General features: G+C 41.8%; 2 protein-coding genes across 6 annotated transcripts; both read left to right on the top strand.

Moving 5' to 3' along the window:
* Positions 1-44,764: 44,764 nt before the first annotated feature.
* On the top strand, positions 44,765-98,508 carry Dab2 (DAB adaptor protein 2). Of its 3 annotated transcripts, XM_041631297.1 has the most exons (15): positions 44,765-44,970; positions 74,890-75,081; positions 76,024-76,163; positions 77,549-77,647; positions 79,695-79,826; positions 80,348-80,428; positions 80,781-80,807; positions 81,058-81,111; positions 81,510-81,572; positions 86,668-87,321; positions 88,303-88,456; positions 93,781-94,404; positions 94,884-94,993; positions 95,783-95,850; positions 97,721-98,508. In XM_041631297.1, the coding sequence occupies exons 2-14, from the start codon at positions 74,991-74,993 to the stop codon at positions 95,843-95,845; spliced, it is 2,292 nt and encodes a 763-aa protein (XP_041487231.1). In that variant the 5' UTR covers positions 44,765-44,970; positions 74,890-74,990; the 3' UTR covers positions 95,846-95,850; positions 97,721-98,508. The 3 variants fall into 3 exon arrangements, with proteins under 3 accessions (XP_041487231.1, XP_041487232.1, XP_041487233.1); XM_041631298.1 differs by lacking the exon at positions 81,510-81,572; XM_041631299.1 differs by lacking the exon at positions 86,668-87,321.
* A 5,833-nt stretch (positions 98,509-104,341) lies between these two features.
* Positions 104,342-143,869, top strand: C9 (complement C9). Of its 3 annotated transcripts, none has more exons than XM_041631343.1 (11): positions 104,342-104,497; positions 114,324-114,423; positions 115,054-115,198; positions 115,449-115,596; positions 123,665-123,803; positions 128,155-128,430; positions 131,503-131,743; positions 133,392-133,541; positions 134,911-135,089; positions 140,699-140,927; positions 143,701-143,869. In XM_041631343.1, exons 1-10 carry the CDS (start codon positions 104,376-104,378, stop codon positions 140,924-140,926), a joined length of 1,728 nt encoding a protein of 575 aa, XP_041487277.1. In that variant the 5' UTR covers positions 104,342-104,375; the 3' UTR covers position 140,927; positions 143,701-143,869. The 3 variants fall into 3 exon arrangements, with proteins under 3 accessions (XP_041487277.1, XP_041487278.1, XP_041487276.1); XM_041631344.1 differs by lacking the exon at positions 143,701-143,869 and adding an exon at positions 141,819-141,965; XM_041631342.1 differs by lacking the exon at positions 143,701-143,869 and adding an exon at positions 141,653-141,965.
* The last annotated feature ends 310 nt before the right edge of the window (positions 143,870-144,179 follow it).

The following is a 144,179-nucleotide window of genomic DNA, read 5'->3' as shown; positions in this document are numbered from 1 at the left end:
ATCTGTGTCAGCTGATGAGTGGAGGATGAGGAATCTTGGCACATCACAGGGCAACTCAATGAAAAGCCGGGGCGTAATCAAGAAAGTAATGAAGGGCGATGACAGGTGTGTCATGTCCGATGGCCATTAGTCCGTGCACCATATTTAGGTCATGAACTTAATAACGTAACCCTACCACAGAGAGGTCTGTCTATCCTAGTTAAAATATGCATCTGAAGGCTTTTACTATAAATTAAACTTTTGCCTCCTTTAATGTGTAAGTGATTATGCTAAACGTTAGCCAAGAAAAATCAAGTACACAGAGAGACCTCATACTTTATAAAACACTTGACACTAGAGAAACAAATAATCCTACAATTGACTAAGAGAGGGACATACGATATCTTTATAATAAAGAAAACATGGCCTCTCTTTGGGGAAAAGCCAATACTCTAGTACTAGCAGGGGAGAGAAAAAAACAAGGAACCAAAAAGTATACTGTATCTAAAGGAACTCCATGTGGAGCCAAGACCGAAAGCATGTCATTGACCACTCTTCAGTTCCAAATGTCCTTTCGGGGCCCTGCGTGACAGTCTGGGATGAGTCAAATGGAAACTTTCCAGGGACTGCAAGGTCAAAGCACAGGTCAGAGATCTGCCCACTAAGAAAAGCTTTATAAACAAAACTCAAGATAACCTAGTGGCCAACAACACTGCTCTGCCATCGGTCTGCCCAGCTGCAAACCCAGCTCCATCACTTGGCAGGGGTGCTGTACTCAAGTCTGTTCAACTGTACCTCAATTTTCCCTTCTAGAAAGGAAGACGAATAAAGCCTTCTTCTTCATGAAATTCTCATAAGGATCAGGAAATTGGGGTATACCAAATGTTCACCACGGTGTTTTTTGCACAAGCACCGTACACTATTCATTACCCAAGCAGATAGACAAAATGAGAGCTGTAGGCATCACGACTGTATCAGTCACACCTGTGACAAAATGGCATAAGGCAACATGTGATTGAAAATAAACAATTATATTAATTAATATGTTAATAGTTGAGTCTTTTCTGTGGTCCAGAAGAATTTATAGCAAATATGTACACACACGTGTACACACACACGTAAATGGCAACGAAAACTGAAGCAACCGCAAGTCATGGTAATAGCTCTGGTGTGAAGCAGACACCTTAACAGAACAATGAACTTCACCGACGACCAGATAAACAGATGCAAGTTAATAGCTCCAGTACTGCATGGCTGTGAGGTTCTGCATTTTGACTTAAATTGTCCAGTTGCAGTTACAGGTTGCCTTTTAAAAGTCAAGAGATCAAAGCAAATGAACAATGCTTGCAGGTCATCAGGCAACGTTAACATCCAAGACCAAAAAAGAACTATGACTAACGTGTCCCCATCCTATCTTCTCTTCCTAAAGTAATTAACCGGCTATTTTAGGGTAGTTGAATGCAGGCCATCTTCCCTTCCCATACCCTCCCTTTCCTAAAACACTTTTAGAGGTTTTGTTTGTTGAGAGTCTATTCTGTCTTATTCCCAGCATGCTTTTCACAAGCTTTGGACAACAATCGACCCTCACCATTCTAAAACCTTCACGTCCTGGAATTCCTAACTACTTACTGAGTTTTGGCCATCTCAGTACATTTTCAAGTTTTCATTGAGTCATGGCCACAGACCCAGACAAGTCTAGAGGATGTAGATAAACCTTTGCAGGACAGCCCACCAAGTCTGCTGTAATGTGAGCTTGATCCACTAGCCAAAGGCATGCGCAGGAAGTTCTAGTCTCAAAGTCATCAGCATGAATTTTGCGGAGTTTAAGAAAATGTTGGGGAGGTTAGGTAGTCAGGAGGTTGGCAAGACCCAAGATCTCAAAGTTGCTGTGCAAGGCACGTAGATAAGTTAATTGATTGAGGCACTGTCTGGACAGTCTACAGGGGACTGGGAGAGAGTACAGGCAGCAGACCTCACTGAACCTCAGGGCAGTTCAGGGTAGAGTCAGAGCACCAAGAAGCTTCTTAGGACAACTGAGGCATTCTTGTTCAATGTCTTACATGGAGTCAGGCTTTGGTGTTTCGAAGTTCTCCCATTCACTCTAACAAGGTCTTCTGACACACTCAACCTGGAGACTTGGCAAGAATGCTTTCCTAAAGAGTGGTAGTTTACAAATTAAATTTCTGAAATTGGGGAATATATAACAAAGATTCCTTGAAGCATTTGGTTTTTCAACTAAGGGACAGGTTCTCAATCTATGAGTAGTGACCCCTTTGGGGGGCATTGAACAACTCTTGCACAGACCATCTGCATATCAGATATTTACATTACGATTTATAACAGTAGCAAAATTACAGTTATGAAGTAGAAGCAAAAATAATTTTATGGTTGGGGGTCACTACAACATGAAGAACTTATTAAAGGGTCATAGCATTAGGAAGGTTAAGAACCACTGAGCTAAGCTCCACAACAGTCAAAAAAAAATTATGTTGGGCATGGTGGCATACTCCCTTAATCTTAGCACTCCAGGAGGCAGAGGCAGAGGCAGAGGCAGGTAGATTTCTGAGTTGAAGGCCATCCTGGTCTATAGAGTGAGTTCAGGAGCTACCCAGGGAAATCCTGTATGGAACAACAATAAAAAATAAATAAATTTTTATACAAAAATACATAATCCATAATAATTAAGGGTGGTTAATTAAGGTGAAACATGCTGTATAAAATTGTAAAGTGTTCTTTGCCATAATTTTACACTTCAAATGGATACAGCACAACTGAGTGGATTGACTGGGTTATGACAGTGGGTGTCTATCCTAGCTCCATGTAAGAATTTGCTACAAACCTTCTGCAAAACTTACTTCACGGATAAAATGAATCAGAATTCCGAGAAAAGGAACCCCTAATGCTAACAGTGTAGTGAATATAAGTGATCTCATATGCAGCCAGGATGAGGATTCCATGGCACAAATGATCCTGCTTGGTGCCCTTGACCAGAGGTTACCAAACATACCTTACAAATGCCATGGAATCTAGACCCCTGGGTACAGACAGTCTTAGACTTAACAGGTCTTCATGGACAGGAGTGGGGACAGGAGTGAACTGATAGTGTAAGCGATACGGACGTCAGGGATGGGAAGCTCTGTCTTTGAGAGTCTCTTCAGGCAAAGCCCTTCCTTTGACAGCCCAGAGTCCTAGAAATAGTTTCAATGCACGCGATTTTGGTTTTCTAAGGGGGAAGCCTTAACTAGGCCAGCCGACTGTGTTCCAAGGTGTTTTCATCTACACCAAAAATCTTACTTTGACCTTGCTTGATGCAAAACAATTGAAGTTTGGTTTTCAAATGGATTTCCCTTGTTCAATTTACAAAACAGTGATATGCTTTGATAACGATGTGCCTTTGATGAGATTTCAAGAGTCACTGCGGAATATACTCAGTGAGTGCTTACACCATGTCAACTTGAAAGAAAAGAGCAGAAATATCGTTCTGTTTTGGGAGAGGGGGGTTGTATGTTTCAGACAAGATCCCATTATACAGATCAGGCCAGCTTCAAACTCAAGAGCCTCTTGTTTCAACCTCCAAATTGCTAGGATTATAGACATACACCTTTATCAAGTTTGAACAATCGGTCTTTCAAATTGAACTGCACTGCAAGTAAGATTCTTAAATTATACCATTATCAACCACCCTACTTTTCTCTCTCTCCTTTCTCTCTCTCCACAGACCAACATTTCTTTAGTTTTTTTGTGTTTGCTTGTTTTTATTTTTTGTTGTTGTTTTCATTTGAATCCATTAGACCACCTTTCTCTTTAGAGAGGGTCCTGTTCACACAACCAGTTAGAGAACAGAGATTGACTTATTTCCAATTTCCAATTGTGTCTATTTCCACTGACCAGTAGTATCTTATTCTTTGTGGTTTTGCAGGCCTCTCAATCCATCCTTCCTTTAAAATGGGGGGGGGGGGGGAGGAGAAAGCTTCTCTCTCTGAAGCTTTTTTTTTCTCCAGTACTTCTGAAACCAAATATACTTCCTGTTCAAGGCAGAGGTTCTTCTGCTGAAGATATCTCAATTTCCCACCTGCTGTTGACTTTGTTGAACTGGTAGAGTTGGACCTCTGGGATTTGGGTGCTGATCCATTGCTGCCTTGTGTTGTTCTAAGGTTACCTTAGAATGGAATCCGAGATCTAAGAGTCAACCTAGCACTATTTAAAGTCCTTTTGCAAGTTCATCAGTATTTCTAAAGTCAACACTACCAAATCTGCCTGTCCTGGGGCAGGACAGATAATAGAGGTGTTTTTAAAACTGCACAGCAATAAATACCTTGTGTCCTTGGTCTTATCAATCAGTAAAGACAAACCTTTGACTCAGCAGTTCCAAGCCACTGGGCAGGGAACTACACTCCTGCTGTTCTAGAATTTGAGAGACTGAAGCAGAGGATTGCATTCCAGAGTAGCCTGGACTACATACATAAACAAAGCTTTGTTTAAAAAAAAGAAAGAAAAAAGAAAAGAAAGAAAGACAGACAGACTTCTATCTTAACCCAGTAGAAAGCAAGTTTCATCTATCTCAGCTAACTATTCAGCTTCTCTAGTTCTGAAAAAGCTTTTCGTAGAATATTGGATCCAAATGTGTGATAAGATCTGCCCACATCAACCCAGACCACCTAAAATGACCCTACTGTGACTTTTATACAAATATTGAATAAGATCACAGCTAGAAAAGAAATGTGAGCAATTGAAACATTTCAGAGAAAATAGTGGTGGGGACCAATACGGTCCAAGAGAAAAAGTTGCTGGATACTGAAACCTTGCCAATTCCCTGGAAGCTAAACTCAGCGAGAGCAACATGTGAAGATGGAGAAGTGGTGGCTGGAGATTGTGCCTGCTTTCTAAATGTGTTCATTTTGTAGCAGCAGCTTAGAGTTGCGGGGGAGTGAAGGAAACAAAAGAGGGGAGGGACACTGAAGACCCTTACAATAGCATCTTTATCTTTCTTAAAGCTATATTCAAAATTCACACTGTGCCCCATAAATGAATACAGTTCCAGTGTATAGGGACTGGAGTACGGTTCAGTGATAGAGCTGTTGTCTAGTATGTACTGAGCCCTGGGTTTGATCCACAGCACTGTCAGAAACCACAACAATAATCATTAGCTAAAAATACAGTCTTCAAGGAAAATAGGACAATTGTGAAATAAAAACACAGTGTGTTACTCGATTAGATTCTAGGAAATTGGAGCTGAAAATAAATATTATAGTAGTTCAGAAGTTCTTTCTGATAAGGTATTGTCAACAGACCAAATTTCATCCGATTCTTCTTCAAACTTATGTAAGGTTTTACATCTAGGAATTGACGATAAATGAAAAATCCCTAAGTGATTGGGCCTAGCCTCACCATCTGACACTCTGCAGCTGTTTAGTTATCGTCCTCAACACCCACAGCTGAGCCTGACTCTCTCAGATCTCATGCAAATCTGACTGACACCATTGTTCATCCAAGCAGTTAAGCGTGTCTTCCAATCAGACACTCTTGACTCCGTGGAGCAAGCCACTCAAGAAAGCCAGCCTCGTGACATCATATTAACCATGATCAGCCAGCCACCCTGCAAATGAGACTCCAAACTATATGAGCAATTTAGTCTGCTTCCCAACGAAAAATTTCTTAGTGGTGAGATTATTCGAAAGAACATATTTTAGGTTATGCAAGTAATCAGAGAGAGAAAGTGCGTAGGGGGGTCATTCCGGGGCATCCTCACTAAAGTAACTGCTGTCTGACAGTGTTTGAAAGGGATCCCTGCGTTTGCATCAGGAACTTCTGACATAGCTTTGACACGAGCCCTTTTCCTTCAAAGGTGTCTTCTGTAACGCTATGATTTCACAACTTGCTTGAGCTGACAATGGGGATGACGAGGCTTAAGTGCTCCTTCCTGCTTATCTTGATGAGTTCACATTATAGAAGCAGAGATCTGTAGACCTAGCCTTTAGAACTAGACTCTCTGAACCCCGGGTTCCTCACCCAGGAGCCCACAGCCTTCCTTAAGCCTGAGACTCATCTGTAAGCATAATACATGACACATACTAAGAAGCCATATTGTCTGGCAGATTCACAATAAATAGGACTATTCATTTAGACACCATTATTTAATACTTATTTGTTTTACTATTTATGATCTGACGCTGGGCAAATAAATCATTAACTCTTCCCAGACTTCAGCGGCCCCGGCTATGCATAAGTGAAACCTTATGACACCGTCTATACATCTTTCCAGTTCTAAGAAGCCCAGGAACGGGACCACATCTGCCACCAATATAAATAAACCACGAGCACAAGTTCTGAATTCTGCTGAGCAGCGGTTCTACTTCTGCATTTCACAACTTTCTCCAAGAAGACAGCAGAGCAGCAGCGGAGGAAGAGAGGAGCTCCTGTCTGCACGATTCCCCAAAACGCAGGGTCCAAGATGTGCACGCTGAGTGAAGACCCCTCTCCGCGGGGAAGAAAAGGAAAAGCGGAGCTCCAGAAACAACAAAGAAGTTTCAATGTCTGATTTCCAGCAGACTTTTATTTTCACGTGTGCATAAGACATTTATATCATTTTTAGTGAATTTCTCAAACATGGCATGGAGGTTAGGAACGCTGTAGCTAGAGAAGGGGGCAGAGGTTTGGGGAGGGAGAGAGCCCAGCTTGGATTCTTAGCTCTCCCACCTATGGGGTGAACCAGGAAACCCCTTTTCTCTTTTGTGGGGAGGAGCCACGTATCGGCATTGCAGGAGTCTTGGATCACAATAGGGACTGCCTTTCAAATGTCTTCCCTTAACCACAGTTCATACATTGAAGCCTTGGTTGACAGGGGTGATGGGACTAAGTGACCACAGAATACATGTAGAATAATAATTTGTTGAATTGAACTGGACCCAACTTGGTTTCGGGTATTTGAGCCCCAAAGAAAACTGAAGCTAATCATTCTTTAATAGGAGTCTAAATAATGACCTGTGGGTCTTTTATCTTATTTCTAGAATAGGGCTAATTAAATTAAAGGGCATTTCCCAAAGAGTTTGACACAGGCTCTTAGGTAAAAATAAGTCCCAGGAATCAAATGTACGTGCAACAGGGAATCTTCTGATGGGCAAGATATGGAGTTGAGGGAAAACTGTCCTGGAAATGGTTCTCAGGGAAGATGATCCCAAAATAAGTCTGAAGGATGCTTCTAGAATAAGAAGAAGGAAGCCCAAGCTAGGGAACACATGCTCAGGGGAAACACAGGCAGGCCTGGGAGGGGAACATGAGCAGAATAGAGTTGTGATGTAATAAGGGATGGAGATGGAACAGGGGTATGATTGGTCTTCAGGTAGAGAATACAGATTTTCATCTTGGACCACAAGGACTCCACTGAGTAGGTTAACCTAGAGGGAATGGTAACCTGGAGGGAATGATCATGTTTGAAGTCAGAGCTAAGCTAGAGAGAGAGGAGCTGTGGAGATATTGGGAGAAGACAGGAAGCCACTAGCTGGTAAAGTAAGAAGTTAGGCATCGTGGCAACCGTGGTGGTGAAGGCTGACGTGAGAATATGAGAAGAGGGGAATCATACGTAGGAAGACACAGAGACTTTTCAGCTAATCCAGAGTTTACAGCTTGTCCCAACCACGGGGCTCAGAAACCTAAGACCTGGGTGATAGAGGAGCCCCTGTCCCCCGTTAGTCATGTAGAAGGTAAGGTGTGACAGGCCAATTGGAGCTCAACAAACAGCACCAGAAACTGTCTGTTTGCCTTTAGTTTTTCTGTTTCAGATATGATTACTAGGTACTTCATTTGGTTGAAGTGTAATCATTGCTCCCTGAGGACACAAATCAGTGTATGTTCCTGAATTTAGGGGGTTGGGGAGCAAACACAATGCTGGACAGGTAAAAAAAAAAATAGTTTTAGAAATTTTCAGACCTTTTTCCCTGTAAAGAGATGAAACTGTATCTAACTGTAGAACATAATAATGTTTTAACACAATTTCTTTTTAGACAGAGAACTGAAGCAATCTTGTCAGCTCTTAAGAGCTTCTTAAAGTTTCATTCAAAGAAAAAAAAAACCCTAAAAATTGAGGAAAGAAAGATCTAGAGAACCAACGAAAATAAATTTATAAATTAAATATGACACCACCTCTAGTTTGGAGAAGTAAAATCTGGAAAATAATAAGAGGAGAAAGAGTCTAATACAGTGCCACACACTTGTAGTTCCAACTATGCAGGAGGCTAAGGCAGGGGTTCACCTGAGTGGAAGGGTTCAAATTCAGCATTTTGAAACACACACATTTGCACAACCACCACCACTACTTACTCCTCTAAATCTAAACAACCAAACACATAAGGAAGATATGTAACTGACAATAATCGTCAACCTTAGTTTTTGATACATAAATAAGAATATTCTCTTTGGCCAGGTGGTGATGGTGCACACCTTTAACCACAGCACTTAGGAGGCAGAGGCAGGTGGATCTCTGAGAGTTCAAGGCCAGCACACATACACACACACACACACACACACACATGCACACGCACTTATATATATAATCAATATTCTGCATGATTATAAAAAATGTAATTAAAAAGCACTTTCTTGACATAACAACTTTGTTTTAATTATCTTTCAAGACATTAAAAAGTACTTTTTGTTTTATTTTGGTTTGATTTGGTGTTTAGAGACAGGGTTTATCTGCGTGGCCTTGGCTGTCCTGGAACTCACTCTGCAGAGCAGGCTAACCCAAAAAGTGCTTTGTAAACACTAATTATTGCTCTTATTGTTGTCGCTGAAGTCCTCATCCCAAGAGTTACAAAATGAAAACCTCAAGTTGAAGGATTTAGGAAACTTCAACCTGTTGAATCTCGAGTATCAAGAGGACTCAATGATTTGGCCTGAGGCTTATCAAAAATACTGATTGATTATTGGATTTTACCAGCTAAGGTCCTCAACAGTCGCCTGCTCAAATCCTGAATGCAGAATTCTGAATATAAAATCCCCAAACTCACATGAGCATTAACTCCATGTGAGCAAGCACTGCCAAGACTCCCCTCCGAATGTGTTCAAGTTGAATGGCTGTGAGCTTCTACAATAAAAGGCCTTTCTTTTCATTCCTCTTCTTATGAAATAGCTTTTACCCCAAAAGTAGAGAGGCTTAAGCGACTCAGATTAAACACTACCTAGAGATGAGAGGATGGATTGAAACACAGCGGATGTAAAAGGAGTCTTCACTGCGGTATCGTATGTGCCGTTCAGGTCCCCCCGGAACGCAGGAGGGAAAATGTCCTGGAACCATAATGTAGTTATTGACGTCAGAGAGTCTGAAGTGAAACAATTAAGGGCTTTCACTTCATTATTTTGCAGACAACTGTGCATTGAGAATTAGCTTCATGTCAGACATCACTCTAGAAGCTAAACAGGGGCGAAGAGTTTAAGAGTCAGTTACCAGGCTTCCGCAAGACCCGCAGCAATGTGTAGGAGGGGGTGTGCATGACGGCGAAGTGGTGTGAGTGTGACCTCCGTGGGGGGACCGAGAAGGGTACAGAAAGGACATCTCGGCAAGTGCGCTTGGCTCCAGCCTCGAAAAGGGACTCACTGAATTTGAATTCTTCTGGCAAAGTGGGGAAATTGTTCCTGCCAGAACTCACAGCGACAGGTGCGGGCTTGAATTTGTACCTGAGAAATAACTGATAAATGGAAATCACTGCACATTCCCTGTGCTGAGACGGGTCACATCGTAAGATTTAGACAATCATAGGAGGTAGATACCAGAGGTGAGGACGGTAAAGTTGAGGAGAAACAGGTATGCAAATGTGTGTATGGCCATCAGTGTGCTTACTCATTCACTAAATATATCTGTTGATGATCTGAGAAAATTAATGATACTTCCACCTTTAATGTGACACCAGATGTTGATACTAACACATCTGGATCTGCAGCAGGGTGCATCTAAATCATGGAAACACTGGAGAGGTCCAGAGTCACAGTGTGTGTTTCTGTAGCTCTTCAACCCAAGAGTGACTATACAGCAATATATAAACAGATCATTCACTAGGAACTTTCTGGATTATGGAAATATCTGCTGAAAATGACTGCATCTACACTCAGCACTTGGACTGTAGGAGTGGGTCCAGTCCCATCTGATGCTCTTCCATGTGGATGCAGTGACCTGCATACCATGTTGCCTGCCTAGTTTGGGCTGGAAAATCCATGTCTGGCTTCCAGGTCCTTGTCTGTAAGTCTGTGTTACTCCTCAAGGCACGGCTAGCCAAAGCAACCATTCTCTATGATTTCCCAAAGTTCCGCGGGGCTCTCAAATGCTGATGGTGGCTTTGCTGTGCCTTCTCTTTCGCAGCTGCATTTCCTTTGGGAAAGAGTGGCTCTCTGTCTGCTGCGGCAAGCAGTAGTTACTTCTTCTCATAGTGAGAAGTGAAACCAGGGCCACAATGTGCCGTTTCCTGGGCACTTCCTATTGAAGTTCCCTTCCTTTCACCACAAAAACTAGATTTAGAGGCACAGGTTCATAGACCAAGCATCAAGACTGTCGCTTGTCAACTGCACACTCTTGGATAAACTCAGTTTCTGTGCCTGGACTCTTTTCTTTGTTTTCTGAATGTGAAAATTCTAATCCCAACCCCACAGGGTTGTTAGGAAGCAAAACCACAATATTACATATAAACAGCCTTATAAAGGTGTTTGGCACCCACCATAACTCCAAGTCTAGCTACTGTTACCATTAATGACTTTACCTCCTAATGTTTCTAATTTTGTGTAAATTTTGTATGTACTTCACTCCCCAAATAGCTGTTTTCCAACTCAAAAGAGATTCAAATATTGCATTTGTATTATTATTGTGTGACCATGTGTTGGGGATGTCTATTTGTGCCCTTACACAACAGCAGTGTAAAGTGTAAGAGAGGAGTATACTATTAATTAGTTATAACTATTTTGTGGTGGGGTGGGGGATCTCCCTGAGATCCAAGAAAGCACAAAACTTTTTAGTGTCCAAGGCAATTGGCAAACTTGAAAATCTGCCTACTACTACTGAGAAGAGAAGAGAAAGTGGGATAAAATCTCATACTTTTTGCTGTTACCTTATAGAAAAAAAATCCTCTTTGTATTTGCTTAATAATAGTTTCCTGAACATGTTCAAATTGTCATGTGCTGAACTGGACTAGATCTGGAAGGCATGCATAGTTCATATGTGTACAATGTGTACAATATGTGTTTGTATGTATACATGGATACATACTCCTACCTGACTCAATCTAACTTCTAAAGTGGAGAATCCATAAAGAATGTGTCTCAGTTGGTGATTTCACAGAGAACTCAGCTTTGGTTCATAGTTACAGCATGCACATATTGGAAAATCATTCATACTGTAATATTACAGAGAAAAATGTTTCCACCTTATGCTCATCTAGTAATAATTTAGTGGGCAAGTAAAGCTTGCCAGGTGATATACTGGACAAGATCTGGCATGCATAGATAGACAGCTATCATAATATATATATATATATGATATATGATATATATATATATACACACACATACACATTCACATACTTGAATCACACACTCAGAACCATGAAGCAGGAGTATTGTGAGTTGGAGACCATCCTAGGCTACATACCAAGACCTTGTCTCAAAAACTTAATAGAATAAAATAAAATAAGGCAAACTAGAAATCACACGATGTTGTTGCTGCAGTAAAAAAAGAGTGATGGAATTAGACGTGTCTGGCCAGAGGTGCTGCCTTCGGTTGAGTGATGTGCCCATGCTTGGCTTGACTCTGTTCAGATTAACTTCTTCAGCGCACGCGATGCCCTGCCTAGAAGAGTCCAGAGTCTAACGGGGAGGTTTGAGCCGCAGATGTAAATGGAGGAATGATCCGTATGTAAATGGATATTGAAACTACGGGTTTGCATAACATCACCTATAAGAATGAAGCTGGAAATGATTCATGACCAGCTGTCAGGGCTTGTTCTAAACATGAGGTCTTGAAAGGGTGACAGTCATTAGCCATAACCACATTTTTCACAAAAAAGTAAACATTTTAAAGATCAAGTCGAAACATTTTACGTGTACGTGTGTTTAAATATCTAGTCTGAAGCCACAGGCTAGCTCTACACAATTACTCTGATTAATGTAGACAGGATTTCAAATAATGTAGAATGCAAGACAGATCGCCCGGACAGTCTTTGCCATTTTGTGTGGCCTAAGTGAAGCTGTACTAACTAGAAACTATTTTCCTGAGGAGTCATGTTTCCCCAAGACATGATTCACAGTTCATATGTGGTCTAAAATGAATGCAAAGACACCAACTGATTCTGAATTACAATGTTTTACCAAACTATTCCCCATCGCCTCTATACCTACCGGAGAGGATAATGAGAATTACTCTGAGGAGAATTTCTCAGGCATTCTGTATGGATCATCCATTGATTACTGGATTGGTTGTTTGGGCTTAGTTGGTCAAACAGGAGGTTGTTTTTTTTCTTACCCTAGAATTCTGCTTGGTAAGCACTATCCCACTGACCTACGATCCCAGCCTTCCCAGGGAGTCAAATGTGTTCTAACTACACCCTCCATGTCTCAAGTCCTCCAGAGGAGTATTCCACGCAACCCTGCTTGGAATCACTGGCTTCTTCAGAGCTTGATAAAACTGTTGCTGAATATGAATGCCTGTAGGCTAGGAGACAGCTCAGTGTCGTTCAAATGTTTTTTTTATACACTATCTTTTACACATTTAGAGAGTAAAACATTTACCCCATATTTAGAGGCTAGAGCTTATTTTAAAGAGATATTTATAAATAACAGTTTGTTACAAATCAAAAATTGTCAAAGTACAGAAGAAAAGAAGGCCGGGAGATGGTGTAGCATGCCTTTAATCTCAACACTCAGAAGTAAGGCCGATCTCTGTGAGTTCAAGGCCAGCTTGGTCTACGAGAGCTAGTTCCAGGACAGCCACAAGCTACACAGAGAAACTCTGTCTCGAAAAAACAAAACAAAGCAAAAAAAAAAAATTAAAGAAGAAGAAAAGGAGACTATATACTATATGTTACTCTGTTTAACAGCTGCCTTCTCTGGTTGAAAAGAAGATTTCTCAGGAGTGGATGGTAACTTTGAAAGCAGAGAGGAGGAGATTCTTCTCACTTATTTCTGATCCTAAGAGAAAAAAAAATATATATATATATATATATAGTGTGTGTGTGTGTGTGTGTGTGTGTAAGTGTATCGCTTAGTAAGATTAGAGATGAGCAAGAGAAATGTTACTTCCCAAAAGATCATGAGGCCAACTCTATTTTTGAAAAGGAAGGAAGTATCAATTTTAAAAACTGGAAAATAACATGAAGAAACCATTGAGAGAATTCAAAACATGCAACAACTACAAGCAAGGATTGTATTATTACAGTCACCAAAGGTAGCTGTATTTACTCAGACGAGAACAGATGAAAGCATCTTAGATAGTTAATACAAAGGGAAAAAATTTAAAAGACACATTATTTTAATAGTTTAGCTGCAGCAGAGTCTCCCTGAAAGGCGCAAACTACCTTTGTAGAAAAAAAAAATAACTTGTAAGCTTGCTTTGAGTGGGGAAAAAGAGATTTATGCTCCAAAACACAGTGTAGAAAATGATCACTTTGCTAACTATTAGGTAAATTGTTCCTCACAGCAAGCTGACAGTCACCCAGTGTTTAGAACAGGAAAGAGGAAAAAGCAGGGAAGGAAGTGGAGAAGGAAGAAGGGAGCTAAGAAACAGGACAGGCAGTGGAGCCTTGGTCTCAGGTTTCCGGGAAGGAGGGTGGGACGGTTCAGAGGTGGTCACTGAGCAGAGGGGTCCAGTCTTTGGTTTTTCCAAACAGGGTTTCTCTGTGGAGCCCTGGTTGTCCTGGAACTCATCCTGGAGACCAGGATGGCCTCCAGTTCAGAGATCTGCCTGCCTCTGCCTCTTGAGGGCTGGGACTAAAGGCCTGTGCCACCCTCAGCTGGTCAGAGGGGTCCAGTCTTGACTTAAAGTCCTCCTCGGTGCTCGGATCATGCCTCCCTCCTTTACCCCCAGGGAAGTTGTCTAACCACATTTGTGTCCAAATCTTCAAAACTAGTGAAGTGACTGCTTTTAGCCAAGCTTAGAATGGCAAACAAACAGCAACAGGGGAAGGAAGTATAGTCCCTAGGCCACCCCCAACCAAGCCCTAGATTCACTAGAGAAAAGGTAAATAGGTGTCATAAATAATAGAATCAAGGTGATTTTGAGATGCTTAAATCCCAGAGTCGCTTGAAGTACAGAAGCCTTAATTAATAGTGGCTGTTTTCCTAGGGCATCATGGAGCATAGGTGCGGCCCTGACTCCAGGGAAGCAGAGGCACGGAAGATCAAGACTTTGAAACAAATAAAACGTGAATGTCACTAGGAAAAACTACTTAAACATTAGTGTGGCTATGTTTATGTCTGGTATTGATATCTATAGAGATGTAGATATATCTGTCTATACTTTGTTACAATTGGTGTCTGTCATTATCCTTGATGAATTCTTTATTGTTCGTTAAAGAGTTGCAATCTCTCTAGGATGAGAGAAGAATTAAAGCCTTAGCTGGATTGCTGACTAAATGCTCTGGGTCTCACAGCGGTCATCTAAGCAGGATCCACATTTCACTGGCATGCTTCTCAGCAAATAAATAATAAAGAAATTAATTAATTAATTAATTAAACACACTTCTAACCTTTGTGCCTAAGCAGAGATACTTAGTGACTTCCAACTTTTTGGTTTCAAGAATGTTTGTGATTGAGTTCAGACTGTGGATCTTCTACCCAATCAAAAGTTATGAATATTCTCTAAAAACATTTATATAAAGTTTCAAGGCCTTCATCTCTTTTCTATACTAAGAATTCCAGTAGAATTATTACACAGTCTTGAGGGGGGAAAAAAACCACTGTCTTTGTGGAAATGTGGCTCACAGGCATCCTGCATTTACCCCAGGCTGTCAATTTATGTTGTTCCTAAGAGTGGATTCCCAGTACCCTACCTAATATATTCCAGTGTCACAGGCTGGTTTTCTTTAAAAGGAAAGAAAAATGCTATTTTCGTGTAACTACTCTGTGACTTGGCAGCTACCTTCAGAGTGTCTTCATCCTCGGCTGGAGTAGTGGAACAGTAGACAGGCTCACCCTAGGTCCAAAGACTCTTGAATCCTCCCTGTGCGGCTCTACACTGCTTAGGAGATCTGGAACAAATCACTTAGCCTCTTAATGTCCAGTCACACTCAGTAATGAGCAAGTTCAAGGTTAACTATAAGAGTGTTTCCAGAGCCAACGTGTTATGACTTGTACTATAAAATGCTCTTAGGAAGCCAGGCACACAGATGCATTCTGAAGACAGGAGGAGGAGCATGGAGAATTTCAAGCCAGCCTGGGTAACATAGTGAGACTTTATCTTAAAACCAAACCAAAACAAAATCATGCTAGCATGTTATTAGAACAGGGATAAATTTTTTCTCCTCATAACAATTTGCTAATGGAAGAAGTTGTGCCTGCTGACTCAGTAATCTGTATTTCTTAAGTACCTGGAGAGTAATATAAATTCTAGTTACTTAGATAAAACAAAAAGATGTATAAATCTATTCCCAAATACTCTATAGATTATTTTCAGCACATTACACTATGATTAGGTGAATATTCCTGCACAACAAAGTGAGTTCCTATTGTTAGTGCAAGGACCATGGAGAGCCGCAGGGGTGTGGTGCTGGATTTGCTAGAAGCTGAAGTGTCAGATACAAAAAACGTGTCCCCTTCTGTCCTTTGAAGTGTGAAGTTGAGTTCTAAGTTTTTATTATTTTTACATTTTTTCTATTGAAAAATTTCCCCCATAGCATGTATTCTGATCATGGTTTCCCTTTCCCCAACTCCTTGCAGACCACCCCACCTCTCCATCCACCCAGCTCCAAGCCCTTTCATTCTCTCTTTGTAAAACAAATAAACAGACAAACAAACAATCAGAATCAAAAAGAATCACAATAAACACACAAACCATAAAACACAAAATCAGAAAACGTAAGATAAAAGCCAAAGACCAGTAAGAAAAATAATATGCTCAAACAAATTAATTCCGAGACAAAAAGTAAGTCTACAAAAATGCCATTGAGTTTATCTGGTGTTGGCTATCTACTTCCAGGCATGGGGCTTACCCCTAAGCGTGGGTAACATACCCCGTGGGACTCCACTGAAGAAAACTAATTTTTGCTTTGCAAGTAGACGTCACTCGCAGATAGCTTCTTGGTCACAGAGATCATGTCCACATAGCCTTCAAACCCTTCTCTGTACCCGGATCCCATCTGACTTGACTGTGCAGAGGGGCCTGTGCTGCTACCACAGTCTCTATAAGTTCATAACACATTAATCCTCTTGTATTTCCTAGGCATAACCTTTCCCCTCTGGCTCTTACACCTCCTCTTCTGCATAGCTCCCTGAGCCTTAAGGGACTCGAGGAAGACATCCCATTCAGGACCGAGTGTTCAAAAGTCTCTTCCTCTCTGTCTACTGCCCTGTTGTAGGACTCTGTGTTAGTTTGCTGATGATGGCTGAGCAACACTGATGGAGATGGGCATTCCTATGTTGTTTTAGCCAAGCAATTGTATTTAGTTTTCCAGTCTCAGGTTGTTGGCTACCAGCGCAGGGTCCAAAGTTGAAACTGAAACATGCCCCTACCGCTTTCACAGTGTTCCCTGAGCCGCAGGTGCAGAAGTGGCTTTGTAGATGCAGCCATTGGAACTAGGCTCCACAACTGCATTCCAATTGTCTGTGATTTTCTCTAATGGTCCCCATCTGTTGCAAAGAGAATTCCCTTGACCAGGAATGAGGACAGTACTTATCTGAGGGCATAAGGACAGATATTTAGAATGCAGTTAGAGACTATGTTGTTCTCATAAACCGGTGGTTGTGGGTTCTCCTCCAGGATCCATGACTTCACTAGCCCTGGGTAGTTGACTAAATTTCCAGGATGAAGCAGAATTTCCTGCTTGATGGGAGAGTTTTAAGTCCAATTAGAGAGTTGTGGGCTACTGCCAAGGCGTGTGTGCCTCTATTGTACCCTGGGGATTATCGTGACATTCTGGTTACTGTTGTGATCCACAGGCATCATAGCTGTGTAGGAGTATTGATTGCTTTGCTCCTTAGGAAGATCTCACGGCACCTTCTGGAACCGTGAAAGGTAATCCTGAATGCCTAAACATGAGCTGACAAGGACAGCAATAGACATGCTAAAGTGGATAAGAAAAGCTTTAACTCTAGACAAGGAGCTATAGGAAACTAATGAATGTGTTTGGAGAAAAAAAAGAGGGGGGATCTACTGTGAAATAATGCTTTTGTACACTGTAAAGATTTGTCACTTATATTGGTTTAATAAAATGCTGATTGGCCAATAGCCAGGCAGGAAGTATATGTGGGGTAACCAGACTCAGAGAATTCTGGGAGGAGGAAAGGCAGAGATGCAGTCTCCAGCCAGATGCAGATGAAGCAAGATGAGAATGCCTCTTTGAGAAAAGGTACCAAGGCACGTGGCTAAACATAAATGAGAATTATGGGTTAATTTCAGCTGTAAAAACTAGTAAATCATAAACCTGAGCTAATAGGTCAAACAGTTTGTAACTAATACAAGGATCTGTGTGTTTATTTGGGACTGATTGGCTACAGGACCAGGTGGAACAGAAACGTATGTTTACAGAATGTTGAGAACAGGAAGAACATACCAAATGGTTATCCCTGAATAGATACAACTAAGCATTATTCAGACTGATCAGAGTGTATTTATGTATTTATAAATACACATTTATATATGTGTATGTAACAACAATTAATAAAAAAGAGATGATGAATTTGAAAGAGAGTAAGATAGAATATGGGAGGAGGAAAAGGAAGGGGAAGTGATTTAATCACACTCTAATCACAAAACTATAAAAAAATGATTCTTAAAAATACAGAATAAAATTCTTTTATCAACTTTAAAAAAGAAAGAAAAGAGATACTAGGGGGGAAAAACATGAATGTTCTACTGATATCCAGAAGAACAGATGAATTAAGTTTTAAAAGATCCAGAAGAATTATGTTCAGGAATATATGGAAAGGTTGCCAAGTTTTCTAAACTTTGGAGTATGATAATAAAAAAAAAGTCCATTTTAAAAGAACATAAATCTCATAGGTGAGGAGCCCAGGAGATCGACACAAAGCCCTTCCTTCAGTCCCTGGATATTAGCCACCAGTACTAAGAGGATGAAATGGCCAGCTTCCAGTTGGGAAGCCAGCTACAGACCCTCAAATAATGCACAGTGCATCCTATAGAGTTCAGTGATGAGCTGAACTGAATGTATAGCTGTTACACACCTCATGGAAGCTGAGAAGGCATTGCAAAAATGCTGTTGGATGATAAAGTTTCTTTACTAGTTAAATGTTCTTCAACTTCAGAAAAAAATAGAATTATGTATCCAAGTGTTTAGGATAATTCAAACAATCTTATTGATGGGTCTAGCAATACATCTATATTTAATAACTGTCCTCACACTGCTTAAAGGAAAATAGCTTGCTTATTAAAATGAAAGATGGACTTGGTTATTCCAATTTTAAAAGAATAACAGAACTTTAACAGAATTGTGAATTTAACTTATAAACTGTTTATGAAACCATTGGACTAGTAAAGAAGATTAAGAGGATTAAACTTCACTATTATTTATATTTATTCATATTTGAAGGATTTTGTGTGTGTGTTTGTGTGTTACTAGGTGTGGGAATGTGGAGTTCTCTGTGGTTGAATTCATGCAAAGTCTTGAATTTGATCCCCAGAAACAAGCAAGCAAAATAAACATTTAATAAGACCTGAGGAAAACTTCATTCAGCTTTTGGTCTCTATTTGTTGTTTCTTTAAAAGGATCTTGTAGTGCAGTCCAGGCTGACCTCAAAGCAATGCTCCTGCCTCAGTTTGTTGGGTACCAAGAGTACAGATATATGCCACCATACCCACTGAGGAAGTTTTAGAGTTAAACTAACAGACTTCAAAAGAAGTTGAGAGCTAAGAGGTGGCTCGGCCATTAAGAACTCTTACTGCTCTTGCAGAGTACCCAAGTTTGATCCCAAGCTCCCACAATGAGTGGCTCACAACTAACTACCTGTAATTCTAGTTACAAGGGGCATCAGAAGCCCCCAGCCGCCACAGGAACCAGCACATACCCACACACAGATGTATGCACATATAAAAATTTTTAAATGATAAGAATAAATCTTAAAAAGGTTAAATACAAAATAAAACTAAACTAAAACAAGGAATGACTTGGATAATTAAGTACGAAAATGCTATTGTACATATTCAAATGTCCCATAGCAGTGGTTAATTAAATTACTTAGGGGGCGAGTGAGATGGCTCAGTGGGTAAAGACTTTTGCTGCTAAGCCTGAAGAATAAGGTTTTATCCCCAGGACCCACATGGTGACTGGAGAAAGCTGGCTCCTACAGGCTGTCCTCTGACCGCCATTTTTACTCCATACTTAGTCATGGATGGCAAACCTTTATACACACACACGCAAACACACACACAAACATGGGATAAATAAGTAAATACAAATTGAAAACAAAAGCAAAAATGACTTAGGTTTACAAACAGAATGACAGCCAGGCAAATGACTTCATATTTAAGACCCCATTAGGACTTCAGTCTCTCGCTAAAAGGGTTATTTCAATTACTTGGGCTTAAACATATGTTGAGAGAGGTGTGTTAGCTTCCTAAAACATTGAAAACAAATGAGATATAAACTTCAAGAAGGGCATATATCTCAGTGATAGTGTGTTTCTCTAACATGTGCAGGGCCCTAAGCTACGTGCCAAGCACTATAGAAGAAAAGAACATGGAGATTTTTTTTGCCAGGCATGGTGGTGCATGCCCATAATTGCAGCACTTGGAAGGTAAAGGGAGGAAGACAGGAGTTCAAGGTCATCTTCTGCTACTAGATCTCTTGTCTCAAAACAAGATTATTTCTGTCATTCTAAAAATAAGAAAGATTTGTTTGGCCTCCTGGCTTCTGAGGTCTCAATTCAAGGTCACTTGATCTACTTATCTGGATCTTTGGTAGCAGTGAATCACGGAGACAGTGTGTGGTGGAGGATCCTTGGTCACCCCATGACTTGATGGAGAGGGGGGAGGAAGAAAGACACACACACACACACACAGAGAGAGAGAGAGAGAGAGAGAGAGAGAGAGAGAGAGAGAGAGAGAATGAAAGCAGGCCAGGATGTCAGCATCCTCATTACAGAAAATACTGATGCCTCAACTTCATTAGGCCCCTCCTCCTCTCAGCAGCCAATGGGCCTTTCTTGATCTTGTTCAAATCATAGTAATGGAGTTGTTAAATTTTAAAAATATTATCTAAGAACTTTCTAAAATTTTTGAGTTTTATTAAGTCACTTGTAAACTTTTTTTTTTTTTACTAAGCAAATGGAATGTTTTATTGGAATGGACTTTGTCTATCACAGGATATGATAGGGATTTTTTTCCATTTTTTTTAATTTATTTATTTATTAAGGATGTCTGCCTCCTCCCTGCCACCGCCTCCCATTTCTCTCCCCCTCCCCCGATCAAGTCCCCCTCCCTCATCTGCTCCAAGAGCAATCAGGGTTCCCTGACCTGTGGGAAGTCCAAGGACCGCCCACCTCTATCCAGGTCTAGTAAGGTGAGCATCCAAACTGCCTAGGTTCCCACAAAGCCAGTACGTGCAGTAGGATCAAAAACCCATTGCCATTGTTCTTGAGTTCTCAGTAGTCCTCATTGTCTGCTATGTTCAGCAAGTCCGGTTTTATTCCACGCTTTTTCAGACCCAGGCCAGCTGGCCTTGGTGAGTTCCAGATAGAACATCCCCATTGTCTCAGTGTGTGGGTGCACCCCTCGCAGTCCTGAGTTCCTTGCTTGTGCTCCCTCTCCTTCTGCTCCTGATTTGGACCTTGAGATTTCTGTCCGGTGCTCCAATGTGGGTCTCTGTCTTTGTCTCCTTTCATCGCCTGATGAAGGTTAACATTCAGGAGGATGCCTATGTGTTTGTCTTTGGATTCACCTTCTTATTTAGCTTCTCTTGGAACATGAATTATAAGCTCAATGTCCTTTATTTATGGCTAGAAACCAAATATGAGTGAGTACATCCCATGTTCCTCTTTTTGGGTCTGCCTTACCTCACTCAGGATAGTGTTTTCTATTTCCATCCATTTGTATGCAACACTTGTTAAACTTTTAAGCAAAAATAACTGGCTGAGTAATATTTTCTATAGAAAAAATTACTCTGGAGGCAAAAATATCTACTTATTATTTAACAAAATAAAAAATCACTTTTTGAATAAAGACACTCACATTTAATAACTACCACCTTTATTATCTCCTTATAAATTCAATACCACTCAGAAATATGTTTTTGTTTTGGATGCAGGGTCTTACTAGGTATCCCTGACTGGCCTGGAACTTACAATGTAGATCAGCCTGGCTTTAAAGTTACAGATCTCTGCTTCCTAAATAAGGGGATTAAAAGAGTATACAAGAAAAACATTTTTTAAAGAGGCTCCCATGGTACCTGGAGATGGCTCCATAAGTGCCTGACATGGGAGTCCAATCTGCTGCACCCATGTAGCAGCCTGTGGTCCCAGGGCTGGGCCCCAGAGATAGATGGATCGCTAGAGCTCACTGGCCATCTAGACTAGTCAGTCAGTGAGCTCCATGATCAGGGGGAGACTCTGTCTAAAAAAAGAGAGAGAAGAAGGTAGATGGGGAGAGGAGAGATGCCTGTACTACATACATGCTTGTACTATACACACTCATGGAGAGAGACAGACAAACAGAAACAGACACAGAGAGATAAAGACAGACAGACAGAGAAGAAGGGAAAGAGACTGAGAGAAACAGAAGCAGAGAGAGACAGAGAAGTTCTTACACACTAATAATAGCAAGCCATTTAAAGCTTGGCTACCATGTAAGAAAATGAAACACAAACAAACAAAAAAGATAACAATCTATACACTTCATTTATAAAGTTTAAGAAAAGGCAAAAGTCAAGTGTGCTACCAAGATCCAAAGCATGGTTTAGTATTCTAACACCCTCCTGGCATGTGTAAAACTCTGGATTCCATCCCTACCACTCAGGGTCAGCAACCACCCTGAGAGATAGAATCACCCTCATTTGTAAGTAAAAATGTGAGCTGGGCTGGGAGCTAGGCTGGGAGAAGCCTCAGTCACTAATGTAATAGTCTCAGTCTTGATAGCTTGACAACCTGAGTTCTCTTCTCAACACTCAAAAAAGCCAGGTGTGAGTACCTAAACTTGCAAACCCAACACTGGTGAGGGGAAGATACGCAGAGCCCTAAAGCTCAATGACTTGCCAGCCCAGCCTTATTTGGCAAGCTCCTAGCCAGTGAAGGAGTCTGTGTCAACCAAAGGTGAACATTGCCTGAGGAATGACCCCTGAGGTTATCCTTTGACCTCCACACAAATGCACACACACACACACCCATACACGACAGAATACAAGCTAGAACTAACTTACTGGGAGGTGCTTTACCAAAACTATCATGTTTTAAAACATATATACCGTTGGTCTTGGTATTCCCATTGCAAAATTTAATATGCACACGCTTCTGCACCTAGTCATGAAATCGACCATCCACAGTGGCAACTGTAGTGATGTTTGCTTTATGAAAATTGGGTCGATTAAAAGAGGAACTCTAAAGTTCATGTGATGCTGGAAAGAACAAAGCACTTCTGTGTGTTGATACAAAAACTTAAATCATATTAATTAAAACTTAAAGAATAAAGCCAAGTGCAGAGCACTTTGTGAGGCATTTCCACGGCAGAGACAGGGGGATCCCTGAGTTCACAGGTCAGCCAGTCTATCATATTTGTTGATCTCCAGGATCATAAGAGACTTGAGCCTTTGGAGACTCTGTCATGAAGGAAGTTGATGGTATTTCTGGGGGGACACCCAAGGTCCTCTGACGTCCACACGAATATGTGTATAGGTTCATGTGCACCCGCACATATGTGTAAAAGATAAAATAAAGTGTCTACATTCTCACTGGTGCTGATTTTCGAAAATGTGTTTGTCACCAGAAAATGTTTATTATGTAATTTAGGTACAACTTTTGCAAAGAAAATACTCCATAGAATTATGAGTTCTGTAACCTTTCTTTGACTGCTCAAGTCTCGTTTCCAGAATGTCTCAAAAAGAAATATTTTCTCCTGAGAAGAATTTTTTAAAGACAATTTATTCCATGTATAAGAAAAACAGAAAACCTCGAAAATAACAAGAGAAATATTATGAGAATTTTGTCTAAGAAATCTGGTAAGAACTGAGGTTCCCCAGACTGCCTCAAGAGAGGCACAGGTTCTGTGTGTCAAAGGGTGCCACAAAATCATGACAATTTGTTCCATTCATAGTTACTCTGCCAGATTTTGCTACACAGTATGAGAGATGTTAATAAATATATGTCATCCTGTCATTCTGTCACAAAACGCTCCCCTCACCAAACAAATAGGCTGGTTCACGATTACAATGCCCGTCTGTGTGCAAGAAACATTCAGCTTGTAGGTGTATGTTGTCTACTTAAAGCACCATTTCATACAATACATCACAGCTGGTCCGAACAACCATGTGCCTGTGTGGAAACTCTCTGGAGTGTTGATCTGATGGAAAGGCCACTGAATCACCTGGACTCACAGCTGCCGTCAAAATATCAAACGGAATCTGTGTTTAAGATGAAGTTCTAATTAGACGGACCGACCTGGGTGTTGGCACCATTTCAGACACCAAAGCGTGTAGTGAGGTGGCTTAGGAATGTAGAAGGTCCAAATGTGTCTCAAGTGTCCCATTTCTGGCTCTCGGGTTGTCAAGGAAAACATTCCTATCCTTATCTCTCCAGTTTAAAGGAAACTTCTGTGATACTAAAAGCCTATAAAAATTCACAATGAAGAATTTTAAAAAATGCATCATTTAAAATGGGGAGTTCTACCTGTCCAGGATAGTATAGACACAACAGGCTAAAAATGCCTAGTTAGAGGATGACAATGTAGTTCAGAGAAGAGGTATATGCCCAGCACGTGCAATGCCCTGGGTTTGATCCTCAACACCACAAAAGGAATAAAAGCTCACACTTAACGTCTGTATTTATTAACAATGTCTCTGGACAAGCAGCAAGTCAAGAGCTTCCTGTGTACTTAGGTGGGATTTTCTTAGGAGGAAATACATGATTCAGTTCCTGGGGATGAGTATTTTAATCTCAAAGATCTGTTTACTCCGCACCAGGGGTTTCTAATTGGATGGACTAACATGGGTGTTAGCTGCATTTCCAACAACAAATTGTGTAGTGATGAATTAGACCTTTCTAGAATCCACGTTTTGAAAGTGGCTTGTTAATTCTCTGTTTTCATAATGACATTTTGTTTGAGAGTCTCTCATGACTGTTCACTTAGAATTTAACAATCCCAGAAAAAATGCAGGATAAGAAAATTAAGATTCATAGTCCTTAGCTCTGAAAAACAAATTAAAATTCGAGATCTTAATGAAAGAGGTGTGAGCAGAGAAGTACGTGCAGCCAGAATATCAAGTGAATTCTATTTAGGGCTGAGCCTTCTGCTTGCTCTTGTGTCTCATGCAGACCAGGTAGGTCATGAGAAGATACTTTCATCTATAGATCCCCACTCTGGGTTTTCTCACAAGTACCCAAAGGAATGCATTTAAACAAAAGTGAGCATGTGATGTTGCTAAAATCCGCCCTCTCTAACAATCACCAACAGGGGTTAATTTTTTTTCTCTTTAACTGAACATTCTGCAGTTCTAAAGTAATAATAATAATAAGTTTGTAAATATTGACCCTTTCTTGATTGTAGACGCCTTGGCTGGTTTAGGCTTGGGTTTTGCAAAATCAGGGATTTTACCCAACAATGGCTAATTTGGGTTTTGGTTTTGGCACTGTGGCCAATAAGAACACGGAGGCCTTCCACTTCCCAAGTTTTCCTGACTGATGGGTGACACATTCTTAAACAAGAGTCCTGTTTTCTGTTCTCAATCATTTTTCCTCCTTCTGGCATGGTGACCTGTGAACCCTAGCTGAGGCATGTAATGTTAATGCAACCAAACAATGGGTCAAATTTGCTTTTTCCTCTCAACTTTATCATAAACTGGGTCAGTCTGTTAGAGGCCTCAGCAGTCTGCAATCTGCCTGGCTCATTTAGAGAAAAAGCCGGCATTGCCTACACTGCTCTCATTCCTCCCCCATGAATGTCTCCCCCCTTTATCTCCTAGCCAAAGGAAAAGCTTCAAATGCTTATAGCTCTTAGAGTTATTACCATCCACACTTAGTATAATTCTCATTCAGAACTCCAGTTCCTTCTGTCCCTTCACATAGTGTAGATGTTGTATCTGTTTATTTTACTGTACCCTGTTTCACTGACTCTAGGACTCTTATAGTTCTGAGACATCATTATTTTTATGTACCACTAAGGGCAAAAAACCCCTACCAATTAAAAAATCTATGCAGAGGTGGGCATGGGGAAGCACAATCATAATCCCAGGGCTTGGGAATCTGAGACAGGAAGACTGTGAATTTTGAGCTTGCCCGGGCTAGCTGCATGATGAGACCTCATCTCAAATGAAAGTTCTATAGTTATCATCAAAAGTAAGATTTATTTTAATTTAAGATACCAAAGTCATCTGCTTATCTCTCCTATTTGGAACATCTTCCTGACTATGGTTTTCTGTACCTGCAGCGAGGGAGGAAATTAGGAAAGGATGCAATGATGTCAAACTACACTAATCATTTCTATGATATTCAGACATCTAAAAATTGTCTTGTAATATGTTTGCTGCATTCCCTTTACCCTTTATTATGTTTCATATTTTTGAACCGCTAACCATCTTATCCACTTACATAGTTAATATATAAAGTCCTTGTCAGAGTAATACAGATGCTACGTAGGTGGAGTTCCTCTGTATCCCAGTGGCAGCTACCAAATCACCACTCAGAGGCTTAATATTAATTATAAATGCTTGACCAATAGCTCAGGCTTGTTACAAGCTAACTCTTGAATTTTAAATTAACTTATTTCCATTCCTTTGCTTGCTGCCACAGGACTCATGACTTGTTACCTTATTTTGTTAACATCCTGCTTCCTCTGCATCTGGCTTGAGACTCCTCTGCCTCCTCCGTCCTTCCCAGCATTCTCTCTGCCCCCAAAATCCAGCCTAGCTATTGGCCAATCTGCTTTCTAGCAACACAATTTCACAGTATACAAGAAGATTATTCCACCACCATGTTACTGCTCCATTTTTGATGCACAATGGACAATTGGGAGGACCAGGTCACATGAATTCCAGCCTCAGAGAATATAATTTACTCCCTGGTCTGTCTTGCCTCAGCCCTTGCTTCCATCATGCTAACTGTCTCTGGGATTTTCCTTAGTGAACTGCTTCTACCATGCTCCTTACACGGATGTGAGATTTTGATTCCTTTGTCCTAATGAAGGGATGGTTACACTTTCACCCATGGCCCATCATTCAATGGTGTCCTCAGGTAGATACCTGCTAAAGATCCTACCCTGTTCCTTTGCCTTCTAAGATGATAGCCTTTACTCACTTGATAAGTTTAGTGGAGGCTTTGGAGAGACCCAGGGCAGGACAAGCATATGAGTTCAATCATTCTTCTTTCACTAAATACTGTATTTACAATTTAAATTCTCACTTTTAGTTCAAAAAATTCTCTTAGCTCATACATAAACTGAACACATTTTCTGAACCTTGAATTAATAAAATGATATAAACAGAAGGAGAGAAGCTAAGACCAACCCTCTACAATAAGAGCCATCCTGAAAAGTCCAAAGTAGAAAGCTTATGTAACATCTAGTCTTTGCTTTTGTCTGATTTTATATTTGTAGTATTAATCAAATTTTCCAGGCATAAGGTAAAACGGAATAGCAATACATAAGGAAAGCTAGAACCCATGCAACACCTCCATGCTACCTTTCTCGGCTGTCTCAGTGTGTGTTTGACAAAGCCTCCAAGGATTCATTGATAGACTCCCAGACTCTAACAAGCTGTAAAGACTAGCGCTGCCACTCTTAGCTCAGGAGGCTGTGCTGCTCCAGCCTGTTGTATCTGCCACTGCACACAACAGAAGTGACAGCTGAGGCTGCAGACACCTGCACTAGTAAGTAGTTGCCTGGGTAAGTAATGTCCCGTGTTCTTATACCCAATTGAACTCTTCCTTTTCCCTTGTAAACTTCATAAATGAACTCGAATTGGGACCATCCTCAGCAAGATTGTCAGTCAGTACAAAGACATTATATGAAATTCTCAAGGAATTAATTAAATAATAATAATAATAAGTCAGGCAGTGGTGGCATACACCTTGAATCCCAGCACTCAGAAGGCAGAAGCTGGCAGGCAAGTCTCTGAATTGAAGGCCAGCCTGGTCTACAAAGTGAGTTCCAAGACAGCCAGGGCTACGCAGAGAGAACATCTCTCAAAAAAATATATAATAAACAAACAAAAGCCAAGCACAATGTAACTGAGGACAAAACATCAACCCAAGCTCTGGTCTCTATACAAACACATACACATAGACAGAGAAGACAGAGACAGCGACAGGAACAAAACAGAGAGATACAATGAAACAATAAAATATGTCTAAAAATAAACTAAATATAATAAGTAGTGACTTTGGCTGTCAACTCAATAGTAGACTACTTGCTAGCAAGTGCAAGGCCTAGTGTTCAATCCCTATCACAGAAAAATTAAGAAAGAAAAAAATTTAAAAATATACACATAGTGTTGGTATAACATAAACAGCAAGATAGCTATATGTGGCCATTTTCAATTAGCATGTAATATATAATTGCATGTACTATACTTTCATATAATTGGCAGTGCAGGGGTTTGCTTAAATAGGCATCACAACCATTGAGACATCAGTCAGAACTCCATTATAATCTTTTCGTATCACTGGTTTGTGTGCATCCTGTTGGCTACCAGAAAGCACCACACATATCAAAGTGTGTTTGCATTTTAAGATACATTGAACGTTCAGTTTACTAGATACATGTGAAGGTGGTATTTGTGGGCACGCACGTGCGCATGTCAGAATGAATACCATTCATTTCACACTTTTGCATAAGACTAATACAGTGGCTTTCCCAGATGATTTTCATGCGAGGGTTTAGAGCATACTGATGGAGAAAAAAGGTTAAGTTTGGTGTGTTGTCAAACGAGGAAGGCAGGCAAGGAAGAACACAGAGAAATACATACACACTGAAAAACACAGTCATAACAAATAACAGCCTTGAGCCATCAATGCCAAGAGAAATTGTAAATCATCCACCCTAAAGAATTCCCAGGGAGGCCGGGCAGTGGTGGCACACACCTTTAATCCCAGCACTCTGGAGGCAGAGGCAGTTCGAGGCCAGCCTGGTCTCACACATACTAGACAAGCATTGTGCCAGTGCACTCTCTGGGTTCCCAGCCTGAAGCTGAGCTCTTTGGGATTCCACGAAGGTTTTTCAGTGGCTTGAGATGTAATTTTTTTTTAAATAAATTATCTCTATTTATACTGCTTAAAAAATATTCTACAGTTTATTTGGCCTCCACCCATTTCGAGGTTCTCCAAATGTAACTCAGGCTAAACTAATTGACAATCTAAGGCCCCAAAGCCTTTTTAGAGGAACTCGGTAACCACCCATGCGAGTTCCAATAATACTGTCCCAGACAGGGATGGGGAAATGGAAATCTTACAAAACCTGTTCCAGTATTGCCTGCTGGACAAACTCTGTCGTCCTCTAAAAACACCGAGAGGGGAAGGAGGTCTGTGGAGTCTGATGTGGAAATATTTTTCAAAGCTGGGGCCAGATGGCCCAGGTTGGGAGAGCAGAGCCTGCCTCTCTCTCCCACAGAACGTGAGACGGTTACTTTTCTGTGAAAGGGGCTGCACGCTCGCTCTCTATTGGCATATCTGCTGTGGATTTGTGCTTCTGTTCACAAAACAGTCCTCATTGAGAGGATGGATCAGTAGAATGGGTCTAACCTGCCATTTTCCTATTTTGTCTATTTTGAAGCTCTCTGTACGGGAGTTAACATCTCCTCAAAAAGCATTTGGAAAATTCCTGGCTAGGCCCCTTGCTTGTTTTGTGAATGACGTCTGTGGTCAGCTATAATGTATCTGGCATGCTTCCTCTTATTGCTGCCTTTTTCAGGCATGTTTTTAAAATTTGGGCATTTTTATGGAAGTGATTAAGTATTTTTTTTGGCTTCAAGCTGGTGCAGAAACTGTGGAGACAGAGAGGATCCTCCCTAGCTAGGGTCGAGTGTGTCCATACTCTTGCTCTCATAAACACGCACGTATGAATGCAGCGTTCTCAACATGTCTCATGGTTTCTCTTTGAACCAGCTTTCTTTCTTGATAAGCATTCTTTCTCTGTCTCTCTCTGTCTCTCAAGAGAGAGAAAAGAAGAGAGAGAGAGAGAGAGAGAGAGAGAGAGAGAACAGAAGAAGGGAAATGAAAGCCGCTATGATTTCCATCTCATTTTAGGTTTGCTTCTAATAGAGGCAGCATTGTTCACGTGCCCAAGCCTCCTGCTTTTCCCCAGAGTTAATGTTGTATAAATGTTGTTCCAAGTCTTACTTGGGATGATTGAGGTATTTTTGTAGCGTGTCACCTCCCAAACCATCATTAGCGTTTACAGTTTTAACAGCACGTGGGCTCTGCTTTCCTGGCCTGTATAGGGGTGTTCTTTCCCTGGCCCAGCCTGCCTCCCCCAAACACATAAAGCTGAAGGGAAAGTCAACTCTGGAATGCAGATCAAAGCTAGCTAGCTAACATTTAGTCGTTTCAAAGAGGATCTCTCAAAATGAACTGTTTCTTGCTTCATTAAGTCAGTTTTATATGGTGTTTTGTGACCAAAATGAATAATTTTGAAAAAAAAAATCTGTAGTTTTCCTTGCTGGAAAATTCTGCTAGTGCTGAAAGGGCAAGAGAAGAGACGAGCACTGGGGTTTATGTTAAGAGAAACTTTATGAGGATTTCGACAGATATTAGAAAAAATAGAGATGTCTATTCAGGGTACCTTAAAAAGAAACAAACAATCCTTTCTGCGTAAACACTTCTCAGGCTTATCTAGGCGTCTGTCTGTACTGGTATATGATCCAGTAGTTGGGTCTGTGGATTTCACACAAGTAAAGAGTGGCTATAATGTAGGCACACGTTAAATAATATAATAATTATTCAATAAACATATATTAGGAGCTCTTTTTAATCTGTTTATATTAGCTACTTGCTAAAACATAAACAGATTATCTAAGATTATTTTTTTTAATTTATTTATTTATTAAGGATTTCTGCCTCGTCCCCACAACCGCTTCCCATTTCCCTCCCCCTCCCCCGATCAAGTTCCCCTCCCTCATCTGCTCGAAGAGCAATCAGGGTTCCCTGACCTGTGGGAAGCCCAAGGACTGCCCACCTCTATCCAGGTCTCGTAAGGTGAGCATTCAAACTGCCTAGGCTCCCACAAAGCCAGTACGTGCAGTAGGATCAAAAACCCACTGCAATTGTTCTTGAATTCTCAGTATTCCTCATTGTCCGCTATGTTCAGCTAGTCCGGTATAATCTCCCTTCAGTTTCACATCGCCAGATGTTCTGGGGTCTATCTATTCCAGCTCCATAGACACAGTATAGTGCAAATACCAACATCTGATCCTACTGGATCCTTCACTTCCAACGTGAGTGCATCTGAAAACCATGAACGGTGCCCAGGTGTATCAGCACGTGCCTTAATCCCAGTACTCAGGAGGCAGGGGCAGATGGATTTCTGTGAAGTCAAGGCCAGCCTGCTCTACGTAGTAAGTACCAAGACAGCCATAGCTGCATAGCAAGAAACTGTGTCTAAAAAAAAAATAGCATCAAAAAATCATAAACAGTACAAAGAAACATCAAATGTATGATCTTTAACTCAGAGACTTGAGGTGTGGCTCAGTGTTGAAGTGTTCACCTAGCACACATGAGGTCCTAGGTTCAATCCCTGTCACCTTTTATGGATGAATTGAAAGCAAAGCCCTGAGACACCTAATTCGCATTTGTACAACAGAAAATGTATCACAACATCAAGTGTTTCAGAAGGGAAACTTTTTCATGTGTATACGCATGCAGTGTGCATACATGTGCATACGTGTGGTTCACGGGTAATGTGGGTGCAACTGCACAGGTGTGCTTGTGGAAGCCAGAGGTTGAAGTTGGTTGTCTTTTTCTACCATTGTCCCTCTATTTGCTGAAGCAAGGTCTCTCATTTGAACCCACAGTTCACGTTAGCTCCTCTGGCTAGACATTTTGTTCTGATAAGGCCATCTCCACTTCCTCTGTGCTGGAATAACAAGGGGTCCATGGCAACCAACAGCATTTACATGGGTTCTGGGCATCCAAATTCAGGTCCTTAAATCCGCACAGCAAATCCTATCTGCCGAGCCATCTCCTCACAGAACACATAATTGAGTAGTTCATCAGGAGTGGTTGTACTTCTTTTATTATGATCTAGATAGCAGGGATTTCCAAATAAGCAGAATGCTAATGTGACATTTTATTTGAAATCTGTTGTTTGCCGCAGGATAGGCTGTGTGGATATGCCATTATCAGACAACAGATAAACTACAGCCCGGTCCAGTGTGGCCTCTTTAGTGAAGAGAAATAATCGTTCCAAAATGAGAAAGGTCAAACTTTCACCTCCCTTCTTATGAATAAATGAAACTATGATTTTATTTCCTTACTAGTGTTTGTCTTCTTTTCAGCATCTTAGATTGTATTTTTAAAAGATCCATTCCATTAAGTAATGAGTATTTTTTTCCTTAGCTAACATAATGTTTTTGCTTTCAAAATACATGATTTTTTTTTTTTTACTGAGTTCAGATTTACAATGCAGTGCAGCCTGGTGACTACTCAATAAAAATGAATTGCACAAATTCTCCAAAAAGAATACATCAGCACCAAAAATTTTCTGATCCAAGGGGCGCCTTTACCACTTGGTTTGTATCCGGGTTTACTTTCTCATAAGCAGCCTCACCTCCTGTCCCTCACAGTGTTCTCTTTGCCAGAATGGAAGGTTGTGTCTTTTTTGTGTGTTCCACTCAGCAGTGCTATGACCGCTGGGCGTTCCTCAGCTAAGAAGAACCAGATGGCCATGAAACACTAATGTTCCCTCCAACTCTCTTCTGGACAAGTCTTTGACACAGGGCACAAGTGTGCTGGCTTAATACTACCATAGTAAGTAAGACTTACATACTTACTTACTTAGTTATTTAGCTGTAAGCCAAACATTGCCCCTAAGCCAGATCACCTTCACATCACAAAGAATCAATTTGCTTAAAAAGAGAAAGTTCTAGGGACAAGAAGAACTAAGTCATATGATATGTTGCAAAGGACACCAAAATAGTTTGCTGACTTAATTAAAGTGTCTTAGGCAAATCTGCCTTATAGATCTCACATTATAATGATTTTTTTTATTATAACACCTTAGAAATACTTTGAGATTACACATTCAGAGAAAAGAACAAAGGTCCAAACATCTTAATAAATGAACACATTTCAGATCATTTGGAAACTAGAACAGATAACATTTACAACCTTTTTAAAAACTGGATGGTGCCATGCACTGGTGGCGCACACCTTTAATCCCAGCACTTGGGAGACAGAGGCAGGCAGATCTCTGTGAGTTCAATGTCAGCCTGGTCTACCAAGCGAATTCCAGGACAGTTAGGCCTGTTAGCACAAAGAAACCCTGTCTCAAAAAATCAAAACCGAAACACATCAAAAAAACTGGAGTATTCTTCTGGGTCTTGCAGCCTTTCCACTCCTTCTTCTTCACTGATCCCTGAGCCTTATGTGCAGGAGTTGTATTGTGATGTCTGTTTAGATTGGGTTCCACAACTGCGTACTTGGATCAGTTGTGACTTCCTGGTGTGGAAAGATTGCAACAGCCAGATGAATAGGGAGTTTTCTACACAATTGTGTGTCTCCTATGAACATCAGAAACTCTACCCATGAAGTCTCACAGCATGGCTGCCTAAACCTGACCTGAGCAATCAATAGAAAAGTTAACATGAATGTGGACAATAGAATGCTCAGGTAGCCTCAGCCATAGAAATAGCTTTCCCCAGGGAAGAGCCCAGCAATTGGTTATCCAATACCTAGTGCTCAGCCCTGAAAACATATGCACAGCAACATTATACGGACTGAGAAAATTGTATGTGGTCATTCAGAGGGGGATTTGGAGGAAAGGGAAGGGGGGAAATGATACAATTTTATATATATATATATATATATATATATATATATATATACATATATATTATAATCTCAAAAGATGTTTTTAAAAACTGAATTGTCTAGTGTGTGTGTTTGTGTGTGTGTATGAGACAGGTTATAGTTCACAGTAGCCAGGAATTCATCACATAACAAAGATTGGCCAATCCCTCAGCCCCATCTTCTCATCTAGAAAGCAGGTGAATGCTACCATGCCCTGTTTCTGCCTTTATGAAATGTTTTGCAGATCACATCTGTTCTTTATATTATTTATTTATCTATTTATTTAGTATTAGTCACAGCTCCCCCTCCCTCCTCTCCTCCCTCTCTCCACTCCCCCCACCTTCGTCCTCCTTCCCCACCCCAGTCTGCTCCTCAGAGATTGTAAATTCTCCCCTGGAAGTCAACTAAGTGTGTCCCATTACCTCTTTGAGGCAGGACCAAGTTATCTCGTTGTTCCCCCAACCCCAATCTCTCCATTTGCAGGTCATGTCTCACAAGCTAGAAAGATCATGGATAGGATAAAAGAGTCACAAAACAATGTCACAATGATGGCAATTTCACTATGAAATTGCAAAAAAAAAAAAAACTATAAACATTGCAAAAAAAAGTTCTCTAACTGAGCGGTGGTGGCGCACGCCTTTAATCACTGCCTTCAGGAGGCAGAGGCAGTCAGATCTCTGAGTTCAAGGCTAGCCTGGTCTACTACAAGACCTAATTCCAGGACTGGCTCCAAAGCAACACAGAGAAACCCTGTTTTGAAAAAAAAAAAATTCTCTAACTCCTGACATCCAACTCTGTCGTCTGCTAGATAGAGACATGATGATCTAACTTGCAAGACAGATACAAGGAATACAAAGATCAAAGTTACACACGAGTAAAATCAGAGTCCTCTTTATCAAGATCAAAATTGTCACCACGTTCTATCTGCTTCCTGTTCCTGCCCTGCCATACAGGTGATTCTAACATTTGCACAAGGGAATAAAGAAAAGCCCCATTCCTTCTGAACGTCAGCAACACAGTCAAAGTGTAGAACCCTGACTTCCAACAATGCCTTCGGAAGCTGGTCTTCTTGGAACTTGGTTTGAACAGTGGGATCCTGGCTTCCTGAAGCCAGAAAAGCGAAAAACAGGCTCCGGAACGTCTGCTCAGACAAGCACGTGACAGCGACGCCGGTCCCTTCCTAAGGCCCAGAAATCAGCAGACTTTGGACCTATTTGTTCCTCGCCCTCCGTGTGGTGTGAACCAGACAGGAAAGCCTGGGTCATCTCGTAAATCACCTGACTTCAAGCTGAAATCAGTAACCCAGAGAAACAAGCACTTCGGGAGCACATGGGCGCCCAAGGGGCTTAACCTGTCTGTTCTGATAAGACCTGATGTTGAATGATTAATATCACCTTATTCATCCTTGACCCCAGGAGGTGCTCCTTGGCACACGTTCAAACTTCACCTGCAAGGAGAACCAGGAAAGAAAGCCAAACGCTCAGTCAGTGGGCAAATGCATAAACTTTTCTGAGCTAAATCAATCTGAGAAAGTCTAGAGAATGGGGCTACAAAAGCATCTGTAGCATCCAGTTGATAAGGCGGCAGCAGTAGCTAGCAGGTAGGAAACAGCAGGGAACAAATGAAAGAATGAATGAGTGAATGAATGACTGAATGAATGACTGAATGAATGAATGGGCTCCATGGAAACAATGAGAGCATGATCTGGATCTATTACAGAACACTTCAATTATACACAATTGTTTGTTGACTCCAATTCACAAAAACCAATCATTCTGCTTTGCCAACCTTGGGTAAATTTTTGTTTATTTTCCTATTTTTTTCTTTTTCTTCTATTCCCTTTAGATTTGGGGTGGGGGATGAGATAAAGAAAATTCAAGGGTTTAGGGTTCAGGGATTTAACTCAGTGCTAGAGTACTGGTCCACCAAGCATGAAGCCGTGGGTTCAGTCCCAGTGTGGGTGTGGAATTCAATATATACCATTCCACCCACAAATCCAATCAGTCTCTACTAAGTAAATATGATAAATTAATAATAATCCTTAATATCTATTCACATTTCAATTTCTCCTTCTCAAAAATACCTTTGAGCAGTTGGTTAGAATCTTCAAGAAACACAACTGTTCACTTTTGCCTCTTCTCCGCTCCCTTTGGTGGACGCCCTCGAACAGTTGGAGAAGCAGATCATTCCTTTTGTAGAACATGCCCCATGCTGGATTTGGCTGGAGTGCATTCATGGAATTTGCTCCTTTCCTCATATACTTCCTTCCTCTAAACAGGCAGGTAATCTGGAGTTTGACTGAACAGATTTCACACTATTTTCAGTTACCTGTGCAATTTCTCCTTTCTCGCAGAAGCACTCTTTTAAAAACCATAAAGTATAAGGAATCAGTGGGGCTTGTTCGTTCATATGCCAAAATTAAACTATAACAGAGTTAGGCGGTGGGGTAGCTCAGCGGTAGATTGCATGTTTCATGTGTGAGACCAAAACCTTGGGTTCGCTGTCTAGCACACACACACACACACACACACACACACACACACACCCCAAAAAGAAAAGAGCACAGCTGTTCTACACTGTAAACCTACTAGAAATCAGATTTGCAGACTGAGCAATATTCTCTCTCTCTCTCTTCTCCATGTTCTTCGACCTACCATCCCTTCCTCTTCTACCTAAACTCTTTCAAGCTTTTATTGCTCAGCTCCGTTCTGTGCCAGCGCATGACTGTCTAACATGCGGCTGTTGCTTTTTGTATTTTAAATCACATGCAAATGGCTCCATGCCTTATTTCTCCCTCTGTAGCTTGATCTGCCAACTCACTGCAGCTATATCCACACAAACAGCTCGTGGCATCCTCTATACCATCGCTGCTACTTCTAGAGTGTCTCCAATGGGAAATACACCAGTGCCACGATTTGCTTCTATTTTCTGTTACCACACTCAAGCTGTTCTTACTTTTGGCTCTTTTTACCCCTCGTTCCTTGAGATGGAGCCTGAAAACAGAAAGTTTATTGAGATGGGGTAGGATAATGAAAAGTAGGCTGGCCTTGATCTTGCCACGTGGGTAAGGCTGGCCTTAAGTTCATGGTCCTCCTGCCTCCGCCTCCCTGGTACAGGAATTACGGGAATGTGTCATCATGCTTTGGTAGAATTCGTAAACGTATCTTCAGGAAAACGATAGGGAATTCTTCCAAGGCTGTTTGGGAAATGAAATTTCTGAGTTTGGGGGTAAGCTTAATTTCAAATGCACTTGATATTTTTAAAGATTTTAAATATTCAGAAAATGTTGCATTATCATCAGCATAGCACTAGGTGTTTGCTAAATACCATTAACCCTTTCCATGCCTTAGTTTATCTAATCTGACAGCACCTTGGAAGGATGCTTCAGAATTTCTCTTTTTAGAACTCAATGCTAGTTCGTTTTTATTATTTTTTCTTTTTATTTCTTTTTTTCTTTCATTGATTAATGAACAATGTTAGTTCTTGAACCACACAAGACTGCTAAACCATGGAGCAAGAATTTGTAGTCAGTATATTGTATCTAGAGTTATACTAAATTTGCCGGGCAATGGTGGCACATGCCTTTAATCCCAGCACTTGGAGGAGGCAGAGGCAGATGGGTCTCCGTGAATTCAAGGCCAGCCTCATCTACAAGAGCTAGTTACAGGACAAAATCCAAAAGCTAGAGAGAAACCCTGTCTCAAAAAAACCAAAAAAAAAAAAAAAGAGTTATAGTAATTCAAAATACAGTGTGATAAAAAGGCCAGATATTCTAATCAAAGAGCACTACACAACACACCAGAGACTTCCCAGAATGGAGTATGACTTCCTCCTCATTGGTCACACCTGCAAAGACCCTGTGTCCAACGTAGCATGCTGCGGCGCTAATGTCTAAGGACATTATTTTTAGGGAGACATGAGTCAACTCGGTTAACCTCCTCTTGGACAAGCAGAGGAGCATGATCCCCTTGTACATATTCAGAAGGAGGTTTACACAGTTCTCTTTCCTAACCCACTGCCCAGGCCTGAGACCAATCTTGTCCTGGCTACCCATGCCCGTTATGATAAGGCCACACTGAGAGATCTCATGGCAGTTCTTATTGGCATGGCTGTCCTCTTGCTGTCCCTATGGCTCTGCTGTGGACATCCTTCCACTTGGAAATGTCTTTCTCATGAAACAAAATTCATTCCTGGGCTTGGGCACACAAACACAGAATCCTGTGAACTCTAGAATCTTCTGTTGACCACTAGAATCATGGTTTGTACACGGGAGTAAACACAGAATTATTTTAGATTATTCAAAGACTTGGGCCACGGTCGAGCTCTGTCCTTAAGTCTGTAAAGGAAGTAAATCAAGGTGTCTGTGCTCAGAAACAAGAAGACTTAGACTAACCTGTTTGACCATGATGTTGGGAAGATATATATCAGCTGCGAACAAAAGACCCAGATAAAATCTTCAGTTAAAATGAGCAGAAAGAATGTGGAATGGCTGTAAACCTACAGTACTGTGGAGTTTAACTTTATTTTATGGTATGAGGTCCTTTGATGATCTAGTAAAAGCCACAATATACTTTTCCTAGGCAATGCACCTGTCTACACTCACACACACATGCACACTCACCACATGGGGGAGTTAAATTTGCTCTGGAATACAAAAAGTGGCTTATTCCCACCCTCCAGCTACAACGTGACTTTTAGCTGAATGTAGGGGTATACCCCTGTAATTCCAGCACATGTGAGACAAGAGCAGAAAGACTGCCATAAATTTGATGCTGTTCTCCTTCATGTAATGAGTTCAAGACCACCCAGCTAGGAATAGAAAGTGGAGACCCTGTTTGAAGGACAGGGACATCTTTTAGCTAGGATCGGTAGTATGCCCTCACAGTCTCAGCCCTGGGGCAGGAAGGCAAAAGAGCTCTTGGGTCCAAGAGTTTGAACCCATTCTGGTAGCACGGAGAGACCCTTTCTCAAATTTAAAAAAAAAAGTCTCTGGATTCTTTTTTGCAATATGCCCATTTCAGCAAAATTTACACATTTCTCTCCCCTCCTCACCTGGGTAAAACTTATCTGATGAAGATGATTTCATAATGATGGGTGCGTGGTATTAGTAGTAGAAATAATTTCTTTTTTTATTTTTTCTTTTTGAGACAAATGTTTTTGCATATCCCTGACTATCCTGGAACTAGCTCTTGTAGGCCAGGCTGGCCTTGAACTCACAGAGATCTGCCTGCCTCCGCCTGCCTTCCAAGTGCTGGCAAAACCTTTCTGATAAAGAAAACTTTTTTAGTAAAAAAAAAAAAATGTGGATTTCACATATTTTCTGTATTATTTACTAAACCCTTATCACTCTAAAATCCTTTCATGAATATGGGTTTACTAGATTCTCACTAAAAGCCAAAATAGGATCAGGAGTTAGGGGAATAACTGTTTTACAATGAAAAGGTAGACTAGCCACCCTTCCAGTAAGGAAAATGTGGTACTAGGGCGTTGCCCCAGACCTGATGCCAAATCCTCACCTCCTTTGTTAGAACATGGAGGCCGTGGTGTGTCTAATACTCTTCCAGTTTTCAAGCTGTCATTGGGTACTTGGCGGTCAAAATATAGTGTAACTTCAGAGAAAGCAGAATTGTCCCATGTATTCATTGATCTGCTTTCTCAGTAGCTTTAAATTGGGAACACGTGGCGCTGACAATTCCCTTTATCTCCTCAAGCATAGAACCAGCTCCTTCCAGGTCTTACAAAGATGGCTGGGAGCCCTGACCTCTGAGCTGTGTTGGTTCTTCCATAGCAAGGGCCAGGCCGGAAAACATAATCCCGTGGGTTTATGTCAACACAAATGGCTACTGTCAGCTCCTTTTTAAAAAAAAAAAAAACAAACATTGACAGGTGAGGGGGCAGGGAGGGAAGTCTTAGCCCGAGCTGGTACCTTACCTGAGGCCTCAGAGAGCCAAAGAGAAAAGGAAACCTGCCTCTCTACTATAGGGTTTCAATTGCAAGGGGATCACTCTCTCCAATCCCCACTGTTCTCACCTGGCAGAGAACAGCAAACTCCATATCCTCTTGACCGCATGGGGGAAAAGTATAGTGTTTTTCAATATGTTGTCCCCTAGACCACAGTACCAGCAGAACCACACCAAAGTGCTATTGAACAAGTAGATTCCAGGCCTTCCTCACACCTTGGATCCCTGAGCCTGTGTGGCATGTGTGTAGGATGTGTAGACGTGTGTCTGAGGGTGTATGGGTCCATGGGCAGACATATGGAACTGTAACACTGTTTCAGCTAGGCTTATCGGCCGCCAAGCTCTGCTATCTGCCTGTCTCTACTCCCCAACCCCCAGTGCTTGAGTTACAAGGACTCACACCCAGGCAAGCCTTGCTTTACTGTGTGTGGGTAATCGAGATCCGAACTCAGGTCCTCATGCTTACATACCAGAGAGTCTATCCACTGAGCTGTCTCCCAATCCCTAAAAATCCCTTTTGAAAGACCTCAGAGAGTACCTTCACAAGACCCATTTTAGGAGGGTTTCTCCTCAAGTTCTTCTTTTTCTCATCTTAAAATTAGATCATATATTCTTTTGATTGCACAAACCTGTACATCCACAATAGCTTTGATGAGCCGATGCATCTCAGTCTGTGGACTTTTTTTTTTTTTTTTTTTTACTTTTGTACCCGGCTCTCACCCTATCCTTTCCCTCAATACTTCCCCCTCTACCAGAGCTCTGGCAATATATATCTCAGACTATTTAGTTTCCAGTCCTTTAATCTTCAACACACATGAAGACAAACTACACTTGACATACACACATAGAGGAACTGCATTGTATATGACTAAAATAGAAATCCTTAAGATTTCTTTCTGATTTCTGCTTTTTCACTCAATAAAACCTGAAAGGTTCTAAACTCTAAGAATCAGCTTCAGTTTGCTCTTTTAGATGGTTTCGTATGGTTCCTCCATGGGTGTGAATCATAACTTAATCCCTTCCTACTGACGGACGCACTCTGTTCTCAGCTCCCTATTCCTATAAACATTAAAGAAATTAGCATCTTTATTCATCCCCATAGGACAGAGGACTATGTAAGTGGTTGCTATCCATATTCTTTTTTTTTTTTTTTTTTTGGTTTTTTTCGAGACAGGGTTTCTCTGTAGCTTTGGTGCATGTCCCGGAACTAGCTCTTGTAGACCAGGCTGACCTCGAACTCCCAGAGGTCTGCCTGCCTCTGCCTCCCGAGTGCTGGGATTAAAGGCGTGCATAACTCATATTAGGTTGCTTGCTAAATAATACAATGCTTACTTGAGTGATAATTCATATTAAAGTATTCCTCCCTTATTATCTGTTATATATACAAGCACATAGGTATAGGCCTAGGTATACAGGTAGGTGTATAGGGAGTGAATGTGACTGGTTCTAAAAATATATAATATATTGAATTTTATTCATTTATTTGTGTGCGTGTGCGCGCATGTGCACATGCTCTTGCACATGTGTGTGGAGCCCAGAGGATGACATTTAGGAGTCGGTTCTCTCCAATCTTGGTGAGTACTGGGGATGGGACTCCAGTGTGTGCATGTGTGAGGTACCCAGAGGACAATGTTTATGAGTTGAATCCTGTGGGTAGAACTCCAGCTGTCCAGCTTTGCAAACAGCTCTATCTTGCTGTCCCAACATTGAATTTTAAATGATCTCCATTTCATGCTGTTCCAATTTCCCCACGTATCCTGGTGTTGCACATCAGAATCTCTCTATGACTACACGACACATGCCAAGAGTGATTTCTGCAGCATTGTAAGGGATGTAAGGAAGAAAATAAATGACAGCAACTAGCAAAACCACCAAGAATAACCCACCTTCCAAATTGCAGAAAATCTTAGAGAAAGAGGGAGAAGGATGGATAGGGAAGGAGGGGAGGGAAAGAGAGTGAGGAAAATGGGGAATGAGAGAGAGAGAGTAGAGATGGATGGATAGATAGATGGATGGATGGATAGATAAGTGCGTATAAAAACAAATACACACTCCTTATATTTGGCCATCCCTGGCAGCAGTTGAATCTGGTGGAATCTGTTTTTCTGCAGTGTTAAATATATAGGATCAGGCAGGGGCAAGGGACACTTTAGGGAAGCAACAGCTTTTTTCCTCTTTTCTCTTCTTCACTTGACAGCCTCTATTTTATATACATATATATAGTATATGAAAAAAGGAAGGGTCTCTTGCCAGACACATCTCAATCAATTCTTGTTTCCTTTTGAACTTATTTATTCTCCTGCCGCAGCCTTCAGAGACGGTAGAACTACAGACATATCCAATCTTGCCAAGCTTGGTTTGTTTCACTTGATCATGTCTGTTTTTAACAAGCATCAACGTGTACAACTTCTTTGAGGCCAACTCCAAAGTCCCATTTACAGTTCATGAAAAAGAGCAAGATTCAAAACGGGCAGCTGAAGAAAGGCCTGAGCAGCAGAGAAAGGGACAGAGCGAGGTGTAGGATAGAAACGCCCATACGTTTGAGCGAAGAACCAACAGTCGAATCATGGAAGAAAAGACACACATAGGATAGCCTGCATAGGCAGCGCTGCTGTGGGAGCACATTCCAGGAAAATCTTAAGAGATTACTTTAATAATAAACCATGCATTCTTCAGCAAACTGTCACGGGATTAACTACCCCTGTCTAGGCTGGGAGTATAGTCCAGATTCCACCCTACCCCACCACAAGCAGGTTTTGTGCAAATGACAATCATTACGTGGGGACCGTGGTTTTTGAAAAACATCGCATTTCATTTTTTTTTCCTACCTTAGTTTTCTAAACAAATTTTGGTGGTGATAAAGAAAAATCGTGCTTTCCATAGTTGAACATCTGGGTGGGCTCTGACGTGCTTTTCCTTATGCGGAGATGTTCGTTTTAGACTCATTGAAAAGTTAACAACATAGAGGTGACAGGAAACAGCACCTCCTGGGATAAAAAGAGTTAAATTTATTTTCATTTCTTCCCCCCCCCACACACACACATAATGTGAGCAGGACATTGAGCTACTGCCAAGACCAATATCAGCACCCTAGAGATATAAAAATACACTTCAAACCAGGGTTCTTCAGCTCTGACTCTTTAGATTTCTGTATAAAACAAGGCTGTCTGTTCTGAGCTGCAACTTCGAGCCTACTGCACTCACATGAGCTGTTTGGGCCCAAGTCTCCTCTTCACACTGCAGTTCACAGCAGATGAAATCATTTTCTTTCTCTGGTTTCTAAGGTAAATCGCTTCTTTTTACTGGCAGCAAGTTAACACATCTTAGAAACAGTCTTTGAACTATTCTGATAAAGATAGAGAGAGACTTGAATGGGTGCTTCCAAGCTGAGAGATAATACATGCTTTTTGGAGACCTATTTCTTTTGTATTCTCAAAGCCCCTGTTTCCTTGAACGGACTACTTTTTTTTTTTCTAATTTCTGCGCCTTTTGAAATGAAATCATTTCTCTAGACTTCTGATGTTAGACATGAAGTAGGATGTCCTCAGAGGCAGCAGAACTAAGCATAACACCTTCACAAACCTCTAGTCATTCACAGAAAATCTTTGCTTTTTCTTTCTACAATCATAGGGGAATATTGAAAGTTTACCAGCACAACCCCATCTACTGTGCGAACCCAGGTGTGGAGGGAACACAGAGGTCAGGAGGGCAGCATACTGGCCCAGCTGTGCTGTTCTGTGTCTCTTGCTCTCCCCGCTCATGGGCCTTCCCAAGCCTGACCTACTTGCAAGCAGAAACTGCCACTCACATTGAGCTACCTCAAATTACACAGTGGCTTTGCAGCTGGGGCTAGACACGGACCACAAAATACATCCTTGGTGTGCCATAAGCCCGATTTGAACCCTTGGTTTGCAGTGCTAAGATGCATATCCATTGTATTGCTTACTCAATAAAATCAATAACCCATTCTCTCTGAGTGACAATTTGTCATTTTTATAGTTGGTATATTTTGCTTCCAACAAATGGGGTAACAGGGAGGCGAGGGAGGAGGGGGGAGAGGAGGAGCAGCAGGAAAACAGACAAGAGGAGGAGGTATAGGAAAGACTAAATAAAATAAGAGAGCAGGGAAGAGGAGGAGGAAGAAAAAGAGGAGGTGGAGGAAACCTTCCCAAAGTGTAATTTCCTAAGTTCTTAAAAAGCACCATACTGTTTTTGCAGATATTTGACAATTGTTCCTGGCTTTAAAATATGCAGGAAAGAAGCGGCAAGCTTCTATATGGTCCCTGGGGTTCTCTCTGCCACGTGTCTACAGTTCAGCATTGATAGGGACATTTTTTTTTTTTTTTTTTGGTTTTTCGAGACAGGGTTTCTCTGTGGCTTTGGTTCCTGTCCTGGAACTAGCTCTGTAGACCAGGCTGGTCTCGAACTCACAGAGATCCGCCTGCCTCTGCCTCCCGAGTGCTGGGATTAAAGGCGTGCGCCACCATCGCCCGGCTGATAGGGACATTTTTCAACGTCTCTTCTCATAGCTCAAGTTTTTCATGCAGAGATAAAAAAGAAAAGAAAAGAAGAGAAGAGAAAAGAAAAGAAGAGAAAAGATGTATGCTGGGCGGTGGTGGTGCACACCTTTACTTCCAGCCAGCACTTGGGAGGCAGAGGACGGCTGATCTCAGTGAGTTTGAGGCCAACCTGGTCTACAAAAGGGAGTTCCAGGCCAGTCAGGACTGTTACACAGAGAAACTCTTTCTCGAAAAATAAAAAAGAAAGAAATGCTATAGAAACTAACAGACGACGTCCTGCTATCTGCATGTGGGTGGATAAGCACTGAAAGATCATTGGATCATTAGATCACTGGATGTGCTAGATAGATGGTAAAGTGTTTCATTTAGGCCAGTTTCAGAGAAAGAATATGGTCTTGCATCTGTATGAGTGGTGTTAAACTTCAATATAAACACATCTTTTACCCGGGCGCCCATAGTTTTCCCTCCTATTTAATAAGCACGTCCACATTTGCAATTAACAGACACTGACTTCTTTAAAGGTGACAATCCAGTCACGTGCTCAGCTTAAGAAAGGACAGATGGAACCTGGGATCTGTCATCCCTTGAAGGAAAAGCCTGGAGTAAAGGCTTCTCTTTGTTCAAAGGCCCCAGGCGGTTTAGAATGGGTTCTCGTGCCATGCCACTTGAAGTGGCTATCCAGGGAACGGATCTGTGAAACGCAATTTAGCGGATCCCACCCCTTTCAGAATTTCCCTTTCCTGTCCTTACGTGCACCCTTCCTGGCCCCCGTTAGTGTGGGGTTCCTGGCCCTGGCGTTTGCATGGTCCTTTCTCCAGGTCCGGGCGATCGCCCCCAGCTGGTCGGGCGCACGGAGCGCAAGAGGCGCCGGTCTCCGCGGCTGCAGCGCGAGTTAATAAACAGTTAAGTTTGGAAGACTCCGTAGCACGTTGAGGGGGAGTTACCAAACCCAGGCAGCAAAAACATCCCGCCACATTCCTGGGGAGTCCTCAGCTGCCAGCATCTGATTAGAACCATATCTCTCTCTCTCTCCCCGGGAGTGGCCGCGCGGCACCGAGGCTCCCTGCCGGCGGCTATTTAAGCGGGGCCCACTGAGTCCCTAGCGCTGCAACCTAGAGGCTCCGGACACGGAGAAGTCATGCTGGCTCCGCAGAGGCACTAGCTAGCCCGTGAGTAGCTCTGCCATTCTCCTTTTCTTTGGTTCCATTTTTGCCGACCTCCTTCCCTCCTTTGCCCGCTCCTCTCTTCCCACCCCTATCTTGACTGCAGACCTTGGGCGGTGGGGGGGGGAATCTTACAAATCAGACAGTGTACTCCGGGGAAAGCGGCGGTTTTGTGGCCTGACATCTGTGGAATGCTTCCAAGGAATGCATTTTACCTTTGGGGTCGGACTCCAAGACGCCCATCCTGTGACATTTAAAGAGCCCATCCGTGTGAGTGTGTGGTGTGTGTGTGTGTGTGTGTGTGTGTGTGTGTGTGTGTGTGTGTACAGGGCGCGGAGTGCTTAAGGGCTTTGGGGCCATCCCAGGGAGAACGCCGGTGTGGCCGCTGACCACCTAATTAACTGCTGAGGGGTGTTGGGTTTTGCCTTGTGACAAAGGCTGGACGTGGGTCTGTGCCTCTAAGGAGCTATTTTCTGCTGACTGACAGGACAGGGCATTAAAAATGTGAACTTTGTCTTAGACCAGCATTCCTAGGAAAGTATCTGCCCAAGCGACTTAACAAACTTATTTTAAATCCCTGAAGCGTTTAAACGCTGTTTTCTTGACGGTTGTAAACCAGTTGGAAGGATTAAGTAAGAATTTGAGAAAACGGGCGAAAAGCGTCTGAAAACCTCAGAGCCGTAGTCAAGTAGCGGCTCTTTTAGCAGCATAGAGCAGAGGCTGTTATTTCTTCCTGTTCTCTCTCCTTCACTTAATCCCGAGCTTGGAATTCTGCTCCGTAGTAGGTTTCAGTCGGGAGCTGCTTGAATCCAAAGGGAAATTTAACTGGATTCAAAGAAGTTGGACGTTATCTCCACCTCCGGGCACCCCCCCCCCACACACACACACCCTTTCCTCTTTCTTCTTAGCTTGTGTTTGGAAGGAAGGGAGCCACTGTAAACTGAGAGGAACAGAAATGAGCCCCAGACACATGGAAAGATTTAAAAATTATGAAAGGGGCAACTTCATGAATAGTAAATGTTGCTGTAGCTCTATAAAGTGACTCGATGAAAATATTTCTGGGCCCCATAAGGCAAAGGCAAAGCGGGAGCATGAAGGGGACCAAGGCAGATACAACTTGAACATAAAGCAGTGGCAGGAAATTTGGCAAAATGTCTCATAGATACCTGGTATGGATGCTGGAATAGTCCCCATGAGATGCATAAACCATCTTTCTTACAGTCGTGAGACCTGGGCTCTGCACCCAGAAGTATTGACCGACTGCTCTAAAAGGAAGGAATAGCTAGAATTCAGGACTTGCTGCTGCTAAGTGGCTTGTCAGGGTGCTCCCCCATCCTGGGGTTAGGCTGCCTTACTCTAGTCAGGTACCCCACCCACTCCCTTTAACCAAGGCAGGGCACACACCAGAGCTGAAAGGAGTTAACTGGCTTGAGAATTCGGGCGTGTTGGGAGTTCAGGCTTTCCTGAGGAAAAAGCTCTGGGTCAGGGAAAAGCAATGCTACAGCAAATGGAACTCAGAAGGTGAGACAAGCGCGATCCCTTGAGAAAGGAGGTATTGTGACCTCCTCAAACACGTATTCCAGACACACACCGTTTCTCTCATGTTCTTCATCACTTTGGCCTCAAGCTCACTGGATTCCTCTGCTTCTTACTAATAGCAAATCCCTTCTCTCCCTACCACCAACGCCAGTCCTTTAGTGCAATCTTTACCCTAGAAACTCTTTGTTTCTAGGCTGGTATGTTCTCTCTTTCCCCTGAAGTCTTAGAGAAGGAACCCAGGACCCTGGACATGCCTGGCAAGCCGCTGAGCTGCCTCCCTAAGCCCTGAGTAGATGGCCTTCCTCTGCACCTCAGTCAAGATTAAACTCACCAGCCTCTTGCCTCTGTCCCCAGCGTGCTAGGATTATAGGTAGAGGCCACCACACCTGGCTAAGCTATGCCATTTTAACTGTGGTCAGGCGAGAGAGATAGTGGAGGAATGGGAGGAATGTCTTCTTCCTTAACCTCTAGTGCAGATGTGTTTATTGCATTGGTGATGCTGACACCAGGGTGGTTTATCTCCACCTGAGGCCCTGAAGGTCTGGGAAGGTAACCACCGTGTTGTTTTTAGGCCTTGCTGATTTGTGAAGAAAGAATCAAACACAGAGGTAGGTTCGTTCATTCATTTTTTTCTTTCTTCCTTCCTTCTTTCCTTTTTTCTTTTGATGTTTTGAGGCAGCGTCTCAATGCATTTCTCTTCCCAGGCTGAACTTGAACTTCTAGTCTTTTGACTTCTGAAATTATGGACAAGCATCACCCCCACCTGGCTCAGAGTCTGGATTTATGCTAAAGACGTATTATAATTTTAAGGGTTAAAGTCTCACCTCCTGTTCTTCAGGCCTGTTTTCATTGTCTTTCTCCACCGGTTAGATGGATTTTAGTTGGCTTTGTTGGGGGTGAGGATTATTGATTTGAAGACACTTGTTGGGCATGGTGATGGTGTAAAGTCTTCTGGGAGCTGCTGACCAGTTGGTCTGGTTTGCTCAGTCATATCCCTGTTACCTAAAATTTAAAAGACAAGGAAAACATGGCTTGCTGGGTGGCTCGCGGCCCTCAGGAAGTACCCTGGGAAGCTGCTCCTGATGAAACCATGAGGAAGTTGCTTCTTCGTTTCTCTCCTAGTCTGAGCCGAAACCTACTACTGCTGTGATCAAGCTAACTTGGAAACGCCATGTGTTTCTTTGCCTCCTTCTCTCCACTTGGGAGATTACTCATTCCTTTTCTTGAAGATAAAGTGAGGATGTTGTCCTGGGTGAAGGCCGCTGAAAGGAGTTCACCAGGGGCATAAGTTGCCCCATCTGGAAGACTGGCAAGGGGACTGCCCTGGGGGTTATATAACCGATCTACCCTATAAGGTTTCCTACGGTGGACAGAACTAAAATGGGAAGCAGACTGGCAATGTGAAACACCTGAGGAGCAGGATGTGGTTTCTTTGTTTTGTTTTGGTTTTGTTCTCTCTGGAGTTGTAATTGTTATATAGTTGAAGCGCTATTACTGAATTGCAGAGGCTGGCCCAAGTCTCATTTACAAGACAGTGTTTCCATCAGATAAGTGTGTTTAAGGGAAACCTAAATTATGGGAAGATATTCTAGAGGGTTGGTTAATCATGTCAATCAGAAGCAAACTGTCAAGTTTCTTCTTAGAGACAGCCCAAAGTCCTGCTTAGAGGCACAAATGATGGTGGGTGTCTTAAAGGGCCAGCAGTTCGTGCATTCATAAGATAGCTGCTGTTCATCCTTCCGCCAACAGCACTGTTGGGTAGTGGTTAAAACTATCTGCACCTTTGCTTAGTAAAATGACCTTGGGCACACAGAATGACCTCTGTAATTCAGTTTTCTGAGGAAGAACAATAGTACTTGGGGACACTGGGAAGATAAAATTAATCTATATCTTTGGGATACTTTATCGGCTTATTTCTGCCCCCTGAACAACTGATAAGGGGACTTTGTGAACACTGGAGGCAACTGAAGAATTTCTTAATCAAAACTGAACACCATTCACCCTATCTGAAAACACTGTTAATCATTCAAGTACTCGATACTAAGGGAGCTTGTACGTTTGCTTGAGTTCACGCTAGAACAGACAGTTACTCTCTGTTCTCAGCGTGGAAGCCTGCTATTTGGTTTGGTCAGAATGACCTCTGGTCTCTTTTCAATCTTCCCCACACTCTCTCAGACTCCCTACCGAGAAAGAATGACCCTTCTGAAGTCAGCATTCTAGCCAAGGAAGTGGGAAAGGGAGGGACCACCCTGACTAAACTAGTGACTAGGCCAGGACATTGGGGCCCCAATACTATCATGGCCCACATAGCTGGGCAGGTTGCCATGGTTATTCCCTTTCCTGCATCTTTCCACCACCCTCGGAGGAAACTTGCCTCTCTAGGGCAAGCAGAATCAGAACAAATTGCTTCCTGGCCTAAAAATGGAAGTTACTCAGGAAAGTAGAATCTCTCTCTGCACGTTGCCCTTCCCTCACCCCTCAAACTTATTCTAATTCCAGTATAAACTTTTTAATCTTTGCTAGCTCCTCTACACCATCGAGATAACAAAATGTGCTGGCTAATAACATTTCAGTTATTACTTCAGGGTGGAAGCAGCCTGGCAATTTTTGTCCCTCTTCTAACCTTCTCAGACTAGCTAGAGGCAAGTGACCTTTGGCTGATGTAAGCTGGTAAGAATTCTCAGTAATGGAACATGCCAGCTTAATGTTTAGTTCTAGGGAAGTGACTAGGAAGCAGAAAGTATGACGACCATCTCAGATTTTCAAGAAATGTCAAAGAAATGGGTAAGGGAAGAACAGGAAGTAAGAATTCTAGAATGCTGTATCTGTAATACTGTAAGAGGTAAGAACTGTGTTGCCAGGGTGGGGCAGGCACCTCTGTGTATAAAACCCTGGATTCGACCCCCCAATGCTACAGAAATGAAAGAAAATGAAAAAATGCTATCAAACCTGGAAGAAGCTTGAGTGACAGGCAGAAGGTTTAAGATGTTTCTCTTGGTAAAAGCTGGTCTGCTTTTCCTTAGTAACATGATGGGATGCATGGGGCTAAAACACACTAGGATCTACAAAGTACATACACACTGCCGTTGGTAAGCAGATTCGTAAAAACCAAAGTCGCCCTCTCAGGATTGGGCACTTACATGGTGTATGTTTCATAGCTAGAGGAGCTTTCCTGAGACAGTTTCGCAGAGTGAGGTCTTTCTCCACTCCGGATTGATTGAACCAAGATGGCAGGGAGGCCTTGCCCAGTTACATTCTACATACCTTTTAGTTGATCTAAGAGTAACATTTGTAATTCAAATTGGTTTTTGTTGTTGTTATTGTTGATTGTTTTTGGTTTTTGTTGGTTTTTCGAGGCAGGATTTCTCTGTAGCTTTTGGTGGCTGTCCTGAAACCTTGAACTCACTGAGATCTGCCTGCCTCTGCCTCCCAAGTGCTGAGATTAAAGGCGTGCACCACCAATGCCCAGCTTTTTTTTATTATTATTTTCTTTTATATTTTTGCTTTTGTGTTGTTTTCTTTCTTTTTTTCTTTCTTTTTTTTTTTGTTTTGTTTTTGTTTTTGACACAGGGTTTCCCCAGCCCTACCTATCCTGGAACTTGCTTTGTAGACCAGGCTGGCCTCGAACTCAGAGATCTGCCTGCCTCTGCCTCCTGAGTGCTGGGATTAAAGGCGTGCGCTACCACCTACTGGCTTGTAATTCAGTTTTATGTTTCAGGCCTTCAATAGAAAACATAACAATGTTTGCTTAGGTAATAGTTTGGATGCTCACCTTACGAGACCTGGATAGAGGTGGGCGGTCCTTGGGCTTCCCACAGGTCAGGGAACCCTGATTGCTCTTGGAGCAGATGAGGGAGGGGGACTTGATCGGGGGAGGGGGAGGGAAATGGGAAGCAGTTGCGGGGAGGAGGCAGAAATCCTTAATAAATAAATAAATTTAAAAAAATCGAAAAAAAAAATAAAATGCACATTGGAAAAAAAAGAAAACATAACAATGTACCTCAGTTTCTAGAGTCATAGGAATAATAGAGCAAAACTACTTAAATATAATTATGTTTAGCTGCATCTTGAGTTGCAAAAAAATGAGAAAGCACATATCTACCACATTTTATCCATGGCTTTCTTGATCTGAGGAAAGTGAGTATAATCCTTAGTTTTAGCACAGTGCCTCACTTCTAAATCCTTTTACCTAGGCTGAGGTTTTTAAAGAGTATCATTAATCGCCACGTATTAGGAGACTGTCTTGGCCAACATCTTTTTAAAAAGGACTCCAGTAAGCTACACCATTACCCTTAAACCATGGTTTTCTCTAGCCCACATAACTTCTACATTTCTTCTCCAGGCCATGTCCAGAAGTGCAGATGAGCGCCTCCACTCTAAATCAATCTACTGCAGTTGGGTTTTAGAGAGCTCTGTGTCTTAAGAAGGATCAATCCATTCCCCCATTTAACTTTCATTATACATAACTTGCAAGAAGACAAAAAAAAAAAAGTCTGGACTGCGAATATAACTCTTTTGCTAGAGTGTTTATGTAACATGCCCGAGACCTGGGGTTCAATCTCCATTCTGAAATAGTTGTAACTCAGGCAGCTAATGCCAGCATTGGGAAATGGAGGCAGGAAGATCAGAAGGTCAACAGCATCAGAATTATGCAGTGACTTTGAGGCCAGCATGAGTTACTTATCTCAGAAAGAGATGCCTCCATTTCTTAGCTCCAACATGATCAGCTTGTTCCACATCAGATCCCGAGGATGAATTGAGCTTTAGTTGTTTCTCTGAGTATTTACAAAGGATTCAAGTAACTCATGGTGCTGAGTTGGCAGTGGAGAAACAGCAACCCCAGTGAATAGGAATAAGGAAGAAGTCTGCTGCAGGTGAGGCCACGCACACAAAGTCTAGAATTCTGCCAACCTGCAATGGAGTGGCAGCCCTAGAATTTCTCAGAAATGCTACTAAAAGCCACGCATGTGACTTATTGGTAGAGCTCTTACCAAGTATGTACGAGGCTCTGGATTTGTTTCCCAGGTTTTGTTTTTTGTTTTTGTTTGTTTGTTTTGAAAAATAGCTGTTCAATGTCCCTAACCCTTAATTATCACATTCACCTTGCTAAACAGTCCTAAGAATGACCGTTATGGGTAGAGATCCCGCCCCTGACCAAAGCATGCCAGTGTCCTCCAGAAATGAGATGGCCAAGGTTAGTGGTTCAGAACACGGGGTCTGAACTACAAATGACCGTGTCCACAAACCAGCTTTGCTGTAACACAAGAGGTACAACATCTGAATTTCATTTTCCCTCTCCGTAAAGCAAAGGGACTCAAAGTTACAGCTAAAGGGAAGTGGAAAGTTCCTGAGAACGGCTGCTGACGCAGACGAGCAAACCCTTCTGGGGCTGCTGTCCTCAGTGAAATAACGGGGCTGATGCTGGGAAACGGTCTCATCCTCGTTGTTGGTGTAGTTTAGATCAGCTCGATTCTGACATAACACATAGAGGCTGAGAGATAAACCAACTTTTGTTGATGTTTTGAAAACATTAAATATGGGGGGTCAAGTAGTAGAATATGGCAATATTTTATAGTCCAATGAGACCAGCAACTGTAAACTTCCATGGTTCCACTTTGGTCTGCTCGGGACAATAGAGACTTTTTGAAGTCGAGTGAATGTATACATAAAAATCTGGAACATGAAAAGTAACCCTTTCCTTCCTGGGTCCATGTCAGGTATAGATGCTCTCCTACATAACCTCAATTTTCCTTTCTCTCTCTCCCTTCTCCCTCCCTCCCTTCTCTCTCCCTTCTCCCACCCTCCCTATGGTCTTCCCTGTAACCTTCTCTATCCCCCTCTCACCCTTCCTTTCTTCCTCCTTCCTTCCACTTCTCGGCCCTCCCCCCTCCCTCCCTTCTCTCCTTACTTTCTTTTATGAGACAGAATCTCACTCAGTAGCCCAAGCTGGCATCAAACTCCTGATCTTCTGCTTCAGCCTCCCAAGGGCTGCATGGATGATATGCACTGTAACACCCAGTTTTTACATTTTGTGTTTTTAACTGCTCTATTTAGGACCAAAGTCTGTTCTGATCGCCTAGATATATGATTCATAAGTTAATATGCTTTTATGTTGTCTTTTAGTGTTTTAGAAATAAGCCAAACGCATTCCCAACTCTTTCGGAGGTGTTGGTTAGTGAAGAAGGATGGACCCATTTGGCTTTGGGTCGCCATGGTCAAAGGAGTTATTCACTGTGCTGAATCAGGATCGGAAATCACCATGGATATACACGCTAGGTCTAGAATCTCTGTGCTTTAAGCAGGGGATGTTTTAGCTGTGCCTTAGTTACATCACCACTGATAATATTGTTATTGTTTTCATCATATTTGTTTGATCCCCATCCCCTCAAATATTATAAGTGCAGACCCATTTCTGAAGTGTAAAACAAAAGTATAACTGACTCTTCCATCAATAGTTAATGATGTTCAATGTTGATTTCTACCAGGATATAGGTTGAACTACAAGTAGAACTTTTCTTTGGGGGGGGGGGAGTGGTTGAAACAGGGTTTCCCTGGATTTGGAGCCTTTCCTGGAACTAGCTCTTGTAGACCAGGCTGGCCTCGAACTCACAGAGATCCTCCTGTCTCTGCCTCCTGAGTGCTAGGATTAAAGACATGTGTCACCACCACCCGGCTCTTCAGGTAGGATTTTTCAGAAAACATCTAGATAGGTAGATAGATAGATAGATAGATAGATAGATAGATAGATGATAGAGAGATAGACAGACTTGAATTGGAATGATAACTGATTTTACTTGGAATCCAAATTGTCTTCTGAAGTATAACTTGATGCAAGGATGTTTGATTAATTGCTTCAAAACCTGTTGGGGAGATGCAATTTATTTAGCTGTCTGGAGTTATAATTAAACATTGGTTGAAATTTACAATTGGATGCAGCTATTTACCTTATGCAGGCTAGCAGACACATGCTAATTACCAACCACAAAGAAATTTAGCTGAGAGTGGCACGTGCCTTTAATCCCATCTCTAGGAGGCAGAGAAAGGCATTCACCTGTGAGTTCTGGAACAGTCTGGTCTACATTTGTGTGTGTGTGTGTGTGTGTGTGTGTGTGTGTGTGTGAGAGAGAGAGAGAGAGAGAGAGAGAGAGAGAGAGAGAGAGATAAAGAAAATGCCCATGTGATGACACATGCCTATGGTCCCAGCACTAAGGAAGCAAAACCAAGAAGAGCTTGAGTTCAAGGCCAGCCTGGGCAACATAGTGAAATCCTGTTGACAATAAAAATGAAATTTAGAGAAAATTATAAACCAACCAACAGAATTTTGTTTCAGTTGAATGGTGTGGGGTATTTACACAGGTCCAGATGAAGACAAAACAGTCAGTGGTTTGTAATAATGGAATTAGCCTTAAAGGGACTAAAGGAAATTAAATATGCAAAGGTAAAATGAGAATACACAATGAGAAAATATGCTGAAGGAAGAAGTAGACAAGGGAATCGTGTAGGTGGGAAGGAACGGGGTGTGCTCAAATCACTGTCCATTCTGACCAAGAGAGTACGTGTGTATAGCTAAGAGATGATAATATGTAGAAGGAAAACACGGAGCACAGCAGTCAAGGAAGTGCGGTCTTTATTCGCTAAGAGGATCTCTTCATTTAAGCAAAAATACATGTTGATTCAGGCAAGTTAACCTGTTTAAGCTAGCAAGAGAAGTACGAGTGTGGGTTGCTTAGCAGTTGAAGAAAATCCTACCATCAAAGTAGGGCAAAGATTTGCCTGAATTAATATAAAGGAGCAAAGGGGAAGTGAGTATGGTTGTCATATACTTATTTTGAGTTTTTATGAGACAGGTTCTTTCTATATAGTTCAGGCTAGCAACCAGTTCACTGTTTAATCTGAGCTACATCCAAGTTTATCAATCTTTCCTGCCATTGACCTGGCCAACCCCCAATCTCTGGTGCTGGAATCACAAGCCCACGCCACCACCTCCCCATCTGTGCACTAGTCTTAGTGCTTGAAAATACTATACTCTTTAACAGGTTCTATAAAGCTGAGAAAAGTGGCGTAGACGCCAGGTGGTGGTGGTGCACGCCTTTAATCCCAGCACTCTGGAGGCAGAGGCAGGCAGATCTCTGAGTTCAAGGCCAGCCTTGTCTACAAGAGGTCCAGAACAGCCGCCAAAGTTACACAGAGAAATCCCTGTCTCAAAAAAGAAAAGAGTAGCTAATTCCCTCACCTCAAACGTTTTTATTAAGGTGAGGGAAACATTCTACATGACTCAGAGCAACAATGGGTCATGGTCACTGTGAGAAAATGATAGAGCAAGTGAGAGACCAGGAGAAACTTCTGAGGCCGTGCACCTTGAGTAGCCTTTGAATGACAGATTGGAATTTAAGTTGGAGAAGGCTAGGACAGCAGCATCCGAAGCCTGAGAGCATGACACAACCATATCTCTGTTATGAGAAACAGAAGAGAATGGCTCATCTAGACAGCTGGTGGCTATGACTTCAATTGTCTGCACCCTGGTTAAGGACTCTGAAGCTTGCATTAAGTACAAGTGCAGGTATTGAATTTGATTAGTACAAAATCAGGCAGTCTCATCCAGTTGGCACATCTACATAAGTCCTCCATAAAAGTTGACCTGGCACAACTAGAGTCATTTAAAACATGGGCTATCATTGGCCTCCTTTGAAAAGATGGACAGTATTAAATCACTGCACCCATTGACTTTAAGTATTTTAAGTATATTAAGGAACAGCATGGTATCTGTGTAGAGAAGGTAAAGAACAACATGCCATGAGCCAGGCACACATAGCATCTACTGACTGTGACAAGGAAGCAAGGTTGGGAAGGAACTCTTGGCTGAAGCGCAGTAAAGAGGGAGATGAGAAGCATGAAAAAAAAAAAAACAACAACTGTGAGAAACCGTGAGTCAGAATTTTGCCAGACCCAGTAGATATGTGAAGAGGATGAAGTCTGCCTCATTCCAAGTTGTAGATTTTGTAGATACGCCCAGGGACAGAACAAATTCTCTGTCTCTTCCCAGTCCATCCACAGTGTTGCTGACACTCAGCTTCTGGTGTGAGAACTCCTCTGCAGAATAATGGATGCAGGCATGTTCTGCTTGAGAGTCTGGATGCAGAGGCTTCCTGCAGCCAGCACTTGTGAGGTGCCTGGATAAACTACTTTCTTGATAAAGACAGTCATAACGTGAGGTTAATGCTTTTGTAAACTAGGTAGTGCCCTTTAACCAAAGCTAGCTGGAGTTAGTGGGAGGGAGAGAAGGTTGCATTTTCCTGATACCTGTTTCATTTAAGTAAGGAGTTTGCTTCATCTGAAAATGTCTTTCTTGAGGTCCAGTAACATGTTTGGGATAAGATGTAGACATTGACATCCCTCCAAGTGGTTCATGCTTCTCCTGGGTGAAACTGGGTGCCAGATGGATGTAATATTTCCTTCTGTTTGTTTATGAAGCTAGGGATGACTCAGAACCCTGGATTTTAAGTTAAATTTTACAGAAAACACCACAGATACTCTTAATGAGCCTACCTTGCCCAGCTCTCAAGAAAGACAGACAAGGTGTTAGTAAACTTCCCCAGATGTTGCGGCCAGCATTTCCATTGTTTTAACTCCCTTCATACATATATGTATGTGTGTGTGTGGTTGCTGGGAATTGAACTCAGGACCTTTGGAAGAGCAGGCAATGCTCTTAACCGTTGAGCCATCTCTCCAGCCCCTTAACTCCCTTCTGTCTCTGAAGTATTCATCACTCCTCAAAGGCCTGCTTTACCTGGTGGATGGAACCCCCTGGCTAATCACAGTTACACCTCGTGGTTTCCAGGCTGATATTCCATCCAAGGACAGCTTTTTGTTTCAATTTTTTTTATTTTTGAGACAAGGTTTCTCCGTAGCTTTTTTGGTTCCTGTCCTGGAACTAGCTCTTGTAGACCAGGCTGGCCTCGAACTCACAGAGATCCACCTGCCTCTGCCTCCCGTGTGCTGGGATTAAAGGTGTGCGCCACCACCGCCTGGCCCCAGGACAGCTTTTCATTCTTTTTTATTTGGTTTAGCACCTATAGACACCCACCAAACGGTTTATTAAATTGCCAATCAAAATTGAATACAGATGACCTAAGGCTCAGAGCTGATTACTGGTTTGACTTAACATAATTTCTGCCCAAAAGAAAAAGAAAACTTAAATTTATTTATTTCGTTTTGCTTTGCATTTTTGAGACAAGGTCTGGAGCTGGAGCTCAAGATGGTCGGGAACTTACTATGTAGCCCAAGCTGACCTCCTCCTGCCTTAGCTGGTCCCACCCGACTCCACTGTTGGGATTATATATATATATATATTTGGTTTTTCGAGACAGGGTTTCTCTGTGGTTTTGGTGCTGTTGGGATTATAGACATAAGCCACCACACCCAGTGAGAAGCTTAATTTTTAAAATGTGCTTGTGCAGCTGGACTGTTATTTTAAATGCAGTTTCCACTAGCCTTTCTAAAATGCGGATGGCATTAGACTGCCAGCCCAGTACTCCCTAGACTGCTCCCAGTGTGTCCAAGAAACAGCTGGAAACCAAGAACAGGTCCTAGCTTAACCAGCTTCAAAGTCCCACCATTAAATCAATTTTCCAAAGTTTAATTATTTGATTCAAAACTTACTGCTCAATGGTTAAGATGCTTGCTTATTCAAAAGAAGTTCAGACCCAGCAACTCATGGACACCCGTTAACTCCAGGCACTAGGAATCAATCTGTGTCTTCTGGTCTCACCAGGCATTTGCATTGTTCAAACACCACACACACATGCACACACAAACACACGCACATGTGCACAGACACACACAGGACACACGAATAAATCAGAATAAAATAAATTCTAAAAAATCATCTTACTATTGAATTTTTAATTTATCAGGAGATTTTCCTAGCAGCTTTAGGTAGGCATCAGTTAAATGGTGTCCAGGATGAAATTTTAGGCTGACTCTGGGCACTGCTCGAGACATCCAGATGCTCTTGGTGGGTGTCACAGAATCCTAATTATCTCTCTTAGGTGCTAACATCAATCTCAGTACCTGATCCATGCTTGCATCCTAGCTGTGTTCTCCATCACTGCAATGCTCCAAGGTCTACCTGAATATTTATTTATTTATTTATTTTTGGTTTTTTGAGACAGGGTTTCTCTGTAGCTTTGGAGCCTGTCCTGGGACTAGCTCTTGTAGACTAGGTTAGCCTGAAACTCACAAAGATCCTCCTGCCTCTGCCTCCCAAGTGCTGGGATTAAAGATGTGCGTCACCACCACCCAGCTCTCTCTGAATTTTAAATATTGCTATCTGATACATGAACACACCTTCAGGAAATATGGTTTTAAAATAAAAGCACATGTACGTCACATCCTAGCTATGTAAGAATTAGCAATGGTCTACCTTTCCATAATAATCTTTCCTCAATACTGATGTTTCTAGATTTTCCTTTGGTTTTTCAAGACAGGCTTTCTCTGTAGCTTTGGAGCCTATCCTGGAACTTACTCTGCAGACCAGGCTGACCTCAAACTCACAGAGATCTACCAGCCTCTGCCTCCCAAGTGATGGGATTAAAGGCGTGCACCACTACTGCCTGGCTAGATTTCCAACAGTTATAAAAGAAACACAGAATGGGAAAACATACTGCTTCGAATAAGTCATACTGTTGTGGTTATTTTAGTTTATAGCTGCCTTTGACAAAAGACGTCCTTGTTTTGTTTTCTAAGCTGACACTTCAAAATGTCATTTCACTTCTAAAATGGGCATTAAGGAGACTCCTTTTGAAGATAAGGTGGGTCATGAAATAAAGGGTATAATATATAATTGACCTTTGGCTTTTATAAAAGCCACTTTTAGGACGCAGTCTATTTGAAGACTAAGGGTCACTGGCATCATTGCTCCTTTAGAAGGGATGACCTTGAATCTGACAGTTGAGATTGTTAGACCTTAACCTTTTGATGAAAAGGCCTTCCCAGGAGATTAGTCAAGTTCTTAAATAAAAGACCCCGGCAGTGTTGAATCACATCCACGCAACTCTCATACTACAAAGCTCTCTGACTCTTTGATGCCTTCCTGCGAGTACCCGGATTTGTCTCCACCGCAACCTCGAGGCCATCACTCAACCTTAAAGTCTCCCCAGTACTGTCTAGACAAAATAGAGTGCCAAAGCTCACCGTAATCCAGCTTGACCTGACTCTCAACATTTCCCCTGGCATCATGAGCACCCTGTATCCCTACTCAGTTGATATAAATACTCTTTCTTCCTTGCTAAGAATTCTTCGTTCCCAGATAGATTTTCTGTACAAGTTACACCCAGCCTTGGGTGGCTGGGGGTGGGGGTGGGGTTGGCTTAATCCTTTCTTTTGACTCTGTGGCTTCCAGGCAAAGATTGGGGCAAAAGCTTGAAGCAAGGATGCTTAATTATACAAGTCAGCTTTTCTGATCAAATAGGAATAATACCGAAGAATCACGTGAGAGCATCCTAGTATATAATATTTGATACTTCCAAACCATCCCCAGTGATACTCTGCACAGTTTCTGGGCTGCTCCGATTTTCCTTAACAAATCCCCTTTGGAAAGCTTATTACTTAATATTCCATTTACTTTTTTTTTTTCCTTCTGCAGTAGTGCAGACTTGTCAGGAAAGAGATCTCCGTATATCCAAGCTCTAGGAGAATTCCCACAGTAGAGCAGGAATACAGATTTGTTATGTGATTTGCTTTCCTGGTGTGTATTAGAAGCTTATTCAAAGGGACGCACCCCCTAGTTAAACAGGTCTCGAACTCACGATGTAGCTGAGAAGGGTGTTGAACTTCTGATCCTCTACCCTCTTCCTGTAGAGTAGAGTAGAGATGTCCACCACCACACTGCTTTAGCAATGCTACCGACCGCATGAGGGCCTTGTGCATGCTAGGCAAGCACACTAGCAACTGTAGTAGGGGTAGACTGGAATTTAGTGTAGAGAACCCCAAAACCAGAGAGACTGATTCTAGGAAAGAAGCTTTATTCATATCCATGTCTAGTAATTGTCTTGAAATCAGAATTTTGCTTGTTTGAGAAGGACAAAGCAAACTAAGCCTCTCTCTCTGCTTTTCCTGGCGCAGCTAATTATTTGTATGTTTCTACAAAATGTAAGGTACTAAAGACATTGTTAGTTAACACAGGAACTGTAAAAATTCACCAAATTTTTCAGACTTCACCCAGTCTGTGGAGTTTGGAAGGGTTCCTTCCCAACCTTAGAGATTCTGCCTTAACCTTCTTGTCTATAATTTTGAGCCTTTTTTAATAAAGATTGGATTAGGGACTTAATAGTGGCTTTCAAAAGAGACTTCTCTTTGAATAGGGCTATAGAGTTCAGCTAAGGAAACAAGGCATGGAATTGCATTCTTGGATACTAAAAGTGCCTGCACACACACACACACACACACACACACACACACTCACTCACAAAAGAGTCACATCAGATGCTACCATAGAGAGGAGACTTCAGCTCATGCTTGCAAACCAACTCAAGTTCCCTTGATTTGATGAACTTAATAGAGATGATGAAGAAAAGCTACAGACGGAACACCTGTCTATCTGGTCCAGGATTCTACCTCACCCCACCCCCATTTTTTCATTAAATATGGAAGTACCCTTTGCTTAACAGGTACAGAATCTTGCAGCTTCTCTTTAGAAATCCAAAGAGCAGACGACAGGGCTGTGACAAAGCACTCAGGCTAGTGAGCATTTGTCTAGGCCCTGCATGTTTTACTGACCAAGGAAACCCCATTTAAAGTGAAGTTGGACTCCTGTGGGCTCTAGCTAGCAGCCCTTTCAGTTCACCACGAACAGGCATATCTAGATCATCAATGGCCAAGAGGTCCCAGCTGATGCTTAGAAAAGTGATCTTCAATAAAGAATTAGTATTATCAGTTCATCTTGTACTGAAACTATATACTTAGTAGACCCCCATGGATAGTTCCAGGGATCCTAAGGAGGTAACAAACCTGATCAGCATGGAGGGTAGTCAACAGCACAGAGAAAGAAACACTTGACTCCATCTGCTTATTGTAGAAAGACACAGGGCTAAGTCAGATGTGTGTGGTGTGATGTGGTGTGAGTGTGTGTGTGTGTTCTGGTGCTGTTTTGTTATTCTGCTTCTTTTGTTTCGTTTTGCTTTGTACTGTTTTGAGAGAGTCTCACTCTGTATCCCTGGCTGGTCTGAAATTTAGAGATCTTCCTGACTCTGTCTTTCAAGTGCTAGGATTAAAGAAAGGCATATGTCACCACACCCAGCAGATAAACTATTTATTAAAAATAGATAAAAAAAGAGATAAAAAAATCTCTTCCTTCCTAAACCCTGGAATACTGCTAGAAGAGATGGTTTAACAAATGACTTAATACATTGACAAAAGATGAATATATATTCACATGTATATGTATAGTAATTCATATATTAATATATATTCTTATATGTGTATATGCACATATACATTTATATAGATTCAGTCTATTTCTGAACTCTAGGGCAAACTTTGTGGAATTTGTACAGAATAAGGTTATTCTTGAGGTTCTTAGAAATTTACAATCAGAAAAGGAAGCCTGTGAGCCTTGCCTTCATTTCCTGGGAAGCCTTAATTCTCTGAAATGCTTCTATCCATTTCCCTCTTTCTTGTTGAGATTATACAACCACGTGGCCTAAGGTGACAGAACTGGATCCCTGTAGGTGAAGCACATTGTTTTAATGATTAGCACCTCACAGGTCCAACTCCGCCCTAAAGTCACCCCTTCATAGGGTCCCTTCAGTCACCTTTCCATTCCTGCTGATTGTGCTTACGCCACCCTACAGTTCATCTTGCTCTCACTCTGAGAAAAATAATAAGTTTATTATTTTGTTTAAATAACCGTAAGCACAATTTAAAGGCATATAAGTTAGCTATTTCAGGACATTTTTGTATCATGCATTCTAAAATTTTAAGATTGGGATAATATTAGTATATTACCTCAAGAAGCAAGTTTCTAAAGCAAAACCTATCCCAGAACCTGATAGAAAATAATCTTCTTATTTCACTGGGGAGAAGTCTCCTGAATTTTTAGGTAATATTGTGGAAGCTTCCTAACCTTAAGCGTGCTAGGACACTGGTATTAATATAATAGGAAAGAGGACTGGTTCTCAGGTTCCTGGTTCCTCTAGAAACCTAACAGTCAACAAATAAATACAAAGTTCCTTGCTATTTTATTTCATTTTGTTTTATAGAGATGAGCTCTCTCTTGCCCAAGCTGATCTCCAGCTTTGGGGCTCAAATATTCCTCTTGCCTTATCCTCAAAGAATCTGGAACTAAAGGTGTACACCAACACCCCCAGCTCCTAGATATTTTTTAAGTGTTACCTTCACTCATTTTATTTAAAAGCAACAAAATTTGCTCTAAACGAAACCAGCTGAATCACTGTGAACCATCTCTGAGGCGATATTTAATATTCTGAGCACACAAGATGACAGTAATTAATTTTTAAAAGCTATCATTAGCCATTGAAGTCAGCACAGTCACCAATATTCTTGGAGATGAAGCTTAATGCCTTGTTGGTAAAATCATACCCAGCTAGAATAGATTGTATCAAACAAGGAAATGTGGGCAGGGCACATTTCTCATGGAAGGTTATTGCCAGCCCTAAGGGTAGACTGAACACCAAAACAAAGGGCATATTCTACCCAGGAGGCCACCTAGAATCCGGAGATGGCGTGTCTGAATCATAGCACTTAAAGCAGTCTTGGGTTAAGCCTCCCGAGACTTAATGCTGCATTCTTCCAGAAGTCTGGTCTAGACACAGACATGTAGCGGGCACACAACTTAGTCCCACTGACTATAAACAATTACTGCACACATCCCAGTTTGACTGCTGGGCACTGACACAACCAGGCAGCTGGACCCTTCCTGTTTTAACAACTTAAAAACTCAGCATGTGTCTGAAACTCGAGTTGCACAAAGGTGGAGCCGCACAAGCATTGGCTTTCTGGATTACGTGAATATGGGCCTCTGCCTGGGAAGGGAAATCTCCTTGGGATTTATATCATCCAGCCAGAAAGAAACCAAATATCAGGCAGTATTTCTTGCGCTAGTTTGTGGAAGAGGAAAAGCTTAAGATTACTTTCCCGTTTTAAAGCACCCTGGTGTGGTTATAAAAGATCATAATTCTGCTGGGGTGTGTGCCTCTGCCTTACTAACCTAAGGTTTCAAATACAGATTCTTATAAATAGCAAGCTTTCTTTAACTCCTAACACCAGGTAGAGTTCCAGGATGACTAATGGAACTGGAATATAGTGAAATGTGTTTACTAGGATTGTGCGCGCGCACACCGTAAGAGAACTTCCAAGAGGTGAACGTTGGTTGTATCCTAAGGTTCACAAAGGTGGGAGGCATGTCCTTCCAGGTTATTTCCTAAGGGAATGAACACATACACCTTGGCTAGCCTTGGAAGCCAACTGCTAAGTTTCATTAATAGGATTTCGTTGAAAAACTAGCCGGGAGCTAGGAAAATAAGCTTTGGCAGCAGCATCTCACCTAACTTAAGGATAGCCACAGAAACAATAAAACACTAAGTATGCAAAAGAACTGTGAGGAAAAAAATGCAAATGCTCTTATTATTCCCAGAAACCCGAAAGTGGTATGGATGTGTCTTTTTCCTCATCTGACTCTTCGGTTTCATTTTATTTTAATTTTTTTTTTCTTGGTTTTTCGAGACAGGGTTTCTCTGTGGTTTTGGAGCTTGTCCTGCAATTTAATCCCTTTCCTTCCTCCCGCATACCCCTGCCCACTCTCCTTCAAATTCATGGCCTCTTTTTTCATCAATTGTTACATGCATTTGCAAATACATACATATTCCTAAATATAACCTGTTGTGTCCATATAATGCTACTTAATATGTATGTCTTCAGGACTGACCATTTAGCACTGGACAACAAATTGGTGAACTCTTCCCTGGAGATTTACTTCCCAGCTCCTAGCTTGACATGGTTGCCTATAGTCCGTTGTGTAGGGTTGAAGCCTCAAGGGTTTCCCCCTATCCCCTGTAGTTTGGCATGTCTATTAGTGTCCTCCTTGTCCAGCTCAAGTTTGAGCTGTCATTAATGGCACTTCATTGATAGAGCTTGTGATGTAACTAGGAAGAACAATCTCCCTGAGTCTTCAGCTCTTCAGTCTTTCTGCCCCTTCTTCCTCAATGAACCTCAGGTGTGGGAGTGTTCTGTAGATGTCTCCCCGGGGACTGAGCTCCACAACTCTGCATTTTGATTGGCTGTGGTTTTCGGTAATAGTCTTCTGTCTGTTGCAAAGAGAAGTCTTGCATAGTTCAAGCACAATATCCTTGTGAGATTTAGTCGTGGAGTGAAAAGTGTTCACTGTGGGCTTATATTGGTCCAAGAGACTTTTATTCAAATTACTGCTCAAAAGCACTGTGATAGATTCTAAAATGTGCGTGTCCATAGTTACATTTTAATAAAAAAGTAGGAAAGCATTAAAATTCTTTATGTAAGTTGTTCACTCTTCAGAAAACTTTCTGCCAGGATTTAGGATGAGGACAGCACAGAAAGAAACAGAAAGAAACCATCTGATGATACAAGATGGAGTTTTTCCGGTTCATAGTCTTTTTGTTGGTGGTGGGTTTGTTTGCTTGTTTTTTACATTGAGGTGGGGTTTCACTAAGTAGCCCAAACTGGCTACCAACTCAAAAAACCCCAGCTCAGTCTCCAAAGATATTCCAATTCTAGACATGCACTACATAACAGAGTTGTTCTAAAGAAAGGTTTATAAAGTTGGTTCAACTCACCCATCCCAATTTTCCATGAACAGTTTTACTTTTTGAAAACCATCTTATCAAATATGGTTGATACCACTTCTACGGCAGTCACTGTTGCACAGTGTCTCCAATCCTATTGCGGCTACCAACGACAAGTGCCTGCTAGATTTGTATTCCCAGAAGAAAGCATTGAAGTGGCAGAGGTCGGTATGCTGTTGCTGGTTCTACAATATCGTCACAGGGGTAGGAGAAGGACTCAGGAGCATTCTGGAACATGGGCTTTCTTGTCAAAATTCATTCCACAAGGTGCTTCGTACCGAATAATGACCATATTAGAGGATTCCCCTTCCTAAAGGTTCATTTCACTGGGGTTAGAGAGAAGCTTGACATTTGAGCAACGTCTTCCTTATTCTCATCTACCCTAAAAGAACTCTCCCTTCCCAAACTCCTACCGCAGACTGCTTTAATTCATTGGCCTCTTCCCAGAAATGCTTTGGCTCAAAGTCCAAACTTGCTCTTCAAGTTCCCAGCCACCACTGAGTTTCAAAGTTCAAAATACACAAGAGAGAGCAGTCTGTGTTGAGCCCCCATCTCCCGAGAAAGCCATGCTCTCCTTTCTCCCAGAGTCTTAGACTTCTTTCTTGTGGTCCTTTCCTCAGAATTCATAGGAATCACTCACTCGGGCCTTGCCACACGAGTGAGTTTGTGTATATCTAAATGGAAGACAGAAAAAAAAAGAAATGATGTAGTTTAAGATCATTTCCAGGCCGGGCGGTGGTGGCGCACACCTTTAATCCCAGCACTCGGGAGGCAGAGGCAGGCGGATCTCTGTGAGTTCGAGACCAGCCTGGTCTACAGAGCTAGTTCCAGGACAGGAACCAAAGCCACAGAGAAACCCTGTCTCGATAAAACCAAAAAAAAAAAAAAAAAAAAGATCATTTCCAGGATGAGTTCAGTACCCTTGAACTCCAAGACACAGTGGTTGCCTTGCTGACCCCTTTCCCTGCAGTACTGCTGATATACAGTGCAAAGGGGAACAATAGCTTGTAGGAAAAGAAATACTGCATTGTCAGCCATATTTATTAGTTATTATCTGTGTCCAATAGTCCCAAATGCAGAGTTCTGGCACAGTGTCCACCAGATAGAGAGCCCCACTATGCTCGCCCTTGAAATACGCCAAGTGCATGAACCTTATCCTGGGTGTAGGGGGCAACTATGACAGAACTGAGCCCAGACTATCAGTGCTAGCTAGCAACGTGAAGCAATGACAAAGGTGATTTTTGAAGCTCTCTGTTTCCCAGAAGCCAAAATTTCAATACCACTTCCTTCTCCTTGTAGAATTGAATTACAGGACAAGGCTAGATTCCGGTTTTCCTGTTTCACCTAAGCAACAGGAGGTCAGGCTTGGGAGGGGTAGAATGTTGGTCAAGACATTGAAGCTAAGATGTATGCAGGCATGCAAGTGCTTTATTGTTTGTTTGTTTGTTTTGAGATAAGGTCTCATGGTACAGCCTAAGTTTGCTTCAGACTCAAAGGAATCCACCTCAACCTGCCAAGAGCTACTCTTATAGGCAGGGACACCTCACCTGGATATGGAAATACTTAACTTAAACCTCATGTCCATACTAAAAGCATTCCACATGAGCAGAAAACCAGAGGGGCATTCCACCACTACCCTCTTAGAATCTCAGTAGGTGATGCAGCCCTCCTTGCTGGCTTCATAGAGGTGTGTTAGCTGTAGCCAGGTTTCCCAAGGGACTAAAGTAGACTATGATTAGTGAAATTACTTGTTCTGCTCCCCCCCCCCCATAGGGAGAAGCATTTAAGCGCATAAACAACAGTCCGTGCACTGATAAAATTGACTAAAAAATACAGTTGAAAACTAATCATAAAGTTGAGACTTTGGTCTCAGCTGTGAATATGTTTCAGACGCTCCCAGTGAACTGGGTGGCCTGGCTAGTCTAGAGAATGGGCCTTAATATGGGTACACAAAGCTCCCTTAACACTTAACCCTCCCAAACACCAATTATGATAATTACTTCCTCCAGCTGGAAAGGAAGATATTGCTAATACAAAATTGTTTTTAAAGTGAAAAAGGTGGGGGGGGGCACAAAGTTGGGAAAGGCCAAATCAGCCAAAATTATTATAAGTTACCAATGTCACAACTCAGATTTCCATTTCATGCTGGAAGACAAAGAGGGAGAAGAGAGAGAGAGAGAGAGAGAGAGAGGAAGAGAAAAGAAACCAAAAGGCCAAGGTGCTTCACGGTAGAGAGTGTACTGAACTAAGAATAAATTTCAAGTCTTTGATCTGTGAGTTGTGTCTCAGACCTAGCCAAAACAACCAGCTCCAAAGGCCAGTTTGACCAAGTATGATTTCTTCTGCTTGGGATGGGGGTGGGAAAGAATCCAGGGACAATGTAGAATAAGAAGGTGCAAAACCTTTAAATTATTTTTCTGTTTTGGTTCAAGACTATGAAACATTTAGCTAAGTTGTTTTCTTGGTCTTTCCTTGATGTGCCTACTAAACGGCTTGGGTTGGTTTGGTTTGGTTTGGGTTGGGTTGGGTTGGTTTGGTTTGGTTTGGGTTGGGTTGGTTTGGTTTGGTTTGGGTTGGGTTGGGTTGGGTTGGTTTGGTTTGGTTTGGTTTGGTTTGGTTTGGCTTGGCTTGGGTTGGGTTGTGTTGGCTGTGGTGCAGTGGGACTTGCATGCTGGCACCCCTCTCCAACTGAGACACATCACATCCCAAGTCCCAGAAGGCTTTCTTGGTAGAGCCTCCATGTAATAATGAGCTTTGCACAGTCTGCTTTAAAAAAAAAAAGTTGAACACCAGGCACAGTATACTCTCTAGGAATAGTGCATTCTGGGAACTAATTTTCTCCTGGTGCTAGCTCTATCTTAGCCAGCTTTTTTTTTTTTTAACCTTTTTTATGCTCCCTGTTTCCTAATCTCTTTAAAAAAGAATCTACTAGGCAGGAGGAACTTAGAATAAGTCCTGTCTCTGTATGCCATGAGAACATAAATTTATAGGTTTTTAAGCCAGAGTGAGGCGGCAGAGGGCTGGCTTGAGCTTTGGTACAGCCACTCACCTTTTCACCTATATCACTAACTAAAGTGTGTCTCTCCATGTTTTGAGTTACTAACCATCAGAACACCTGCTGTGGAAAGAGCTGATGTTGGCTGCCATGTGATATTATACAGTACACGGCATTGGGATCATGGGCTGTGACTCAACCATAGTTGTATTTGTTGAACACTGGCGTGTGGTTTTGTTGTCTGTTTACTAGTTTTAAAAATAGACTCCTCTATGCCTCTGGCTGGCCTGGTATTCACTGTGTAGCTCAGGTTGTGATCTCATGATCACAAGCAATCCTTCTACCTCAGCAGGGAAAAATGCCTCAAACCATGTTTTTTTTTTTTTAATGGTTTAAAAAAATTAAAAGAAAAGCAAGGCTCCAGGTGGATGAGACTTTGAATCTTAAACTCTGAACTAATATGCCATCTCTCCTCTACCCCAAATTGACTGTTTAGGAAACTAGGGAACACTTAATGTAAGTTTGACTTGGCTCTAAATAGAAAGAAGTCTTCGTAGTTCAGGGCTTTATAATCTGACTCTTACACCAGCACCTCTCAGAGTACATGCTACTGGAAATGCATAACCTGTACAGAAATGCCTCACTTGTATATTAGCACAGGTATGGGGTCCCTACCATAGTCAATATTCACAAGAATGCCTCCCAGGACTCTTTGAGTGTACATTAACATGGTCTAGTTACCCGAGTCAACAAGACACAAAAATCTTTTGGCACCTTTATTTTTCTTTTTTTTTAAATTTATTTATTTATTAAAGATTTCTGTCTCTTCCCCGCCACCGCCTCCCATTTCCCTCCCCCTCCCTCAATTAAGTCCCCCCCCCCCAGCCCGAAAAGCAATCAGGGTTCCCTGTCCTGTAGGAAGTCCAAGGAACCCCCACCTCCATCCAGGTCTAGTAAGTTGAGCATCCAAACTGCCTAGGCTCCCACAAAGCCAGTGCATGCAGTAGGATCAGAAACCCATTGCCACTGTTCTTGAGTTCTCAGTCGTCCTCATTGTCCGCTATGTTCAGAGAGTCCAGTTTTATTCCAGGCTTTTCCAGACCCAGGCCGGCTGGCCTTGGTGAGTTCCCAGTAGAACATCCCCATTGTCTCAGTGTGTGGGTGCACCCCTTGCGGTCCTGAGTTCCTTGCTCGTGCTCTCTCTCCTTCTGCTCCTGATTTGGACCTTGAGATTTCTGTCCGGTGGTCCAATGTGGGTCTCTGGCACCTTTATTTTTAATTCTCTCGTGTCTGTATGATATGCTTTTGGTTGCCTGCATGCTAAACAGCATGTGTGGCAGTCAAAGAATAACTCCATGGAATCATTTCTCTCTTTCCACTTTGGACATGGGTTCCGGGGATTGGATTTGGGCCATCCAGTTTTTCTAATAACCGCCTTTCCCTGAGACGTCTCTCTGATCCACAGAAGTCTTACTGTCTGCTCAATTGGCCTTTGAAGAGTAGACTGTCGTGTTAAAAATCATAAAGATGGAAGCAGCTAAGGGAGGAAGTCATTCAACAAGTGCGAGACTTCAGAGCTGCATCTCAATGCATTTTCTCAGAGGTTACTTCAGAGACAGTAGAGAAGGTGTCAGCTGCCTGTTGGTCTCAAGGTCTGGCCTCCAGGTTAAGACTGTCCTGTTCAGGCAGCGTGTGATCATGGAAGCAGCACCTTCCCTGTCAAGAACAAAGTGCAGCCCTCAAAGCGAATATGTTTACAGTGCCTTCTTCTTCTTCTTCTTCTTCTTCTTCTTCTTCTTCTTCTTCTTCTTCTTCTTCTTCTCCTTCTCCTTCTCCTTCTCCTTCTCCTTCTCCTTCTTCTTCTTGATTTATTTATTTATTTATTATACTTAAGTTCTGTCTGCATGTGTGCCTGCAGACCAGAAGAAGCACCAGATCTCATTACAGATGGTTGTAAGCCACCATGTGGTTGCTGGGAATTGAACTCAGGACCTCTGGAAGAACAGCCTGTGCTCTTAGAGCCTGAGTCATCTCTTCAGCCTGACACTGCTTTCTTTTTGAGTCTCCTTCATTCCCTTCAGTATGTCTATTTCTTGCTGTTCTTGGTGGCAACTATAACTGGTATGTTAAAAAGTCCTTGAGATTGTGAATTTTTGAAAATATGGGTTAAAGGTAGGTGGGATTTAAGAACAGCAAATAACAAAAGAAAAGCATTTTATAAGGAGGAAAACAAATTCAGTTTTGAGCTCAACAGTTTATCAAAAACAGTTAGGTTTTGGGTTAATGAGTACATTTATTATTCCTAAAACAGAGGCATTTTTATACAGTTTTCAGGATAATGGTTTTAAGATCTTGGTGGACAGACATTCCTCTGAATCCACAATGGCTTGGTTCTAATATCCTCCCCTCTCACATAAGTCCAAACATTCTTTGATGTTCAAAACCCTACATATATTGTTTACTTCAAATCATCTAGCATATTTCTTTATTATATTTCAAATAATCCCCAGAGTATTTAAAATGCCTAATATAATGCAAATAGTTACTATATTGTTTTATTTAGGGAATGATATTTTTTTAAAAGTCTGTACATGTTTAGTACTGATTTTTTCTGTGTATTTTTGTTCAGCAGGCTTTTGAAACCACAGATATAGAACATTTGGATGTGGGGTGCTGAACGCATTAGGTGTTTATACCATATGACTCTGAACTTTGAAATGAGGTTCTCTACTATGTGTGAAATGGGGCTACTGTCAAGTCTTTAACTCAAGTTATTCTAGCATTTTGAGACAACCAAACAAACGTCTGCCTGTCTGTATAATCAGAGTAAGAAGGTAGGTGAGAGGTGCAGGTCAGAGGACCTGATAAATAATGCCATGACATTTCTTCAGAACCTCACAGTCATAAAGGAGTACCAATGAGACACCAGTACAAGTCCTACTGACAGAAGGGCAAGCAACTCTAAGAAGCTCTCCATTAAATTTATTTGCCCTTATAAACCCTAGACTAACTATTGCCCACTATGCTGATTTTTTTTTCAGGTTGCAAAATGCTATGAGTCACTTTAAGGACAAAACAAACTATAGCTGACTTTTATTAGTGCCACGGACACAGTCATTCAAAGATGACTCACGCATCCTTCCGCTGTACATCTCTTAGAACCCTCTCAGAAACCAAGGGAGATGTTGCAAGCTCCACAGTCATCTGACTTGATTGCCATGCAAGGAAGCCATTTCCACATTCCTTCAGGGAGATTTGTTTGAAGTTCAAAATCCAACTTAGATGTCTTCACTCAAGTTGAAGGAAGCTAGTCCCAATGGCTCAGCAAAGCTTTACTTACCATTTTCTGTTTTACATGTTGCCTCAAGGAGCCCAGGATACAATGTTTCCCCCAGATATATATTCTTACTTCTGTTTTCAATCTTCTAATGAAGGAAACATCCTTTTCTAGAAAACTAGAAAAATCAACTCTGTTTAGATATGACCCATATATACATCTTTGGGCTTTCATCTGTAATCCTTGCCTTTTACTGATCATTATATGTGTTTCCTAGGTAACCTCTTCCTTCCTTGATCACAAGAGTCTTATAATCATGCTGCAAAAGAAAGACTGAGTAATTCAAAGTACACATCCATTTTATTTCAAATTTATAGTAGACTTTCTTCGCTGTGTTTCTCTTTGGTTACTATAACCGTCACGGTAAAGGACATACAATAAAAGGAAGCCAAATACCTTTGGAACGATAGCAATGCCATCAAAGTTGTGGTAGCACAAACCTGTAACTTAACACTTGGGAAGGTGACAATTTCAAAGCCCACAGTGTGTTTGAAGTCAGCCTGAGCAACTTACTGAGAAGTTGACTCAAAATAGTACAGTGAAAAGGACCAGAGAGCAGGGGGTGAAATATCAACGGAACACTTTCCTGGTGTATGTAGGGTCAATCCTTAGGGACTCCTCCTTACAAATGTTGTCTTTGGTGTCTGAGGAAAAGAAATTGTTAAAACACATGGCCAAGTAGGTCTACTCACCTTCTGCCCTTTCTGTTTGACACAGGCAGACAAAACGTGATGTGGTCATGGGCCTTGAGTTATACTGTGACATGTCTTGCCACCATCCCCTTTCCCTTAGGTGCACAACTGTGCTTTGTGAAACTTCTCAGATTTCTTTAAAATATTAAAACCTTGGGGTCAAAAATGCTACATTGAATGGGCTAAGTCTTTTTTTTTTCCATCCTGGAAGTAGCTCTTGTACACCAGGTTGGTCTCGAACACACAGAGATCTGCCTGCCTCTGCCTCCAGAGTGCTGGGATTAAAGGCGTGCGCCACCACCACCCAGAGTGGGCTGAGTCTTTTTAAAAAAAAAATAAAAACCTTATGTTAGCAAAGTCTTTTCTTGTCAGAAACAACACGCTGTTGTAGGGTGTGACGGTACTTCCTGTGATGGACAATGAATTCTGATGTCCATGATTCTTTCCCAGCCAGTGATTCCACCTGGTTTGGAAGCCTCCCCTACCTCTGTGGTCCATGGAAACACTGTTGAACTCAGTGTCATATGGGAGCAAAAGAACAGGTGTTTCCAATGAAACTCTTCATCCAATGGAAGTTTCTGACCTGGAAAGCAGTGAAGTACAAATAGGTTTCCATCTACTCCTGGAAGACAGCCTGTGTCTTTGAGACACATTAGCTACCCTTTAGACTTTAGGGCCCTCAGACAAAACTTCTCATTACATTTCTAAAAACAAAAACCACAGGTACTAAAGGGAAGGTAGAGAGTTGTGAGAAACTAGAAATTGGCAATACACACATTCACATGCATGATAAGCAAGGAAGAGAATTTAAACTGTTCCAACAGCCCAGGCTACCATCCATGTGCATGGCTCCCACATGCCAAATGAGTCTTCTCCTCTCAAGGGCTCTGTGCAGAGAGGCATGAAGCTAATCTGTGTGAAACTGTATGATGAGCATGCTTGTTTAGAAAGGAGAGTCAAGAGCTTCAGAGGAGACTTTGGCCTACCTACTGTCTTCAGGGACAATAGGTACCTGAGGGAGCTGGATATACCTCAGCAGATGGGAAAATGTAAGGAAGTGAACCACTCACTTTAAGGCCATTCAGAAAGAAACGGAAAAGAGCAGAGGGTAAAGATGATCAGGAATTAAACACGCAAGGGCATTACACAGGAAATGAAAATAGCTGATCATTGCCTAAATTCAAAGGAGAGCTTCCACCGGAAATTTTACAGCTACTTTTTTAATTTAGAGAATATTCATTCAACTCATTAAAAAAAATTCTGTGGCAGCCTAATTAAGTAAACACAAGCTAGGATGCAGAGCTCCAAGAAAGGCATAGATGTATGGTGTATGCAATAAGACCACTCTAACTGATGGAAAGCAAAGTAATTAATTGTGTGTGTCAGGAGACCATCAGCAAAGTGAGTGGCTTAATGCTTAATGCAAGAGAAATTTATTGATCCAGTACTTCTAAAGGCAGTAAGCCCAAAGTCAGGATGTGACATAGTTGGTTACTTGTGGATTGTGCTGGATTTGGGAAGGGATCTAAATCCAATGACACATGTCCTTACTTTTAAAAGACAGAGTGAGGTCTGAGGGACAGAGACTTACAAAGCAAATGGGAACATAAATCCAAATAAGAGCTTAATTTGATATGTCTGCTGACCAAGGAAAGCTAAGTGACGGCTCACATCTACCCGAGGCAAGGAGCATGGCACAATCCCATTTTATTGCAAAGACTATGGGCACTAAGTCTTAAGACATAGTTTTATTGCCCACTACGTAGACATAATAGGCACCTTTTGTAACAAGATGGTGATTTTTAAGATAAGATTCATCAATGGGATGTCAAGGGATTCTGACACTGAACCCGACTGTGTGGGATAAAAAAACCGGTTCTGTTGCTTGGCAGGAAGTAAAAAGTCTGTGCCTTGGTTTTTCGTGGGAAGATGAAATAATGCTGTAATATGAGTTGAGGATTTTTAGGAGTTAAACGGGAAAACCTTCGAGGCTCATTCTGTATCTGCCATGTCTATGAAGCAGCATGCATTCCCATGGGTAGGTTTGGACCATGGTGTTGTCATACATGGGGGACATAGTGCAGAAAGACAAAAGTTCCTGTGGTAAGGGAGTGTCCCTGTCTAGAGACAGTGTTACAGTAAATTTTTAAAGAAGAGTGGCTCTCCTCCGCGTCTGGTCTATAGTTTTAGAATGTTTACCCTCTCGTGTTTCTCTAGAGTATATAGGAACAGAAGGCAATGTGGTGCAAAAACCTTTTGAAACATTAGTTTACCCCCCGAGTACTGGCTGTTTTCTCTACTGTAATCCACAGGGGGGCGCTATAGGAGCTTGGGGAACAACTGTTTTGAAAGTTTGTGCTGAATGATAGCAAAAAGGCATTTGTTAGTGTATTCAGTGAATTGTGCAAGAGACACCCTTAAGCACTCTGATACACTAACATGTCGATGGAGAAAATGGAAATGAATTATCTATAATACTAATTTTCCAATAGCATATGAAATGTTTCATTATGACATTTTTATACACATAAATCACTGTGTTTTGTTTATATCTACTCCCACTACCTTTTTCTCCCAATCTTCCCCACCCAATCTTTTCCTGTCTGCTCTTCCCCCTTCCTCTTTTACATATTTTTCCTTATGCTTTCATGCAAATATGTATGCTCTATGTCATATATATATGATCTAGCCCTACATATATTTAAATATAGACTCCAAATACAAGAGAAAGATGGGATATTTTACCTTTCTACCCTCCATGCTCCTTCTCATGTTTCCATCCTCCTCCTTCCCCAAAGTCCCCATTCTACATACATATTATAACCACATATGACAGAAGATGCACTGTTTACCTTTCTGAGTCTGGTTTATGTTGATTATCAGGTTGATTCCCAGTGCTGCTGCGCCCCACTCCCAGCACCGCCACCACCCACCATGGAGCTATTTAAAGTTCAGAGCTTATATAGCCCTGGAGATCATATGTAGTATCATAATAGTGGCTTATTAAATGTCTCAGTAAAGTAGTAAGTCTGCTCTTTTCTACTTTGGGGATGCTGGGGATAGGAGCCAAGCTGCAGGTATTCTTATACCGCTGGAGCAAACTGCCTTTCTAAGCAGTTTTGTGGATAACTGAAACTCTCAATATCCATTTTCAGACATCAGTTACCATCTAATCGAGTTCAGCAGGTATGTTTCTCTTTCGCTCGGAACTCTAACCAGTTTGCGATCCCTGTCTTTGATACCGGAGTCTTATGCCAAAGTTCTAACACAAGTTGCTGAGCTAGGTAATCATTAAATGCTACCAGAAATCAAATGCTTGAAGAAAAATTTACCAAACAATCTTTTCCCATTCTGGGGAGCTTCAAAGGGAACAACCCTGCCTTCCGTGTTCAGCGTGACCGAGAAGGATTGGCAAGCGTGTGCAGCTACCAAGCCTAGACCGGCAACAGACGGCCCCTGTGGACACGAATGGTGTGGAGTCTGGGTTTGCTGTAGTTTGGCCTCACCGAGCCTTTTCTCTACCCACAGGTGTGTGCCGAGGAGGGTTATGTTCGTTTGAGACCTGCGCATCAAGGATTGCTTGGTGTCAGCGAGCGTCTGCTGCTGGGTTTTCTGTCTGCCTTCTCGTCATGTCTAACGAAGTTGAAGCCAGCACGACCAATGGTCAGCCTGACCAACAGGCTGCCCCGAAAGCGCCATCAAAGAAGGAAAAGAAGAAAGGTGGGGGCGAGTGACTCCTGTTCGGCTGTCAAATGAGCTTACTCTCAAGTTCTAAGAAGGGAACTTTTTTTTTCTTTATTGGCAGAAGTGGTTGGCTTGTCTCATGTATGGCAGTCCTTGTCTCTGCACCTCTGATTATACCAACTTAGGTTCAGTTAGGAAAATTTTATGGCATTTTCTTTAATTATGTGGTTTTTTTATAATTATTTTGTTTAAATGCATGGTTAACTATACACCCATAACTATTGTGTAATTATCTTCCAGTGATCTCTTTACCATCTTGTTTTACTAGCACCACCAGTTTTGAAAAATCAAAACTTTTGTTTTCACTAAAACACTCTTGGCTTTAAGTACTAACTAGTGCTCAAGTCCTTAGTGTGCCAGAGCTGGAGAAGGGGCCTTGGGCTTCCTGCTCTGCTTTGGCTGCTGCCCTTCAGCTCCAGGAATGAGACAGCATGGGCCTTTTGAGGAGAGAAAAGGAAAGAAGGGATAATTATCCAATTACAGCCATGGTAATTTACCCTCAATTCGCTTTTGTTTTCTGATGGTTCAAAATGTTAGAAAATAGTTTTGTGCCTTATTTTCTTTTCTCTTTCATTAAAGGAATATGCCATTTGTCTAAAATTCAGTCAAAACATTAAAAAGGCTTTGATGAAAAGTATTCCCAACTCCCAATTAATGTGTTCTCATGAATTTCTCCTCTGCATTTTGTATCTTAAGGAAGTAGTTTTCTGATTTTTTTTCCTTTTACTCTCAATTCTATATTCAATATTGAGAGATTTTGCTCAAAAGAAGTAAGAATGAGACAGTGGAAATTCCATGTGTGACCAATTACTGTGTAAAGATTTATGCTATGGGGGGGGGGATGCTGAGCACATGTGATCATACCTAAGGGGGGCATTTAAATATGAGCTTTATTCTGCATTGCTTTTTACTTCTCAGGCTCCGAAAAGACAGATGAGTATCTGTTGGCCAGGTTCAAAGGTGATGGTGTAAAATACAAGGCCAAGCTAATCGGGATTGATGACGTGCCCGATGCAAGAGGAGACAAAATGAGCCAAGATTCTATGATGAAACTCAAGGTAAAGAAGCCATTATCTGTCTCAACCATGTGTCTAAAAGGGGATTCTATTAGCTCCCATCAACCCAAACGTTTCCATTCACATATTGATCCACCAGTGTTTTCCTTTCAGAGAAGTCGTTCATTACTTGAATCTGTTGAGTCTTGTTGTAGACTTCAAGAGTTGCAAGATGCTGGGTGCCTTTTCATTTGGGTAAACTCAGGATTCAGATGAGCAAAGCCCACCCCTAAACTCTCCATCATTAAATGATTTTAAAAGCCATGGGCAGTTGCGTGTGATATGTCTTATTCTGCATAGAAGACACGAAGCAGGGACTAGGAGGAGGACTCCATGAATAAGGTTCTTGCCTTTATTTAGATCTCCAGCGCCCACAAAAATGGTGCATCAGTGGGGCAGCCCATTTGCAAGCACAATCATCAAGGGCAGAGACAGTATTCCCATTGCTAGCTCAGCTAGACAATCTGTGAGCTCTGTGCTCAGATGAGTCCCTGCGTCAGTATATGAAGAAAAGATCAACCAAGAAAAATGTTTGCTAGCATCCTCTGGCCTCTATACACATGCGTACCGTGCACACACATACCCCAAAGTAATAAAAACTAAAAACATTTCAAAGAAGTCACAGAATGACTATTGGCTGAGAGAGTATGTGGATAAAATGCAGGACTGTACTTGGACACACCATTCAGTTTTTTGAATTTGTATGTCTGCATGTGTGTCCCTGTTCATGTGTATGTGTATATGTGTGCACATGATGTGACCGGAGGTTGACATTGAGTGCCTTCCTTAATTGTCCCCTACCTCATTCTTTGAGACAGAGTAGCTCACTGAAGCTGGAGCTTATCAATTTGGCTAAACTGCCTGACCACAAAGCCCCAGGGATCCTCCAGTCTCTGCCTCCCTGGCACTGAGATTACTGGTGTCTGCCATAGCATCCAACTTTTTATGTGGGGTTTTGGTGATCAGACTTGAGTCTTCATGCTTACATGGCAAACATTTACCAAGTGAGCCATCTTCCCAAGCCCAGTGTTTCAGAATTTTTCATTTTTATACTATGCTACTATGTGGACCTAATTAAATAATACAAGGTTTAGGAGCCATCGTGTGTGTGTGTGTGTGTGTGTGTGTGTGTGTGTGTGTGTGTGTTATAGACATTACATTTATGAGTTTGCATACACCAGGCAAGCATGCTTTCACAGAGCTACATCCCCATCCCTTGAAGAAATAACATATATCTTCTGTCCATTACCCTTGATCAAAAATGGCCCCTCCTTTCCCCGATGCCATCCAAGCTGAAAACAAAGCAGTTCGTCTTCCAAAGTTTTTGCCATCAAAAGTATTCTAGGATACTTTACCATCTATTTCCCTTATTCTCTCAATCTCTCCAGGGAATGGCAGCAGCTGGCCGGTCTCAGGGACAACACAAGCAAAGGATCTGGGTCAACATCTCCCTGTCTGGTATCAAAATTATCGATGAGAAAACTGGGGTAAGAATTTGTGCTTGCTAGCAGTAGCTGACCACTTGAGTCTGACCATGGTTGAATTCCTGTGGAAAATTTCCTTTTCTTCCTCAAATAGAGAAAAGAGTAATATCACACATGGCTTCTCTAAAATAGACAACAGGAAGAGAAGAATCAAGATATCCCATTTTGAAATTCATTTCCTATGAAGATGTGAAGAAGCCCCTAAACACAAGGGTGCCACTGTTGATGCATGCTATTTATTTTGAGTTTCAGACTAAACAAGGTTAATCTCAATACCTGACCTATTTCAATGGATTGCTGACGTGTGAATTTGGTGGCTAGTTCCAAACCTCTAGAATGTTTTTCATCTCTCTTTCAACCCTGTCTTTTTCCAACCTGCAGATGTCAACTTTTTTGGCTGCTGTTTTAGTTTTTTTGTGTGTGGGAGGGTGGCTATTGTTCTATCGCGTGGAATCAGTTTTGCTTCTTTTTCCTTCTTTAGTTTATTCTGGTCAGTACCCCAACGCTATAGTATTTCAGGTCTCCTGTGGCACTTTTCCCTTTATTCTATAAAGCGTTGTCATCTGTAACTCTGCTACTCATATCAAGTCAACATGACAAGATGTCTATTCATCCCTTCCAAGAGGCACCTGTTATCTAACATGAAAAATCTGCCTGCCAAACTTAGGGTGAGGGCCCCATGGTATATGCCCTCTCAGCTCTCTGGTTGTTAGTTCCTCGGGTATCATTGTCTTTTATCATTATCCTTCTGCCCTTAGTAACTTTTTATCTCAAGCCCCTCAGACAATAGTTGCCAGTTTCTCTCATAAGCATTATTTCTTTCTTTTCCAAACATGATCCCTTTGGCACATTACTATTCATTTAAAATGATAAATATAGATTCATAACATTTAAGAAACCATATGACATTTTAATTTGTTTCACAAAAGCTTCATTTGGCAAAACTGTCTTGGAGACTAAAGACCCGCTGTCAAATCAAACTCAACAGTTCAAGAGTATCTGTTGACTGATCTTTTCAGTGATCTTAGGCATTTGGAAATAAAATTCAAGACATATTTTGCCACCTACAGATTTCTTTCAAGAGTTGAACTCGTGTGCAGGCTAGAAAGGATCAAGAGAGATGGGGAAAATCAGAAAATAAACTAGAGTCTCTGTCACATTTCCTTCTCATAACAAGGTCCCTCCAGGACAGGGTGAAAATGCTTATCGGCTGCATTTCATAGCTTGAGGGTTTACTGGGTTCAGTCGTTTCAATAAAATACGGGAGCCCTCTGGACAGTTCTCCAGCTTAGGCTGTTCATTTAAGTTTGTCATTTAGTTAAGAAGTTGGACCTACTTGAGTTTTGTTTGACTTCAGTTTTTCATCTTGCTGTTTATTGTGGTAATAACTCTGATTTTGGTATGTGCTCACTTGGTTGTTCAGTTGGTCAGATACTATCTTTTTGTGCTGCCTAGGCTGGTCTTGAACTCATAGGGTAAACTAATGACCTGTCTAAATCTCCCAGGGACTATAAAGGTCACAACACACCCAGATTCACTTGATTACACTTTAGAAATTTTTGAATTCCTCTCAGTCTTTCCTTGTGCATGGCATTATGTCTTTTGGATAGAATGAGAGTCAAGTACTTAGATTTTTAGAAAAAATGATCTTCTACTTTTGTTTTCTATTAACTCTTCCTTTTGGAGCCCTTTCTAGCAGAAATAAATCAGATCCAGCCTTGAACCAAAGACTAAAAGGTCTTCCTTCAAAGGCTTTAAACTCTTGTGTATGCCTTCTTTTTTTAAATTTTTTTATGATTTATTTATCTTTATTTTATATGCATTGGTGTGAAGGTGTCAGATTCCCTGGAACTGGATTTTCATACAGTTGTGAGCTGCCATGTGGGTGCTGAGAATCGAACCCGGGTCTGCTGGAAGAGCACTCAGTGCTCTTAACCACTGAGCCATTTCTCAGCCCTGGTGTATGCCTTCTTATAGCCTTCTGATAGACAGCTGTGCTAGCCAACAAGTCTGTATCACTCACTGTTGTTCTTTTACGTTCCCTTTCTAGGTAATAGAGCATGAACATCCAGTAAATAAGATTTCTTTCATTGCTCGTGATGTGACAGATAACAGAGCGTTTGGTTATGTGTGTGGAGGAGAAGGCCAGCATCAATTTTTTGCCATAAAAACTGGCCAACAGGTAAGCTCTAAGACATAGTACACATGAGGACTAGACTTCTGTTGAGAATAGGGGTGCTTGTTTCTTAACAAGAAGAATTACTCGAAACAATTCATTAAGTCACTGGTTCTTTAGGTCAATCACCCCTCAGACCATGACTTATGCCTAAAGAATCTATTTAAAATGTCACTGATACTCACATGTGTGGCAAAGAAATTGTGAAGATAGACTTTCTAATAATGCTACTAATAAATTTAGAATAATGTTGAATTATTCCCAGAAACCTTGAAGAAACTCAGACTGTCATGGTTCCTCTTGTTTTGTCTTGAGAAAAAAATTCTAGTGTGATAAATATATTCTTAACGGTGGTGAAACATTTATTAACCTTGTATCCTTTAGTTATCTGAGGGTGGTGATCCTCTATAATCCAGAAGATAATTATAAGGAATCTCAATAGGAAATAGAAAGTATTAATGGTAACTGAGTGTGGTCAAAGAGTAAAGCTGAGAACAAAATGCTGTTAACCCTTTCTGTTGCTTCAGGCTGAACCTTTAGTCGTCGATCTTAAAGACCTTTTTCAAGTTATCTACAATGTAAAGAAAAAGGAAGAAGAAAAGAAAAAGGCAAGTTCTGTTTGATAGAAGTTCTGCTGGATCAATACTGTACTCAGGGTCTATTTAATGTCGTATTCATAAGCCCTGTCTGAAGAGATGGACTTCTTTCAAGTATAGACCTGTCTGTCGTTCTTAGCAGGGCAATTTTCTGGGTCCCTGTAACATTCACTTTAGTTAAAGGACTTGACAGAGCAACCTAGCTTAAATCTGGAAATCTAGTATCTATGTGAAGGGGGAAGTGGAACATATAGCAAACTATACAAGACTCCCCCCCCCCCAACTATGAATCTGGCAGTCTTTGCTCCTGTATTAACTCTCATCCCAAATCCCAAGCTCAGTGAATCTGTGTCTTTCTTTTTAGGTCGAAGAAGCTAGCAAAGTGGAAGAGGTAAAGCTGCTTCTTTACTTCTCTTGTGATGTGTGTGATGTGTGGAAGCCATGCTGACTCCATGCAAGAGCATTCTCCCCTCCTGACTTGATCCTCTGGGCTAGTGACCACTCTTTTCATGGAAGCTCATTAGCTAAAGTTATTTGAGATTGAGCTATAACAGCTTCGTGGAATAGTCAGGTGTGGAAATGAATGTTATGGGGTGACTTCATCAGTTCAAATCCTTTTAATAATTGCTTGTTATTTTCAGAATGGGAGTGAGGCCCTAATGACCCTTGATGATCAAGCTAACAAACTGAAGCTGGTATGTTTGGGATGTTTTGTGATCCTTTGAACATGGGTTTCTACCTCCTGCAAATGTTGCTAATACTGGACCTATATTGAATCCGTAGTAAAATTCAATTAGGACAAGTATTTTCCAATACATTCAAATAATATCTACGTTAGTCTACCACACAGTCTTCTGAGTAGATCAGCAGACTCTAATATAGTTCCTCTTTAAGGTGTTCACCAGAGTGATGCGCTTGGAGACAAGCCTTCGCTTTCTGACATATGGAGCTTAATATCAAATCTGTGTGAAATCAATTGCAATCCAGTTGTAACAACTATTTCCCGTAGTTTAGTACACAAACAATTACAATGATAGACAAAGTCATTGTTTGTAGTAGACCCATCTGAATCTAATCCAAATACTTTTTTAAGGGTGTTGACCAGATGGATTTGTTTGGGGACATGTCTACACCTCCAGACCTAAATAGTCCAACAGTAAGTGTTTTGCTTTTAAATTTGCAATGTAATTGAAATAACATCTATAATCCCAAATTTACAATTAACTAGAAAGATTGAGCATTTCATGGCAACTTGGAATGTCTTGACTTTTCCTCATGAAATAGAAGTGGCTACTAGAAAGATCATTTGATTCTTAAGTCACCATAAGAAGCGACCACTACTAATTCAGATATATTAATATAACATAGAGGTTAAATATGTGCTACTACCCAACCATTGTGCTTCTTCTTGGTAATAATTTGGGATCAGAAGGAAAGACTGAATTATAATTCTTGGCATAAGTCTACTTGAAAGGAGTATATGTGTTAAATGATAAATCCTAAATTGTTTAAGTTTCTTTATTTCTTTTTCTTTTCATTTTTTGCAATTCAGCAGCATGAGTTTGACATGAAATAAGAGTTAAACAAGGAGCCAGGCATGGTGGCTCATGCCTTTAGTCCAGGCACTCAGGAGGCAAAGTCAGGCAGATCTCTGTGAAGTTGAGGCCAGTCTGGTCTACAAAGCAAGTTCCAGGACAGTCAGGGCTGCACAGAGAAACCTTGTCTTGAAAAACAATAAACAAACAAACAAAGAGTTAAACAAGGTTCATCTTATGATTAACAAAAGTCTTTTCATTTAGAAAATTGCGAGTTTTTATAGAGCATTACCATAGAGCAAGTCTTCTCAATATTAACGAATCCGTGTCAGTCATGTGAGCATATAGCAATATTTTCCTTTATTGATATGAAAATATTGATCCAGAAAAAAAAACCTCATTTATGCTCAGATTTAAGGTCATATTCTTCAGATCTTCTATAAAACAGGCCTCACACAGAAGTAGTCACGTCCTTTTGAATCAACGTTTGTTATTTATATCCTAGTTTCCTGAGCACCCGCTATTGGCAAAGCATAGTGGCAAGAAAGACACATGTTAGTGTTACCATCAACCATTCTGTCTAGCAGGGACAGTGTTGAGACTAGTGACAAAGCCAAGGGAATGGTGCTCACCAAACATGCAGGCTCAGATAATGTTTCTTTTTATTTATTATGTATTCAGTGTTCTGCCTGTGTGTATCCCTGCGAGACAGAAAGAGGGCACCAGATCTTATTATAGATGGTTGTGAGCCACCAGGTGGTTGCTGGGAACTGAAGTCAGGACCTCTTAACCATTTCCCCAGCTCCCATTGTCCTGCCCCATAATGTTTCTAAGGAAGGGAGTTAATAACTTGAACACCAAGGATAAGAAGGCAATAGCTAGGCAAACAGTAAATTATTGCGTGTAGAATGGAGGAAATGTTTGCATAAGACTCTTTAAATCAGGAAATTATCAAGTAAGTTTTTATGATGTGCAGAAGATCTCAGGAACTGAAGTGAATCAGAGAGAAACTGGGAAGGATTCTCACTTCCCAGAATACTACAGAGAAGCCCAGCATGTGCACCCTCACTGCATAAACCCACAAGTCCGCTGAAGGATGGACTGTGTACACTCTTCTCTGTACCCATGAGTGAAAATCACACTGCGCAGCATCATAAAGTCCTTGCAGAGCCTACAATAGAGGAGATAGAACTCCTGGGTACTCTTCCAGAGTGAGTCTTTCCCCTCTTGCTTGTCCATGGAACTTTCGTTTTTTATAATCTTTCTTAGCGTTTTCAGGGCAAGATTTTTTTTTTTTTTTTTTTTTTTTTTTTGGTTTTTCGAGACAGGGTTTCTCTGTGGTTTTGGAGCCTATCCTGGAACTAGCTCTTGTAGACCAGGCTGGTCTCGAACTCACAGAGATCCGCCTGCCTCTGCCTCCCGAGTGCTGGGATTAAAGGCGTGCGCCACCACCGCCCGGCTTCAGGGCAAGATTTTTGAAATCTTAGGCTAGCTAATGCTGGAAGGAAGGACCATCCTAGTTCTGGGCTCTTTTGGATCTCTCAACAGTCTTGGCAATTCTTTATTAGGAGATAAAAGAAATCAATATCTGTACAATCATCTTTCAAAGTGACACACCGAAATGGGCCCTCCAAGAGAGTGGAAAGCTCATGAGACACAAGTGGAATTGCAGAAGAAGCAAGAAGGCACTTAGTGTTTAATTGACTTTTGTGGACTTCTGAAGCATTCTGTCATACCAAATGAAAAACAGCATGGATGATCCTTATTCTTATACTAGAGTTCTCACAAACTAAAAATGTTTTATTTGTAGAAATTCAAGTTTTAGTTTAAAAAAATAAGTTAAGATGATAAATTTAATTAAAGTAGATACTATCTGGTAAGTTTTTAAAAAAAATGGTTAACAGGGCTAATTATATGTTGGCTAGACATTGCCAACATATTCTGTTGCATTGAATCCATATGCAGAGGTCACAAAATAGATGTTTCTCTGACTTATAAAATTAGCATGCTTCAGAGTTTTTCAACTTTTACAACAACTGCTCTGGAAAATGTAAAGTATAGAAAAATATCTAAATTAGACTCTCTCCATTATCCCTGGTGGCTATGGCTCCTCCCAAACTGATGAACAAAACTTTTATGCACTTCAAATAATATGTTGACATCTTTTAGAACTTAAATTTTTTTGCAAAATTACTGGAACATTATGTTTCATGGTGCTTTAGAAATAAAGAGAAAGGGGGGAAGAAGGAGAGGGGAGACAGTACAGAGACACAGAGACAGGAAAAAAGACTACAGAAAATGATCCACCATCATAGAGGTTAAACCTGGCATAAGAGGATTAGATTTGGGTAAGAAGTTTAAATAATATGTGTATGTATACACATTTATACCCCCAGAAATGGCATGGGGTAGATGCAGGTAAAACTGAAATAGAAATATTAATAAGAAAAGTATAAAGAAAACTCTGAAGTAGAGCTGGTCACCGAAGGGTAGAGAGCAATAGACAGTAGCTAGGGTAAATCAAGTGGGGTTCTGCCATGTAGCATTCTGAAAGTGGCTCTAAAGACACTGGTTTTAATGCACGTACGGAATGGCAGGAAGCCAACAACAGGGTTGAGGCCTCAACTAGTAACCATCTCTGGGAGGCTAGCTACCCAGAGAAGAGCTGTAGATCTGTGTCCCAATGTTGCCATCTCCACACCCCCTTGCAGAAGTGGCTTGAGCCACTTCCACGTCTGTCTGAGGTGCTCAGGTGGTAGCCCAGCGGGGTGCTGACAGTCTCCAAAGCACTCCGGAAGTTCTGACTGTGGGAATAGATGAGCCTTCCCTCCATCCAGTCTAGTCTTTTACTTATACTCTTACGCTTGGATCGACAATAGCCCTGACCTGAGGAGAGCCTTATACATTTTGCTCGTAGGGTGACTCTTCAGAAGTCTAAAACTATGGCTCCTGTTTGGTGTCCTAAGACCTTGTTCTGAAGTGTCTGGAAAGGAGAACTCTACCAGCTGGGAACACCCAACCATGCTAACCTAGAGGTGGCTTTTAGAAATACTGAAATCAAGCTTCCGGAATGCATCTTATCCCACCTTTTGATTGCTTAAAGATCCACTCATTAAGAAGCCTTCCAATTCATTTGTTTGATTAAAAGCTTTTCAATTTAAGCTCTTTCTTGTGATGAATTCTTCTAGGTATAAAAAGACAACCAGGCTTTAAAAAAAAAAAACAAAAACAAACAAAAAAGCAAAACCTGATTTCATATTTTCCAGTAAAGAAAGTAAAAAGAAAAAAATACAGCTTGAAAACCTGATTTTGTGGTCTCTTCTATGGTCACAAAAGAGAAACAGGACTTTTTTCTTTTCTTGAAAAGACAGAGACTTTTGAATGTTTTTTATCCTTATTAGTTGAAGAAGTTCAGATTTCTTTTGAACTGCTCTTGTCCCCGTGATGAAAATGGTACTCTACCCAGGTTACCACTAGATGTCTACTTTAGCTTCCTTCCAGCTGGGCAATGTTTATTGTTTATAGTCTATGGCTGGCATAGTTAAGTATTTAATGGATCAAAATCAGACAAAAGTCTTTCCCAGTGTCTTAAATCGCAATTACTTATAAATTAGAATAAAAACATGTCAAATTGATCAAACTGGTAGCTTTGATGCTAACAATTTTCATAAAACAAATGAAGAAACTGGGTAATTAACATCTATATTTTTCTGATGGAATAGAGAAAAAGGGGAATTAGCAGATTTATGCGTTTTGCATAGTTTGACGATTGCATCCTAAACCCTCATTAAAACCCTCTTAGTTATTAGCTAACTGACTTCAATGCTAAATAGGCAAGATCACTCCCACAATACAGGAAATCAGGGCAAAATATTGAAAATATGTACATTGACATGAGGTTACTGTGTAATTGATTAGATGTGCACAGTATTTTGAGTGTCACATACAGAAGAACACACACAAAAGGTGTGTCCAAGAAGGGATGAGGATGGCAAAGTTGAGAGGTCCAACTTGGCCATTACCATTAGTAAGATCTTAGTTCTTTCAAAAAGTCAGACTCACAGACCGAGATAAAAATGAAGTATCTCGTTTTTCTCTCTCAACCGACTTTAAGTTTGTCACAGCCGTAGCCATGGAATCTGGAACTGTGGAGTATAACTTAGTGGTGGTGGAATGCCTGAGATACGCAAAGCCCTGGTTTAATTCCCAACACCATACGCACACAGTACACATATGAATATTAACCAAGAATTTGCTCATTTAGAGAGGGAATGTTAGAGACTTCTGGAAAAGGACTATGAACTGCGTGTTTCACAGGTAGCAAGCTGGACTAGGTATTTGAAATCCATTCATAGGTTCAAACAGTATATTCAGATAAGCATTTAGAGTGAGTCCCAATTAATTCAAAGATGTCACTTAAACCAACGCAGATAATGAACCTAGCCCATCTGAATGTATAGACTAAGGAGAGGATGAATTTAATAAGATTTCACTGAAGGAAGGGCAGACCCCAGGGGAACTTACAGCTCACAAGCTGAGTGAGGAACTAATTCCCAGCGAGTAAACACTCTGGGGTTCTTGGGAGATGGTAATAGTCCCAAATTCTAATAGGAACCCCGGTAATCCTTGTCATTTTGATGTAATTTTCTCATGTGAAGTTATAACATGGACTAACACTGTCTCTCTCTCTCTCTTTTTTTCCCCCAAATGTGCTAGGAAAGCAAAGATATCCTGTTAGTGGATCTAAACTCTGAACTCGACACCAATCAGAACTCTTTAAGAGAAAATCCATTCTTAACCAATGGCGTCACCTCCTGTTCTCTCCCTCGACCAAAGCCTCAGGCATCCTTCTTGCCTGAAAATGCCTTTTCTGCCAATCTCAACTTCTTTCCCACCCCTAATCCTGATCCTTTCCGTGATGATCCTTTTGCACAGCCAGACCAATCGGCACCCTCTTCGTTTGATTCTCTCACATCTCCAGATCAGAAGAAAGCGAACCTGAGTAGCTTGTCTACTCCGCTGAGTAAAGGGCCCCTGAACGGTGATACCGATTACTTTGGTCAGCAATTTGACCAGATCTCTAACCGGACTGGCAAACAGGAAGCTCAGGCAGGCCCGTGGCCCTATCCAAGTTCGCAAACCCAGCAAGCAGTGAGAACTCCAAATGGGGTATCTGACAGAGACCAGAACGGCTTCCATATCAAACCTTCCCCGAACCCTTTTGTGGGAAGCCCTCCCAAAGGACTCTCAGTACCGAATGGCGTAAAGCAGGACTTGGAAAGCTCTGTCCAGTCCTCCGCGCATGACTCCATAGCCATTATCCCACCTCCACAAAGTACCAAACCCGGAAGAGGCAGAAGGACTGCTAAGGTGAATTGTCTTTTCTGCATCCCCATTAGCAGAGTGCATGCTCAATACCAAAGGGTGGTGTGACGCGAGCTCTCTTCCTGGCTGCTCTTTTAGTTTCCCTGTGTGGCTGTGAAGTAGAAGGTGGGATGAGACACACCGACCCTCCAGGAATATGCCCCTCTCTAGTCAACATTCCTCCTCCGCTTCCTGGCAGTGTTGGTCACATCTGCTTTCCATTTGCATGTCTTGTCACTTAATACTAAACTAAACACAAGTTGTTTTTTGTTTTCCATTGTTAATGCTGCTATGCTTCTGTGCCTCTGGTAAGTTTGATTGTCACGTTCTGGGACGGGAGGGGGAGAGGTCTTGTGATTCCCTGGGTCCTGCCCCCACACTAACACACCCGGCACACCCATCATCACGGATGTCCACGGTGGCGGTATATAAAAGTCTCCAGTCTGTCTCCTCTTTTAAATGTAAATGTTGATTTAATAACCCATTGACTTAGAAGCTCACACAATCACTATTACCAGCTCCCTCCGTGCAAAAGCAACTCCAAGTGCAGTGTCTGTAGGCGATTCCTCAAAGCTCTCATAGGAAGGTGCAGACTTACCTAATGCTGAAGGTAGTTGCATCTCTATGGAAACTGATTTAGATCTAATGGAATGATAGAAAATTATTTAGGATACTTATGCTGCCCTTCCTTTCCCAGCTGCAAATTTTCGCCAAGGAGACCAGACTGACATCAAAGGATAAAATAAGAAAAATAGATTTTATTTTGCAAGTCCAGGTGGTATAATCCATTAATCTGCTCACTACAGCCATCTTATTCCCACCCCACACACCTCACCTTTGCTCTTTTATTTGCTAGTAGACGTAATCATTTGCCAGTGATAAAAGACTTTCCTTCATGGGGAGGTTAGCTTTGGGGTAAAGAGTAGGAGACAGATGTGTCTACCTCTGGCCTGAGTAACTCTTCTCCCTCCTTCCCCTCCTTGTCAGTCTTCAGCAAATGACTTGCTTGCCTCAGACATCTTTGCCTCAGAACCTCCAGGCCAGACGTCACCCACAGGACCACCTGCAGCCCCACAGACCAACCCTTTGGATCTCTTCAAAACAAGCGCTCCTGCCCCGATGGGGCCCCTTGCAGGTCTAGGTATGTTCCCAGGGATGGAATCAGATGTGGCTTTGCTACTGTCACCCACAGTGGTGATGCACAGGAGGAAGGCACTTCCTGTGGTTGTGGCATCGCAGGGGAGGCGTCCAGCAACGCTCCCCTCACTTTAACCCCTGCACAGACCACATCCCGGTGACATTCCTGCCTGGTAACTGGAATTCAGCTCTCTGCGCTGCCCCGGGACAAGAAGTCCATTTTCAGTATTGCATGACCCTGAACAGCTGGCAGTGGCTTTCGGGAGACAGTTGTAAGGGATTCTGAAGTCAGACTGGCTTCAATGGTGAAAAGGAGATGAACTGAGGGAGCCTTGTGTGCTGTCTGTGCAGCAGAAGCAGGGCCATGCATGCTTTCCATACCATTTGCCATGATAGGTGGAAGTCTGTCTCTTCTCGAGGCTCAGCTCTTCTTATGTGCCCGGAAGCGGGTGTTGGTTAAGCGGGAAGCAAGGCTAAATCATAAAGTCAAAGTCTGGGCTCAGCTCTGCCCCTAGCTCTAAGTAGGCAGGGAATGGTCACGGATTCTGATCTGTTTTTGAAGACTTGCCCCATAGCAATTCAATAATGAGTAATTTTTCTAGAAGAGCATCTAAGTAGATCTAGGAAAAAAGTAAAGCTAGAAAGAGTGTAGATGGATTTTTCTTAGACAGTGGGATGTGCTGGAGGTTAAAATCTGTTTCTGACTTTTTGGCTCCCCTGAGCCTTTGCTGCCGGATGATGGTAGAAGCAAGCACATTGACTGAATTCTGGTCCTGTTACTCCTCCTCCACAGCCTCAGGTTCTTTTCAGGCTTTATAGCTCAGTTTCAGAACCCCCAACAATAGTCTGTGCCATCCTGCTGGGGGTTCCATTTGTTGGCTTGCTTCTTGGCACCTGTGCAAACCCAAAGAGAATCTACCTTGGGAGGTGGGGGACCAAGGATCAAGGAGGACTCTCTGTTCCTTTAGTAAGATCTGAACAGAGATCATGGCTTTCCCTACCCTCTACAGAATCAGTCACCAAGATCCCTTTTCCTCCTTTATTTCCCATCTTCTCTCCTTTGCTGTTTTCCTGCAAAGAGGAGAATGTCTGTCTCCCACAGTAAACATGTCTGGAGCAGGGCAGAGAAGGCAGCTGTCACCAACGCTGAGTGGTTGAAATCCAGGTGAAGGTGGGAAGTCAGTGAGTTCCAGGCTTCTGCTTGATGTTAGAACACCCAGAGATACTCAAAATACACTGTGCCTTTCAGAAGCTGCCCTTTCTGGCATTGCTCTTTTCCCTATGCCCACAGTGAAGCAGCTGGTGTCTTTTCCTTCATAGAAAGGCAGAGAACTTGCATTCAGGGTCTGTGACTAGATCACATCCCAGAGCTCTGGAGTTTCCTATCAATGCCTTGAAGAATTCTAGCAGCCAATATTTAACAAGTCAGCCTGAAGATACAGCTGGACCCTATAACTGTTAATTTATTCAGACGAAGTGAAGCCTTTTGGCGATATGCCCCTGTTGAGGCCTTGGGGTCTACAACGGCAGAATACTGATGATTCTTCCAAGTTTGGACATGGAACTCAAACTGAGCCCCACAGTGTAGCCCCTGTCCATTGGCAGTGATCCTCAGCCAAAGCCTGGAAGGTTGTAGGTCTGGCTTCCGCTGGACCCAGCTGGGGGACTGCCTCCTCTCGAGATCTGGGGCGGGGGGGAGCAGGGAGAAGGGACTACAGGAAGCTGAGCCCTCTGCTTTGATTTGAACCCTGTGTTTTGATCTAGATTCAGAAGGTAATAAAATTAATGCTTTATGCCTGCACTCTCTTTTTCCTCAGTCCTTGCCCCTGCTTTCTCCAGCTGGGCCATAAATGTTTTAGAAACATAATGGGCGGTCTCTGGGAGATGGGAATGAAGGCTGGCACAAAAGCAGACTTACCAAGCACTTACTTCATAGCAAATGAAATATTTTTTTTCTCTTTTACAAATGGCACTCCCATTGATACTATCTATGACTAGAGTTCAGAGTTTTGCAAGGAAAGGCAAGTAATTCAGGATGAAGGATGGTAAATGGGGGCTTCCTTTTATATCTTTATTTTTGCACTTCGCAATGGTTGAAATGATTAGGAAATGACCCTTCCATTCACAACACTAATGTGTTTTGAAATATTGTCACTTACTTTGTCTAAATTAAACCCTGTTTTTTAAAAAGACAAATAGCTGTGCTTTTATTAATCTTGAGAAGTAATTCAAACATAATCAAAATTAAAAACTTTTACCTACACATAAATTATATTACTCTAAGATCTTACAGATCGAACTCTTGCAATGCATCTGCACAAACATAAATTTAACTTTCACAACAGCTATGTGAGTTAAGTGTTTCTTCTCTTTTTTTTCTTGATTTTTATTAAGCTCTACATTTTTCTCTGCTCACCTCTCCCCCTCCCCTTCAACCCTCTCCCAAGGTCCCCATGCTCTCAATTTACTCAGGAGATCTTGTCTTTTTCTACTTCCCATGTAGATTAGATCATATATGCCTCTCTTAGGATCCTTATTGTTGTCTAACTTCTCAGGGAATGTGATTTGTAGGCTGGTTTCTTTGCTTTATATTTAAAAACCACTTATGAGGGAGTATATGTAATAATTGTCTTTCTGTGTCTGGGTTACCTCATTCAAAATGATGTTTTCTATCTCCATCCATCTGCCTGCAAAATTCAAGATGTTGTTATTTTTTCTGCTATGTAGTACTCCATTGTGTAAATGTACCACATTTTTTTTATCCATTCTTTGATCGAGGGGCATTTAGGTTGTTTCTGAGTTTTGGCTATAACAAACAATGCTGCTATGAACATAGTTGAGTATATGTCCTTGTGACACAATTGAGCATCCTTTGGGTATATACCCAAAAGTGGTATTACTGGGTCTTGAGGAAGGTTGTTTCCTAATTTTCTGAGAAATGGCCACACTGACACCTAAAGGGGCTGTACCAGTTTGTACTCCCACCAACAATGCAGGTGTTTTCCCCACAACTTCTCCAGCATAAGTTGTCATCAGTGTTTTTGATCTTGGCCATTCTTACAGGTGTAAAATGGAATCTGAGTTGCTTTTATTTGAATTTTTCTGATGACTAAGGATGTTGAGCATTTCCTTAAGTGTCTTTCAGCCATTTTAGATTCCTCTGTTGAGAGTTCTCTGTTTTGGTCTGCACTCCATTTTTTTTTTAAAAATTGATATTTTGATGACCAGATTTTTGAGTTCTTTGTATATTTTGGATATCAGACCTCTGTCTGAAGTGGGGTTGGTGAAGATCTTTTTCCATTCTGTAGGCTGTTGTTTTGTCTTGATGACCATGTCCTTTGTTTTACAAAAGCTTTTCAGTTTCAGGAGATCCCATTTATTAATTGTTTCTCTCAGTGTCTGTGCTACTGGGGTTATATTTAGGAAGTGATCTCCTGTGCCAATGCGTTCAAGTGTACTTCCCACTTTCTCTTCTATAAGGTTCAGTGTGGCTGGCTTTATGTTGAGGTCTTTGATCCATTTGGACTTGAGTTTTGTGCGTGGTGATAGATATGGATCAATTTTCATTCTTCTACATGTTGATATCCAGTTATGCCAACACCATTTGTTAAATATGCTTTCTTTTTTCCATTTGGTAATTTTTACTTCTTTGTCAAAAATCAGGTGTTCGAAGGTGTGTGGATTAATATCCAGGTCTTTGATTCGCTAAACCCACTTTTAAGGCTTAATAAGAGAAGCCATGTCACAGTTTCTGTGAATGTGTCCCATAACGCAAATAAGTCCTGGCCCCCATGTGTCTGTGAAGTTAGTGTGTGAATTAGCTCCCCATTGCACAAGTAATTGTTTCTTGTGCCTTGCTGTGAAGAGGCCAAAATGGGAGACAAATGTGCTGGGGTCAGGGCCAAGGTACATGAGTTTACCCCTATGGGCACGGACTGTGAGCTTTCATTGTCTGATTATATATGTTCCTGATTCTGTTTCCTCAATGAGAAATGTTGATCCAGTAAGGTGGCCATTCTACGGGAGTGGAGCAGGTGTGCTCCTGACCAGATGCCAGCATTCATGATAAGAAAAAGATCAAAAGAGAGGACTCTATAACAGCCCCTCACCCCATTTCAAAATTCTTCTCACTCTGGGGGAAAAAAACCAACAGCAATAAATCTTTTCTATCCCAAGTTTGAAGCCTTTGCTTGGTTGGATTAGAAAATGAAGAGTGAGAGAATGTTGTGCTCTGACCCTCAGAACAGGTAGCACCATCCGTGACTGAGGGTGAGGCTGGACTGGAGTTAGCGGATGGCTACTGCAGAGAGAATGAATGTCCCGTGTTAGAACAGGATGCATGGCATGGATCCGCCTACGGAAGAGAGACTGGAGAGGTCTGGGTTCTCATGAGGCAACTGCATCCTGAGGAACATGACAGGGACGCAGGCCCTGGAGATAAAACTCTGACAGGAGACCACAGTTATCCACAAAGGGGCTGCTTCTCCTGTCTTCCAACTACTCCACTCTAACTTCGTCTAGCAAGTGACACAAGGCAGGAAACACTTTTATTGGAAGCAGCCATCCTGGGCTAATAGTCTTTCTTCCGTTTTTATGTGTAAAGTTTAAACTATGTGGATCTCAGCTATGTTTTATCTTCCCTTTATGGAGCTGTGTCAAGTCTGACAGCATTAAAAAAGGAGGGACCCTTTAAAACAGGAGAGATGCTTTTGGAGAACTTGTGTCCCTCCATGATAACTGGCTCCCAGAAGTCCTCAGCAGCAGCCAGCTGTTAAATGCAAAAGCTAAATAGTGATTCCACAGTGAACTGTCTTAATTAACTGCTTGATCGTCACTGATTTGCTTGCTTATACACTCGACAACTCAGTTCTTACTGTCTGCAAGTTCTGTTCAGGGTGTTGGAGGTTCATCGATGCATTTTTGGTAAGCATCCATGTATTCATGATTAGGAACTTACAGGATGTATTTACTCTTCTAACGAGGGAAGACGTGTGGTGGAAAGAACAAGCAACAAGCATTCGAATTCCAGCTAAACGGTGTGAATGAGTTAACCGTCAGAATTATTTAATCTCTTGAAGCCTTTATTTCTGAGTCAGATTCAAAACTTCACAGAGTAGTTTGCCCTGGGAGTGGTCTACAGATACAGCCAGAGAGTCATGCTTCTTAAAAATCAAGAATTCTTGTCAAAGACAGCCAAAGTATGTTATCTGGATGTTTGAAAAATCACAATTAAATTCATGATTTTATACAATTAGTACATTATTATAAAAATAAAGTAATTCTCTTCAAGCTTGCCTCTTGATGACATATCTCTCCCTCTTCCTTCAGGGGGTGTTCCAGTAACACCCCCTCAAGCAGGACCTTGGGCACCTGTCGTCTTCAGTCCTTCTACAGCTGTGGTCCCAGGAGCCATAATAAGCGGCCAGCCTTCAGGTTTCGGTCAGCCGATCGTTTTCGGTACAACCCCAGCGGTTCAAGTCTGGAACCAGCCTTCGTCGTTTGCGACCCCAGCTTCCCCTCCAGCCCCCGCAGTCTGGTGCTCAGCTGCACCCGTGGCACCACCCAATGCTTGGTCATCCACAAGCTCCCTGGGGAATCCTTTCCAGACTAACACCTTTTCACCTCCTGCCATGCCCATTCAGCCCTCGCCTGCGCTGCCCTCTGTGGCCACGCCTCCTCAGCCACCTCCCAGAAATGGGCCGCTAAAGGACATTCCCAGTGATGCTTTCACTGGCTTAGACCCACTCGGGGACAAAGAAGTCAAGGAAGTGAAGGAAATGTTTAAGGACTTCCAGCTGCGGCAGCCACCTGTACCCTCAAGGAAGGGGGAGACACCGGCCACAGGGACTTCGAGTGCCTTCTCCAGCTATTTCAACAATAAAGTTGGCATCCCTCAGGAGCATGTAGACCATGACGATTTTGATGCCAATCAGCTGTTGAGCAAGATTAACGGTAAGTTTGCTCACTTATCTGCCGACTAATGTTTCAGCTGCCTTAAAGTCCCACGGGGAACTCAGAGGACCCTTCTGTTTTCATCAGTAGCCAGCCTCCTGCTTGCTGTGGAGTTCGGGTCTCTGGTGGTAATTTAACCATTCCTTTTACCTCCGCCAATCCCAAGGACTGGCCCAATGCTGCCCCCCAGTGACCGTTTTTGAAAGGGCTTCTGAGAGCTATAGAAAGGGCATTTGGAGAGCTGAATAGGTAATATAGCCCCCATTCATGGCCAACAAGCAAGGAACATCTGAGTCTTCCACTTTAGATAAAGTATAAACGTAGCTCTCTATCCTGATAGATGAACAGAGTCCTGGTATGTGAGGTGAATTTTTTTTCTTTCACCGGTGTAAAGAATTAAGTTTCAAAGGTAAGCCAGTCAGGGAACATATGTGCGAGCAAAACCTGTCTACTAACTGCTTGGGTCCCTTGCTTTCCAGAACCACCAAAGCCAGTTCCCAGACAGGGTCTCCTCTCGGGTACCAAGTCTGCTGACAATTCACTTGAGAACCCCTTCTCCAAAGGATGCTTAAGTTCATCACAGCCCCCCGTAAGTACTGAATCCTAGAAGAGCATGCCACATACCCCTGCAGCTTCCTGAATCTACCTGCCCCATGCAACAACTCTTTGCTGGGAATGCCTATTTGCCTATGAGGTGTTCTTAGGAATCTTCACAGTGTGAACATACAGTCAAGCTGGAGCAAGATTGTCTTTCATAGGCTTTCCCATCTCCTGAACTTGAGGAATAATACTATCAGAAACCTCCTCTTGGATTTCACTGAACTGGTCTTGTGAAAACATGGGAGAAGCAGAATCAAAATAGTCTCTTAAAGACCTTTAAAGATTAATTTTTAATCTCCCATCAATAGTTCTATACCTCTTCCAAGCAATTCTTCCAAGCAGAGGGAAGCAAATGCAAAGTCTCCACAGCTTTGACTTTGAACAAACAATATGTACTATCATCTTCTAGCAAGTAAGACAAAGGTCACTCTAGACACGTACAATGTCTGATTGGCTTATGGCCCAAGTCAGTAGTTCTCAACCTATGGGTTGTGAACTTTTGTGGTTGACTGGCCCTTTCAGAGGAGCCACATGTCAGATATCCTGCATATCAGACATTTATATTATGATTAATAAGAGTAGCAGCATTTCATTTATGAAGTAGAAATGAAATAATTTTATGGTTGGCACTCACCACAGCATGAGGAACTGTATCAAAGTGTCACAGCATTAGGAAGGTTGAGAACCGCTGTGTTAAGTGTTGCTTAAATGAAACAGGTTTAATCAATGTTTTTTCTTAAGATTGTAATAGTGTTTGTTGTGTTGTTTTATCTCTTAGGTGGCTTCTCAGCCCGCATCTTCTGATGCCCGCAGGAGCCCTTTTGGAAATCCTTTCGCCTAGCTTCTGTAAGTTGAAGAACCTGCTTAGCATTTTCTTGCAGTAGGGTAGATGGTGAGAAAATGTGATACAGAAGGTAAAGGGTAAGGTTTTATCTTTAGAATTGGAAAAAGGCTACATATGTGTAATTTGGGAGTAATAGGTATGAAAATCAATACTCTGATAACTTAACAATAATAAGGCTGAGCATTTAGGAAATTAATTCTTACTAAGAGTAGTCAAGCCTGGAGATAAAATCTTCTGTCCTGTGTTTTTGATAGTTCAGGTCTGTATGGAAATAAATTCAATAGAACATTGCATCAAACTCTCTTTTTATCAGAGAATGACCTTGTTCTGAATCTCCTCCTTCCACTTCCTAAGTGCTGGAGTTAAAGGCACGCACCATTACATCAAGTTTTGTGTAGTTCTGGAGATCAAAACTGGGCTCCGTGAATGAAGCGCCTTCCAGCTACATTCCCAGACTTACTTTAAAAAACAATTCCTGTTGGCCAGGCAGTGGTGGCACATGCCTTTAACCCCAGCACTTGGGAGGCAGAGGCAGGTGACTATCTGTGAGTTTGAGGCCAGCCTGGTCTACAAGACCTAGTTCCAGGACAGGCTCCAAAGCTACACAGAAACCCTGTCTTGAAACACCCCCATGTTGAAGGCATAGCATCCTCATAACAATTTGGCTTTTCTATAAAATGTCCAGGTTTAAAAGACTTTCTGAAACCGATGACAATACAACTTCTCTTTCATCTCTTTCCTCAAGGATAATCTCAGACTGGTCCCTGAGCTGTGATGTGTTACTCTGACCCCAGTGACAGCTGTCAATGTTGCCCTCAGAAGCAATAGAAGTGCAAACTAAGTGAGAGGCTTGACCATCCCATCTCTAGTGGACTTTATTCTAGGAAAGCTGAAGTCTCTGCCAGGGCTCCCTGTGATCTGTTCTTCTCATCAATAAATGACACCAGTTGTGTTCTGATCTCATGACACTGAAGAGAAGGGAAAAAAATTAAGCTAAGTCACATGACATTAGACAAGGCACAGCCAGAAGGATAGAATAGTAAAAATGAATGAAATGAATCCAAGCCCATTTTATTTCAATATTTCCTCATCTGATCAAGGCTAAACTCATTCTTCAGTTATCTGTAATAGATAACTTCCTCACATCTAATAATAACAATATTTATTTCCCATTGTCTATGGAGAATGCATTGTGAAGTTCCCTGAGGATTTTTGAAACCATGAATTACAGCTTAGTACCAACCTGTTTATTCCATTATACATAAATGACTAAAATGTCATTGATAAAATAGGCACAGATTGCGTGATGTATCATTTACTTGCCCTGTTGCTGCAACAAAATACCTAGCAAAAGCAACCTAGGAAATGAAGGGCTCGTGGCTGATATCCATCAAGACGAGAAAGTCATGGCACAAGGTCAGCTTGTCTCATTGCATCATCAATCAGTAAGCAGAAGCTCATGGATACTGGTGCTCAGTTTGCCCCTCCTTCTTACTTAGCCAACAATCCCATTGCAAAGATCCCCATCCCATATTTAGGGTGGGTCTTCCCAATTCAGTTGCTCCGGTCCAGGTAAATCCTTGCAGGTATAGATGGTTTGGTATAGGGTCTCCCTCATTAGTTCTGACGGGTCTTGGCTTTCTTAAATGATTTTGGCTAGCTTTGAAATCTGGTGCCTCCTTCCCCAGCCTTCTGAGTGCTGAAGTCATCAGCACACACTATCACATCTAGTGGATGGATGGTACTTGTCTATTCTATCTTCCCATCAGCTCTGGGATGTCCTATCCCTAACATTTGAAAATGATGGTGTCATTTGTAACACACTGATATTCAACCCAACTATCCTAATCATTCTTCTCCATGTTTCTCTAGGACATTGTCATGCTGACTACCCAGAGGAACAAAAGACTGGCTTTAGCCAAGGACAAGAGCTGAGAGCCAGACACGTGCGGACCTCTGTCCTTGTTCCTTCCACCTTTGACATATTATCTGTTGCCTTACTTGTCTTTGCCTCTTGTAAAATGCCTTATACTTTCTGTCTAGGCTGAAGCTAAACCGAAACTATGGTTTTTCGTAAATTAAGCTCCTAAACTCTCTAGCTCAACTATAAATGAAGTAGCTCCCCTGCCAAATTCTTGTCCTTTGTGCCCTGTGACCCTCTCAGAATACTCCCCCTCCTACCCTCCAGTTGGGAGGTGCGGCCACCTTAACCCTTCATTTGACGTTACCCCGAGGAAATGCCCAAATCCTCGTAGCTCCAAGTCATTTGATGTTCCTGGTATGCAGAATAACTTAAACATTCTGTTAGTAGGACAGCAAGATACCTTGCTTCCCATCCCTACTCAGACAGGTTTTGGGGTAAAATGAAAGCAAGACTTCTCAGTCACAAATGAGGACCTGTTCAAGATGACCGTTTTGGCATTATCAGCCAAAATCATTATGCCCTCAGAGGTGCTTGTCATCGACTTGAAACGAAGAAAATTCTAACTCCAAACATCAGGCATTATTCAAGGCGAATAAAACAGTTTCTCCCTGGGGCCTCACATTGTTTTCATTCCAGATGTTTGACCCTGTTGACCTTATGGCCTGAATTTCCCTTGATGATCCTAATTTCATATCATGTGATTTTTCTTTCTCAATAAAAATGATTTTTGTGGCAATTACTTTTTAAAAAGTATAATTTCTCTTTATTCTGATGATGTCTCCCAGGACCTAGGAGATCCCATTGTTAATCTCCTGCTGGTTATTTAAAAAAAAAAAGTATTGTTTATCTCTCTGTGTCTTTGTCCCCCATCCTCCTTTGGGTCCATTTTGCTCCTGGGTTTGTATAAACAATACCCAGGAACAGATTTTCATGGGTCAAAAGGTGTTGAACGACTCATCGATTTGGAACACACACATCCACCTTCAGTCCTTGTTAGTCCAATGCCTAGACTTTGGAAGGCACACCATCCTCATCCTCCACAAGGAATGGGGTGTCATTCTCATAAACTTCCAAAGAGCAATTTAACACGGGAAAGAAACTGGACTCTGCTCAGCAAAGAAGGACTTTGTTCTGAAAGCTAAGTGTGACTGTACCCAATACACCGGGTCCATACTGGAGGTAGTTCTATGCCTTTATCAGGTAACTGCGAACTTTCTTGAAACGACAGTAATATAACTAAATAAGACAATAATTGAAGAGAGGAGAGAGGGTGATGAATGAATATTTGAGGTTATCATTGAAAATCTGCCTGCAATATTTTCTGCATAACCTTGGAAACCTATGCAATGCGTTTTCATTTTCAGTCCTTTTGTCATACAGTACTGAAGGGCTTTTTCCTGCCAAACTCTTTAGTTTTCCTTAGTTTATATTGAGTTTTTTTTTTTTAATTCTTGACCTTTAATGCTCAGGTCTTATGGGTGTTGATACAATCTTATTTTTTGGTAGAAGAAAAGGACTGCTCAGGATTTAAGCAAGAAGCTGGTCTTGTGAGCCTCTGTTGATTAGCCTCAAGTAATCCAAGCTGAAGAAGTCCTCTGGGTTTCTGTTTAATGCTAATCGTTACTTATCTACCACATATGGGTTTTTTTTTCTGTCTAACTTCCTATTCAGTTATTATAAACACAGAGACTTGAAATCATACTTTAAAATTCCAAATACATAAAGATGTGCGAAACTGGAGGTAACTATTTCTAGATGGCCGAATTTTTGAAAATGATCATCAGCCACATAACTCTTTTGTATGTACCTGTCTTCTTGTGCACTTTTCTGTATGCAAATAAAGCTATGAATTTACTCATTCAATAAACTGGAATCACAAAAATTTCATGTCGCTGTTAGCTCCTTCTAATAGTTGACCCCTGATTTAGATCGAGTGTCATCAAGGTATAAAGCTCACCAGCTAGAAGGGGGAAAGCTGCTGGTTAGGCATGTTTCGGGTTTCACGGTGATGAGAGTGTAAGTCCATGTTGTGGAAACACAAGCAAATGATCCAGTCTCTTTCAGTGTCTTATACCCACTCACATCCATACGCATCTCCTTCCTGTGGATTTAATGGAGTCCGTGGCGCTACATATCACGTGATATTCACTGGACAGTGTCAGTCCATTCCTTTTGTCCTTTGCTTCTCTGTTACTCGGTCATGTTTGACCCCACCAAAACACATGTGTTGGAGTTCGTCTGGGTGGGTGCTAGCCATGTCGAAGACCGCAGTGTCAGGCTGGCAGGCCAGGGCTCACCTGGGGATACTCAGTCATGGTGCCCTGGTTCAAGTTCAGGGATCTCATTTCAACAAAGACCTGGAACAAATCCTAAAGTGGGCTCTGGGAAATACAAAAGACTGGGATTTGAACCTAAGAACTCTAAGAATAGGATTCTAGGGAGGAACCATTTTATAGTGTACATGTTCTATTATGGGATGTATGGATCTTCTGCCTTCTTCCCCCGTTTATGGAAAACAGTTGGTGTCCTTCTGACAACCATGAGGTGGAATGTGGAGACAACAGGCTGGAGGTGAGCCCAGATGAAGGTGAGCTGACGGCGGCCCAGTCCAGACACCTAAATACTAACACACACCACAGGTCATCTGGTATATCTGGGGTTCTCCTGTGTGTTCAATGATCTGAACACACTGTCTTTGGTGGACCTTGATGTGTAAGCACACACTGAGGTTAAGCATTGCTCATGTACAAGGAGACATTCAGGTAGTGTGGTAAGAACCGCTGTTGGAAAAAAAGGGATTACTGAAGTAGGCCCTGGCAACGAGAATAAATCTCCTCCATACACGCTTTAGTAGAAATGGCATTCAGATCTATCCCAAATGCGATATTTTCTTGTAATCCTAGAGCTTCATTTAAGCACTCAATGTGCCTGAGAAAAGATTGGGTGTTAACAGCTAGGACACCCTATGATTTCTTACACACACACACACAAACCCACAAAGGGAAAAGGTACTGATTTTTATTACAGTAACCACTCATTGGGGAAGTGCTATGCTCATCATGAAAAATAATTCCATTCAGTTGATACATTATCCGACGAGTTAAGTCTGTAGCCATTACAGCTCCTATGAAGCTGACATCCAGGATTTAAAATGACTGAAGTTGCTCTAGAGGGTAGGGAGTTTTTCTAATAGGCCTTTTGTGGCAAAACCGTTGTAGGAGGTACTCTTCTCCCACAGTGTCAAAGGCCTGCCTCCATCAAATCAGGCAGCACTGCTATGTCTTCCTGTGCTGAAAGCTAGGCAGGAAAGAACAGGACGCTGGAACTCAGAAATGTGGTTCTCCTTGGAACTCCCTGCTGAGTGACGCCTCTGACCCAGCTGCCTGGATTAGATTCAAAACAAAGTCTTTTACTGAAAGGTGGGAGTTCCCCAAAGTCCCTGGTAAATATTTAAGCTATCACCATTTAAAGAGATTGCTCAACAACGAAACACCTGACGCTTTCCGGGAAATGGCATGTTTTTACCTAATTCTTTTCTGCTAAAAAGTAACTAGAACTCCTGTTCTAAGTTTAGCAGACACACACAGCTATGAAGAAAGCTACAGGTCTGTTAACATGTCCTAATTACAGTGATGCTGATGGAACAGGGCCAGCAGCTTGTCATCTCACCTCCTGAGTACCCCAGCCTGTTTGTCCTTGCTGTACTGGAGTTACATACCGAATTACAAACTTCTACCTTCTATTGAAGCCACAGCGGTGCTGGGCTTTACAGAGACACAATGTAGGTTTCTTGGTAACTGCAATAGTTAAAAGGAAAAGAAAACTAAAAATCAAAAAAAAAAAAATCCAATTCTAAAAGCCTTTGTGACTGTGGTGCTGTTTGTATAGGTTTCTATCAGTTCTTCAATTGCTGATATATACAATGGTTGGCTTCAGCTATTGTTTTAGCTTGATGTTGGTGGGTATTTTTGGTTTTTGTTTTTTGGTTTTTTTTTTTTTTTTTGGCTTTTTTAGATAGGGTTTCTCTGTAGCTTTGGAGCCTGTCCTCTTGTAGACCAAGCTGGCCTCGAACTCAATGAGGCCACCTGCCTCTGCCTCCTGAGTGCTGGGATTAAAGGAGTGAACCACTACCACCTGGCCTGTTGATTTTTTTTTTTTAAAGAGGAATAGACTGGATAAGAGTAGCCAGCCATTCTCCAAATCTGTGCTGGAGTCATTGAGAATTAAACTAATTTGCATATGCAGATAAGTTGGCATGTTAAAAAGTTCCCATTTTCATCTCTGGCGGCCATTATGTGTTATACCAATAAAGATGTTATTTTTGCCTCTCCAGTTTAAACTCATCCTAACTGTCCCTTTCTCTAAGACATACACAGGGCACAAGTTTCACTTCAAAGTGTGTCAGATGCTAATAGATGTCAGGAGCCAGGAAGAGCTAAAGGCATCGTAAAAATAAAAACTACGTTATTCATAGAGTGTACACATTATATCGTATACATCAGCTTTTAAGTTGTTATTATAATTTACTATTCCCATCATATTGCTATATTGTATAACCCGATGATAAAATCAAGTAGCAATCTGGAATATCCTCCCGTTCAAACCAAGAACTCCTTTTGCCCTTTACCCCAATCTTCCAGAAAGAGGTGATTTTGCAGTATTTAGTCACAACAGCTTACCAAATTTAATACTCACAATCTAATCAACTAGCATCATCTTATTAACATAAAAAAGCATCCTACGCTAACTTACTTCCATCCTTAGGTCCACAGACATCCTGAGAGGGTCCGAGAGATCATTCAAGAGTCCTCTGTGCACTGTAACATAGCTGGTTGATCTGGCATCATTAGCTAAGGCTCATGGGACCCTCTGACATGCATCCACTCACTGACTTAGCTACAAGCACCGCACCTGTAAGAATCATTTATAGCCTGACAATTTCACATGGTTACATGTCGGGCAGGCACATGGTCTCCACAGTAAGCTCACAAGAGGGGTAAAATTAGTTCAGTTAGTTCTCAGGCTCTGAATGTGTAAAGGAGAAGAGCCAGGAAAAGGTGATGACATTCCTGTACTCTCTATGGCACAGGTAAGATGGTCCCAAGATTGCTAGCTCTGTGACCTGTCATCCCCGCAGTCAGATGCCTGTTTTACCTCTGCATACGCCAATGCTTGAGATTTTCTCTTTTGTCATTAATAATTATCTATGAATATTTCTGAAGAATTGTGTCAGCTAGGTGTGGCGCTGCATGCCTTTAATCCCAGTCCTCTGGAGGTAGAGGGAGGCAGATCTCAGTGAGTTGGAGATCAACCTGTCTGGGGGGGGGGGCTACACAGAGAAACCCTGTCTTGAAAAATAAAAAATAAATTGTGTCAGAGAGCCATGCATAGTAGTGTGTGCCTGCAATCCCAGCCCTTGGGAAAGGGATGCAGATGGATCGGGAGTTCAAAGTCATCCTCAGCTGTGGAGTGAGAAGGTTTAGGTCAAATCTGTCCCAAACAAAACAAACGTGGTAGGAACAGCAGGTATGGGCTCATGCCTGTAATTCCAGCGCTTGGGTGGAGCCAAAGGAACTGCAGGGAGTTCTAGGCCAGCCTGGGCTGCCCTGGCAGTCCCTGTCCCAAACAAACAAAACAAAACAAAAGATAAGAATGGTGTCCTGCTCACAGGGGACATTTTCAAGTCATGAAACATGGCCCACAAAACTCCATTACATTCTCTCTTGTTCCTCAGATTGTGCATTCTCTGTTCCGGCCCTCACTAGAATGATTTGAGAGGCCCCATCAGTTAAATCTGAGTAAGATAGGGAGTAGCAGACTTCCACGTTTGCAACATCCCAGGTCATTCTCTTGTGCAACCCGCATTCTCTGAGAGCTTGCCTGACCCACATTCTTCCATTCTTCCAGAACCTCTCCCTCTCCACAACTCTGGGAAATGTGGAGATTCTTTTTTACGGCCGAGGAAAATTCTATTCTTTTAAGGTGTCCTTCCATTAAAACCAGGCCCAATCCTTTCAGGGGCTATTGCTAAAGTCTTGAGGCGCTCACACTGCAGTTTTCAGAAGAATGCATTACACATCTAAGAAAGAGACAGAGACATGTGAAGTTTACAAAAATCTTCCATTTCCACACTTCACCTCGCTTGTGTGGGAGCCAGCCACACATCAGGATTTCAGAGGGAGGGGTGGTGAGAGTGTCCCTTTCAGAGCCTGTCTTTCATGGTGTCATTCCTGCAGCTATTTTGAGTTTAGGCTTCTTAGGAGAATAACCCACAGGCCTCTCCGACAAATTATACCTCTCTCTTCAACTTTCCTTCCAGAGTCTCCCAAGGAAAGAACTGTTAGGATTTTGTTTGTTTGATTACTTTTATTTTTACTGCTCCTAGTTTTTAACCTCTCTAGCCTTTTTTTTTTTTTTTTTTTGGTTTATTGCACAATGACATCTGTCAATAAGGGAAAAAAGGGAAAAAGAAGCAGTCAGGAATTACAATAAATGACTCTCCATTGGTTGGACTTTCACCTAGGCAGCACAAATGGACACGTACAAATAAAACCCTGAACATATACCAACAAGAATTGTTCCCTGTCCTCTGGTGGCAAAGCCATGCTTCACAAGACCCCAGAGCTGCCTAGGAGGAGCGGCATGTCTCCAGGCAGGGCCATCACCTTAGCGATGGCCATTTTCACCTTGGAGATCAGTGCGCAGACCCCAGAATACACGCTCAGGTGAGTCCACGACTTGACTGCTTATCTCTGGAATTCCACTGTGGAATCCGCTACCTCAGGGTCCAGTTCTTAAACAGCAAAGGAGAAAAAAATAAAGGTTAAATAGTGATATATTTAAACTTTCTGAGCAAGTGAGGAAAGCCAGGGTGTGTCTGCCAGTTTGCAACGGAAGCCTGCTGATGCGTCTGGGTCTTTGTTCTAGAAGGAGTTCAAATGTTAGGACTGAGATATTCTGTTTAAATATTTAGAATTAGGAAATAAAACCGGTTGTCGCCAGTTTGTGGAGATCAGTGCTGACCAGGGTCTACTGTTTGAGAAGTTTACAATGAAGGAAGTTAATCTTTCTGTCCCTTATCTCAAAACCTAATACTTCTTAACTGTTGGCTAAGTCGGTTGTGGTGTCCCATGAGGGTAGGATTTGCTAAAGGAAGCAGAGGCAGGAGGGCCACGAGGTAGTTCAAGGCCAGCCTGGGATACATTAACTGTTGGCTGTAAAGCCCTTTGACCCCCACATTAAGCAGAGGTTAACCATTTGTCTCCTGTGACATTCCATATTTTGTGTCCTAGATGTTAGGGTCTACTTGCTCTACCCAAGAATTGCCATGGTTCTAGAGCCAACAGCTATGGCTCCATCTCTGCCTCTTAGTTTCTTTCTATCTGATACTACTTGGGATTACAAAACCTGTAAGTTATGGTTTGCACGTGGTGTGAGGATGTCTTCACACTGCATTACTGGAAGCTCAGTCACCTGAGTGGCATGAAAAAGGGCCAGTGGAGCCCTTAGGGAGTACAAGCTAGTTAGGTCTCAGGATTTTACAGTCATGAACGGACTATCTCTGAGGAATGGACCAAGCCCAGCAGAAGTGGCCCCTAACAGATCTGTATGGCCAGGCCCTTCATCAAACCCTTGTTTCCTTACCTACACACGTGCTCCTTCTGAAGACAGGGACTTCCCTTCCTGCTCTTGGTGACCATGTTATGATACAGCCATGAAACTCCTCTCCAGATGCCCGACCCTGCTGTTTGTAGTTCGTGGCCCTCAGCTTGTGAGCCAAGTAAAATCCCCTCCCTTAATACATCAGCCGTGTCGTACATATACTGTGTGTCTGCCGCACAGAGTGTGACACCACATTACATACACCCAGGAAATGAGCGAACAGGACATTAAAAGCTTCCTGAATATCCTTGCACCTAGGACTGCTGGAGATTAAGACTACACGAGGCTCCCTTCCATCCATCTAGATGTCACAGGACAAGACACAAACCTGTGAGATCCAATGTGCCATTATCTTCTCTGAAGGTAGAACAGAAATACCCCCCAATACCTCCATCTGCCTAGACACGGTTCCCAATTCCTCTCGGTTTCACCAACGTCTGTTTTGACTTTGCTAGCCCACTTCTGGCATCTTTGCTTGCCTTCTGTCTATGTGGGTTGTGTTCAGGACTGCATCTTCCAGGAGAACACTCAAAAAGGAGATGCTCAGACCCTCATGAGCCCTGGGACAAGTGCCGAGCCATCTCCTCTCCATTCCACCCACTTCCTCTGCCGACGTTAGCTAAGCGGTATCACTCTGCTCAGAAAACATTTTCATTTGGGGGGTATCTTAGCTCAGAAGGAATGTGTGCAAACACAGTCCCCGAAAGCTGCTTTGGCTTTCTTGTTCTTAACCTGACCCTCTCTTGGGTTTTTTTTCCCCCTTTTAATTAAACAACTCACATTTCTGGACTGTAGCTCAAAATTGAAAGGCTATAGGAAGACCATGGTTACTCTGAAGTTCCCACCCCACTCCAGGTGTGACCACACTCAGCTCTTCCAGGAAGGACCAGAGGGACTACTGGCTGGCCCCAGATCCTGGCAATTGCACTCCCCAATTCTGCTGAGCACCCTGCCCTCATCCAACCATGCCCTTCAGCCTGTGCCAGAATGTCCCCATTCAGAAGACACTGTGGTGTGCCCTTGGCCGGAGGTTGAGGTTAAGATGGAGGGTTCAGAGACTTGGGTAGCTACCTGAGACCATTTTCTTGAATATCGGCAGCAATATTTCTCATGCTTTCTAAGCATATGTATTCTTCAGAAAGGAGCTAGATGCCTACAGCTCACATCAAGCCCCCTTTGTAGACCAGCTGTGCAGGTTGGAATGCCCGACTCATATTCTCTGTGATGTTTCCCTGGTCTATAAGACACAGGCTGTGGTTAGTTCCTATGGCTGCCATAGCAAAGTCTGAAAACTAATTGGTTCAAACAAGCCTTCTGTCTCCCAGCCTGGGGGCTGGAGGTCTGAGATCAAGAAGTTGAGAGAGCCAAAATCTACCCCTCTGCCATCATTCTGGGGCCTTCCTGGCTTCTGGTGGTGGCCTGCCATCCTTGACTTTCTAATCCTGTCTCTGTCACCACAGGGCCATCTTTCTTCTGCATAGATTTTCCTGTTTTATTTCCCCTGACCACCTTCTCACCATACTGGGGTTGAACCCCAGGGTTGATACTTGCTAGAAAGTATTCTACCACTGAAATATATATATATATATGCCCAGTTCCCAAATCTGCCCCCTTTCCCTCCACAAATGCCATCCAAACAAAGCCTTTTCCCATAAGTTCTGGAGATCAAACTCTGGCCTTAATGCTTGCTGAGTCATCTCCCCAGAGTCCAGATTTCCCTTTTTATACAGACACCAGGCTTATTGGTGGTAAGGCCTGCTTCCATGATAATCACCTCTATCCTGATCCTATTTACAAGTAAATTCTCAATCTCAGGCATCAACCAGATCTTACCAGAATATCATTTGACTTTTGGAGGGAACACAGTTCAGTCCACACACTTAGGATGACAGATTCTACCCAGTAGAGTTTTCATGTGAACATCAGCTATCATGTCTGTAAAGTACTCAGAGCTTCTGCCCCCAGGCCTATCGAAAGAATTCAATAAGCATTGGGCATATTTTATAATGATTTTGTGGCTCGTTTTGCTTTGAGCAGCCCCCTTGTTCAGGAAAAGGGATTGGAGTTACAACAGCCTTCCGGGACGTCACGAGGTTCTTGAAGCTTTGCTAACGGTAACTGCTAGGAATTTCTAATCTCACCTCAAGGTAAATTCCCAGGAGAACAGGTCCTGAGCGAACCATCATCTCAGTCTCCTGTGTTTCTCTGGGTTGAATGGAAAGTTTTACATCCCATCCGCGAGGGAAATAACAGCTCAGAGTTTAGCTTCGGGAGACAGAAGACTTTCAGAGTCTGGTCCCCATGGCTGCAAGGCTGTGCGCCCAAGGCAGACCCTGCTTCCTCCAAACTCTGGCGTCTCAACAGACTTCATGTTACATTTGCGTTAACGTGTTCCTTGTGTCTCAGCCACTAGTGTATGACAACCAAAGCGTCTGTCTCGTATCTATTGCTGCTAGAGCTAGTCCTGGTGTTTAGCAAGTCATCAGTAAAGGCTGTTTTATGCTAAGTCATTGGAAATGCATAAAATAAGTCTAGTAAACTCAGGGATAAGTCTTAAGTGGTTAACTCGGGGCAGTCGGCTACATCATCCTTTTATCTTGCACACTGTGTGAATTTAGCATACAGTCCTGATTAGCAAAACTTTACCCACAGCTAACAATTCCTCATACTGGAATGTCTTCCTGCATGTGCCAAGCACACTGCCTTGAGTGTGAGCAGCTACAGTGGTTGTCCTTCTCTGGAAACTTCTCTCCCTGGCCTGGCGGGAAGATGGAACCTTCCTCCAATGTTTTTCTGACCCAGAGCTAGAACCCCTGCCGGGCTGATGTACATTGCTTTGATCAAGGGAGTGAGTGCCTTCCCAGCTGAGAACACTCAAACACTTGCTAGGCTGCCCTTGATAAGCACAGTTCATCTGAGAAGCCAGAAAGTGCTTGGGGAACACTTCTGTACTCAGCCTAATAGCTCAGCAGGATGAAGGGCAGGCAGTGCCTGCTGGGCACAGGCAGTCCTCAAGCTACACAGGGTTATCTGCTGAGTGAGTCAGAGGGGCTGGCAAGGCAGCGCTGAGCTCAGAGGGTGGGAGGTAGGCCGAGTTATTCAAGGTCATTGATCTCCCGTCTGAATATTTATGCAGCATGCTTATTCAATAACACTGTTTGCGCAACTTTTTAGTCTCCCCCACTAATTCCTCGGAGTCCTGCTTTAACTGTGTCCTGGGAGAGCCAGGCACCTGACAGAGTGAAGACAAAATCGCCAGGGACTAGCACAATTTTCCATTTATTTCTGCCCCATTTGGCATAGTTTCATTTTGTAATCTTGCTGTTGATCCAGGTAAAAATTAGGCTGTCCAGTTGATGAACTTTATCTAGGTGGCTATATAAAAATAAATTGTGTTCTTTCTTTCTAACTCACTATGTCTCCAAATGTCTCAAAATCTTGAGGTTATTCCACCTAGAAATTATTGACCAAGCTATGGCTGCTCAGCTTATTTCAAAGATGATTTGTATTGAGGGAGGAAAAAAACAAAAAGGCAGGAGCAAACTGCACTGAACCAAGAACAGCAATTGTTGGCTCTAAGCTAATAACAGTTTGTCCTGGACTGAGTAATGCAGTTTTCCAATTTTATTTCCCATCTGTAAATCATAATAAATAGCACCTATTATTCAAAGTCAAAATAAAATGCTTATGAGGAAAGAGCCTAGAAAGCAGTAATAGAAAGCCCACCCTGACTAAGAAGGTAAAGGCACTTGCCCCCAAACCTGATGACCTGAGCTGGTTCACCTAACCCACATGGTAGAAGAAAACAAACGACCCGGAGAGTCGTCCTCTGACCTCCGTCTACACACTGTGGCAATACCCTCCTCGATAAATAAATAGCCAGGTATCTGTCCCTGAATTTGAAATACAAGAAATGGAAGCTACTAACATTAATTTGAGGTTTAAATATTAGGTTTATTTGCTTCGTTAAAACCAGTTGAAGTTTATAGCTGAATTTTGTTCCCATACAATTGATATACTGAAGTACTGATGCTCAGTATTTACTGTCACTATATTTGTTCCATTTTAAAATATAATTAAATTAAAATGTGGTTAAGAGTGAGACTCTATCTGATATGAATAGTGTCTTTAAAAAGAGTAAATCTGAACCCAGGCAGGGGGAAAACTACATGAAGAAGATACAGGAAGTCTAGTCCCAAAGGATATAGCTACAACACAACTCCCAAATCTGAGGTTCAGGGCTCATTGCAGAGCAAGGGCAGAAAGACTGTAAGATTCAGAGGAAGGTACTGTCTTTTGAGAGACTGTGTCTCCGAAGAACATCAGAAGCTACAGCCATATAGTCTCACCAACAGGACCGCCTTAGCAAGGACACTGGCAGGCAAGCTAAAGTTCATGAGGGAGAGCTCATGAGGTCTTAACCTTGCACACTCTCAGTGGCCATGGGTTTTCATCTGGTTTTGCCATGAAGTATTTCTGAACATTGTTTGAACATGAGAATCACCTGGGTAGCTTTTTCCCCCAAGCTTGGTGATCTCGAACTCAGTCCTGAAGAAATTGATTTAATTAATAATATAATAAAGGGCTATAATTTGATTATTTATTTATTTATTGTTATTATTTATTGGGAAGCCAAGCTCGGAAGCTTGCACTTGCTAGCAAAGTACTCTACAATTGATTTAGATCTCCACCACATTTCTAATTTTTTAATTTAATTTATTTTTATTTTACATATGGTTATTTTGACTACACGTGTGTCTGTGTCCTACCTACATGCCTGGTGACCTCCAAGACCCGAAGAGGGCATCTGATCCCTGAGAACTGGAATTACAGATGATTGTAAGCCATCATGCAGGTGCTGGCAATTGATCTAGGGTCATTTGGAAATGTAACAACTACTCATAACCATGAAACCGTCTATCCACACCCCCAATTTACTGTCTTTAGTATCTCAAGGTTGGGATGTCTAACCAGTATAGAACAGAGAGTGTCTCTGCCATGGCTTGTTGAAATGCATCCGGTATATATATGCCTGAGTACTCATGTCATCATTGTAGCTCATGATGACTGGGGAGCGTGGTGGTCACTTCTCTCTTCCTGTTCTGTGTTTAGCACCTTCCAGGGCTATAGATGCTAGCCACTAAAGATTAAGCTTCCGGCTGGGTATCAGCTAGACTTCTCCATGTTGTAAAACACAAGTTTGTAGGCAATAAGGTCTTACTGCCAAGTCGTGGAGAGTCACCAAGAGCATTGGCTACAACCTAGAATGTTTTAGAGGTTCTAGGAGACCCTATTGGCCAACAACAACTCAAAATATATAATCCATTTTAAGTACTGACTACTTTTATTTGGTGGTATATGATATTTAGTTGAGGCCTTGTCTCCCTATTATAGGGTAAGTCCACTTGCATTTTTTGATATGTGTATATATTTTAGGAAGCTTCTGCAGTAGTGGGTTTCCATATGATTTTTTTCCAAAAGACTTTAGTGTTAATTATTGTCTCACTCTTTCATGTTTAGAGCTTGTGGTGTGGATGAAATCTCCTTCAGATCTTGGGTTTCTCCTACCTCTCTTTCTTTATTCTCAATGAACAATTCTTCTTTAAGATGTCACATGATTGGAATGATTCCACTAAAAAACATAGGATAACCTCCCATGCAGCATGTCTGCAAAGTCTCTTTTGCCATGTAAATAATATTCAAAGAGTTCAAGGATTTTAAACATCTCTGGGAGTCATTCTCTACACTGTATTGAAAGATTTGAGCCTTGTCACACAAGTAGTCTCTCTAACTATTGGAGAGTTTACAGAAGGGGCAGGGTCACATTAACTTTGCTTTTCTAAAAGATCCCTCTGGATGCCATATGTAAACTAAGTGAGAAAGAAATTACCAGAGTCAGCTAGAAGAGATGTTATAATAGTGCAAACCAGAAGAACATCTGGAAGATATTAGGAGGTAAGGACGGATTGGAAAATCATTTACAAGACTGCCAACAACAGGTTTCAGTGCTCGATTAGATGTTAGAAATGAGGTGGGGGGGAATAGAGAATGAGACACGTACCACCAAGTCTCTGGCTAGGATAACACATAAATAAAAGAGCGGCTTTGAAAGAAAAGGAAAATAATAAATTCCTTTGGGGAAACATTGAGGTCAATGGGCCATGAGGATGTCCAAGTACAGATGTAGAGTTGAGAATTGGATGTGAAAGTTTAAACTTCAAGAGAGATGTCTGGACAGCACATTTATCTGTCTGGGTATCGTTAGCACACACGTGGAAACCATGGATCTGGAGAAAGTATAGGAAAAGAGGGAAAGTAAGAGAGGATAGGAGGGGAGGGGTAGGGGAAGGAGAGGGGAGGGGAGGGGTAGGGGTAGGAGAGGGAAGAGGAGGGGAGGGGCAGGGGAAAGGAGAGGGAAGAGGAGGGAAAGGGAGGGGAGAAAAGAGGAGTAGAGGGAAGGGGAGGGGCAGGGGAGAGGAGGAGAGGGAAGGGAGGTGAGAAAGGAGGGGAAGAGAGGAAAGGGGAAGGAGAGGAAAGAGAAAAGGAAGGAAGGAAAGGGGAGGAGAGGGAAGAGGAGAGGAAGGGAGGGGAGAGGAGAATCTAATGACAGCACCTTAATAAATAAATAACACTTGATGAACTACAGAGGAGAGGAGAGTCGTTAAAAATAGCAGAGAAAAGATATTAACAAAAAGAAGTCTAGTGTTGTTCAACCTAATAAAAGGGATGTCTATACCATCTCCTTCATGAGATTGTGGAAATTACAGAAAAAAAAGAGGAAAGAATGTAGAAGTAAGAGGATGGGGGGCTATACAGCAAAAATAAGTTCTTTAGACCTGACATGAACTCACTGCAGCTGTGATTACCTGCACAAACAAGACTGGATACACCGTATGGATGTACAACATACACAGCCAGTAGCTAAGTGCTATGTAGCCAGTGTTCCAGAAAACAACCTCCCACCCACACTTGTGAAAGCAACTGTAATTAAACTGAATGGGTCCCACACAAGAGAAGAGATGAAAGCACAGAAGGAGGGTCAGCTGTTGAGAGTGGGGATGAGAGAGGAGAATGGAGCTTCATGGACAGCTATGAAACTGTCAAGAAGTTAAACAGAGGACAAAGGGAAATGCCAAATACGAGCAGTCAATTGCAGTAGATGGTAAGGGGAAGCCAAAAAGATTACTGCTGAGGGGAAGTGATGGAACCACATGACAGTCATTGCTGAGCAAGGGCACCGTTCATGGGAATAGAGAGTTAGAAACTGGTTGGGAGGTAAGGGGCTAGATCAGAGAGTGGGGTACTTTTTCAGGAAGTTTGCAGGGAAAAAATGAAAAGCATGGAAGAATTTGAAAAGGCTCAAGGAGCACGGATGGCTGAAGGAGATGAGACTACGTGGGGAAGAGAGAGACATAATGGCATTTATTGCAATGTTTTTAAAAATGTGTTGTCATGAAGGGCAAGGGAGAGATGAGAGGGCTGGCGAAAGAAAAGGCTGGAGTAGTGGAGAGGGAGGCTTACCTATTCATTCATTGGCTCATTTAATATTCTGTATTACAGTTGGAGGGAGATAATTACGAAAAGGAGTTTAAAGTGGAATTGACACTCAGCTGATCAACTTCAAATTGGAACTGAGCTCTAGAACATTCTTGTGAAGGGATTGACTCTACCTGGGCTTCTTCCTGGTATGAGAGTTTTGATAGAAGGACAGCTGCCAAAGTAGGAAAGCAGAGGTAAAACATCTGTAGGATCTGCTTGTTGGATAGTTTCTTCCTTCTTTTACTTTGTCTCTTATTATTTAATGAGTTAAGTACCCAAGGCAAGGATGTGATAAGAAGAGACCCAATGGTAAACCAAATGGGAAAACAGTTCCAAACTAGAGTGGCCGAGAACTAAGGCTGAGTACTGTGCCTAGGGATGGAAGGGGAAGCTGTAAATGCTAAGACACATGATACTGAAACTCAAAAAGAGCATGAATAAGTCTCGAAGTGGGCTGTAAAGCAGGAAAGCATCTATTTTCAAACATTAAGCATGAAATTCTGGGGACAGAGGCTGATTTATGAAGTGTTTGCTATAGGAGTGGCTGGACTGGCTGGCTTAACTTTGCATGAGAGCCAGGCAACTCCAGGTTTTGCCAGCCTCACAGAGGGATAAATGAGATTCACAAAGAAAGTGAAACAAGATTTTCAGCTCCAACGAGTCCTTTACGTACTTGAAAAAAGGCGAGTCAGGGTCGAACATCTGTTAGGAGACCTTGACGATTGTCCTTGTTACCACCATTATTACTGTTACTGTTGATAAGTTAGAACTGGACAAGAGAATGGATTAAAAATACAAGACGCCATGTGCTCAAGTGTCATGGGAGACACAGTAAGGAATCCAGAGTGTCCTGGGGAGATGGGTGAGCTGGTAAAGGAGACATGTGCATGAAGATCTGAGTGCAGATCTGCTGACACTACTTACAACCAGTCATAGTGGGATGTGTCTGTAAGTCAAGTGGGTGGAGGAGGGATGGAAACAAATGGATTGTTAGAGTTGGCAGGTTACCCAGTCCAGCTACATCGATGACTTCAGATCCACTGAGAGATCCTATCTCAAAAACTAACGGAGAATGACTGAGGAAGGCATCTGAAGAGCTCTTGCCTTAACTACATGCACACACATGTGCATATGCACATACACACAGACACATGCAAAACATGTATATACACACACATACATACTCATACATGTTTGATAGAGAATGTGTGCATGTGTGTGTGTGTTGAATAAACACTATGACTTAGAAAGGAAAAAGTAGTAAATATATGAATTTGGTTTCACAAGGCTCCTGGGAAAGAGGTGTACAGAATGGCATTTTAAATTAATACCTTTTAATCTTCATCATAGGGAAGAGTCGACACACAGAGAAGACTCTCTGTCACCGATAGACTGCAGAATGAGCCCCTGGAGTGAATGGTCACTGTGTGATCCTTGCCTCAAACAAAAGGTAAGTATTTGCATCCATCCATCCAAGTTCTTCAGATGAAAGCTGGCATCTTCGGGGAAATGGATAGGAAGCAGGGACCCCCAGGAACAAATCCCAACCCAGAAAGAGGTAATCATTGAAATGAATGTGGCTGATCTGACCAGGAGACCTGCCTGGTGAACAGCAGACTGGGTAAGTGTTTATGGTATTTCATGTGTTTAAGAGACTCCATAACCTAAAAGGCCAAGTACTCTTGTTAAGTGATAGCAGTGGTGGTTTCTTTCGCTTCTCTCTTATAATCATGAACCTATTAGGTGTGGGGTCTACAGTGATGGAGATGTTGCTTTATTCCAGCAGTGCCCAACCTGTGGGTCTCGACCCCTTTGGGGGCTGAATGACTCTTTCACAGGAGAGTTGACTAAGACCATCTGAAAAGACAGATATTTACATTATGATTCAGAAGAGTAGCAAAATTACAGTTAGGAGGTAGCAACGGAAGTAATTTTATAATGGGGGGTCACCACAAGAGGATGAACTGTATCAAAGGACCGCAGCATTGGAAGGGTTGAGAATGAAGACCTTAAATCACAATCCACCTTCGCGTTAGGAAATAGAATATTTTTAGCTGTTCTTTTGTTTGATTGTTTGCAGTTTCGTTCAAGAAGCATTGTAGCCTTTGGACAGTTTAAGGGGAAGAGCTGTGTTGATGCTTTGGGTGATCGGCTACCCTGTGAACCCACTGAGGAGTGTCCGGAGGAACAGATCAACTGTGGGAATGATTTCCAGTGTGGAACAGGTGATCTGAGAGTCCAGTGGTTCCCTGCGGGCTTCTGTGTGCACTAGTGAGCAAAGAAAAATAAACACATTTTCATAAGTAGACATTTCCATGTCTAATGGCTCCCAATAAAGGCTAGCTATGTAGTCTATAGAAAGAGTTCAACTGTATCCATCATTCACTTCCAATGTCAAAGTGCCCCTAGTGACTTCAGCAAATGAAAACATTTAGCATTACACACATGACGTAAGAGTCCTGATTTTGACTACAGGCAGGTGCATAAAGAGGCGACTTCTGTGTAACGGTGACAATGACTGTGGAGATTATTCAGATGAGGATGACTGTGACAGAGATCCACGCCCCCCTTGCCGTGACCGAGTGGTAGAAGAATCTGAACTGGGACGAACAGCAGGCTATGGGTTTGTATTTCATGTACTTCTGTTGAACCTGTCCAGGTGAGAAATGACTGGAAATGGCCTCTAACTCTTTCACAACAAAGGCTATACAGAAGGACTTTTACAAATGGCACCGTTGATGCAAACCTTGGTCTGTATTCATTTGAGGACCCCAGAGTATTTAGCTGGTATGTAGGGATATCACCCAGCTTCAGTAGGAGTCTGTCAAATGAGTTTCACTCTCAGTCAGTAAGAGACAGAGCATCTCGTGTACAAATGTCAGGAAGACCACAGGAAGACTGACATGACCACATTTCGAATTAAATGATCCATAGCAGGTATGGCAGGTGCATTAAAACGTCTGAGTTCCCAACATGGTTACCTTTCATTGTAATGTTTCTTGAACTGATAACTAATTATAAATTCTGAAAAGGTTCAAGCATTCTGGAGTTGGGCTGGAAGAAACGATATCAAAAGACTAGGTGATGATGCCAGAGGGTAATAGGGTTTGGGGTCCCACTGTAGAGAGTTGATAGGTGATGCATTTTCCACACAAAATGTAGGGGCCCTGGGCTGTGAGTGCTAAAGGAAGTCTAGGAGTTTCGAACTCAGGACTATATAGAGAGGAGAGAATTCTGCAGACATCTGTGCTCCAGGCATCGGAAGAGGATGACAGATCTGAGGTCCCGATAGATCCCATTCCAGTTGCAAGGCAATCCAGGGACATTGTTTGCATAACTGTCTTGAGCTGGACCATTTTGTCCCTAACAGAGATGCCGTTGTTCTCACTTCTTGCTGTGCACTAACAGGAGTACATGATTCTATTCACCATCTATCATGGGATGGGTTTCTTTATCCGGATGATTTCATTCTTCACTCAAAATAGATACTCAATAAATACTTGGTGGGTAGATAAACAGGTGAATTGTTAAACAAGTAAATGCCCCATTCATAGGTACCTTCTGAAACCCTGGTTAATATCCAATAAGATAGAAACTAGGTCCCTAGGATGAAACTCAGGGACAGAAATCCAGAATTGGAGAGAAGAAAAAAGATGGCAGAGATGGGAAGAACAATGCTGACAGAGGAACTAGAGTGACAGACTTTCTTGGATTTGGTGACTCCCCTACGGGAGACATTTAGGAATGTCTGAAGAGCATTTGAATCGTCAGTACTGCAGAGGACAGCACTGGCGGGTGCTACGGACACCGTTAGAGGTGAGCAGTGGTCACGCTGAGCATCCTGCTACCCACAGCCTGCTTTGTCAGTGGAACTGAGACAGAAGGCCCTACCCTGAGGACTAATTCCTTCATACTGGATATGGCTGGAAGTAAAGATGCCTTTTCTCTGAGGTCAGAGGAAACATCCATTTAGTGAACATAAGTACAAAATTCTAGGATACCAAGAGTCACGCATGAGATAAATGTTTCACACAGCATTTATTCACTTCATAAAATCTTACTCAAATGGCTTTCAAATATTACCCACAGTGCCTTTGGCCCTTAGCTTAAAAGCTGTGTTTGTGATTCAAACGGACTGTCTTAGGCCAAGAATCTCAGTAAATGGTAGTTAACAGTATAGGGTTGTCCAAAACCCTTCTAACCAGATTGCTATGGATTCAAATTATCCTAAACCTCTTCTGCATCTTTCCTCAGGGGAAAGAAGTTTTATCTCTAATCTCAATGAAAGAACTTGAAACAGCAATCACATATGTTATTTATTCTCACTCAGTGCAGATTTATAGTTTGTCTTACGGGAAAAAAATACAGAAATGTTGGCCTACTTAACTGAAAAAAAAACAATCATTCATAATCTATTGGTTTCCTTTGTTCAGGGAAAAGAAAAAAATTAACATAGCATTTGCCGGCAAGTTTCCTAAGGAGGCATCCTAGAGAATTGGCAAAGAAGTCTTAGGGCCTCACACTTTATTTCAGTCAGGAGTGGTGTTGGGGAGCATGAGCATGGCTGAGCAGGGGGCCCAGCTATGGGAAATATTAGCTGCAGACATGGAAAATGAGGTGGGTCCTGACAGAATCAGTCCATCGTCAGGTTTTATTGAATTCCCTACTATTAGGAGCAAAGACCCAATTTAGTCTTTCTAAAACTACTACTGTCCTTTGCATAATACCTTGAATTTTTCAGAATCCCTTTATATATTCCATCGTACAGATTGTCATAATGACCCCGTGACTTTGTCAGGGATGCTACCATATTCATTTTGTAAATAAGAACTAAGTGAAATAATTTAAGCCCTTTGGTGAGTGTTTCAGTGAACTAAACCCAAGTTTCTCTGTGTCACATAAAACCATATTTTCTCCACCACACCACTTCACCCTTCTCCTTTACACCATATTTACCCAAGCCCTTCTCCATACCGCTTTAAAGACCCAAAGTCAACGCCTTGTCTGGAAACAAAACTAAACTTGCAAAATGAATAGTCCGTGGGTCAATGAGATGGCTCACTTGCCACTGAGTCTGACATTCTAAGTTTGATCCCTGAGACTCAATTTCTCGAGGTGGTTCTCTGACTTCCACACTTGCCCCATGACACCTGCATCCCCCCCCCCACCTGCTAAACAAATAAATGTAATGAAAAACAAAATGTCTTAAGCAGCTATTTATTATAATGTCTATAATTCTAACACTTGGGAGGCAAAGAGAGGAAAATCATTCAAGAACAGCTTTGACTGCACAGGCAGGCTCTCTCTCTCTACATATAAATATATTACATATTATATAACACAGTGTATGTGTATATTAAATATTATATGATATATGTTTATATATATTAGAATACATTGATTAGCAAATCAATCATTTATATCTAGAAGCTTTAAGATGTTTTGTTATATGATTATAAACCTCAATTCTAGGACATTTGGATACTTATAAAAATCCTTCATTATTCTCACAGAGCTTTGAACTATATGTGAAATAAAGGTCATGGAGGTTGTATCAGTCATGTTTCTGTTGTGATGATAAAATACCAAGACCAAGGTAACTTGCAGGAGGAAGAGTTTTATTTGGGTTTACAGTTTCAGACACAGAGGAGCCTGTTGTGACCCAAGGACACAGCATCAGGCAGGCATGGTGGGAGGAGCAGGAAGCCAAGAGAAACAGGGAGGGAACTAGAAATAGTATAAAGCTATATACCCTCAAAGCCTGACCACAGTGCCGTATTTCCTCCAGAAAGGCCACACCTCCTAAACCTTCCCAAGTAGCATCACCCAGTAGAGATCAAGTGTTCAAATACCTGAGCTTGTCAAGGAGACAACCACAGGGATGGAAAAGCCAGTCGGAGCAGTATGGTTAGGAACTGCTTCTCCACACTTCAGTCGGGGAAACCACAATAGACCCAGTCTACTGCTTTCTTACCCAGACTCTATGTGGGCAAGCCACGGGAACTTGACGTCATGAATTCATCTTTATCCACTTGAAGGACTCTCTCATCTAAGTCGCTACTCTGGCAGAATTCCATTGTATTACAAACGCTTCAGACTTCTGTCCTGTAGGCATCTGAGATCCTCCACAAATGTTCCGGGAAGGCCTCCAGCCCATCTTGCATTCATTGAAAAGGCGCAAATCAAAGCCAGCTGTAAATGATGTACAATATGTAAGGAATGACTTCTTTGTGATCTAAGCGGAGCTCCACCTCTGTGAAGGGAGCTTTCCTGTCAGCTCACCTAGTGAATTAGAGCTGCCTGTGCTTCTGGGGCAGCTGTGGAAGCAGGCATCCCGAAACACTGCCAAAGAACACGCTTTTCTTAACATTTCCCAGGTGACGACTTTTCTACTTATGAGCACTTTTCATGTTCCTTGGCAGAAAAATATTGGCTCATTTTAGAGCAGACTGGCTGTCTCTGTAGGAGTGGAGTCAAGTCAAAGGTTTTTGAAACATTTCTCCCTTAGTGGTGCTTTAGACTTCATTGGCTTCCATAACTTTCCAGATAGGTCCAGCCAGCTGGTCAATGGGCTGTTCTGTGAAACAATACCCTTTAAACTAGGCTATGCATAGCAAAGGGCATCCAGGACCCTTCCAGGAGAGTGGCAAGTAAGCTGCAAGGTAACAGTTTCCTCAACTATTAAAATTATGGAACTGGTCTAACAACAAGACTCAACCTCCATATGTACTTGTTTTTCATGAAATTGATTAGTACGATGACACAGCTGCTTCTTCCTTTCTTGAATCTCAAGACAGGAACTTACTATGTAACGGAGAACTGCAGGTCTGTGCCACCACATCAAGGTGTGCGTGGTGCTGGGGACTGAGCCTAGGACTTCGTGCGTGTGAGGCAAACACCCTACCAGCTGTGATGCGTGCCGTCAAAACTCTAGCAGTTTTTTTCACACCTATCATCTGCCTTCCACAAGCCAAAGCCCTCTCATCCACCTCACTAATACTACATGGTAGAAAACTCAAGATCTAATTCCAGGTCTTAGGGCTCAACTAGATTCTAATGCCTTTGAAATAAAATGGTCTCCAGTTTTTAAAAATTTTAATCAATAATCAGCAAATGGACTGTAAAATAATTTTTTTACAAAAGGCTATTAGGTGTGCAATCTTTTTAGTATGTAAAACCAAAGAATTGAATGGTGTTACTATTGTAATGAATTAGGTAAAATGCTGTGGCTCCCCAGTGGCTGCAGCAACAGAAATGCTGCAGGTCCCAGAGCAGTAGCAGTGGCCACGTAGCAGCAGGCAGGGGCAGGGGGTCCTGAGAGCAGCCAGTCCCAGGCAGGGACGGTGCAGTTCCCCAAGTGGCTGCAGTGAGCCATGAGGGGCAGCAAGTCCCATGAGGAGAGACAGACAGATGGGTGTGCCACAAGACCATACCGCTCGTCTCCAAAGGTGACTGGCCCCAGGCAGAGAGTCATGTGGCAGGCAAAAGACAGAGACATGGATAGGTATACCATGCAGAGTGAGGTTGGATATTTATTTAGTGGGTTATAGAAGGGAAGGGGGAGAAGGAGAAGAGAGAGAGAGAGAGAAAGAGAGAGAGAGAGAGAGAGAGAGAGAGAGAGAGAGAGAGAAGGGAGAGACAGAAGCTGCCTCTTCAAGAAAAGAAGAGACTCAGGCTACAAGCAGTAAGGAATATCTGCCTGCCTCAGTGGACAGGGGAGGGAGTGGGCATGGCTTGTCTCTTAAAGGGATAGGACAGATCATTACAACTATAACAAAATATCTTCTACTTTTACCTACTTATTCATGTGAGTGATTTTTCCTCATTTATATCGATAAACTGGGAAGTGAAAGTGAAGGATTACTGGTGATGAGCCCTGTATCTTAGGAGCACAAAGCAGCATTTATCCACAGATATAGAAATTTATCTATTTGAAAAGAAGTCCAATCCATTGCACTGGGATTGTATTGCTTTCCAATACAATTTTTACTTGGTTTTGTAATGACTTAAAAAAAATGTCATGCTTATATATACCACTTACAATGAGCTTCAATACTTAAACTTTATGGTCAAGGAACATGTAATACTTAAAACATTCAATGAATATATTTTGATACAACAAATCATGAAAAGGTGATCAATAAGATTATTCAATATAAATTATATTGGATCTTATATTAAGTCAAAATTCTGTGGGAGAACCATATGCACCTTCACTATGTCATTAATCTATATTAGATTTATTTTTCCATATAAAACAGTAATTATGTTTTTATTAAGTATCCATAGCCTGATGGGAAGTTATACCTTTTGCAACTATTTAGGCTTAAGATGAAAAATATTTGGTGCCTCACTAAAGTGTTTACAAAGGCATAGCCAAATGCCTTTAGAAGGTACACAGGTAAGACCAATCTTCCCGAAGCGTGCCACATGTGGGATCTTGCCATTCCTCCTGAGCTTCCAGCACCTCCCAGTTTACACACTCACCAAAGCCCAAACCAAGCCTTCTATTTTTCAACTCCTTTTATGATCTCCCCATGATGATCACGTCCTTGTGCAACACAAACCATATACTGCATTTATTTATATTACTTGTTTGACACAATATATTCTTTCCAAACTAATTTTTTAAATAGATAATTATATTCTGATCCTCCCTACTTCCAAGGAAACTTCGTGGGAGCCAATTGTGTTTTAACTGTCTTCATTTTGCCTTCTGTTTATTATAAGCACATAGATGTGGTAATTAGTCTTCCAGAGGTTACTCATTAGACAGGAAAGGGAGTTCCACCATTCACTGAAGGAGTCTATTTAATGAAGGTGCATAGCGAGACAAGGTTCACTGTCCCTTAACATGTAGCTGAACTTCTGTTCAGAAACAAAGACATTATCTGTTCTTTCCACTGCCGCATGACTTCAAGGTGGATGAATTGCATCCAACCCTCAGTGAAATGAAGTCAAGAAGCGATTCCTCGCAAGACTGGGCTTGACAGGCATCACTGCTTTTGAGCTGTAACGGCTAGCTAGGGTGGCACTGCTTTCCAGGGTGGTTTGGTGAAATGCTGGCGCTGCAGGGGCAGCAGAGCTAAAGAGGAGCAGCCGCCGCTATCAGAAGCCCTTCTCAAGGTGACTGCACAAATGAAGGAAAGCAAAGAGAAACACACGAGGCCTCTTTATGTCCAGAGGCTTCCCACCACAACATGCCACAGGCTGAAACAACTTGTGAGGTGGTTGACCATAGAGCCTCACAGGATGCCCTGTGGGGGGGGGGGGGAGGACTGTAGATGCAGGGATGGGTGAGGCAACAGAACAAAACAAGTCATAAAATGTTAAAGAAAGTTAAGCAGTTACAATGTCTGGGCATTTGTTCCTGGGACTTATTTGAGCCCGCCACTCTTACTTTCGGCTCTGTATTGGAACATCAGAGCCTTAGCATTTGCGGGGAAAGGTCTTTTGAACAGATTAGGCAGTGAGTTAATTTCATCTGTAGCTCAACCTTTACAAATAAGTTCCCCATTTGTTCTTCCATTACAGAGCCCCAATGTGGCTTTCTTGGTAGCTTCGTATTAAGTTAAAACGTGCCATAATTTTGAAGTTGTTTTAACCCAACTGTTGGTCATATTCTTGGTTTTATTCTTTTGTTTTTTTTTTTTTTTAATCAGCAATGGGCTCATGGTAAGTCCTCTCCTCTCTGACAAACTGCTCTTTAAAGCAATATACACATTTATAATCCCGCTAATTGGAGTTAGGTATGTGCTCTAGAACAATGGATAAAGTTTTGTTTGGGGAGTTATAGGTGTGTGGAAGAAATTTCCACCTTGGCATCCCGGGCTCAGAGCCATCGATTGTACGTACTGCCCACAGAGCAATGCCTGTGCTCCTCAAACTGGCAAAGGTGAACTTGACAAAGAGCTAACAGTTTCTTGTGCCGATGCTGTCTTTAAGCCTAGAAATCAGACTTAACTTTTGTTAAAAGTTTGTTAAAAACTTTTGTTTAAAGTTAAAAACAGATAAAAGATATTTCTGTCTGTGAATTAAAGCTTGCCAAATAAAAATATTTTTTTCTGAGTGGGTGGTGTATAGAACTTTTGAGAATACCTTACTTGGGTGCCGAATTTTTTTTTTAATGTTCTTCTTGGAAAGTCTAACAGGAATAATATATTCCTGGGGAAGAGGTGGAATTCTTGACAAGCAGGGAGACAGCTGGAGGAAGGTTTAAGTTGAAAGAGAATTGGGAGAAAGAGAAAGAGCCCCAATGTTGATCCACAGATGAAAGATTACATGTATATATTATACTGCCCCCCTGGGATGTTCTGCTCTCAAATAATTTAAATCGTTGGTGCTATAGCATTTGGCATTTAGTTTGCTCAGGAATGTGAGGTAAGAGGTGCAGCCTTAGAGCTAAGACTCCAGGAGCCAGAGAGTCCCATGCGGCCTACTTTACTGCCTTTCTTTCCTGTGCTCTAACAGTGCCCTATGTGCCAAAGAGTTTACAAGCCCCCCCTAAGGCATGCGTTCTGCCAAGACACTGCGCTAAAGTGAACGGCCCCGACCCCTGTTCCTGATTAAACGGCATGCATGTTGGTTGACAACGGCATGTATCGAAGCTGTCCCGCTCTCCCCGCTGCAGAAGGCTGCCTTGCATTAACAACGATATTCACCCCATATGACCCCATTCTTCTTCTTCTCAGGATCAATATCTTAGGTATGGATCCCCTGAACACACCGTTTGACAATGAGTTCTACAACGGACTCTGTGACCGGGTACGGGATGGAAACACTTTGACATACTATCGCAAACCATGGAACGTTGCTTTTCTGGCCTATGAAGTAAGTCGCCATGAAGGAAAACGTACTGTTTTGTTTTGGTTGGGGAAAAGTGCCTTGAAATATTTAATAGTAGGTTTGGTGAAAATTTCAATACAGTAAGAATTTAAAGTGAGCGATGGGTTCACTTAAAGAAGAGTATATCTTAGACGGCTTCAGAGACACACAGTAGCCTTTCATTTAGCCTGACTACATACACCCAAGGGTAAAGATTTGGTAGAATATCTATATTCTATAGACGCACCCAGAGTTCTGAAATGACTAAAAACAAAATTAGAGCAGATTTTATGTGTGATCAAAATGATCAAACTGCTTCCATGTCAACTGTTCCTTGAACTAGTCCTTTCAGTGAAGAAATCCCATTGTGCCCTCTTCATTCCATTTCTGCAAAGTTCTTTTTGCTGATGTTACTCCCACCAGACTAAAAGACATACAGACTTTTAAAAAAATTACAACTGGTATTGTTTGAAAAGCAACATCATCATAAATAAATCCCTACCTATTTTCAGCATGAAACCATTCTGTTTGCCTGTAGAGGTTAAGGATTCCTATCTGGACCAGATGGGCGCTTCGTTCACAGATGATCCAATTGTCATATTTCTTGCTACTGTAAAGCTAAAACAAAGTCACCAAATTCCCACAGTTCTGAGGTACATTTGGAGGTCATGGTCCTTCTCCATAGTGTCATGTTTGCCTCATTTAAGAACAAAATTTTGTGAGTACGAGTCAACAGTCTATCCGAAAGTACTTTTCTGAGCTTGTAAGATGGTTCAACTGGTAGAAACACTTGCCATCATGCCTGGATATCTGAGGTTGATACTCAGGGCCGACATCGTGGAAGAAGGAAACAGATTCCCCCAAGTCGTTATCTGACTTCTCCACAAGCACCATGGCACACAGTGCCTACCACATACACACACACACAATGTAAATGATTTTTTTTTGAGTTGGACTCTTACTATATAGACTTGTCCAGAATAGCACACACTATGTAGACCAGGCTGGCCTCAAACTCACAGAGATCTATCTGTGTCTGCCTCTAAGGTATTGTGATTAAATGACAGTAAAAAATTTAAGTCCTTTTCTAAGTGGAATATAGAAAACACGGCACCTTAAACCATTAATGATGGGTGAAAGTTGTTTGGCATATTGTCTTCTTTTGTTTTCAATTCTCCCATCTTCACTTTATGAAGTCTTTGCTACTGTGGTAGGTCCTGAGAGTGAAATCCATGAGATGTCCTTCATGGGCTCATGTGTTTGGATACTTGATGTCCAGATGGTGCTACTGTTTGGAGAAATTAGATAGCCTTTATGGCCTGGAGCCTGACTGGAGGATGTGCTCACTAGGGGAGATCTTTGAAAATCTACCCCAACCCTCGTTCCAGTCTGAATGTCTCTGCCTCTGCCTTCTCAGGAGGAACAGGCTTCCTGCTGAGGCTTCTGCTGCTACAGTCAGAGCTGTGCCCATTACTGGGCACTATTCACTGTTATGTGCCAGCTGTAGCCATAATATACCCATCACAATCTCAGACATGATGAGACAAAATCAGCCTTTCCCCTCTTATGTTTGGGGAAATATGTTTCCCCTCACATATTTTGACCACGGTGATTAAGCAACAATTAATGTAACCTCTGTGACCAGCCCTGCAGTGCCTGTGTAAAGGTGAAACTTGTAAGGGTTGACCCTTGAACGGTAAGGGTCACACCCTGGATTAAACATCAGCCTACCTCAGGAGAGTAACCACACTGGTTCCCCTTGCCCCAGCTCTAGAAAGACATAAGGCTCAACATTTTAGTATGTTTTACACTTTGGGAGATAGGCGTAGTTTTTGCCCTGTGCATTACTTACACCCCTGGGATATTTGGAACACTAAGCCATAATCAAACACATTAAGCGTTCTGTTGCAAAACTAATCTATGTTCACACAATGTGGAATAAATGAAATCTATAAATCACTGTTTATTAGTGTGGGTGGGATTAGTGCCTCCAAATGAGTTTTTTCCATGAAGCTTATAAAAAAGCAGGCAGGAATGTAGACTTGAGTTCTTATTTGGTACCAATCAGGGAAGAGAGGTGTATGAGTTGAGTCCTCGCTAAGTCCCCATGCCTCCTTGGCACTATGACTGCTGGTGGTGACCTTGGACAAACCTGTTATGGGCTTGGAAAACAAGTTGCCAAGCTTGTCTTATCATAATGAATAAGCATAAATTCTTGTGAGTGGAAATCTCTATTTTAACGCACAAAGCTTTTCCTCCGTTTCAAATGCTCAGGAAAATAAATCATCCATCACATGTTCTGTATCAGTACAAAGCCTGAGTTAAGTATACTTTCTTATTGCCCGTTATCAGCCGCACGTTCGGAGGGGTTACTCACAGACTGATGCCTGATGAATGAATTTTTGTTACATTGTATTTATTTATTGTGAGTGGTGGTGTACGCAAAACTGTGGGTTTCATATGGAATTCAGAGGACAACTTCCAGGGGTCAATTGTCTGTTTCCACCATGTGGGTCCCAGGGATGGAACACAAGTCATTAGCCTTGGCAGCAAACACCATTACCCACTGGGTTGTTTGGGTTACTCATTGGCAATAAATTATTGCCATTTGCTATTTGAAAAAGTAATGCTGACCTGTTATGACATCTTGGTCTTATCCCTCTCCCCTCACTGGATGCATCTTATCTCAAATGTGCTGTGGTTTAAAACCCATCCTTCATGGGTGGGAACCCTACCTTAGCCTGAAGCTATGAGGTCTTTAGTAAAGTATTTCTCATATGACTCAGCATCCTCATGTAGAAAACAGAAATAGCCAAGTAGTGGTGACGCTCGCCTTTAATCACTTTAAGCACTCGGGAGGCAGAGGCAGGCGGATCTCTGTGAGTTCGAGGCCAGCCTGGTCTACAAGAGCTAGTTCCAGGATAGCCAGCGCTGTTACACAGAGAAACCCTGTCTTGAAAAAACAACAACAACAAAAAAAAAAACAAAAACCAACAACACAGAAATGATATTGCACATCTCATTGCTATACAGGGATATAAATTTGGAAATCCCTCCCAGGGTTATTAGCACATAGCAAACACTCAATGAACCCTTGTTACTACTTATTTTTAAAGCATAATTAGTGAAAAACTTAGCCAAAGTTCAGAACTTCATTAGTGATATTACGTTATAGACTGGCAATGCGCTGCGACCTCTTTTATAACTCAGAGGGAGTGCGAGAACATCTGAGGCCCATGGAAATGAAGGTGAAAACGGATTATACTTACAGCACGGGTCCTTTTCAACCTGCTGCTCCTTGCCTCTCTCTTTGTTGCTGAAATCAATGCTTTGTTAGCCTGAGTCAGGTTTTGTGGGTGCATTGTACTGTTTAAACCTGGGTCTCTGTGAACACATAAGATTTAGGAGATTAACCGTGGATGACAAAGAGCCCTCCAGCTGTAACTATCCCTTTCATCCCAGAACCACTGGTATTTCAACCAAAAAAAAAAATATGGCTTTATTCTACCTGTGACCTGAAACTCTGAGTAAAATGGAATCTAAAACTAACCAAGTAATTCTTTTCACGGAGGATCCATCAAGGAACCCTGGTACTCAGGTTGGTGCTGCCTTTGTGGAGAAGGCCCCATGCTTCCCCTGGAGCAACAGAAGTGTTTCCACAGGGTCAGTACTCAGAAGGGAACACATATGGTCCAAGAGGAGCCAGACTAGGTCATAAGAGGCTGGCCCCAAACTTGGCAGTGTGGTAAACATCATTCATATTATGCTGATTTTGAAACATGAAACATGCAAGATTGAGGGCAGTCATGAGGAGCTACTGAGGCTAGGCACTGTGCCCTGCAAGGAGGCCCTCGTAGGCTGTGGATGAAGCTATAAAGGGGAAACCTTGTTCGCAAAAGAGACCCCAGGACGTTTGAAGTTTTGGAACCATAGGACACTGGCTATGGAAAGCTGCAGATGTCGGATGGATAGGGCCTAAACCTAGGAGAGGAGCTGTATGTGCTGCTGACAGTGCGACTTGGGGGGTAGGCCTGCTAAAGCCATTCGGACCCCAGATTATATTAAAACCCCAGATGTTGGATATGGAAGTTTAGGCATTGCTACTTTTTCTTGCTGAGGTTTCTAGAAGGTGTTCAGGAGACAATTAAATGTGATTGTTTTATGTTCCAGTTCATTTATTCTGTGCCATTAGATGTCAGAGGACTATGCCTTGATTTTTGTCTCTATTCGAACACAGAAATTTAACCCCAGCACCCTTCACCTAGAGAAGTCGCTTCCTCGCTCTGCTGTTTTTCGAATTGCTGTCTGATTCCCATTTGTTTTTAACAGCTCCTTTATTATTATCATACACTTTTAGACGAAGGCTGATAAAAATTTCATAAGTGAGAATTACGAAGAGGAGGTTTATATAATCAGAGACTTCTTACGAGACACGACCTTGAATGTTAATGCAAATTTGGCTCTAAAGTTTAAAATCACTGAAGTGCCTATGAAAGTCGAAGGAGTTGATTCAGTTTTCTCGGACAAAAACTCTTCAAAGCCGGAGAAAAAGAAGGACAATTCAATTGGTTTTGAGTTTACCCATTCCAAGGTGGAAAAGTTTCAACGAATATCAAAGTATTTTTCAAAGTCGGTAAGAACTGGGATAATTTATATAGAGACTATGATTAGAACTTATTTCAAACTGACCAAGCTCTTTGTAAGGTAATAGGAAATGACAGTAAAACTTAGGAAATCTTCACAGAGATTTCTGCAACAGGCAGCAAACTGCAGAGGTCAAAGAACTCTCAGATGCTGGGCAGTAGTCGGTGAGTCGGACCCTGGGCATTAGCTGGCAGAAAGTGTTCTAAGGGTGGAGAGTGTGCCGTTTGACTGAGACCTAAGTGTCAGAGCATCCCGCTTACAAATGGCCATGACTGTTCATACAATGAAGAATTCAGTTGGAGGATTTTTCCTTCTCTACCACATGGCCTCTCAGAATGTTGTCTATGTGCTTTTTATAGAGCCTGTCTCCAAAGCAAAGGTGCTGTGCTCTTGTACATGTTGCACATGAGATTAGTCTGCCTATTTTGGAATCATACTTTTAGGCTGAGACTTTAAATATATGTGCGTGTGTGTGTGCGTGTGTGTGCGTGTGTGTGTGTGTGTTTACACTTAAGCCAGATTCCAACGTTCACATCATCACCGACAGAATAAATATAAAAATGTTTTCAGCATCGGTGTGATGCCGATCAGAGGCTTACTCTTCCTTTTCTGACATCATCATTACCTGCTTAGATGCTTCAACTGCATTCATAACAATAACCGCTCACTCTCCATATTTATATGTGCTCAGTTATTCAATTAGTTTCTGTTGAGAAGATGACGAGAGAGCAAATATGTAAAGGAGTCTCACCAAACAGCTGAATTAGCGAGACAGTATCTGGAAGAAGGGCTATTAAAGTTGGGGCTCAGAGGCAGGAAGAGTCTGACGACATGGTTGTGTCACATGGAGCTGGAAGGAGAACGGATTTGGGAGGGATTTGAATCCCACAGAACCTCAGTGATCACCGCTAAAGGATAGATTTTCTCTCCGTAACAGGGATTTGGTTTCAATTCTTGACATTCATTGTCAAATCAAAAATGGCCACTCTGGGTACTCTGTTGGGAAAAGGTTGGGTGTGTGAAGAACAAGTGTAAAAATAAAGTTTAAAAGCCTACGTAAGAATCCAGATGGGACATGGTTACATTTCAGAAAGGATAGTTTCCATCAAATCTGATTCTCATGCTTGGAGTCTAAGCTATTGAAGGGTGCGGTTGCTGATGGAGAACCTTTCAAGCAAAGCAAGGCAAAAGGAAGACAGGGTTAGGTTCTAGTTAGATGAAGTGTGAGAGTCTGTTAAGTGCTCAGTTGAAAGTTCCAGGTAATAAATGGGAGCTAGGAGTCTGGAGTTTGGGAAGGAGATCTGGGTTCAAGATAGAATTTTAAAACGTTTTGATATCCAGATGATGCCTAAAAATCATAGGACTTTGTGGGATGAGCACACGATTAACATACATTTTATAAGTGCAAGAATAAGTGTTAAATTTGGGAAACTTTAATATAAAGAAAACTGCAAAAGGAGAAACCCACAGAGAAAACCAGAGAGCACGTAGTACGATGTTCTTGGACCTTGTTGCTCCGTGTGGTCTCTGGACCAGCAGCACCTATATCGATGGGAAGATAGCCCATCAATTCCACCGAGACTTGCTAAGTCAGAACTACATGTTAACAAGACCCCAGGGGTAATCTGTTCATCTTCTTTAGCTTGAGAAGCTCCACTCTCCAGCACCAGACTCGAAACTCTTCTGAACAGAGAACAATTAACTGTGCCAAATATGCTAATGAGTCAACAAAGAGGAGGGTGACCACTGGCCTTAGGATGATGAAGGTCATCAGAAACTTTGGCCAGAAAGGTTTTGTTCTTGTGAGAGCAGCAGAACAGCTGTATTAGATCTAAGGAAATGGGGATCTAGCTCAGGAAGGGTGTCTGCATAGCAGGCTCTGAGTCATTTACAGCACACTCCTTCCCCTCCAAGAAAAAAGATAGATTACAGAGAAACTAGGAAAAGAAGACTTGGAAATAGAATGTCTATTTAAAAAAGTTTTTCATGCAATGCTGTGTCTAATGAGGGCTAGGAAATGGGTAGCAACTGGTAGGGCTCACAAGGTCAGAAGAATCATTTTTGTTGTCTTAAGACGAAAGAAAGAATAGCCAGTTTAGATAGTAATTATCTAAGACCTACCTTTGAAATCGGTTGAGCCAAAAATTATCACATCTATTTTACTCCAAATCCCAAGATGCACTTCTGGTTTTGGCAGTACTGAGAAAGAAATCCTGTTCCATTTTGCTCATCTCTGAGAATTAGTAGTATGTGGGTCAGAAGATGAAGAACTCATTATGGTTTGTGATGTATGAAGTGAGTTCCTGTAAGATTCTTGTCAATAGAGTTCTGGCACTCACCACTGAGGGCTCAGAAGCCACTCCAACATATAGAGAGCACACACCTTCAAGCATAGAACCTAGGTCTTCAAACAAGATGTAGAACGTTCTACCACCCCAAGAAAATTCCAACATGTCCTTCACAGTCAGTTCCCTACTGAGTGAGAAGCAGTCACTGACCAGATGTCTCCTATGGCCGCTTAGTTTTGTCTGTGGCTGTGAGGGGGATTGTGCAGTGTGCACTACTTTGTGAAGGACTTCTTTCAATCACCATGTGTTTGAGATTACTTGTGAAATGGGTCAGTAGTTTGTTTCTTTTGACTGATGGCTCCAAACCCCTTGGTGTGGATGCGACACTAAGATGCTCAGCAACTTCTTTGTCAATGGATGTTTGAGCTTTTTCCTGTTTGAAGCTATGCTGCTGAATGCTGCTGAGAAATCCTGGAACAAATCCTTCGGTAAGCACTTAAAGGTGGCATTATTGTTTAGGAAGGCAGATGAGTGTTTCGTTTTATGAGAAACTACCAGGTACGTCGTTAAAGTGTCTGACTGAGCATATCTGAGAGCTTCAGTTGCCAAACGTTATCAACAACAACAGCTTATGTCTATCCATTCTGATGTGGTCTGCTGTAGAGGTCACTGCTAAAATATCATTCCCTTTGAGTATTCTAGGTTTTACGATTTTGTTTTAATGACAGTGATAAACGTCATATTTCTCTTTTTCTGCTGCTTTCTCAACAAAGGGAAAGGTATTCCTACATGTGAAAGGAAAGGTTCACGTGGGTAGATTTGTGATGAGAAATCGGGATATTGTGCTGACCAAAATTTTCCTGGATGACCTAAATGCTTTGCCAACCTTCTATGAAAAAGGAGAGTATTTTGGATTTTTGGAAACCTATGGCACTCACTACAGTAGCTCTGGGTCTCTGGGAGGACTCTATGAACTGATATATGTCTTGGATAAAGCTTCCATGAAAGATCAAGGTAATACCTGGAAATACAATTCTAGTTACAAATGTGATTCTGATTGAATATTACTACTTTCATTGCCCCTTTTGAGCAAACTCTTAGAATGAAATAATCTAATAATCCATTCCTTTGAGAGATTCTGCTCTGACCTTTGACATCTAACTGTCTATCAAGTGGCTCATTGATTTCCACTTTGAATAGGCTCACTTGCTCCCAAAGTACCCAACACTATTACTGAGAAATTCACCAAATCATACTATAATGGAATGGCTATCAATAGGAATACAGCTTCCAAGGAAACTTTAGTTAAGATGTGGAAGAAGGTATAAGAAACAATGTATATAACCTATCTCTTAATCCTTGGACTTGCTCAATTTATGTATGATGACTGTCTTTAACATAGTCTTCAGTGTCGGTGGAAACAAATTGTTATAAATGTTGTCTTTGAGAGGAAGAAAGAACCATTACTATTGTACAATTATGTGTTAAAATAAGGTTTAAAAGTTAGTTTGCCTTTTATGGTGATCATTATAATCTTATGAGGGTAGTTTAGTTGAGGCCATGTTGAGTAAGACTGTTATGCTAAAAACTATGGGAAAAGGGTAATATGGTACTTCATCCATGCATCCCCTATAGTTGGGAGATGCCTTGGACCTAAAGGTTCATCTAATCCTCTCAAGAATAGAGTAGAACAGTCCAGTACAGCAATATATGCCTGTAATCCCAGCTACTTAGGAGGCTAACATAAGAGGCTTGCTAAGGACTAGGAGTTTGAGGCCAGTTTGGGTATCACAGAAAGCCTCTGTTTCATTAAAATAAAAAGAATAAAGTAAACTCAAAATGACTGTGTTAACAAATCATAACAATTGCAGGTCATGGAGTCACTATACAATAATGTAAGTGTAAGATAGATAGATAGATAGATAGATAGATAGATAGATAGATCTTTTTGTTTTCTATTTTTATTTATTATTTGTTTTCTATTTGTTTTATTATCTATTTAATTTATTTTATATATTATTTATTATAGAGTTATTTTTCTATATGATATTTACATATTTTACATATATAAAAAGACAATAGATAACAAACTACAGACTTCACAGAATTTATGGCTATAACTGCTTGGGTAGGCATATACTAACCACAGTGAGTTAACTTCCAAGATTGTTATTTGTGAGCTAAAAAGAAGTTCAAATATATATTCAAATCATATGTCCAAAACAATTGGGTATTGTTCTGTAATTCTGTAGACTCAACTGAAACTGAGTGATCCCTCAAAAGGTTAATGTGAGGATTGAATTATTTAACTCATATAGAATGTTCAGAATAATGCCATGCATGTAATTACCATTCAATGCATGTTGGACATTGCTCTCTTCCTTGGGCATTCCAAAGGACTTTCCTATAACCACCTTGATTGACCTAAATCCTTTTCAAACAGGTGGTAAAGTTAATACATCCTCTGTTACTAAGTTGGTAGCCAAGTGAAAGGATGCTACTAGATATCAATAAAAAGACATTGGAGGAAAGACATGATGTTACTATTGAGTAAATAATGGCCAGAAACATAGGTATATTTGTCACAAAATAGTAAAGTTTGAATTCATTTCTGATGTTGATAGACCATTTCAAATAATTTGCATATGAATCTCTAACGCAGGTGTTGAAGTGAATGATGTAAAGAAGTGTCTTGGGTTTAAAGTGGATGCATCCTTAAATACCCCTCTACATACCTTCTTTGATGAAGCTAGCACCAAAGCAACTGTTAACACAAATGGTTGCACAATAATAGGAGGAGGTGGTTTAAGAGGTAAGTATGGACTGGTTGGTTAGACTGGGAAAGGCAGAGCCAATAGCCAAGAGCATTGCCTCCCATAATCAGCACTCTATCATCTTCCGGGAGAAAACCTGGAATCCCTTAAGAACTATTTAGCTCCTTCCTAATCACTATGAGCACAAGTAGCCCCCAGACACATATCTGTCCGAGTCGGGACTGTGAAAGGGAGGCACAATGCTCACGGGCTGTGTATCTTTCGCAATGACAGAAAACCAGTCACTGGCAGCAAAGTGTCTTGAAGACAAGTTTCCTTTTCTCCTAAATTTTCACAAGGCCTTGCATGGGCTAATGTGGGACCTTGTGTCCATTACAAAGAACAAGACCTAAGTCACTTTCCCAGATCGACATCCGCTTGGCTTGATTGGTTAGCCTTTCCTTAGCCCTCAACCAGCGCAGTGCCTTGCAAACATAAAAACAGGCTGCAGACATCACATCTAATCAGAAATCCTTGAAATTACTTTTATTTAAAAATTGTATTAAACTTTTTATTTGAAACCCAAAACATTTCTGATTCACCTCTAAAGAGCCAACTGGTGGTGAAGGAACTATCGAAGGGAGATCTGGATATTGTTTAAAGTCTGTCTACTTGTGGATGTGATTGGGACCAACAAAGGGACAAAGCACTGGAGTTGGCATCTTGCAACATTAGGTTAATTGCGTGACCTTACACTAGCCTTTCTACCACATCTTTCCAGATTTCTCCTTTGTACAAATGACGAAGGCTAAGCAAAAGCATCTTGGGATAGCTTTAAAACCCCATGACTCTAAATGTTTTAGAAATTTTTAAAGTGGTTCAGTTTAGAGAGGAACAGAGAAAGTGGAATAGGATATGGGATGGGAACAAGTTTACTTTTATCTCAGTCCTTTTTAGATATGTTTAATATTTCCATAATAAGAAGATAATTTAAAGCATACTATACACAATATAAATAAATATGAATGAAGTTTGAAAGTTTATCTTCATTCATATTTATACAAATATATAAATATTTGTATATTTTATATATTCGTCATTTGTACAAATATATAAAATACATCCAAAGTCACATTAATTTCCCTATATATACTTGTATTTATATGATGAGCTATAAGTTATCAATCTACCTGGATCGAGTGTACAACCATTGTTTTTCAAAACGAAGATGGTTGAAATCTATATATTGACTGCTGAGAAAAATTCCCCTCTTAGACTATGGAGATAAGATTTATGTGCATCACATATACACGGGAGTTCAGCAGACACATTGAGCTGTCCTAGAGAGACATAATACACATTCGTCAAGGGAAGTGACCACCAAGATGCAAATGCCTCTTTCTTCAAGTCTTCCTTGTTTTGTTCCAGTAAATCTCACCAGTGACAGCATCATACACGGTGTCATTGCAAACATAAGAGGAGGAGCAGGGAAGCATGCAGTTCTCCTGAAAGAAAAGCTTCACAGAGGAGACAAGATACTCGAAGCAAGCGATGTTGCCAACTGGGCCTCGTCCTTGATTGATGCTCCTGCACTCATTAATCAAAAAGTAAGGACTGCTTCTGCCTTTAGAAGACAGAGATGGCACTATTCAAATGCCCGCACATGATTTCCTTGGATAAAAGAATTGCAGAGAAGAAATAGTGTAATGTCAGACAACCTAAGAGGAACTCCTGGGACTGCCTGTCACTCACTAGGTGTGGGACATTTCTGATTTTACAACACTAAATTCTGCAGATCTCCATGTGGTTTTGAAGGCTTATTAAGATTGTTCGTATAGAGTGTATAGTACGGGTTGGCCCAAAGTAGTCGTTAAGAATGGATGGTTCTCTTCTGTTGGCCTTTGGCTCACCTTGTCTTCTCTGGGTATCACACAGCAGGAGACCCTCATCTCAGAGTCATTGTGGAAAGGATATTCATATGTCAAACATTAAAACAAGATGAGTAATTCTTGTGATCGGAGAATTAACGCCCTCCCATCCTCTTTCTCATTGTCCAGATGGGCTGTAACTCCTGAACTTATTTTTGTTTTTTGTTTTGTTTTGTTTTGTTTTTCAAAACAGAGTGTCTCAGTAGCTATGGAGCCAATCCTGGAACTCACTCTGTAAACAAGGCTGGTCTCGACCTCACAGAGATCTGCCTGCCTCAGCCTCCCAAGTGCTGGGATTAAAGGCATGTACTTCCAGCACCTGGCCTAACTCCTGAGCTTTAATGATCCTTCTGCTTTAACCTTTTGAGTAGCTGGAATTTTCTGATTTTTTTGTTTTGATGTTTTGTCTGGTTCTGTTCCATGAGCCTGGGTCTAACTCTGTAGCCTGGCGTAGGCTTGAACTCTCAGCAATCCTTCTGCATTAGTCTCCCAACTGCTGGGGATATAGATGGGAATCTGTCTCTCTCTTGCATAACGGTGATAATAACGTCCACTCCAGGAAACCCTGAGAGTCTGTAGTCTCCTGCTTACTCTTAAAGGGGAGGCAATATTTTCCAATTGTAAAGATGTAAACACCGTGGCCATTCGGCTGCGTCTTTTGATTTACTAAAATATGTATGTGTTATTCACTACTTCTTGTTTTCCTGGCACTATTGAAAAATAGTTTTGCTTGCCTTTATAGCTTTCCACTTTCTGTGCGTGCCTTATTGTTTCTTTTCTCCAGTTAAATTTATCTTTGTTCACAATGTCAGTTTTATTACATTTTAGAAAGGCTGACATTTTTTATAGTAGTAGTTTTCAGAGAATTTTACTTCCTCACTTTATTTTATTGTCTTTAAAGGGTTCATTAGAGCTACCCAAACTATCTCTCTAATGTGAAGGAAGAACCCAGAAATTGAAAATTGCAACCAGTTCTGCATGTTGGCTGTAGAAATAAAGCCTTTAACATATGTGCATACATAACTTTATATAAAGTGTGGGAGCCCAGACTGTAACTCTAGCTGCTGGGAGGCCAAGGTAAGAAGATCTCAAGGTCAAGGCCTGCCTGGGCAACTTAGAGGAACTCTGGCTCAAAATTGAAACTGGAAGTGGAGGAAAGGGAGGAGGAAAGAAAGAAGGGGGAAGGGAAGGAGGCAGAGGAGGAGAAAAGAAGGAAGGAAGGAAGGAAGGAAGGAAAGACAAAGACAGATATCATATATATAGTTCAGTGGTAGAGCACTTGCTTAGCTTATATTAATTCCTGGGTTCAACTCCCAGAACAGCAACAACAGCAACTTATAAATTAAAGGTGTTTTTCCCCAAATTAGACAAAATAGAAATGAAAAAAAAAACTGGCTTGTATAAGAAAATAAAAAGCAAAGGAAGCCTATTTGTTAAATATAAATTTTATTTAAATCCATTATTATGGACTCAGTAAATAAAATCTGCGACAGAGGATTTTCAATAAGGGAAGAATGGAAGATGAAGGCAGAGGACATCTAAGCTACCTTGTTCTCTCAGCCCTGTAAACTAAGCTCAGTTTGTCCTGTACAAAGGGATCCAAGACTAGTCTCTGGGAGGTTGTAAACAGTGAGGCATGCTTCAGAGCTGGCGTTTTATATCTGGGGAATAAAGTCTCTGCTACAAAGTCCCAACTGTGTTCACTAGAATATTCGACGACTTTCATCAGCCCAGTCAGCACGGTGCTCTGGGTTCAGTATGTGGTGAATCCTGCTTACTGTTCAGATCATTAGCTCAGGAAGATTCTGCCCCCTCTAGTTGTCTGTTTCGTCCTTCACAAACTGAAAGCCTAGTTCATCCACATCAATGTCCCGTCCAAGGAAATGGCAGCTGCACTGTCCCAAGGACCACTTTGTAAATGTATCTTCTTACAGAGAATATTTTGAAAGGGAGAAATGGTTATTTTTTTTTAAATCGACTTTCCCTGCCTGTTTAAATCCCTAAAGAGAAGTGTGATACAGTTAAGTTTAACCTTGTAGCCTAGTGTGGCAACACCTACCTGTGATCCTATCTATTTAGGGTGATGATGTAGGAGCGTGGCAAGTTTAAGGTTTAAGGCAACTTAATAAGACCTTGTCTCAAAAACAAAAATGCATCTCCAGATACATCTCAGGGGTAGAGCCCTGACCTAGCCTAGACAAGGGCCTGTGCTCAACACTCTGGTACCACAAAACACACACACACACACGCACACACAAGCAAAATAAAAAATTATCAAGTTTGACCTTGAAATATATTCTAAGGAGTTTTGCTCTCATAAATCTTATAGAAATGGACCTTTGGGAGAATGGTTACTAATTTCATCAGGTAATCTGTCATCTACAATCACTAGTTCACCTTTGGGTGAGGAGAAGGATTCTATTGTCTGTAGACAACATGGCAAGTTCTGGGGATGCTGAAACAATTATCTTTTTACTTGATTGTTCAGAGACTTATGGGTTCTCTCCCTACCACCCTAAACTATTAAATTGTTTGTATTTAATCATCTGTTGCAAATTAAAGCAGCGATCTTCATAGTTAGGTTGGAAAAAAAGAGGTTCATCTTGGAAGAATGAGAAAGTCACATTATACTAAGTAAAACAATTGATAATTATGATGGTAGTATATATTGTAGTATATCTTATACTACAAAGACCATGGTGGGTTCCCAGTAGAACATCCCAACTCACCAAGGCCAGCTGGCCTGGGTCTGGAAAAGCCTGGGATAAAACCGGACTCTCTGAACATAGCGGACAATGAGGACTACTGAGAACTCAAGAACAATGGCAATGGGTTTCTGATCCTACTGCACGCACTGGCTTTGTGGGAGCCTAGGCAGTTTGGATGCTCAACTTACTAGACCTGGATGGAGGTGGGGGTTCCTTGGACTTCCCACAGGGCAGGGAACCCTGATTGCTTTTCGGGCTGGGGGTGGGGGGAGTTAATTGGGGGAGGGGGAGGGAAATGGGAGGCGGTGGCGGGGAAGAGACAGAAATCTTTAATAAATAAATAAATTTTAAAAAAAAAAGACCATGGTGGTACTGTACTAAATAGAGCCTGTGGCTTTCAATATCCCAATGTCTTGCTCTTGGCCTCCCTCCATACAAAGAATACAGGCTGACTACTGTCACAGTCTTCAATCTTCAGGAAAAAATGTTAATCTCACTTCCAGCTTGCTTGTAGACTGCCGCAAATAGCCTACATCTTGTCTCCACAGATCGCTGAACACTGTTTATTTTTCCCTTATAGCCACTGTTTCAATCAAATCCTTAACATGTCAGCAGAGAGAAACTATGTCTATTCCAGATTACCAGAGAGATACAACGCTTCCAACCTCTGCCAAAGCACAGGCATCTAGATGAGCGTAGCTGTAATTTAATACACTGGCTTCCTGTAAGGTTTTGTTTTGACATTATAAGAAACAAGATTATGTAAGCCCACTTCATTTTCTGAAAGGATGTTATGTAATAAATGTTCCCTTTATGGGAACTCATGGGAAATATTAGTCTTTAATCTCATTTTGGTTCTCCTGGAAATCAGGTGCACTTTCTTATATGCACGGGATTGATAAATCCCCTTGTATGTTATTTCAGAGGACTAGCAGATGTAGCCAAATTCGTGGCTCACCTGGTGCAAATGGATGCGTTCTTCTGACTTGAATCTTGCTCCTTAGCGCCACCTCTGCCCCTCACCTTTTCTGGTCTCAGTGTTTCTTTGCCACTTCCCCTTTTCCGACTCTCACTCTTCCCTTTGAGGACGTGGGCAATCTACGTTCTGAGCTTCTCAAATGCCATGAGATAACAACAAATGGAGAACAAACCTGCCACTTTGTTCTGTTGTATTCTGAGCAGACGTGCACTGGATGGTACCGACCGCCCGTATTTTAAAGGGCCACATGTTAGCGTTCTGTAGGCTACAGCCATAATGGCACAGTGCATGCTGTGTCTATCTCTCTTCCATAGGGGTAAAAAATAATTCTCATTCCATTAAGGAACCACATTTGGTCCATTTCCTTGATGACGTTGCTAATTATTTTGGATGACTGGAAGATATCTAAATGTGATTAATATGAAACTTGATATTTTAGCAAGTTTCATGATAGACTGTCTTCTTAAATATGTCTACAATGACAGGAGAGCTGGTGAGTATAGGAGAAAAACCTCAAAACCTTTTTGTACTTACTAGAAGACAAAACTCAGCTAAGGTAAGCTGAGCAGAATGCCTTCAGGGGCTGTGCTGACACTAGGGTTTAGGCCTCTTTGAAACTGTCACTGCCGCGTGGCCTTCATCTTTATCTCTTTGAACACTATTTTGATAGCATTATCCAAACTGTTTCCTCTGCGTCCCTTCAGTCCCATATCTTAGATTATCTGGCCTTGACTTTCTTTTGAAGGCAAAACAAGATAATTTTTTTTTCCAAAATCCAAAATAACTCTGCTGCATGCTCACCCCAATTATGCCACTGTGGCAGAGTTGGGAAGACGTTTCTTTCTTCTAAAGGGATAGAACCAACTTGAAATATGAGTAAGGGCACTGTCTTGGGGTTTTATTTCTATGATTAGATGTCACGACCACAGCAACTCTTAAAAAGAAAAAAAAATTAACTGGGGCTGGCTTACCATTCAGAGGGTCAGTCCTTTATAATAATAATCACGGTGGAAAGCATGGCAGCATGCAGGCAGACATGGTGCTGGAGAAGGAGCTGAGAGCCCTCCATCTGGATCTGCAGGCAGCAGAGAGAGACTGAGCCACACGAGAAATGGCTTGAGTTTCCGAGTCCTCAGTCTCCTTCTCCCTATGATACACTTCTTCCAACAACACCTTCTCTACCAAGGCCACACCTCCTAGTGGTGCCACTCCGTATGGACCTATGGGGGCCATTTTTATTGTTTACCAAAAATATATTAGTGGACGGTTGTGAAGCCTTGGTAGATGTTGGCATTTTCATCTTAATGGTATTGCAAATAACATCTCCCAGCACTGGCTTCCCACTGACTTGATGACAGTTTTGATATAGAGATGACCTTCTCACTCTCTTTATTTGTAAATGTTACCTCCATGATAGCATGCATTGTGACTACTTTTGATCACTAAAGTAACCTCAAAAGCTAACGTTGTATCTGGCAACAATAACCGTTCAATAAGCTTCCAGAAAATCAAAGAATTTGTGAGTCAGTGATTGAGTGAATGGTGTTTTACAAGTTCCTTTGTAGAAAAAGACACAAGACTGAATCTTTTCTTTCTTACAGCTCGCCCCTATATATAATCTGGTTCCTTTGAAAATAAAAGATTCATACATAAAGAGACAAAACTTGGAAAGAGCTATCGAAAACTATATCAATGAGTTCAATGTGAAAAAATGCCATCCGTGTCAAAATGGAGGCACAGTGGTTCTCCTGGACGGACAGTGCCTGTGCTCCTGCCCACCCGCATATAAGGGGATCGCCTGTGAAATCAGTGAACGAAAGTTCACTTAAGGTGAGATGAACTTATTTTGATATTTTTAAAGACAATAGTATTCACCATATGGTTAGATGATATAAAAATGAACTCTTAAATTATTTTGTCATGAACTCCTATACTATATTACATATAGTCTAAATATATCAGTACTTACTAAGTAGTACAGATTGACAAATCAGCCCTCATATTCCATTTTAACATCATCTACCTCTACATATTATTTAAACAGCAATATATACTATAATATAAAATATATTGTATAATATATTATATATAAGCAAATTGATTGTATGATTCCCTCTCCCTACCTCTCCCTTACATTCTTCTGTACTTTGATTGTTTCCTTTCTTCTCTCCTTCATTTCTTCTTTTAGTCTCCTGGTTATGCTAATCTATAGGCATGATAGAGACATGCAATCCGGAAACCAAATCAATTAATATCTCCACTGAATGCTTTCTAATTTCCCTAGGAATGGGTTTTCTGCTTGTGTGCACCCTACACTTTCCCTTAGCTATTCCAGCATCCATTTCCTTGACCTTCCCAACACAAGCTAAACAGCTCCTTCCACTGTGGAAATGAGCCTCATATTTGACTCTGATGCATCGTTTTCGTCCTGGTGCCTGGACAAGTGTGCTTCGTGGTGACACAGACAGCTGTAGGGAGAACACATGCGTGGGATATGGTCCCAAAGTTGAAGCCCGATTCAACATGAAGGTTTTACATCTTTGTGTTTTCTATAGGAATAAAAAAAAAAAAAAAGCAAATCCAGGTTCACATGGAAAAGGGGGAAAATATACCAAGACTTTCCAATTTCATATCCCACCCCGAAACGAAACCTCACTGCCAAGTGGAAATCTGCTTGCTTCATGGAAATCTTACCAACCCCTGAAGTTTTCTCTCTTTTAGGTCCACAGTGCCTCCCCCCTCCTTTAACGCCTATAATGCTTCCATTTCTCGTTCCTTAATGAAGAGTCAGCAGTGAGATACGCCAGGACTGCTTTTTCCCACAGGCGATGCCAATCTCTTGTTAATAAAGCAAAGTTAAATTAAAAACAGAACGTTGTTCTAAAAGGCTTTAAGTAATTGCCAAGCTGCTTTGTATGATTAATATATTCCACCAGTCCCATTACCGAATCTGTACCGTGTAATTTCGCTCTTATGTACGGAGTTGTTTCATTTGCCTGTGCGTTTATATGTGCATGCGCTCATTTGGCAGATGCTGGACGCCTACCACAGGCGCAGCACTCCGCTCCTATTGGGCTTTGATGTCCGACTTAACTCTGCGTGTCTGGGAGGGAAGGCTGTGATATGTACACCAACAACTGCCGGGTTAAGCCTTGTGAAATGGCCTCCGTTTTGCAAACAAAACAAACTCCAGCAATTTCATACAGTTTAGTTTTGAGTTGTCAGGCTTCTGAGCTGTGTAGGGTAAGGCTGCCCAGAGAAGGAGCTGATTAAAATTGGCTATAGTCTTCCCACGAAACGGCAGTAGAGTCTGAGGAGTGTGTGTGTGTGTGTGTATCACACAGAGAGAGAGAGAGAGAGAGAGAGAGAGAGAGAGAGAGAGAGAGAGAGAGACAGAGACAGAGAGAGAGAGACAGAGAGAGAGAGAGAGAGACAGAGACAGAGAGACAGAGAGAGAGAGAGAGAGAGAGAGAGAGAGAGTAGGGAAGGAGAGCAGGACAGTAAGACTGAGCACACATGTGGACCATCACACATGTAGAGGGCAGGAAACAACCTCGGTGCTGGTCCCTGCCTTCCACCTTAAGACAGGGTGACTTTGCTGATTGGCTTTGATATTTTTCTACTGTACACACCCAGCTAACTGGTTTTCATGTTTCTGGGGATCCTTCTGTCTCTGATTCCCAACTCTCCAGAAGAGCTATGGGACTAGAGATGCTCACACCAAGTGTAGACTTTTTACATAGGCCCCCAAGATCCAAACACAGGTCCTTGTGCTTACACAGAAAGCAATCTTATAAACCAAGCAAGTTCTCCTAGACCTGAGAACTCTTGGTTTTAAAAGGGTCTGAAGGAAAGGAGGGGGAAGGTAATGGAGGGAAGGAGAGAATGGAAAAAGAGGAGACAGAGAGAAATAGTCAGAGAATAAAGAAATGCGGTGGGGAGGCAAAATACTAAAGGGAAAATGTAAAATCAAAATTAGCTACCACATAATTAAATACAAATATCATATAGCATGACAATTCCACTGTTGCTCTTACTATTAGATATTCCACACATCTATAAATTTAGATTTTTTCAGTTCATAGAAATTCTCAGTGATTACTGAATACATAAATTATTCATAGGCAAATAATTTCAAAGGTGGAAGTTTAAACTAAGCATCAAGACTTTTAACAGCAAACAAAAATGTTACTAGCTATGAGATGCATTGTGATACAGAATAATATTATTAAATTTATTATGGGTACAATATTCAAAGTGCCAGACTTCCTGGAACTTAAATTGTGTCGGGTGAGTTCACAAGAATTTCTCTACTCTGCATATTCTGTACCTGAACACTGAGTTAATTAAAAAGATTTGCAATTTGTTGGCTACACAAACATAAATTCTAGACTCTGTTCTTAATCTGCTGTTGAGAGGTTTTGACTGGGAGTCTTCGGATCAAGGGAAGTTACTGGAGTAACTACTAAGAATCCTTTTAATGGTTCTGAATCGCAAATGTCAGAGGATAATAGGGTGACGCTGCTGCCCCATCTGTCACCCCACTGATCGCCAGGCCTGCTTCGGCTGATCTGGCTCATCGAGTGTCCTCTTCCTCCCTCAGCACTCCGTGTGAGTCCCTCTGAAACTCAGTCAAAAAGGAAAAGAAATGACCGTCCCCAAATAAAGGAGCAGTGGCCTTCATGCAAGGGTAAGAATAGCCACAGTCCCCTGTTAGAACCCCTAACAGCTTTTCAAATGTCAAATGGAAAACAATAAAAACTTGGTCAGGACTCCTCGGTTCAATTTATTCATTTATCATAGTCGGGAGAGGAATGTAACTGTGGGGATGGTCTCAGTCCATTGACTCATTTTCATACTCAAACTCGTTCTTTCTCCTCTCTCGTCTCTCCTTCCCTCACCGCTCCCTCTCCTCCCCAGAGCTATCTATAGACCTAGTAATTCACTTCCAGGTTCTTTATTGGCAGCACTCTAACTTCAAATGTAAACTGCCTGGCAAACTATGTTTCCAGCAGGGTGCACCCTTGAGACATCAAAAACAACCCAATAGTGCTCAGTGCACAGCAGAAATTCTCTAAGTCT

The sequence above is a fragment of the Microtus oregoni genome, unplaced genomic scaffold, assembly GCF_018167655.1.
Source record: "Microtus oregoni isolate MIOR12 unplaced genomic scaffold, Mior012 000036F_ref0000092, whole genome shotgun sequence".
NCBI classification, from domain to species: domain Eukaryota; kingdom Metazoa; phylum Chordata; class Mammalia; order Rodentia; family Cricetidae; genus Microtus; species Microtus oregoni.
This window is presented reverse-complemented; position numbering and strand designations above follow the sequence as displayed.

Coding starts and splice junctions, on each gene's coding strand:
- Dab2 (XM_041631297.1), top strand. CDS start 74,991: ATGTCTAACGAAGTTGAAGCCAGCACGACCAATGGTCAGCCTGACCAA. Junction 79,827..80,347: donor CCATAAAAACTGGCCAACAG/GTAAGCTCTAAG, acceptor CTGTTGCTTCAG/GCTGAACCTTTAGTCGTCGA. Junction 88,457..93,780: donor GGGGCCCCTTGCAGGTCTAG/GTATGTTCCCAG, acceptor CTCTTCCTTCAG/GGGGTGTTCCAGTAACACCC.
- C9 (XM_041631343.1), top strand. CDS start 104,376: ATGCTTCACAAGACCCCAGAGCTGCCTAGGAGGAGCGGCATGTCTCCA. Junction 114,424..115,053: donor ATCCTTGCCTCAAACAAAAG/GTAAGTATTTGC, acceptor GATTGTTTGCAG/TTTCGTTCAAGAAGCATTGT. Junction 131,744..133,391: donor AGCTTCCATGAAAGATCAAG/GTAATACCTGGA, acceptor TCTCTAACGCAG/GTGTTGAAGTGAATGATGTA.